Here is a 130518-nt window from a genome sequence, read left to right on the forward strand (position 1 = left end):
CATTTATTTTATCACAAACGAGGAACTATTTTACAGATTCAGTCACCCTCTTACAGAGTTGACCAAATGATTCAACCTATCCAAGGTGTCCATTCAGTCTCGATCCTTTTACTATTCACAGAGCGTTGCTACCCGCAACCTTCGGTTGTTGTAGTTGTCAAGTTATTCTATTGTGACGACAGTCCGCACAGTATGCACAAATGCCAATAAGAGAATCACCAGTTGCAGTCATAAACACATCGATGGGAAGATCCAATCAAACAATACTAAGTGAATTCAAACTTCACCCCATCGCACAAGCAAGTGGCTATCAGGACTCAGTGGCCGAGTGGATAACGCGATGGCGTTTGAAGCGAGGGTACTGGGTTCGAGTCCCAGAGTGAACATCAACTCTGAGATGCAGGTACATCCAGCTGACGAGTCCCAAATAGGACGAAACGCGCGTCCTGGGTTCCACTGCTAGCCACTATCCATCTCTGCTTACCATGCTTAATAATAATAATTATTATTACTCCATTCCCCCTTTACTTATGTTTTATATTCGCATTATTTTATTCATGAATACTCATCATATCATCTTAGTTATTTTACACCTCTATGACCTTTAATTATTGTAACCAAAACATTTTAATCATCTTATTCTATTCACTAAATCTGTTGTTATTATTCGTATTACGTAATCTAGTATTATAATCTTGGTTATTAGTGTTCACATTTCCTCACGGAATTAGTACTTTAACAAAATTTTTTCATATATATATACGATTGTACAGCTTGATAATAAATTCGTTGAAAAGAGATCCCTTCGCTGAAATTCGTGTTTTTAATTTTAATGTTTAAATGGGAATTATATGCCAATTCCCTTTTGTACCAACGGAATTTCAGGAGCTTCCTAATTTGAAGATAATTACTTCTGGAAGAACTACTGAAGACCAGGGGACACAGGTCAGCTTTTGGGTCGTAGTATGGGTCTCATCTGCAACCTGAGGTGATATGAAATAAATTAAAGATAAATTCATTCCATGTGTGGTGTATGCTGTTTATGTTAACAGATATAAGTAGTATGTAACACCAATCAGAAGTGGAATGGCTGACGCAGAGGATTTAGAAAATTGAACTAAAGAGAACAGAAGTGTAAACACAAAGCTATTATTAATAAGAACAGAAAAGAAAGAGTCATATAAAGCATTTAAATGACAACTGAAGGAAGATGTGCAAATAATGCATTTAATGTATGGTTAGCGTATTTTATGAAAGCACTCAGTATTTTTGCATTAAACTAGAAACTGGTTTCTCCAACCTGTGTTTTCGTTCACACCGCATGTACGAAATACACATTTTTGTGTACTTTGGGATTTAGTATATCACACGCGAATGGGTTATTCTTTCATTTATTTATTTGAACACGTAAATACTGGTACAAGGGGGTATCAAATATATATACATCATGCAATAAAAATGAGGTTGTGAAGAGATGGAGAAAGATAAGTGAACATAATAAAAAACGATGAATATAAATGAGTGTATGAGAGTGAAATAATAATCATAATGGTAGAAGCAATACAGGTAGGGAAAATACAACCGAAAAGAATTTTCTTAGTTCAAGAAGTTACTCTCTTTTTTATGAAGAAAGTAGGAGAAAGTTACGGCAGAATCACCACTGGCTTCTATTCTGAACGAATTGTGGAACCATGTGTTGCACTACGACCAAGGAATTGTGTCGGACCAACAAAACCAGTCCTGTGCAGCTTTTTTTCATACCACAGCACCATGCCATGCACTGACAACCTCCGTTTTCTTCAACCGGTCCCAGCGCCGACAAATAATGCATGACATTTACTTCGTCGGGGCGACTTTCGTAGTACATGCTCAAGCCACTGATGTCGGTGTTTCAAGATGGTGACATCAATTAAATTACCGTCGTTGTGTCTCGAAAATGCGTTGCCGAACCTCTGCATTACTAACATGGTGTTGCCACTGGATGTCAGCAATCCTTTGGAGACAACGATGACCAGGCACAGAGAGTGGTCTAACAATCTCAATTCGGAGAGGCCAGGTTTGACAAACATAAAGCAAAACTGCTCTCACCGACGCATTGTGGATCTGATCTTTAACAGGTAAACTATTATCACGAAGGCATAAGTCTATCTGCTCACTAGCAAGAGTGAGAGAGTGTACAGGGTCTTGTAGAAGTACTTTGCACTTCGAAGGCGCAAAGCACACACCATACCTACAGACACTGATTAGGTGTGGATTGGATGGCTGGGGTATCATCGCACAGTAAGACAATATCGTCCGCATACTCAAGGTCGAGAAGTCATTCTCCAGGCAACCATTCCACACCACTATTACCTACATCCATCAGAGCTGTTCTCATAACGTCATCGATGACAAAGTTGAAGAGGAATGGTGAGATTAGGCGACCCTACCTAATCTCACTGCCTAAATGAAACAGTTGAGAGAGGTAGTTTTATGCCCTCATTTTGTCTGCGGTGTTTGTATACAGTGCTTTCAAGATATTAATAAACTTCTCAGGCACATCCTTCCTCAATACACAATCCCAGGGGACAGTCCTGTCCAACTAGGTGAAGCCGGGGTCATATTTCGACCTTGCCAGTTATTTGCTTAAAACCATGACTGTTTTTATATGGACATTTGTGTATAATTGTACGTATGTCTATATGCTTACTTGTATCTTTCATATCTATAAATATTGAGTCACACTTTAATTAAATGGAATCAACACGCTTACCTTCTCCGCTTTTCTTTCTTGTTTCTCATTTTGATTTCAGTCTGAGTAAACGAATACCTGAAATAAATTCGTCTGAGTCAATTCGTATTTTGCTTGTCGTTTCTGCCGTCACCCAAACAAACTTAGCCTAGGTGTTATATACAAGTTAAAACGGAAGATTTATATTGATGGTATATTCATTCGTTTATCCAAATTAGAGTTGGATTTCAGGCCACTTAAGTAGTGAGCCACAATATACTCTTTAATTCACATACTTTATGTAAGGACTGATAATACTACTCAAGTCTCAGAAACAAGATAGATAGAGGAGTCCTCGAAATTGTAATCAATGGGTTGGGATCTGTATTTCAACTATCAATAGTGCATATACACCTTTGTAGAGTCCTATATATGTGGGAAACAACAATTCGATTCACTTCGGTTTTCTAGCTGCTTAACGTTCGTAATAAGAATTACCTTTGAGGAAGTAAAATAAAACGAAAAATTGTTTCCTTGTTGCGCTTTAAAGGGAGTATATATTAAACATAATTGTTCGTTGATTAGGTTAAGTAAAAAGTCATCTCTCATATTTGAAAAAACGTGCAACAATCCAGAGTTTTGAAAGATAATAGGTTTTGTCTATTATTTAAAACTTATTATAGATAGCAGAATGGGGATTTGTGGAGGTTGTAGTAATCTAAATAGTTGAATCCATCAGTCGATCTAAACGATTTTATACTGAAACAGTCAGTTTGGTAAGATAATAGTAAGACAAATGACGGTTAGTGAATTGTTTGCTTACAAAACCCATCCACTAAACAGATTTGAAAAGAAAAAATTCCTGTTCAAGTGACTGATATATGAAAAAATCCCCAGGACTGATATATGCATTATGGAATTAAAGCTATTATTTATATACTACTGTAGTGAACAAGAACACGAGTGAAGAAAGTCGAATGTATTTGAGCGCAAAATTACAGACTACCTCACTAAAATCTGACAACCCTACAGTAAACAGTTAATTTGCGAGTTATCAATCAATTGTCTCAATCTTGACTGTTCCTTCTGCAAATATTAGTCCAGTTTCCGATTATTGTTGTACATGCATTTTCATGCCAATTGCGTTTCGTTATCGATCTTCTACTGAAATACATTCAATGCCCGACCATCATTATATACTGCTTGTGTGGATATAAGTAGCCAACATCACACTAGATAGGCTTTAAATAATACCAAAGAGACCATTAAAGTTTCTTTCTGTCCTCCATTTTTAAAAATGAGTGAAGAACGAGCTCTTTTTAAGTTTTGTGGATTATATTCACATATTTGATTCGTTCGTAAAACCCTAATTAATTGTTAAGCCAGTGTACATTGGTTTCTAGAATCTGTTTTTTTTTCATTGAAAATATTTTAGAGACTTGGGAGTTACAGATTTAAGAGTTGATTTAGATCAGTTTTATCAAATTCACGTTGATACAGAACTAATGCGGTAAGTCAGCCATTCTTAATTAAAATGAGATGAATAATCTGTTATATTTGTATTCTGATGAAAATAAAAATGAATTCGCTTTTAAAGAAGTGAGATGATTTAGTTTTTTAAATACCTATCGCTGGGTTTTTTCAAAAGCGAATCAGAACTCGATAATTGAAAGCGGCAGACTAAAATAGGAATAAGTATGTACCATACTACATTTATTCACTATCCTATGTGATTGATTAACTCGCGTGTAGACTGAGACAAACGAGCAATCTATCTCAATCACATAGGACTTACAATAATAAGTAGTAATAATAACTAGATAAAATGATGACTGTCGTTAAAAAACGTTTAATCGAAAATAGTGAATGGGATGTGTCGAATCTTTTGTTTACTGGTTGGCATAAATATAGACACGTAAGGTAGTTTGAGAAGAACCAGCCTAAAACATGCTACGAAGGCTAATACAGTATTGTAGACCGCGATGTGGGCTACTCGGAATCTTACCGATTGACCAACTCCAGATATCCCAATACGACCTCAATACTGTTCCCCAATCTCCAATATATCAGAACACAACCGTTAAATGAGAATTGTTTATGGGGTCAAAAGAAGAATGAATATACTTTACAGACAATGCATATTTATACAGTTAGGACGACCATGAATATTAACCAATAGGAAACGGCATGTGAAATATGTGAAAAGTCTGAAACATGTCGAAACATACCATCTCACGTTCAAGATAGAATTAGACTCAACATAATTTTTGGGATATTTTTATGAATATCCTAACATACAGACAGTCTTGTTTTCTCCTTTTTATTTATACTTTAGTATTTTATTATTGTTCGTGTCAGTTATCACTAATTGTTCTTGGTGTACGAACATAAAAAAATAGATTGGTCTGCTATCCATAAGATCATTGTATTCTAGTGACAGAATCTTAGATGCTATATATATAAGACAAGTTCCATGAGATATCAATAAATGTCTCAACAGTCCGTAATACTGTTAGTAAAAACGCATTACCACTACTATTGTTATTATTCACTGGACAGAATTTTAGGCAGTATATTACACTGGAAACATAATAGGCATGTAACAAAGACAGGTTTTCGGTACATTAATATAAACTAATTAATTAATCCCCATTTCATTTCGACTGAAATGCTAGCAAACCCTCTTTTAGTAAATGATATTTTTTACGTCTTTTTTTGTTTTATATTAGATCTCATGAAGTTTTATTTCAGCCAAGTTTTATGGGTAGTTCAGAAGCTGGTCTCTCCGACTGTTTAGAGTTTGTACTGCGAGATACATCTCGTCTACTTGATAGTTCATCTGAGCCAAACTTTCCTCAAAGAATATATCTAACCGGTGGTGTTGCTGCTCTACCTGGTCTTGTCGACCGAATTCGATGCGATATCAGGCCTTTATTACCTGTTGGACCAAAATGGGATAATATTGAAGTTATTGTAGCCGGTAAGTTGAAATAAGGTTGAGTTTATTTGTAACAAAATACGGGATACACCTTCCGATCCATTATTTTTTAATACAGTTACTCAAAATATGAATACTCTTAGCTGATCTTAATAATAGGAAAATTCAGAGTGTACAAGGTTTTAACAAATAAACCAAAAATTCCCAAATACATAAAGTTAAGTAAGAACACAATGGGTAATAGGTTAATTATCATGCTCAAATCGGACTTTCATCTGAGAAAACGAGTCAGAACATTTGCTTACAAGGCTAACAAACTACAAAATAGTTGGTAAGCTAGTTGGAAATTATACTGTCATTATATATGTAAAGGCATCATGAAAAAAATTTTCTCTCTATTCTTTTTCTAAATACTGAAGCAATGGTACTATAATCGGACTTGAGTTTGGTGTGATTTATGTACCATTATATGTTTGATAGTTTTCAGGGTATCTCTTGAAATATTTGTAAAATGTCTATAAATTGTATACTGTATATAAAATCTGCGTAGTTAAAGAGCATAGTACCATATGGCTCCCTTTCAATTGTACACCTATGAGGATCCCCTATCGAAAATTGTTAGAGTAGATTTATGACTACTGAACTGTTAATTAGATCTATGTGTTAGCCTAAAACCCTCAAGGTTCTTTTTTGATGTTTCTCAGGATATGTTTCTTTTTTGGGGATAATTTTAATAAATATACACTGTTAATATATGTGATACTCTTCAGCAACGTAGATGCTACACAGAGTCAGATTGAGTATGCTCAATTTACACGGCAGACGTATTACTATTCATATCTGACCACAAATTTATACATTTTGTAATATCAACATACTTTGATTCAAACGTTTTATTTAAACTTAATGTTTTCTTTGGTAATATTTCATACTGTTTTATAAATATAATTTACTAGCTAATCCTCATTTGGATGCATGGCATGGAGCTCGTCATTTCGCGAACTCATCATATGCTGAACAGTACTACACAACTAAACAAATGTATGAAGAATACGGTCCATATTATTTTAAAGATCATCCTTTAGGTAATCGTTATTGGATCAATACAAACTGAAGTATTTAACATTGAAAACCGATTGATTCCTTGTAGATAAAATATCAGTGTACCACTAACTGTATTCTTTGTTGCTTCCATATATTAAATGTAATTAATTTTCAATAAGCACCACTATCCCATTTGAATAATTTATGTATTCTATCATATAAATAAGTTTCATAGATATAATTCCGATCGCATTTTTTCCATTCCATGGTATTTTCACAATCTCATTTAATTAAAAATAAAATCTTTGTTTCTATACTGTTTAAGTGAATTATCAAGTATTGCTTAGTTCCCGTTTCTGTCTATTCAATAAACATAAATGCGGACTGATTGACCATAAGGAGGGATTTCGTAAACGCAGCAAACCTCATCCTATTATTGATTGTCGAAAAGGATCAATTGTTTTCATGTACTGTCGAAATCTAACCCCCAATGTTTGCGCAGGTTGAATGCTAAAACAAGCGTTCTCCAAATTTCTAATTTTAGTTGGAATGATTTTAAATACTTACTGACACAACCTGCTTTTGTATTGTATCTCATATGAAAGTTATTCTCATACAATCATGTAGGAACTTTCTACATAACCAACAAAGTATTCCAAAAATATACTGTTTTAATTTACATCTGCCACTTTTTACAAATGGACCAATCAAATATTCTGACATACATTTGGTTATTTCACTGAAATTTTTATGTGATGAGTGGTTTAGTGCAATCGTGTTAAATCCACTCTTTTGGAATTTCTCATAGTTCTGTGTACTCTCCATTTTTTGATGCCAGTTTTTCAGTCCGATTAATTGATAAGTAGGGTAACTTTAGGAAAACGTCTTTTGACTGAAACTCGTGTGCTAATAATAGAAAATATTTTTTAAGAAAGACACAGTTTATCAGAACTACCATTTGTTAGATGAAACACACATATACGCACACATCATACATTAAATATCCAATTTAGCAAAGAAACATCCTATTTTATACGGGCTCGTGTAATCTATTGCGGTTTGAATCCCGGTTATTAATTGGTAATTATATTCCGTAAAGTTGCTTAGGTACTAGTGTAGTGAACGAGAACACCGGTGGGGGTAACCAAATGTATTTGAATAGAAAATTACAGAAGGTCTTAATAAAATCTGAGATCCATACGGTAAACACTTCATTTGCGAAATGTCAGTCCATTGTCTCAAACTTGATTGTACCTTCGTTTCCACACCAATCACTCTCTGTTCCCGTTCTCTTCGATCTTCTTAACTTTCTGCCGCCAGGCATTTCACTTTCGATTAGTGATAAATAATACTTATATCCGTCGACGTCAGTAGCATACATCACACTAGAACTGTGGAGACGGTACTAGTAAATCAACTAGTGTGCTATGGGATACTTAAGACGCCAGAAACATTCAGATGCTCACTATTTTGTCCTAGTTCCTGTTTTGAATCAATTTTTACTTCTGCTCCTATGCGCCCTTCAATGTAATGCTTTCAAAAACGTTCTTTTATTGCTTAACTTGTTAATATGATGTATCTTAGCCTTATTTTTAGTTAACTTGTAAAAATTATTTGTATTGAATAGCTGTTCGCCTAACCGATCTTGGATGAGTCTAATAAGTTGCATAGTTCTAACTCTTCGCTTTGGAAAGGGCCGCCTGAAAAAACAAAAACGAGAAGTCTTATACGTTTATTGTTCACGATTGTCGGTGCTAGTTCTATTAAGATATCAGAGCTGATTCAGTAACAGATATTTCTTGTTCAATTGATACTAGCAATCGCTATTACTAGATGTAAGGTTTCCTTATGACTTATCAAACACAAAACCAGAGAGCTATCGATTCTGTTGAGTTAACTTCTACCAGCATCGCGATCTCGTAAGACAATAGTAACGTGCTGTTCAGAAAAAAATGACTTTTTGCGCTCCCTCCTGTCATCTGTGAGGACGGATTATTGATGGTGGTGGTTATTAACGGGAAACACCCTCATGACCCTACACCCTAATATGGTCAGTAGTACGAGTAACCTGAGGTTTTTACATTGCCTTTATTCGGTTTTACATCTCTGGTATGGTAGGAAGTTATGGTGCATTTGATCCTGTTAATAAACCTAAATTCCGTCGTCACGGTAGGCAACCTCAACCACCGTATCAAGGTAGTAGCAAACTTCTACTAACTGATAAAAAGCAAATTTTAAATTATGTATATTATGTACATGTTCTGAAGAAATTATAAAACATTTAGCTATTAGTATCAAGTGACTCGACTAACGTACGACAATAAGAACTTTTGTAGATATTTTCATCTCGAATAATATTGCGCCAATTTGGACCAGCAGATTTTTCATCACATCTATTAGTATTTGAGTTTTCAATATCATTAATTCGTTGAATTAATTCACTAGATATTTGATTCCATAATTTTGGCAAAACATTTGTTTGCCAACGTTTAGCCAGTTGGTTGTTTTCGTCTAAGCAAGCTTGAAGAAAAACTAATTTATGATGAGCAACATTTGCTCTTAATCGTAAATTTTCATTTAAAACTGAAGCACTGACAGCACGTAGAGCTTTCCTGAAATTCACTATTAATTTGTGCATGTCTTGCAGCGCTTTATTGCAAAATCCAATATTATCTAATAAATGACTAAGATCTTCAAGCAATAATATCATAATTGAAGAATGACAAGGTAAATTTAGTTCCATAAGTCTATATTGAATTGCAGCAAGAATTTCATTTATACTGTTGTATATTTGATGAGCTGGATTATTTCCACTCTGTCTTTTAATTATTCTTGTTTTCTTTAAATAATCTGATGGATTATTAGTAGTAGAAGTGGTAGTGTCCAGTGATGAGACTGCAGTAGTCTGAGATTTTGTGAATGATAAAACTATATTACACAGAAGAGTTCCTGCATCATCGATCAGGTCCATGTAATCACCATTATAAAATCTTTAATCAGTAAAAAAAGAGTTATACGAAAACGGTAGAGGGACACAAAACTCTTTTGTAAAAAAGAGAAATACTTGATAAACGAGCCAGGTGATATTTTGGTTAGCCATGAGCAGAAAGATTTTTTTCCCTATATTTGAGACTTTTTGCCTGGATATATTTGGATTCCAGTGTAAATCTTACAAAGAAACTCAAACCCAGAATAAACCGCTTAAAATGCTAGCTCATTATCCACTAGATCAGTGAGTCACAATAATCACCAAATTTGATCAACGGGTATATCTTTTGTCAGTCTTAAGTACAGTTACAAAATAACTAGAATAATTTCCGAAACCTTGTAAATACTTGTTACAGGGAGATTTCTTTATGTTTTACTACAGCTATAGTTAGCCAAGGATAAAAACATGAAAACAAACGTCAGATAATTCCCGTTTAAACATTGAAAATTAAAAACACGAAGGGATCCCTTTCAACGAATTTATTATCAAGATGTACAATCATATATATATATATATATGACCTTTAATTATGGTAACAAAAAAAAACATTTTAATCGTCTTACTATATTAACTAAATCTATTGTTATTACTCGTATTACGTAATCTTGGTTATTCGTGTTCATATTTCATCACGGAATCAGTACTTTAACAAAACATTTTCATATATATACGATTGTACATCTTGATAATAAATTCGTTGAAAAGAGATCCCTTCGCTGAACTTCGTGTTTTTAATTTTTGGAAATAACTGTCTTTAGCCTAGACAAGCATTAAACACAACTGGCTTTTGTTCTACTCCACTTAATTCTGATATGTCATTCCATTGCATAAACATTTAAGAATGCTTGATTGACATTAATTTGGACAGTACTATGGGATCACTAGTCATCATACAATAACTATGGTTCCAAGTCTAGAGTTTATTCGGTAAGTCCCTAACAAACGCTCATAAATCCAATAAAATACAAGGAAGCATTAATTTTTACAACAAAATCAGTGAAACCTTGAAACGAAATAAAACTATTTGTTGGATTACTCGGCGTTATTAGCTTACCTCATAACAAAAGCATATCCCAGTAACACATCTGCTAAAATGTACCCAACTGAAGGGTGAGGTGATATTCCGGATGGTAAAAGTTGACTTAACGACCGAATACTAGGTGAGGTTCGCGATTTTTCCACTGAACCATTCTGTTGATTCACTTCGAAAATAATTGGTTTTTGCTCTAACCACCAAGGAGTCCATGTTGGTATGAAATGAACGATAGCATTTGACTGAATAAGTCGGTTGAAATCTCGTTTTTCTTTCAGGGTCAAGCGTGACCAGATGACATCAGCATCTTCACTTTCCAAATTTAAATCACCTAAACTGAAACAATAAAATACATTTTGAAGTTTTTATTCCGACTAACAACTTTAGTTTCAGAAGCATATGGAATTAATCTATTATTAAGAAAGCGTTGAATGACAATAATGATATTAGGTAATATATATGCATTGAATGAAATTAGGAGGGATGTAACTTTGATCTCTCCATTAAATTCGCGTAATAAACTTGTTGAAGTTTTTTTAGATAATCCAGAGACTCAAAATTGAAAAGCTTTTGTACAGTTAGACGTATATTAAACAAAACTATAACCACCATTACAGTAAAACATTTCATCTAATTATTTATGAATGTATTTGATTCTCTGAAACTAATTAATTTATATCATTTAACCAAGATAATGTTGATATTTATAGTACTAAAAATGTCGTCTATCAATGAGTCTGAATAGAAATACCAATAAGAAAAACATTCAAAATATTATACAGTATTCTCACAGAGTCAAACAAGATGTACTTAACGATACATAAAGACTATACACAATTTTTTGTACAAAAGAGTAGAAATTCATGATGAGTAGGATAGCCTTAAGTGGTACAGGAAATATTTTGACAGACTGGCTCATTTTTGACTTCTCATCCTGTACTCATTATTACATGAAGCTGGATAAGTCCTGAAGGCTTTAACAGCCTGGTAGGATATAGCTGTTTTGATCAAGCGGCGATTATTGTATCCGACAGTCAGCTACAACGTAGGACCAGGCACATATATGCATCGGTCTAAGTTGCCATACCTCATTAGCACAACAAGATGAACACCAAATTCATAGAAGTAGTTAATTTAATGGTGGTAATATATAAAAGAATGATTGTGTATGATGATATAGTACAGGAAAAAATATATGAAGCAATTTTAATCTCACGGTTTAAGAGAAGACAGAATGTGTATACACCTATGCCATTGTGATCGATTCTAAGCCATATCGCCCAGAGTCTCCAACCATTGGTTACGATAGTCACGCGGACCCCAACCAAGTAGTCTGCATCTACCAACATGATTCAGACTAGAAGTTGGTGACTTCAAGCACTGATACCACGTTTTGGTTTGGCCGCCACTAACTTTCTTCCAACCATCCCCAACACTAGTCGATGAAGATTTATGACCTCATCAACTGATTTACCATCATTCCCCAATACCCTGTGTCTAATCTCACCAGTACTCACTCCGTGATCCCAGCAGATGAGAGGAATATTTCTAAGACATCTGTGATCAAATACTAGTAACTTACGAGTATTTTTTACTCTTGATGACCACGTTTCGCAGCCGTAAAGTAGAACAGAGCGAACTGCTTTGCAGTATACTCGTCTCTTAATTCATAGACGGATATCTCGTCTTTGCGATAGGTGACGTAAGTTGACAAAAGCCAAACGAGCTTTTTGAATCCGTGCTGAGATTTCGTCAGACACCAACCCATTAGGGCCGAACAGACTTCCAGAATAAGTGAAGTTGTCGACGCGTTTGACTACTTTACTCCCTATCCTTAGTTCGGGCGTGTAGTTTATCCTGTACTTTAAGAATATTATTGGAATTCGTAAGGGGACTGTTAAATCATTGTTTTACTTGTATTGCAGAACTGCGCTTTATTTATTTATAGTGCATAGAAACTGTAGTTCAATAGGGAATATAGAAGATGTACTACACAAATAAAGCTATAATATTGTGAAGAAATAGAGGAGAAAAGAGTAATACAACCAATAAATAACTAAAGATTTAGTTGAGATGAACACGTCTTAGTTAAGAGAATTCATCTCACTAGTATGAAGTCTACAATAGAAAAATACACCAGGATACCCAATGGCTTCTATTCTGAAATATTTATGGTAACATTTCAAGCTGTTGAGTCGTGCTACCTCAAAGACCCTAATCATTAGGTCGTTATGAACTGACAGATTACAGTCTTATTATACATCCATCTCATATCACGACGGCATATCATAAACGGACTACTTCTCTACTTTTTCCAATCACCCTGAGTCGGCAAACAATGTGTATTTGAGGTAACTTGGGAATGACACTCATAACGTGACCAAACTACCGAAGTTGCTATTTCAAGATAACACCAATTGAATAGTCATCATTGCAATCGAACATACATTCTCGGGCCTTAACATAGCTAACATGGTGTTGCGACTGGATGTCAGCACTCCTCTGGACACAACGTTGATCGAGCATAGTCTTTGAGTATCCTCAACTTGGAGAGGACATGAAGTGGAACTGCTCCCGCTGATACTTTGTAAGCCTTACTGATATCATGACGGTCCGAAAAATGGCCTAGGTTGGCAAAAACCTAACTGGTGTTTGTTATTACTGGATTGATCTCATTTACTAAGGCACCAACAGCATCCACATAGCTACCCGGATACACAAACTTTTTGGCTAGTTCTAATTAACGAATAAACAATACTGATATTGAGCATAGTGATATGGAGAGCCGATCAGAATTAGTCTAATGGGGTCAATCGATGGCCATCAGAAGTGACCCAAAGAACAAGTGCATTCCATTGGATCAATTTCCTATGGATATAGTGGTATATGTATGAATGAGTATTTGTAGATTTCATTTCGTAATCCAATACATTATCCTGTTCAAGTAGTTGGGACGGAGGGTTAATGCATAGCATATCGCGCATCAGTCTCAGACTACGGACACCGCCAGTCACAAGTTTCTGGTGAAGTATTCCTGTCAAGCCCACGTAAAAATACACAAAATTCCACAATGTCGACTTAAGATCAGCTTAAACCTACATTGCAGCGTCATCAAAAAGAATCTCGAGCATCACAAGTGAAAATCATCGAAATGATAGCACAGAAGTTGTCAATTCAAGGAAATTAAGTACAGATGGCCGAATTAAGGGGCTCGACTGCCGAATCACTGATCAACATACTGAGTAAGTTTCATTTTGATCCTGGTGTTGGTGTCACATTTGAATCATGGTTCAAGAGGTATGAAGACACTTTCCAAGTTGAGTTCTCCAACCATGATGACTCTTCGCAGGTGAGAATTCTACTTCGTAAACTAGGAGCAGCTGAACATGAAAAGTATTCGAACCTTACCTTGCCAAAGAAACCCAACGATCTTTCTTTTCAGTCTACTGTACGAAAATTAACAGAAATTTTTACTGATCAGACTCTTTTATTTAATTTGTGATATAATTGTCTTTGAACTGTTAAGAGACTTGAAGATTGTTTTGTTTCGCATGCAGCATCTGTTAATAAGCAATGCGGGAGTTTTAAGTTCCGTTCACTTTCTGATGAACAATTTAAATGTCTTATCTTTGCACGCGGGTTGCAATCGTCACTCAGATATTTGTACTAGAATTCTAAGCAGAATCGATTCAAATCCCGATCTTACGTTGAAAGATATCACAAATGAATGTCGTCATATTGTTAATCTTAAGAATGATACTAAAATGATCGAACAGCCAAATCCCAAATGATGAAAATTTCTCATTCAGACCGCACTATTGATGTTATGAAGCATGATCCACGAGATTTTCTTAGCCCAAATCGAATATGTGATGTCTATGACTCTAATTCACGTCGCTGTACAAGGCTTTCTACTAGTTATTGGAACTATGGGACATGGTATTTCTCCCGTTTCTGTCCATTTAATAAACATAAATGCACCAAATGCGAACTAACTGACCATAGAGAAGGATTTCGCAAACGCAGCAAGCCTCATTCCATTATCGAATGACAAAAAAGATCCATCAATCTATTGGATCTTGACTGGATCACAGAATTACAAATGTTTTATTACCTATTTAATCTAATTTGTGATCCAGATTCAAAAATGCTCGGTCCGTGATCTAATTTTGTTTGCAATCAAGTATGTTCATATTCTCATATGATGCACAAATAGAGGCATAAATTTTCATATTTATGCGAAGAAAATATTTTCATGCAACAAATCATGCTCAGACGTAACTATACTATTGATCGAAAAGAACAAGAAATATTTACCGAGTTTGCAAATCATCCTCAACACTTTCATCCTTATCACCTGTATAATTGTCTACCTGAAATTTCATATTTGCTAACTGGGAGTCATCAGATAAAGCACACGATTCACGCCTTAATACTTCTTTCATATGCAATCTTTCTGACTCCTTAGAAAAGGTACAGCGCAGTGATTCAATACAACAATCTCGATAAAATGATTCGGAGCAGTCTTTGTGAGTTTCATTTCGATAGCAAGTCAGTGAACAATAATTAATACCACATCGAGGACAGATATATGAAGACGTTTTCCTGCATAAACCACAAATCATAGGTTTGATAATCTTATTAGCCAAAGATTCGTTCATTTGTTTCGCGGAAGACAAAAACGTAATTTTCTGCAAGGAAAGAGCGTTTTAGCAGCATAAAGTTACGTTTTATACATGAATTAGTATTTGATGGAGGTAGAAAAAGTTGACAAATTACCAAACTGATATACTATATGTGAAAGCATTGCAAATAACTGTAATCCATAATTCACAAACATAAAAACAGAACCAGACATCGAGCAAGAAGGTTAGGAATCTATAAGTGAAAACCAAGAATGACATTATAATGAACCTATGTTAGATTTCCTGTAGCTGTCTCGATTGAGCTTAGAGCTACATATGCTTCTACCGTATTACCATTACTATTGGTTGCAGATGTGTTCTCAGGTCCAAAGCACTCTTTAAATGTGAAGGGCAGTTATTCCATCCAGCAGCCCAGACAGAAGTTGATAAATCGGGGTCCGAACCTGCGACTAAGTGCATGAAAGTCAAACGCCCTAACCAATGAGCCACTATTTCATACTTTTATCTAATCAGTTGCGAAGTAATATTGTTGTTGTTATTCAGCTACTCCTAGTTGTTGACTATTCAATTATACATTGGTAAGAAATATCAAGTCAACAATCCTAAGAATAATATAACTATCTAATAGTACAGACAGACGCAATACTGCCGTTTACACAAAAATTGAAGCGTTTCTAAATCAACAAGATGTAGGGAAGCATTGATAATTATAACACACAATTAGACCATCATCAGAAAGTGTATGGTAAACTTATCTTTATTTCAAATAGTACAGTGGCTTTCATTTTCCATAATTTGCAAAATATGACTTAAAGTTATGTTGAGTCTCTCAGATTACGACTTTTAACCTTCGGTTATTAACAACAAGAATAGTGGGATCAAGAGATACTATATGGGAAGACCAACGCTTTTTGTTTCATAGTCCATACGTAATCTGATCCGCAATAGTGTGCATTAACACTAAATATTTCATTTTCTGGAAAGCTACGTACATTAGGTTTATCTTGACGGTTAAGATCGCTTCGTCAAATGCGTTGTAGTTTAATAATTTTAATACTTTGTCAAATTCTAACCTCAATGAGTAATAATTTTTTCAGATTGTTTAGACTGGATAGGCATTTTTCAAGACAAATTTTTCTTAATCAAAGAATAGGACTTTGTTTACCTTTTTTATGGAAGTTCTTTTAGTATACGAGTAATCGATACGAAATAAATGAATACTATCCTGGAGAACTCAGTTAAAAGTGGATAAAGGATGTAGGCATAATATAGGTTCTGCAGAGTATGTTAAACTTTCCATCAACTTAGTAAACGAGTACAGGCACATGAAGTTGACCTTAATTGGCGGATTTTGTGGTTTGGGGATCCCCCCGGTTTGTACAACCGGGATTGAGATCAGTGACTTCCAAAAAATAAATTACATAAATTGCTAGGTCCCTATTTAGAAAAAGGAAATCCGAAATAACGTTTTGTACCATTAGCTTTTTCAAGCTGCAATCGTTTTCGTTACAATTAAAGTGAAAAAGTTATCGAGAACTGGTGAAAAAACCTCGTAAAACGGTGAATTTACCATCGAGTTATGTAAGATCACCGCAACTGAGCTATTTAATATGCGCTGCGTGGGACTAGAGCGAAAACCTGTTTAAATAATTATCTTTTTACCGAGCGATCCACAGTAAGTCAGAATTGCTCACCGACGTTGAACTAAGTTATACGTTCCAAATTGGTGCGGGTAAGTCATAACAGCTCTGTATTTTAGTTTGCTGTATATTGCATTTTTTAAAGAAATGACACCGAGTTATCAATTCAGTTTACCAATCGGTGAGCAGGAAGAAAATCCAGAGCTGAGGAGAATCTGGTCATGTTTTGAAAAAAAACTAGACCTGAGAAACTCTTGAGTTTTTAGTTGCATTAGTACCAAAATGTTGGGAGTTCGGTATTTCGCAGAATCAGCATGTACAGGTCTAATAGTAAAAGTTAAGACAGTTGTAAGAATTATGCCGATTTATAAATGTATTGTAGCACAATAAAACTAAATTCCATCATTTTACGGTTTATGAAAAGGTCAGAACCATAGCCTACTATCCAATCTTCGACTACTTACACGGTAACTCTTAGAATTTGAATTACTGGTGTCGTCCTTGAGAGCCAACAATTTCATATCTCAATTTCAGTAGCTACGATAAAACAAATGAATCAAGTGGCTGGAGTCATCCTAATCTTCAGTGAATACTATGAATTAACAAAGGAATACTTGATGTGTACGTCACCTCCGTCACTCAGGATAGGTGCTAACTGGAATAAGCTTTCGCTTAACGGGCTTCCGTATATAGTAGCAAGGGAGCATCGGTGTCTCAAGGTAGGAGCCTAGGTATACTTAACGACAAAAGGAGAAATGCCAGTAAATTTTGGTGCTCTCTTGAAGGACATGTAAGAAGTCACTCGAACTACCTCAATCATCAGCGAACCCCAGGATCTGACTACTCGTATAGTGTGAAAGGTATACCTGCAGTCCATCACGCTTCGCTATGCCTCTGATTTTGAGAAGTTGCCTCTATGGTTTTTGATGTGACTGGTATTAAGTAGGCGCTAAAGGGAGTACCCAGTGATGTTTCTGATTCCGCTAGTTTGTAGGCACCACAGAAATTCGGAGTTTGACAGTACTTTTACCCGTAACAACTTAATAAAAAAATGCCAACCCAAACAAATCAAAAGTCAGAAATGAAAAAGTTCAAAGACATATTTGACAGTTTATCAATATGTCAGAAAGCCTTTCGTCTTACCTGTCTATTAGTTGCAGGGGCTGCGTAGCACGGTATACCCATTCGTGGTATGGTGCGGATGCATGACCGAGAGCCTTCAGCTAAATGTGCCCAGTAAGACCAATGAAGTCACCATCAATGTCGAAGACCCACATAACTATTTATTTTCGAGATTTTTTTACCGCTGCACTGGGTAACGACATAATTGGGTGGTCAGTTTCACTAATTATGAATAAACTGACACTTTGAACTAAAACACTAGCTTTTTAAAACCCGACGATGTAAGAGTTGTGAGTTATCCAATGTGTCTGGGAAATATACTTGTCAGAAAACCGGGGTTGTGACTCAGAAAGAGTTCAGACACGTTTATTTCATTTGATAATTACGGAGTTATGGAAAATGAAACCACGCTTCAACGGCGGCTAACAGTTTACACAGTACCGCTGGTCCCCGAATAAGATGTATAACCACAGTGGAAATTCGGTGTGGATGAGAAATAACCATCACATATCGATATTAAGTGCCTGCACATATCGAATAACCAGGACCAGCAAATGTTCATGTTAAAAATGAGAAGTGTTTGGCTGATAACGATTGGGTTTCAGTTATAGCATTAAGTGAAGTGCAGCATTCTAAACAGAACCACCCTCATGTTGTTAGGGAATGTCGGATATTTAGAATTCTTATCAAATGTTAAGTTTCCCTAGGTGAGGATAATCAGAAATTACATGAAATGAACAGCTCCACTTTATGTTCCATTTATGTACTACTATTTCCGTACTTTCTTTCACAACTAGTCGGAAGATATATGTCTTTATTTGTATAAACTCTCATAATGCAGAAGCTATGTAAGCATACTGTGATGTGTAAAAATGAGAAAGAACCTCTCAAAACAAATTATTTGCTGAAATTGTTTGTTTCTGCCTGAACACTTATGTGTAGGAGGTTTGTAAAATAAACGTACTCTCAGCAGCAAATAACCTACGATTTGTCATCTAGCTTAACGAGTTTTGCAGATGTGAAACTTTGTAAATTTAACCCATCACCTTTCACAGATAAGATACGTAACATTGGACGCATAATTCTCTCCCGACTTCATTTTAGCGCTAACCAATGTACACGTTTTATTTGGATTCGTCCAACTGTCTGGGGATGGATTCATGATCGTATTCTTTGAGAACCCATGATGGTGAGTAACCTGTCAATCGCCTCAGTACAGTTGCAAACTTTCCCAGGCCCATATATCTTCCTTTGTGAGGTCTCTCCGTCTTGTTCTTTTACCGCAAATTAGCCATTCATGATCACTTTTACTAAAATTGATTCTCACACAAATTTGGCTTTGGCGGTTGTGTGGACTTGGGACAGAGTTGTTCGTATTGATGGTTACGTATTAGATGACGTACCATAACTGTTCACTTCAAGTGTTGATACAGTATTCTGATAACCGACCTGTAACCCAAAAACCTCGTTTTCTGAAGGCTTAAAATGGAGGAGCACAAGTTAAAATTTGACTCATCCATTTTGTATATCCAAAGGTGCGAATAAAAACGATCTCTTCTGTTCTGGTAAATCATTTATTAGTTCGTAAACATTACCTCCAAACATCTGGAGATGGTTAAAAAACTAATTACCCCAAGAAGACCGTTCGCTTCTTTGTTATTTCCAAGGGTGTGGAAAAGTAACTTCAAAATCAGAGGCATGAAATTAAAAGCCTCACTGAAAAGATTTAAATAACGATAATGTGAATTTTGCATAACCATGAGGAATTTTGCACAATGAAGTGCCTAAAGCCGTAACTAAGTAATAAAATGACCGAAACGGAAAGTAGGACGAACCAGCATTTAGAGTGGATTATAAGACCAGCTGATATAATAGATGGCAGTGAATTTAGGCTTTGGTGTATTATTATTGCGGCCCTACTTTTATGTAGACATTACATTTCGTATTTCCCTGATTGCTCAGTGGAAGTTTAGTGTATTTGACTATGGTCGAGTACTGTACTTGCTTATAACCCCTTGTGATGTATACGGGAACTAAGCGATTAAAGCATTCGTCTGACTTCACGACTGAAATACCAACAGATGTAGGTCTGGCAGCTTTCCCAAGTGAGCATCCTTCGTCAGTTGACGCTCCACAATAAAAACTAGTGTTGACTGTTTTTAATTTGCTTATGAAATCTAATCACCTCAAAAAGGATAATTTTGAGGAAAAAATGAGATATGATTAGTTTTAAAAGGATCCTAAGGGAAACATTTTAAGGTATACAGGTTTTTGTTTTAGGCTTAAGGAATTTGTTGCTAAGGTTTCCTCTAGAGGATATTACAACCCCATCTAGCAAAACTCCCACAACATTGATGGATTTGCACGTGTCCGTTAGCTCAAGAACCTGGATACCATTATGTTTTGCATCTTATAAACCCTTTTCTGTTTGCTTTCTTAAGAAGCAGCACATTTTGATTCACAAATATCGAATCAACTACTTTCAACCCAGCATCCTACATTTACACAGTCATCGATGTGCGCAAGTAAGGCATCGTAATAGTAGACCCGCATGCTTTTTCCCGGTCCAGGATGGAACGGAATGTGATCATTGTAACAAGTGGTATCACGACATGTGCATCGAACTCACACCGATTGCATATAAAAAGTGGTGCAAGACACTATCACGTTGGCCGTGAAAGCATGTTGCTTTATAAAGCCTCTGCTGATTCTTGAGGTGACTGTGCTGCTGAACAGAGCTAAGAAGGTGCCCTCAGAAAAACAGCTAGCAGCTGATGAGCATTTTTTTACCTTTCCAAGAGCCAGAGAACGTTATAATTAGGCCAGCTTTGAATTTCATTGGAACCATCGGGGTGGGTCCCAGTAGCGTAACAAATAACAAAAACGTAGATGTAGACGTAGATACAAGAAAGAAGAAACAGTGCAGCGAGAAGAGGTATGTGAATCTACGGTTTCAGTTCTGGATTGACATATCGACTCAAAACAGGCTACTGCAGAGCCAAGCCTGAGCAGTGTAGATGATGTGATCGAGAGGCATATTAAGGTAAATGATTGGCTTGCGGTTACACTCGGAAAAAACAAGTAAGTAAACAGGGTGATTTGTTGATTGGTTTCATTTACCCAGTAGGGCTGATACAGTAAACCGTTGTCGAGGTGTGGTTATCCTGGACACAAAAAGTACCTTAGCCACATGGGCTGCCGAGACAATGGCACATGATTCAGAGACATGTGAACTTGTAAGTTGTAGTTTGAAATGTAAACGGCGAGATATTGACTCATTTGTAGTATACCGCAGTCCAGGATTTGTAGTAGATGACATCCTTCCAAGCAATCTTAAGTCCTGTTGTAATGGGGATAAAAGCCATATAGTAGATCACTTTAATGCACTGTATATAAACTGGGTAAACTTAGAAAAATGGTCATCAACAACATCATTTGATTGCAAATCGTTAGACACCACAAATGCCATATCTTTATTCCAGAACATTAGAGATCTCACCAGATAGGACCTACAAAGCTCCTCGTCTGCAGCCTCGGCTGAAAACTGAATAATTGACTCAGAGGCATCAGTATAATAGGCATGGACTCATTTTCGGTAGTTATACAATCGAGTGACCCAAGAGAAGCATGGCAATCCGTGGATAGACTGGGATATTACACGTTTACTCAGACGAAAAAATAAATGTTGGAACATTGCCATCAGCCTTGATGCAGCAAGTACGATGGAACACTTCAGATAGGTAAGAAATAAGTGCACAATTACAAGCCCCTGCTTAAGAGGTGTCTTGGACATCCTGGAAGTACATATGACAGCTACCAGTGCGATTCCAGAACTCCGAGGTTTACCATGCAAAGAGCAGCTTGAAAAACTAGACCTATTTACTCTGTTTTACCACAGATTAAGAAGTGACTTGATTTTTGTGTATAAGATACTAAAAAAACGACTTTGGATCCAATATATTCTCCCTTTTTCCTCCTACCAGTTCGAGACAACTAGAGAGCATCGCAGGAAAGTAGAAAAGACGAGAACGAATGAAATACCCGAAACATACACGTTTTTACACCGAGTCATGAATTCTCGGAATCTGTTACTAAAGGCAGTGGTGCCCGCACCTTCACTTGACTCATTCAAGAGAAGACTAGACACTCACAGAAGCATTTTAGAGAAGAAATAAAATATTCCGTAAGCCTTGTGTCCTTACTACACGAATCTGAAACTGAATCTGATACGATGCGGCGAAGCGTGATGTTAGTTACTTGCGAAGACGCATTGAAAATAAGGCGGGATCAAAGGACAGAACCTCCAATCCCTTATCCTAGTTAGAGCTGAGATCGATGTGGTATGCTTAACATTTTTTCGTTAATACTGTAATTTTTTGTTAGAAAAGTTTTTGGAATTTAATGCGCAATGTAGACAAAATCACATTTGATAGCACTGAAATGTACGAGGCATCGCTTTGCCTGCTGTATTTTTATTCGTTTTGTTATTTTTATTTTGATCTGAAGACCATCAGCGTTGATGATCTCTGTCGAATGATTGGAGGCCCACTGGAGTTAGATGGGGATGGTGTGACAAAACATATAACTTCGAAGTAACACCTCGCGGTCAGCATCTAACATGGATTACCCCTTTGACGTACTAAAGTACTATGGCTGCTTTGAAGACCGTATAACACAAAAGAAGTTATTATGGAAATATATTAGTAGGAATGGTTACAGAGAAGATAGCTAGACCACCACTGCATTCGCCAGTCCATGGTATACGACTAGCTGATGAGCGTTGGCTGTCCTTGAGTTTGACAAGGAATAATTACCTGTTCGACATTCAGTGACCTAACTGCAGGATGATTTGGCTAGGACCCAATGACATTTCACTGACCATACAATACTTCCCCACCAGATTCAATCACCGTTTGGATCGGTACCAAACATTTTGGGAGTAGTCACGCGTCGGAGGTTGCCAAATGAATAAAATGAATCTTCCGAGTATTGCCGAGCTGTAAGATAAATGGAGAGGAGGCGGCGGAAACTGATCGGTATACAGAGAGTAATAATATGTAACTGGGGCGTTGGTTGAATGTAAAGCAGTCAACCGTAGAAACGATAGAGAAAACATGACGTTTTAAAGTTCTATCAAGTCGCATTGAAATAGACAGCTCTGACAAGAGATTGAGTTTCTCAGATGAGAAACGTTTAGTTTGTCTCAAGAGTAATGATTATATAGTGATAGTAGGATAAGTGTGTTATCAATCAAAGCCGATGTTCATAAGGCCATTGTTTTATTGTATGAAGTCGGACAGTGTCGTTGACAGCTTCTCTTCATAAGTGTCTAATTCTAGTTATATCTGTAAATAATAGCCTAATTGTAAGTACAGAAGTATAACTGTGAAGTGTTGTGACTTCGTTGTATGAAGCCAATGACCAGTTTGTTGTCAGAGTTTGAAAAGCCGATGATTGCCATTACAATCAGACTACAGATCGAGAGCGGAAATGGCACGATGAATTCTAAAAAGACGATAAACGGTGAATGCTGCATGTTTATTCGACAAGTGAACCGAAAAATATCGAAGAGAACATGGAAAACCAAGAGTGTCGCTCTGGACTCATATCAATGATATTGTTGAAAATCGCTGTCAGTGTTGTCATAGGGGTGACAATGTTTTTTGCAATTTGCGAGAGATTCGCTCGACTGCGTAAACTGAGTGATAGTGTCGTCAGATCACCAACTGAATTTGACAGGTTTTGAGTTGTCGAATGGTTGAACAGCTCATTAATGTACCGAAATCATCTGTTAGATAACAGCCATGAGGAAGCAGTGCTTCATAAAATGAAGTACGACATCGAATTTGAGTAAGTACAATAGTTAGGGTGTGTTATAACTTCAAGTCGAAATAACATCGGTCTGACGTATACTGACTGTTGCACTGAACGCTCGTTCGGGTATTATTATTGTAACGGTTAGATGTGTGAATAAAAACATATACTAGGACTTTGGTGGGGTTCGTGGAAAATTTCAGAGGTCTTTTAGATAGTATCCAAACTCGTATCGCGTGTGAGTAAGCCGAAGGTCTTTTATTCAGGACGGTACCAGGAGTAACGTGATACATTTGTTGCTTGAGTTAGAGTGCCACACCAGAGTGGTTTGAATCCAGAATCTGAAGATAGGGTTGGTAGGGTTCCGGACCAGAAGACGCTGCAGACGTAGGAGGAGATCACCTTGTGCCAAGACACCAGAAGCCACCATAACTACCAGGTTCAAGACCATACATATGCCCGACGTATTCGGAGCCACAACATAGTGAGTTGGCACGAGCGTGGGTGATCAAGCCAGCTCTTGCCAAGGTTGACTGAAGTCGACAGTACCAATAGAGTGATGGTCGGAGACGTGGGCTCAGGATAAAAAATCAAATAAAAAGAGAAAGGTGTAGTATGCATGGAGTTTAGGGATGGATCCGTGTACTGTATCCGTCGTCAACCGAGAGGTTAGTCTCGAAAGCGTAGGGGTGGGCGTACTCGGCGACTGGAACATGAGACGGCAGTTTCGTTCGTACCTCGTGAGACTGCAATCTCATCCGAAGTCAAGGGTGGCGTGGTCTGATGATCTAGACGTGAGGCTGAGGTCTCGTCCGTGGACGGTATAGATGACACGTGCTGTTGACTGGGACTTGAGAATTAAGTCTCTGATGTATGTAGTGTGGGATCCGACGTAGATGTAGAGATCCCGCTAGAAGGTTTTATGTGTCCAGCATTGGATCTCAACTTAGCAGGTAAGCCACTGCCATCGACGTGTGCCGGCTTGAGACGGGAAATCACGTGAAAAGGTCCTTCGTAGGGCTGTTGCAAAGGCTTGCGTACCGCATCTACTTGTATGAAAACATGTGGACAGGTAGATAACTCTCGAGGGAGAGAGACCTGTGGATGCTGTATTTGAGTTGATACCGGAGGCAGTGCTCGCATATATTCAGACAATTCTTGAACGTAGTCTGATTTACCAAAATTGTTTCTGCTCCGTGATGTGAAAAATTCCTCAGACAGACACAATGTCGTACACAAGTTTAGGGGCAGAACATTGAATATCTGCCCTTGAGCTAGTTCTTATACTTAAGAGGACGAGTCGTAAGGTCTCGTATTAATCGTTGTTTCCGTTAGCTCGAAAAGCACTTTTAACTTGACGATGAAACCGTTCAACTAAACCATTTGATGCTGCGTGGTAGGCGGTAGTGTGTATGCATTCCGCAACGAGCAGCCAGGTCAGCGAGGAGAATAATTCGAACTGGAATTGTTGTCCTTGATCAGCCGTGGCAGTCGAGAAACAACCGTACAGCGCTATCCATCGTTCTACAAAGCGGCGAGCAACTGTCTCCGCCGTAACAGACGTGTTGGGGATAACTTCGGGCCATCCTGTGAGTATGTAATCATAGAATGTTGTGCTTCTGTACAGGAAGCATCATTTGCTGGGCGACAGCCATAGCAGGGGGATCAAGCATCGGTAAAGTAACTACACTCATTTGGATGCGTGATAGAGCATCGTCAGCATAGTTCGACTGGCCTTTAACGTGACGAATGTCTGTCGTGTACTTAGGGGTGTAGTCCAAATGTCTGCACTCCCGTGGTGTAGAGCGGTCAGACTTGATATTCAGAGCATACGTTAAAGGTTCATGGTCAGTGAATAAGATGAAACTGTGACCTTCTGCTGCGTGCCGGAAATGTTTGATGGCACAGTAGGTTGCTAGCATTTCGCGACCGAAAGCGCTATATCTCGTCTCCGTGGGAATGGGGAGTCGTGAGAAAACTTCGCGAGGTTGCCAACTTCCGGAGATGTTCTGTTGCATAATGGCTCCTATGGCAAAACCCGATGCATCAACCGCTATACTAAGCGTGGTTGATGAGTCAGGAGTGTGATTTGAGCTAGAGCCGTTCTGATCTCTGAAAATGCAGTACGCGCGGAATCGTTCAATTCCAATTCGCGTGCATTGCAGAGAAGTAGGTCGGTTAATGGTCGTAACCGTTCTGTCGCGTGTGAGATGAAACGCTGGTAGAGTTTAATCAAACCGAGAAGTGCCTTCAGTTCTTTGAGTGTGGACGGTACGGTATACTCCATTATTGCACGCACTTTGTCCTCACAAGGTGAAATACCCTTCTGCTTAATAATGCGACCTAAAAATTTTATTTCTGGTTTGACTATTATTCCACTATCCGAAAGGCGCTGGAATAGTAGTCTTAGGTGCTGATAATGTTCATCTACGTTTGATGATGCGATTAGCCGGTCATCAATATAGACGTGAACAAAATCTAAGTCTCGTACTATTCTATCGAAAAACCTTAGGAAAGTTTGAGCAGCATTCTGTAATCCGAATGACATTCATAGGAACTCGTGATAGCGGTTTTCTCGATATCTTCAAGAGCGACTGGGATCTGATGATATGCTCGTACCAGATAGATCTTAGAAAACATAGTCGTGCCCTTGAGTGATACCGTGATGTTATGAATGTGGGGATGGGGTAGATATCAAAACGTGTAGCTACGTTTAATGCTCGGTAGTCTCCACATGGTCTCCAACTAGCCCCATCCTTTTTTGTATCATGTGGAGAGGTGAGGCCCAGGGACTGTGAGAAGGACGAATAATAACAGTAGCTAGTAAATTGTCAAACTCACGTTTAGTGAAAGCTAATTTGTCCGTTGCCAGTCAGCGAGGTTTTGCCGTGGCTGGGGGTCCGTGGGTGACTATAAGGCGTACCACACGATTGGTCAGCGATGGGATCTCCTCGAGAGGTTTAGTCAGTTGTGGGAATTTTCATGATAAAGTGTGGAGTGTATCGTCATGCTAATGAAATACACCTGTGATTCGGTTCGCGTTTGCTTGAGCTTTAAAGCCCGTGAATTTACTGTCCGACGAAATGTCGGTTAGCTGTAGCCTACGTGAATCGACTAACAATTCATAGTGCTGTCGGAAATAGATAACAAGTATGACTGTGGGAACATCGGCAATGATGATGTAAGATCCAAACTTAAATTCCAATAGGTCTGGATGTGGCTGAATAACTGGGGAATAGTTTTGTGGACGCGTGACCCAATCGAAATCAGAGCAAGGTGTTTTGGGTAACAACGGTTTTAAAATTTATCATATATACAAATGTACAAATTTACCTAAACAAATATTACCACACAGTTATTCAACCAATAATTAATCCCAAAATAATCAATCTAAATTACAATAAGTAGGAAGTTAATAAGAAATATAAGAAATTTACCGGACACACCAAAAAGTAACCGTTATTCTATCTTTTCTGGATAGATCAAGTAAGATTCCGTTTGAGTGGCTGTTCTATAACACAACGTGTTTCAAAATCTGGGAAGGTGCTCTAATTTACAACCAAAATGCACGATCCCAGTCAAAATCAAACAGCCCAACCAAAGAGCGAACATTCAATATGGCAGCCGCCAGAATAATGTCAATTAAAACAAATTATATATAGATCATGAAGAAACATGGAAACTCAACGAAAGCGATAGAAAGACTGAGAGAACTATTATGAAATTAAACGTTACAGTCGCAGTTGGCATCAAAAGAATAACAATATGTACAAATAAAGAGACCACTAAGAAGAAATTGCAAATGTATACATGGAGGGATTTTCACCTTCAAAATGGATCTTACAGATGAACGTCCACAGATACTGTCGTCGGTTGCTCAGGTTGACCGTAAGCTGTCGTGTACCATAGGTAGGGGTGACCGAGCCATTCGCAGTGCGTAGTTGAAGCATCGTAGCTTGAGACTTACTGTTGTCAATAGGTACGACTGCACTTGCTCGCCGGCTTTGGATTTTTCCGCCTTGTATGAGCAGGGGGCTCCACGACGGCGGGCACCGGACCCGAAGGCACGATGGGACCAGCCTTAACAAGAAATCGCTTACGAAGCTGCCTTTTGGCGTGGCTTGGGAGAGGTCCGCTTGGATCGAGTAGTTACGGCCTGACGGGAGTGTGATTTGGCTCGGGGACTTAGGGTTCCGGTATATTGGATCGGTCTCGGAAAATGAGACGGGTATGAATACAGCCACTCCTGTCACTCTGAGCCGAAGGGCGATTAGCTTCGAGATCAACGTTCGAGCATGAGGTTGAGGAAACTATATGGTTGTCTTGGGCGGTAGTCCTTGACAATATCTTATCTGTTATGAGGGCCATCTGACTAAGTGGTGTGTCCTCGAGCAGAGCCGTAATCGTTGGTTGTATATGTGCTGATAGAGATTTGAGACATAATTCTTTGACGAACTCGGGTCGTGGGTCCTGTGAGAGGTTGCAGGAGCGTGAGGCGATGGTTCGTTTCGCATCAACCAGTGGGTGCTATGCTAATAATGTCCTCGATCGTTCCTTCCTCGATGGGTGGAAATGCTTGAGTATCGCCTTCTTGTATCGACCATAAACACTAGATACATTATGGTTGAAGACGATCTCAAAAACAGCAGCAATGTGATCCCCTGGTAAAGTTTCGAGAGCGTAAGTGTAATTCTGCCGTTGGTTCGTAGTTAGGAGAATCTGAAATTGAGACTCCCGTGCCGCTAACCGAACTTCTGGATCGTGGGGAATAAAGGAGACGGGTCGGAAGTTGATAATCTGTACCTCGGAGTCTATTGTATAAATACTACTCTTATCGTGTTACATCATTTTGAGTTGTTGCCAGAATATTATATATTGAAAGATACCAATACGGAAATGTTCAGCAAACGTAGATAGATAAAAGATATACTTAAGGTGATAGTCTTCCTTGAGAAGTTTTCCGGTGGTTGAAACGTGTTCGCAGTTTTGACACACCAGATGTAGTAGGCGTCAAGTCGCGGTTGACTATGAGCACCACTTCAGGAAACTATGTGCCAATTACTAGGTTAGATCCCTCCGTAGGCCAATTATCAGAAGGCAATTGATGGTTGTAGTAAGATGTATTTGTTGGCGATCCGCGGTATCGAAATAATACTGAGATCGTGCCAAAGTTTACAAGCAGGACTACTGAGAGTACACGAGTTCACACAAGGTCACAAAGCAACGGAAAAGTGTCTTTTTGGAACACTTAAATGAACAGGTACAGTAAAACAATCACTGTTACAATTGGTTATAATAATTGTTTCCGTTATGATGGTCGAGTTCTCTTCGCAAAATTAGGTCAGTACACAACTTTTAAGCACCTGATGAATGTAGGCGACTAGATTAGCGTCATAAGCTTCAGCTTCTGCCTTACAGTAAATCATAAACAATGAAGAAATCGCTCCTGAGGTGTCACAGAGATAGTGTATACTGAGTAACCACCTTTCTAAAGGTTTAAATACTTTGCATAAAACTCGTCAATCCTTTTAATATCCCACTTTTTTGTTCGATGACCTTGTGTCTTCGGCCACTTTTCGTATATCATGAAAAAATCGTGTCGTTCCGAAGATCTTCACGGGAAGTATTTGGAGAAAAATAACAAACAGAACAACATACAGAGTACTTTTACATACTCAGGGCATCATCAAACTGCATATAACTGGGAAGATGTAAAAAATAGAACAAAAGACTTTTACGATGATGGAACTTCCACGTTTTTCTGGTATTTCATCTGTGTAGTTAATGTTTCTTGTAAATAAGGAATGCTCATACTGTGTTGTGCTTATTCATATTTGCATGTATTCTGATCTACGTTGCTTTGCTAGAAAATGGCAACTATTCTTCTGAATACAATATGAAGCGGTAAGTTGATTCAAAAGAACTGATTTCTGTTAAAGTGGTATTAGTGCAGTTATCATGGTATTTCTCTTGTTTGGAGTTTTGCACACACCGGATGGCCCGTTTCTCCGACCACATCCTGGTGAGTTAAGTCTTTGACTTTCCATTTATAGGCTTTCCTTCCAGATTACTTGTCAAACCTGTCTGAATCCTAGCTAAAATATGCTGTGTTATATTCTCTTCAAAATGTGTAGTGTTGAATGGAACTTCATATTGTGTTTGAGTGGGTGTAATCATTGAGTGTTGATCATCGAATAGTGTAATCTATTTAACGGAGACATCCCACTTTAAGAGTTGAATATCCTTAAGCAAGTCAAACATCATATACGTACGATAACACGTAATTAGCGAGTTAATACTTGGCTTTTAGATTAAGTGTCTCATTCATAACCTTTTTCTGATACTGTTCACTTGGAACAAAAAGAAAAATTGCCAGACCTCATTATTGTACATTTCTTATACCATTTTTATGAAATCAAGTAGGGATTACGTATGTTCTGGTCATTCATATTACGTCACTTCTCTACTATGTACCAAGAAATTCTTGTGGATCATAAGCGTTTCAAACCGTTCATAAAGTATCACTTGCAAGGTTACTCAGAGTTATGATGAATATTATCGCTTTTTGAGCGACATAATCAAAGTCACTCTCGAAGACAATTGGTTCAGTAGTGTCTCAGCCTAACCAGATAAATGGCACATCCGCAACATGACTTTCCGGTTCCAGTGTCATATTAATTTCCTTAATATATGTGAAATTGATCTGCTAACAAAATGTCATGCTAAGTCGTGTACTGCTATAAAATTGCCTTTTTACAAGGCAACCATTTACTAATGCATTTCAGATACAACCTCAAAATGACGGAGTTACAAGGTTCATCAATAAGTTTATGGACTACGAGTGTTAACTATGTTAATGAAATCGCTTTACATAGGCTACTGATCATCGGTATAAGGCGTAGCATGAATGTGTGTCATCACAGATTGTCACTTCTTATATCAACAAATCAATAAAAAAAGGCGAGTAATGAACATACGATTGTTTAGTGACCAGGTATATATACAATTAGTATATAAGATCTTGTCTGATCTCGTAAATATATCTTCCAGCACTGGTAGAATATCTAGATAGTGCAAAGTCTTTGTTAATGACGATATAATATACCAACTGAGAAGCATACACAACATTCTATGGATTATGTTTCAACACCTTTTAGAAGCACCTGGTAGGGTGTTCAAATAATTTTAGGTGAAATTTAAAGAAAAAACAAAAGTGCAGCTGTAAACTAGTTTAAAATACACAACCATATTCAGTTAACTTACTGGCACGATTTGAACTCATTTTGAGCCATGACTTATCAGGTTGTTCGTTAATGCTTCACATCTATAACACGAGCAAGCGTCAAACAGTTCTGTATGTGACATCAAGAAATGATCAAACAACGCAAACGTACACTCTCTCTTGTCTTTATCGATTCCAACCCTTTCCTAATCTTTTGTATTAGTTAGATTTAAAATCTGTGGAAGGTGATTAGTAAAATGTTATGCCCCGATAAGGATAATGAATGGTAACTTTGGGATCTATTTATGAACCAATACTATGCATATATTTTTCGTCGTATAATTTCTAAATGAGTAAACTATTCATGTTTATGTTCCCCTTATTATGAGCTTTATTTTGACTTATGAACTATTGTCATAAGATTTACCGTTCTTGAATTATGCCCTGTCTATCACTTACTATTTCCCCTATTCACAGCCATATTTAGCTGAATCTTGTACAAATGTTATTTTCTATTTTATGGTACGATGTGTCCTATCTGTTTGGTATATAAACCCAATATGCTTGAAATAAACGATTCGTACCGCAGAGGCTGTTATTGGTGCTCTGGACTTAACTGTCTGGGCTAGGCAAAAAGCAGGACCGACAAGTACTCTAGACTGCTCGTACGAGTTTCGTGTATCATTGGTCCGACCTATAATTCTCTGCTCTCTGATTGGCGGTCTTACCAAGTTGTGAATTAACAGGACACTCACTAGGCCACAAGTCATAACATAAAAATGCATCGTATGACTTGTGGACCTCTCTTTCTGGGTTCAAAGCTTTGTACACTAATTATAATTGAGTCCATCTTATTCAATCCGGGAGTCCTAGAGTGTAAATATTTCGTAAAATTTGTGCTTAATTACATGGAACATGACACTAGCTTTCAAAGACACAAAATAATAGACTGAGCATAACAATGTAGTCAGTGTCCATTGGTAGACATGACAGTCATTGGTAATTTAGTGGGTTTTCATCATCGAGAGTTCATTGCGGTCTTTACACTAGTGAAAAGTTCTAGATAGCCATTATTACTAACACAGACAGCTGTTATTTGGTTGACAAATAACCAAAGTTTAACCAAGTGTAAATTCGGCCCTTCAGAGTGTGATCTTCACTTTCAAACCTTTTGTCACGTTTGCTAATTCTTATTCTCGGTGATAATCCTTTTTATCGCCGTCTCATTTGTTTCTTAATAAGCCTATGTAGCTGTTGGCTTAAGGAAAATGGTATCAGTAAATCATGTACTATTAAGTATGAATATTAAAAGATAGGTCTTAACCAATACAACTGTCAACCACTTTCAATGGCTAGTCATTGAAAGTGTGTGCAGGAACGTTTGTTAAATCTCATCCTTGTAGACACTAATCCCCAACTGATTTGTTGAAGTTCAGACAGCTTATGTTTCTCCAAACAATAAGGTCATTGTTATTTAGATTCTTATGGTCTAAACCGTTTCTCTGAATGGTATGTTTACTCCATCTACTTCCTTCTAAGTCTTCTTTAGAGAATGCAATATTTGCAGTTATTTGAGAATAAGTAGCGTGACTTACCTAGACTGTTTAGTTTTATTACTGATTTAGAACATCGAGAAGAGTAGTCGTGGATTGTTATTCTCCCTAACGAGTTTTAGGAATCTATGTGTTAACTAAATATTACCACCTCAAGAGGTGGTTTGCCCTTTCACATGCTAGGAAAGTAAAAGTCTTCCAGTATAATATCCGTTTGATTACAATGTACTCGCTGCTGCTGTGAAGTTAGTGTGCACTTAGTATAGTGTTTTCCTTTAGATTTAAAGTCGATCCTCACTACTGTAGGTAAAAAATTCAAAATATAACAAGCGATAGTTACAGCCATCAGTTGATATGGTTGGTACTATAATGCCACGATTATAGTGCTTTTAACTGTCTTTCTGTTCGCGTCCTAAAATCGTAATTTTACTCGTTTAACTTTTTGCATTAGGTTTAACAGGTTTTTGTAGAACTCATCCTTTGCACATTCCGAATTGTATTGGGCCCATGGATGGCGTTTTCAAATAGGTATTCGAGTGTATCACAAATTCAGTGAACTTTAGGAAAGTTTTGATTATGGGAACTGATATCTTTGGAACCGGATAGTGTCACCAGCTCGCACATGAAGTGTAACTAAAATCCAAGCACATAAATCTGCACTTAGTATATAACTTATGGTTTTTTCATCTGGCTAGAGTAAATGTTTTTCAGCTTCCTTCAGATAAATCTTAGTAAATACTCATTTGACGTTTTCCAAACGATAATAATGATAAAGCACTGACCCTTCTGCTAACAGACAGTTCTAATTCAAGACTTTCTAAGTTTCGAAACCTTTGTGAAACACACTTAAGTGTCTAAAATGACTTAAATACAAGGGTTTCTGATAGCTTACTGATTGTTGCTTGTTCACTAGTGAGCTTTTAGTTCATATAATATCAAAGTCGGATATAGGATTCTTGTGGAAATTCTGCGTTGATTAAGACGTGCCTAAGTTGATTCCAAATTGTAAAATTAAAACATACATGTTTTATAACTCTCTTTTGCTCAGCCTCTAAAATTTGTAAAACATTAGTCACTTTACCAATGTTACTGGACATTTTTTTAGTAGTGCCGTGGTTGGTGCCTATGTTTAATTTGTGTATGAAATATGTTTCCCTCATATGATTTACATTTTATACTGTTTCATCAGTTATAATTTTACCTTTTTTTCAGCATTTTGGCGCTTTATACTCTGCCTTAGCATTTTATATGAGCTTATACTAGTTTTCCTGCTATTTCAAGTAAGTAGTATGAAGTGGATTCCAATTTTCCCAGTTTTAAACAATATTTAAATACGAACCGTTAACTAACAAATATCCATTGTCAAGTGCTTGTATTGGGTTTCTTGTACTCAAGTAGTTGCACAGATACAACTCAAAAGATTTATAAGTTTGTTTTTCCAAGCGTCAGGTCACAGGTTTGAACTCTTATTTATCGTATTTGGGGAAGAGAATTCTTAAGTAATAAACATTCCACCTTCTAAACTTGTACACGAATTTCAATATTTATGCGGATTCCTATTTCTTTTCATTGCTAGGTTGATTAACTGAGAAATTTTATTCGGAACACAGTCTCTTATTGTGTGCTACCAAAAAATGTTGATTTATATTCCTCCGGTTTCACATAGCTAAAATGATAAGTTGCCGTTTAACAGTTATACTCTTATCATGGAAAATACACTAAAACTATCACTGGTCGATATATGCTGGGTTTGGATGGCTAAGGCGATGTTTAATTACGTGTCATTCGAGATATGACGTTCCTCCAAGTACAAAGGAATACATGTCAGCAGATGATGATTTATCACTAATTAATTATCGACTTAGAATATGCAGATGACATAGTCCTGTTTGGTAAAGACGCTGACAAAATGCAGAGTTTTCTGTGAGCACTGAGTAACAATGCAAGGATGTTTGGGATGCTTTTCTCCCTCTCTAAATGCAAATTGTTACTCCAGGACTGGTCTGCGTCAACACCTGAACTAAGGATAGAGAGTGAAGTAGTCGAACATGTCGACAACTTCACTTATCATGGAAGTCTGTTCGGCCCTAATGGGTTGGTGTCTGACGAAATCTCAGCACGGATTCAAAAAGCTCGTTTGGCTTTTGTCAACTTACGTCACCTATCGCAAAGACGAGATATCCGTCTATGAATTAAGAGACGAGTATACTGCACAGCAGTTCGCTCTGTTCTACTTTACGGCTGCGAAACGTGGTCATCAAGAGTAAAAAATACTCGTAAGTTACTAGTATTTGATCACAGATGTCTTAGAAATATTCCTCTCATCTGCTGGGATCACGGAGTGAGTACTGGTGAGATTAGACACAGGGTATTGGGGAATGATGGTAAATCAGTTGATGAGGTCATAAATCTTCATCGACTAGTGTTGGGGATGGTTGGAAGAAAGTTAGTGGCGGCCAAACCAAAACGTGGTATCAGTGCTTGAAGTCACCAACTTCTAGTCTGAATCATGTTGGTAGATGCAGACTACTTGGTTGGGGTCCGCGTGACTATCGTAACCAATGGTTGGAGACTCTGGGCGATATGGCTTAGAATCGATCACAATGGCATAGGTGTATACACATTCTGTCTTCTCTTAAACCGTGAGATTAAAATAGCTTCATATCCAATTTCTAGGAAATGATGAGGTTGTATCATTCTTTGCTTGCACAGAGATTGGCTTGTCTGAATCAGGGGTTTCGGTTTCAAAGGTGTCCAGAAGAATATCAAGAGGTATTTTATGTCGAGTCTTGTTGATTACGGTCAAAGTTGCTTTCTGTTGTTTAACACGATGCACCCAATCTTCTGAGCCAACTGACACCTCGTAAACCACACTTCCCTTTGTTTTCTCGATTCGACCAGCTATCCATGATAAGAATTCTTGGCCACTTGTTATATGTACCTACTACCAAAAGGTAAATATGTCCGTGAATGGGACCAGCGAAGTCTAAGTGCATACGTTGCCACGGTGACTGTGGTATTGGCCATGATTACTCTCTATGATAATTTTGACCATTGTATCTCATGTCATGGTTTTCACTGTCGTATACTGTTTTTTTTTACATTGTTCCATTATTTAGAGTGTAGACGATGCTCGTCAGTGGTTACGTTACTTAGATTTAGAGCTTGGTAAACCTTTAGAAGAAAAAGATTATGGTGGGAATTGCCGAATATACGATTGGGATAGACCAGACAATCCATGGCACAATGTCATCGTCAGTATTTAACGTGTTACATTTATTGCCAATTTTTTATAACCTATGGGTTCGTCTTTTTCTATCCTCACGTATGTATATGTCATATATGTGTTAAGGCTAATCACGTGCATCTTTCCAAGTTTTTTTTATGAATCTTTATGCACAGAAATATAAGTTAATTTCAGATCAGTATTACAATAGTAGGTCAGTATGCGCTAGAACAGTGTTTTAGAGCTTCGTTGATAAGAGAAAAACACCATTTAGTGTACAGTAAAGTGTATACTTCACGTTTACTTGCGTGAGCGAAAATATCATTATGTTCTCATATCTGTCTTTGATTTTTGCTGTCATATTTTGTATGAAATAGCGATTTGCCGTATATATGTATAAATTATGCGTATTGTTGTAGGTAAATGTTTCTAATACGAAAATGCTTCGAATTATGAAATTTGTAGAAATGAACCGATAAGCTGCATCATCAAAATTGATTTCCCATTAAAGATATTTTCATTGTTAATGGAGTCAGTATTTTTCATGACCTACTCTATTAATCTTACTGGAAACATCGAGTTGATGATCGAAAGGTGAACATATTACTTAAGTGCCTTCTCTATCCTACTCTAAGACTGGCAAACAGAGGGTTAGCAGAAGAAGATATGGGTAGTTAGCTAGTATTCCATCTTGGTAAATTCAAACCATCATGTATGTATATGTGGTGTCACCACTGGGTGAGCAGTAGTGAACGTATACTCCAGGATATATCCTATACATGTATATCATTTGTTGAAATGACGTAATTATGTGTTACATGCACAGAATCACCACATGTTTCGATATACTATTTGGGATGAAGAAAGATCAGGTTAAAAATTCTAAGGTTAACCAATGATATGTTTATCACTAGTGTAGAATATCACGAGCTTTTAGTTAAACTAATGTTAAAGGTAAGGAATTAAATCTTTGAATTAACACAAATCAGTAGTTACAGCCGTGAGTACTGTGGAGAAAAACCAATCATAACCGCACAGTTACATGTTCGTTTCTAAGCCTACGTTTTGTCTCTTTATTTCTATATTCTAATGTGTTTCTTCCTTCTTTAGTGTATGATAAATTTCATTTTGTCATTCTACGTTGTCGTTGTTTTCGTTGTTTGTCTCAGTTTGTCCAACACAATCTGTCGTTTGAGCGGAATTACTTTGATTGATGGTTAGGTGTTGTTTATCTTATTGATATTTTTTGTAGTACATTTAGTGGTTGTATTAGTGTAATTAATGAGAACACATGTGGGGACAACCAGAATATCTTGGTAAAATATGGAGACCGTATACTGAATACTTCATCTGAAAATTTCCATCATTTGTCCTTCACATTCTGTATCATTCTTCCAGTGCTTAATTCTTCTCTATCTTCCCCTCTATTTTCTCCAACCTGATCTTCCTAGCCTTCTGCTGCCAGGTCTTCTACTTCCGATCGGTATTAAATACTACTTATGTCGACAGACATAAATAGCATACACCACAGCAGCAGTAATAGTGTTTTCCATTATTGATGAATAAGTACGTCTCGTGGTAAGCTGTAGACACTGGAAAATGTGTACGATAACTTAGTTCAAAAGTGCATAAACATTCAATTTAGTAAACATACTTCTTGTACAAGCTTTGGTTTCTTGTTAGTTATTGTTGTTCACTTTAAAGCTTTGGACTCGATCCTGTGAGCTCTGGTGTTTTTACATTGTTAAGGTATAGTCACGTTGAGGGATCTATTTTAATATCCCCTAGTTTTCAATGGTCCTATTGTTGTCAGAGTGAAACAGAGACTATTTTCCCTTTCGAACTATTAGAATTTCTTAACGAAACGCCCCATAAAATGCTTTTTTAATGCTAAAAATCTCATATATAAAAAGCTTCATCATAAATAAGAATCATACCTCAATTGAATCGATTTGTCCTTACACTATAACTTCATAGTACTTGTCATAATTTGACTAACATCCAATTAATGTGGAGCATGACCAGTTTTGGTAGCTATGCCAACTTTATCATAACTAGGTGTAGACATTGCATGAATACTAGTTATTCGTATGCCTACAGTTCAGCGAAAAATTTAGTTAATCGTCAAAGCATCAATATTGTCATGTGATATTGTGTATATCCATCAGCTTTTCAATTCACTTTGTTTCATCAGATAAACAGACTTTTGTTCTCATCAATATTGATATGCAAATATACGTTTGAAAAAAATAAATCACTAATACTACTCTTACAATAAAAACTGAAATGATACTTTGTGTATTTCCAAAGTCCTGACGAATTCTTCTCGTTCATCAAACATTTATGAGCTTTATTATTTTCAATTTAATACTAAACTGAATTAATTGTCAACAGTTAAAGCTTGTTAATTGATGAAAAAATCAGGTGATTTTTAGTTTATTTCAAAAAGTTAATTCCAACTACCTATTAATTCACATTTTTATGTTATCTGTGTTGTACACACCCAGTATACTAGTATTATCATAATACGCGCCTAACTCACTGAAATCTGATTGATACACACACACACCCACACTTTGTGTGAATAGCAGTAATAGTACTTGGTCGTTTAAGCATTCTTCTATCGCTCTTTTTGAAACTTCTTGTTAATCCGTATCCATAACTGTACAGGAAGTTAAACAGTTGTCCTGTAATTGTCCTTAGAAAAAGTCAGTTCATGTTAAAGATGCATGACTAAAGATTAAGCAAACCTTTATTTTTGATTTAACGTTTAATTCCTGGACTAGTATAATCAAAATAGATGATATGAATCTAAACAAGTGATTCAATAGACCTAAATCATAAACTTTTAAAATTACTAAATTATAACATTGTGTTCTTTTACATTGTAAATTGTTTTTAAGAAACTATTCATAGTTTTTATAGTCTGAAAGTGAAGAGTGGTGATGATTTTCCAAATTTGTGGTCTTTAGCAATTTTTAACGTATTCCCCTCTGTTTTCTTTTTGTAATGTTTTCTTGCTTTTATAGTTTTTATTGTTTTAATTTTCTCATCTTCATTTTGCTACTTTATACAATTATGCCTATTCTATGTTATTATTACCATTATTATTATTATTATTATTCCAATTAACACTTAGATCGTTCACATATATGTAGATCTTTGTTAGTATCGTAAATTTGTTCACAAAAAAACGATGAAATGGTCACATGCTCAAATGTAATGAATGTTACTTTCCATTTACTCCATAATGTGTGAAGGAGTAAACTTGTTGAGTGATTATGAGAAAAAATTTCTAAAAGACACAGACATATCTTTCCATGTATGGAATTACACTTACAAATCCAAACAAATAAAACTACAAATAATAAAGTAGGAGTAAGAATTAAATAAACAATTGATTAGTGTTACTTTTTATTTGACGCTTATATATATCGGTTTATGGAAGGTAATTTGGAATCAGTAGTGTAATATAGCGTGATAGTGAATAAATATTTAAATAAACTATATAGTCCCACAAATACAATACCATACTTCTTTGTTGTGAACTACAAACATTGAATCAATGATTGTTGAACAGTAAACGTTATTAAATATAATGTATTCCTGTATATCTTAATACTGTTGGTTGGACTTCTAAATTCATGCACTTAATCAACTTCTCCATCTCTCAGCTTTCAAGTATAATGATTGTGCTTGGTATTCTTCCTGCTTCTATTTTTAATTGTTGATGTGTCATCTTTAGATTTTTGATCTCATCCTTATTTTGAACATGGAAATCTGTTTTATTATTGAAGCTTTCAGATCAAGTATTTATCTGAAAAAAATGTTATTTGTTTTCTCATGGTTAACATGTAGGTTGGCCAATACATATCTTTTGAATTGTATAGAAACTGCTTTTTTTAGTTTACTGGTGTTTCTATCCACCTCAGGTTGAATTTGATAGTTCTTCTGATTTCCTGGTATAGTTGTATAGTCAATTTACGATCAATATTTCCATAATGCAAATATTCCTACTTTTTCTCTTAATTATACACGGTTTAGAGAAAAGTTATCCAACAATATTTGATTGACTTTATATAATTATTGTTATGTATTATATACATTTAACAGTAGAATATATATTTTTTTTCTATTTATGACAAATGTATTGATATTTTACAAAATTTTGGCTTATTATTTCATGAAAAGTGATTATTGACTTACCAGTATATACTGCTATGCATAGTAATAATCATTCATCATTATGCAAACTTTATTTATATATGCTTAATAAACAAAAAAATGTACTTGCGTAGGTGACTCTTCAGGTCAACATGGTATACTAATAGTTTTTGTTGTTTCAGAAAAAAAAGATATTTAATCTATTAGATTGACTAAAAAAAATTATTTATTGCAAAGAAGATGAATTTACTTGCATATATCAAATGGGTCATGACTGTTTATTTCTAGTTTTGTAATAATTATACACGTTAAACCCTTTCAATTCTTGATGCTACTGTAAAAATTATCTGGTGTAAATTTCATAATCAAGCTGTGTTCATTAGCTGTACACATAGTTTGTGTTTAAATTCGAAAACAAAATAAAAAACCATCTAACTATTTGTTTATGTCTTATTTGTTACCAGATTATATACAGCCTGAAACGTCTTGCTTCTACATGTTCTACCATACCAACCGGATTGGTTTAATAGTAGTGGTAGAAAAGGCTGTCAAACTATTCCAGACAGTACTGCGGTATAATATTAGAAAGGTGAACCTTCAAGGATACTACTTTCTACAGAGAGAAGGAAGGTTTAGAAAAGGTCAGCCCTGCACGTGCTCTGCTCCGTTTCTTCATGGATTTTCGGAGTAGGAGATTAAGTTCGAATATTGCGTAGTTGATGCAGCCAAAAATATTTACAAAAGGGTCGTGTGTGATTAACGTCTAACATATGCGTTTTGGCTTCTTATCAGATTAATCTTCATCTGAATGAAAAATGGTGCTTCACAACTAATCTATGTTAGTTGTAACCGTAAGGAATAAAATTACCGATATCATCATTAATTTTATTTCACTGTTCTGATTTTATAGTATATTAGCCACTGATAAACTCTTGAGATAATTACGGCCTTTGTCAACTTGTTCAGCTTGTAATACATTTCTGATTTAATATCTTTTACTGACTATTTAACTTATTGAATGTGTATTTTATTAATAACATGATGTGTAATAGATATCGACTGTCTTGATAAAACGCCTTTGATCTCAAATGTTTTTTTTTCTGAAAATTTAGTCAAAAATGGATGGTTTTGTGACAGTTCATTTTGTTGGCTGGTGGGCTAAAACGTTAATTCTACGCGATTATTGGATATGCAATGTCTTAAGTTTTGCTTTTGAAGTATTAGAATACTCATTAGAGCATCAGTTGCCAAATTTCTCAGAATGTTGGTGGGACCATGTAAGTTCGGATTTTGAATCATTACCCTTATTTTGAACATCGATATATATATGTATATATATATGTAACGAAAAGATCGTGATATTTCACAGAATATAATTTGGGTTTGCTTTTTAATTAACTATAGCTTAACATATTTAGATTTTATTGGAAATAGTTTTTTAGAACGACTGATCATTAAGGATATTTCATCTTTAATAGAAGCAACACACCCCTTAACTGTCATTGATTTTTCGATTCAGTCCTACATACTTCTGTTGTTATAAATTTTTATGCTTATGTTCTGGTTTTTAATAAACTCTATATGTCATTATTATTATCTGACAATCCGATTCGCTTCTTAACACTTAACCTGACTGGTTATTAAGTAGTAGTATGGCGATGAAAAATCTTTCTTTAATGCCGAAATTAAACAGTAATCTTTGTCGAGTTTCGTTCTCTGGGCTGGATGGTTTGATTGTGAGTGGTTTGTCTTTATTTGCCTGTCAGTCAGAAAAAAAACAAATGGCTTCTGAATCATGGTATGAAATTCGCTTTTCATAAGTTATTAACGGATGTTACAAAATGTATAGTCCCTCGGTAACATTTCTCGCACATATTGTTCAAGTAATTGATACTTTGATCATTACAAAACTGTGATGTGATTAGGGTTTTCCTCGATATTGTTTTCGTGTAGATTATGCAAAAAAACCTTATTTACACTTGATAAATCAGCAAACATAATTATTGATGTTTTGTCTGAGTGAAAATCTTGCTGGTAGCAGTAATTAGTGATGTGTTAGTTATTCCCCATTATGTAATTTCTGCTATACAAGAGCTACATCCAACATCAAAAGTAAGGCCCAACAAACACCATTACATTGACCAACATAGTTAATAAAAATTATGATACATTCCAAACATTAGTAAACTGTTTAATTTATTTTTGAAGGATCAGCCATCCGGCGTTACAGGGAAATGTATAAGAATCACCTTACCTAATTGAACTAATTTCTAAATTTAATTATCTAAATTAACTCAGTAGTCAAGCATTTAAGTGTTTTAAATACTGACAGTTTATATGAAAGGATGGATGGTAGCTAGCAGTTGAATCCAGGACGCGCGTTTTGTCTTATTTGGGACTCGTCAGTTGAATGTACCTGCATCTCAGAGTTGATGTTCACTCAGGGGCTCGAACCCAGTACCAGTTTCTCCAAACGCCATCGCGTTATCCACTTAGCTACTGAGCCCTGATAGCCACTAACTTGTGCAATAGCGTGAAGTTTAATTCATTTTTGTATTAGTTGCTTGAATCTTCCTATTGATGCTCAGGATTGCAATTAACCATCAGTCTCTTATTAGCATATGTGCACCCTGTGCGGATTGCCTCGATATCTCCTTCAGTTACAAGCAATCTGAGCAAAGATGGATGGTGGCTGGCAATATCGAGGCAATCCTTAGAGGATTAACTGCAATCCTAAACATCAATGGGAAGAGTTAAACAAACAATACAAAAATGAACTAACAGCTTAGGTCAGTGAGCGTTTTTAGGTGAATTGACGGTAACAGTACTAATTAATATCTTGATATCAAGTTGTATCTAACATGGAGCAGACTTTAAAAAATTACACTTACAAACATAATGTTCTATGACTGTATATTCTGCATTACATATGATCTTACCGTGATATGAATTATTTCTATGTAACCTTGAAAAATATAAATTACTTTCATGACGAATATGTTCGAGATACAAATAGTATACTTGATTGTTTTGTGTCACTATGATTTCAATATATGTAACTTTTGTTAAAGTGGGTCTGTTTATTTTTACGTTTATCATATATGAGTCACTTGCTGCTAGAATGTGATCTAACGATGACAACTATTTTCTAGTTGCTCAACGGTTTATGTAGTTTTTTAAGTAGATTTTTTGAGAGATGTTTTTGTCGAAATATATTATTCTGTTACACTGTGGGTTTAATTATATATATATATACTTTTCAGAATATAAATTTACGTTAAGTATACTAGCCATCTTTAATTCACGTATATATACATGATTTGAGCATTTACCCTAAAAGTTTACCTGATATAGGGTTTTGGATAATGTTCGTTTCATTTGTCTGTAATTACGTTGAGAACCAGATTTTCAGTCACTAAATCATAATTCCAGTCTTGGCAGTCTGATAAGGTATGAAGTTATCAACAGTAAATATAATTCAACACGAGATTTATTATCTGAAAACGAGTGTTGAATTGGTGTAAAGCTAGAACGTATTTGTTAATAAATACGTATTTCATTCACTGATATACATTCAGTTTCTTGTCTCATTACTCACATTGAGTGTTTAATTACTTTTGCTCATACTACTGCCTCGACCTGCCTTAACAAATTTCTTTTAAATCTCAATCCTTAACTACAAGTGTATAATACATTTCATAAGTTGAAACTTAATCCTCACCTATGAATGTTGCCGATTTTGTTATTGTGAACGCTTGAAGCATTTACTTCATAACACGTTTACTTGTTACTTCGAGAACTATAAAATATTGCTTGGTTTTTTTTCCAGTTACGAGTTTGCTTTTGTTTCACGTTCATGGAAATTATTTAGTTATATTTATGTTCTCACTTTTCTTTTAACAATGTAAAACAAAACAGTGGATCATGGATTTTCTAGGTTGCAACCTTCTTGGAATTTGGTTAGGCATGAAAACAATCAATTATTTAAGCATGAAACCTTATCATTGGCGAGGAATGTGGAATATTCCCAGTTATAGGTAATTCTTATTTATTCTGATTTTGTTATTGAACTACATTTAACCCGATCTATCTTCTCTTTCTCTCGAAGTTCACAAAACACCTAAATTTAACAATTAAGATTGTTTATCCGGTTAGTTATAAGGATTTGTTCGTTCTTCTGTGGGGGGGGGCGATTCAGTGTGATCATCGCCCCGTATCACAAACTAACTGATGCTGAGTATATGAATATTTGGGTTTGGAATACCATCATACCCTCGAAATCCCAAGCTCTTTATGACCATGTTTCACATCCACAAAGTAGAACAGAGCGAAGTGCTGCACAATAAACTTGCCTTTAGGTTAGGAGACGGATATTCCGCCTTCGCCAATAGCAAGGTGTACCTATAATGTTGGGGGAACTGATGTTCCTTGTGAGATTCGAATTGCGTCACGATAAGACGTTAACACTTGAATATTCGGGTGACGACTGATTTCCCGTAAAACGTATTCACAATTGATTTATCACTAAGTAGTAACTAACGCCATTTTTGTTTAGTCCTGTATTGCTTGTCGAACTACATCAATCAAGCAGAACATTGATATCTTGTCAGTGATCAGTCAGTTGTGAAATCACAGATGCTAAAAAGGATGCGTTGTATGTGTTGAGAATCATCCACACAATGAAATTGTTTTCCAAGGTCTAATTCCCTTGATAATCTGATGAAAAAATTGAAGTGACCGGAGTGATAATTTTCTTACGAAACTTATTTACACTGAATATATATGTTATTGAACAAGTGGGGACTAAAGAATCGTGACCAATCAATTGACATTGAAGTGGATCTATTGTAGTTGTTTTTAAGTGATCATTTTCATCCATCTATATTATATTTCTAAGCCAAATAACCCTAAACCATACCTGGTTACATATACCCAGTCTTATAAGAAATAGTTTTAAAATTGAAAATTTTCCCGGTCACTGGACTCGTCTGGGTTTGTTATATTGTTTTGCTAAATTTCATAAAATGAATGTTTGAAATTACTGTGACATCTAGCTAATTTGATGTGAAATTTCACGCTTATTTTCCTCTGTGACTACTTTTTCTTTCATGAAGAAATTAGGATGAAATAAAACAAAATGTAATCTACTGATGATGTATCGGAAACCTATTGTTACTCAGATCAAATGATTTAAAATAAACATTTCTAGATCACCTAGTGACCTTACTTGGAAATGTATTGTCTAGTCTGTTTTTTTTTGGGGGGAGACATATAGGATCAAAGCAGCCAATATTTTGTCTTAGTTGGTAGGACTCTCGAGTGAAAGCAGAATAATCCTCAAAGATTCATTTAGAGTAATTCTGAATGAGTTTAATCAACTAGCGCCGAAAATTATTGTTATGTGATTCGGTAACTTAATGACCATAAATGCATTCATCTCTCTACATTACCTTATACAGAGGCAAACTTCGTAGAGTCATGTTGCAATTTACCCCTCGTCGATGGACTGATTTCGACTGGCGTCCGACTGGAAGTCTAAAAAGATGGTTGGGGACTTTGGTTCTTGCGATTGCAGTAAGTATTGTGGTTTTTTGAACGTTAGACTGTAATCATTGTTATTTTGCGTCAAATTACCATCGCTTATCCGCCTAAAACATTAAAACGACGACTACGATTTATTCTTTTTAGTGGTCGTCCATTCTTGTCGATTACATCAACAGTATGAAAAGACAATTTTGATATACAGTTGCTTTTTTTGACTAACTACTTTTCTTATTTACTAAAGCAATACTACTTCTTTTCCATGAAATAGCTTGTCCTGAATATTGCTAATAAAACAGCTTTAAAATTAGTTTATTTCAACAGATAGGATAATAAGACCATGTATGTTTTTGCTAAAGAATACATTAGTTTACGTCTTTTTGGATTTATCACGATAAAGAAAATCATCAAAACGATAGGATTTCCGATGGGACTATTAATAACCTCTGTCCAAACACTAAACCAGAGTAAACCGAACAAAGGAGCCACAATATGACAACTATCACGGTGAAGTAATATGAAGTCCCCCTGCAAACAGTTCATTCTAATATTTTTTAGTATTTGTAGTATAGACTTATGCTTTATTTATAATTTTTCTTACTTGTTAGATACTTACCGCAGAACTGAATACGTTTTACTTGAAATTCGTACTTTGGGTACCGCCTCCTCACTTTTTGTGTCTTGGACGTCTAATCTTCCTGACCTTGATGGGAGCCACTGCTATTCGTGAATATTTTGAATACCTCGATGATCCGTGAGTGAATTCAGAAAGACTGAAGTAGTAGAATTTTTATGTTATTACTTTTCAATCGCCAAGACACATGTTTACAGACTTTCAAAATATCTAGCCACAACGACTAAGATGATTGATACGAGATTTCATCATAATATTAATAAGGACGTATAAGGAGCGATTTCGAGAGTTATAAGAGTAGTGAATTTGATGAGTATCCCAACGTGCTCAATTATATAATCTGAGGAACCAATGACCCTGGCTCTTTAAACAAAGTAACCGAGGATTTGTTAGACTCCAAGTAACCAATCATTATTTGATAAAGTTATGAATCCATCGAACTTTTCCCATCAAAAGCTCTCTTATCTGTAGTAATTAAATTTAAAATTCTAGATGGTAATCAATGTCAGTTTGGTTGTTTATCATGACTGTTGCAGAGTTCCATACTAGGACGGCAAAATAGCTATTCAGTGCTTCTTGGTTTTAACGTCATCTAATCTGCGATCAATTTTCCAAGAACAATCACTGAAAATGAGACCGATCTTCACTAATGAATCTATTCGAGATCTACTCCTTGAGTTCTGCTGAAAGATTGTGGTTGATGAAAGATATATGTGCTGGGAGTAAAACAGTCATCACCAGCAATAGCACTGGGTGTTCATTGTGCTGTTTTGTGAATGCAATATCACCGGGTACTAATCAAATCGGTTACTGGCTGAATGGCACCGTGCGGTACTGGGTTTGATTTCAGACGGAGTCGTCCTGATAACTCACCTGTACTAACTATGATGAATGCCACTACGAATAAAGAAAGTCTCCACGAACCCCTTCAACTAAACTTCTCACTGTTGCAGGAAGAAAAAAGGTCTTAAATCTTCTGATGATCAAATAAAAACAAGTGGAAGTTACGGAAACCTTGCGAATAGACGTATTCTTTATCAATCTTTTATACTAATGTAACTTCCAAACAGACAACGAATCTACTATTTAGTAATAACAAATGGAGAACATCTAACTTATTACCACTGTATGTTTTTTAAAAATTAAGTGCGAATGTGCATGTACATGTAATGCCATTTGTACTTTTTATCAGAAGTCTACTGATAACTGATTTTTGGTACTTTTCTCCTTTTCTAGTAAATGCAAACGATTTGGGAGACAAGCATGGATGATTGCAAGCATTATTATAACTGAATTGTTGATCGTAATGAAGTTTGGTTGGGACATAATTACTAAACCATTCCCCAGGCATATATCCATTTTCTGGTCGTTGGTTTTAATCGGTCTAGTATCGTGGACTTTCTGGCACTTTTATATCGTACCTTGGTTGTTTCGATGGGGTCGCGCATCGAAAACTGGGACACCAGAGGAAGAAACTATTCAAAATCATCGCCTACAGAAAGCTGAAAACCATGTTGCTTATAGACGCAATGCTAGATCATCAGTAAAGTTGTTAAATCACTCATAGTCACTTTAATAACCGATCTCTTTTGCCTATCTATGAAGATGATTTTATCACATTTTTTAATATTAGGGAATTTCAAAAAAAATTATGTGCCAAACTTGTGTTTTTATTAAACTTTATGGCAGTTAACATCATACACAGGTTCATAACGTCCCGAACCATTAACTGTGACAAGTTCATAAAAAAAACTTGACATCATACTGTTAGTTTTTGACATTCTAAAAGTAAGCATACATACTTGTGAAACTGACAATACACAATAAAATTTGGTATCCTGCTTGAAATAGTATGAAATCCATATATTATAATAGCCACTGCTATATGCCACTAAAGTATTTTAAACAAGCTAGAACGTTATCCCTGCACACACCTAAATTATGTTACATTCGTGCCTTTGGATCTCGTTTCAAAAATTTCTGAGTAGACAGTGGGAATTGTGCTGTATCAAAGTCTGGGTCATTCGTCAAGCGTACTGCTAGTCGATCCGAGACAACGTCTCTCAAAGAGTTTACGAGTTTAATGTCTGCAGCAGGTAGTCTTCTGAGATTCGACTTGTATTTATCTTCTACATCATTATTCGAATGTTCGTTTGTCTTCTCTTTATTAACATAATCACTCGCAACAGCATCGGATAAGCATTCTATGAATAATTGATCAGGTGATTGAAATAAAGATGCTGAGTGTTCTTGCATAACCTATTTGAATAGCATAAAAAATAACGAATATGAAGTGATTAAACACTGAGATGTATAATGCGAGCGAAGTTATTGTGAAACATATTGTGGCATAAGCAAACTTCTCTAACAGCCGTCAAGAGAGAGATAATCATGTGACTAAATGCTACTTGGTGACTAGATATATCGCAGAATAATAAATGGAATAAGGATTCCCAAAAATGTGCCAACCTGAAGCTGTCTTAAGATTATCAGAATCTAGAAGTAGGCACCATGCAAAAGTGGGGAAGAGAGTGCACCTCAATGTAATCGTTGTTCGTGTCAGAAGGAAATGAAAGTTAGAAAGTAACCTAATCAGTTTAGTTACTTATTTCGTAACTTCTTTTTCTGAAGCTTCGGAGAAATCGGTTATTTACTCTGTCATGCAACTGAGATTTTATAGTTTGAGTGATTTGTACTTTGGTACACCCTAGTAGAGATTTCATGGTATTTTTCAAGCCTACACTAAACGTTTACAAAGTTAACTTGCTTCCGCTACCCTTTGTAGTAGAGCATAGGCCGCCGACCAGGATTCTCCATTAAACTCAGTCCTGAATAATCCTTTCTAGTTGCTATTTATTCTTTTGGTGTTTGCTTTTAGTTTACGACGCAGTGTGTCCCTTGGTCTTTCTGTTTCCTTCAGATTTCCAAGTTGAGGTTGTAGTTGGAATGTGTTTCTAGGAAAGACATTTAACCCTACATCGTGATAAAGATATGAGGCTTTATTTAGTTCGTATTTCAAAATATTTTGCCTTCTTTACCGATGCACTTACAAAAGTTTGAAAGCTATTCGATTAACAGTATTGCCACTGGATGTAAGCGATTTCTCGAGGACAAAAGTCTGCATATATTGTTGTCGTATCATTTATGGGACTATCAAGTTAGACGCGGTGTAATATATATATATATATATATATAATATTAGCGACTATGTTTTGTTAGGGATCAATAAACAAAACGTTCATTACCTTTCTTCTTTTCGCAGGCATGCCTGCTATATATCCATCACTAAATCGTCCGAATTGATTAGGATCATCAGTAGTTGGAGGGTTATGTGACATGGCAGATATATCGCTGGTGACTACATGAATCCAGGCAGGGGGTAAAACAGCGTGCCAACCTTCTGTTTCATTTGGAACTGATAGGTCATTACTTATAGACAGAGTAGCATTCGGATTAGGATCAAGTCCATTTATCATACTGTTAGGCAATTCTCCTGGTTTGGGAGTCCAATCAGGTAAGGAAGATATTTTTGATTGTAATTTAAGACGACCAGTGTGTACATTATTTTTTGGAACAGCTGATATAGGATGGTTCATTTCATCCGAAGGCAAATCAGAATATGCATCTAAAAACGGTAAATCATCACCGTGCAAATCTTCATCATCAAATACATTTCGTTGGATTTCACCGTTTGACTGAAAGATAGTAATGAACACTCACGTAAGGGAAAATCTATTTGTATATAATATAGATAATTCACACGTTTCACCATATTTACACATTCAATCCACTTGTAAACACAACTTATAAATTTACCGGACCACCGCTTTACTATGTTCGCATGATCATCTAATATTATAATGTGTAAAATGAAAATAAAGAAGACTAACCGGATCAACCATCATAGGTGAAGGCATTTGAGATTTCCTGAACTCTATGTATGAGGACTTTTGGTGTATCACCTTAGCACGTAATGTGGTTTCATCCATATCACAGTATGATTTAATACAATTCTCAAAACCTGTTATAAAGTCTTGAGCAAAGTCGAAGTTTTCATCATCTATAGAAATTATAAATTTAGAAAAGAATAAACAACTTAATGAAATCAGAATAGGGATTTATGGAGATTGTAGTAATTTTAGTTGCTGAATTCATGAGCTAATACAAGTATTTAATAAAATATCAGAATTACTACTGAAAATGACTTATGTTCTTACATCACTAAAGGATTTTGGAAACATACCAACTGTTTTTCAGGCGTACCACAAGTGATGATAAAATAGTTTGTTTGCTTCTCTGCATAGTCTATTAGCTCTATTAAAGAATGTCCATAGAAATAGTGTTTCTGCAAAAACTTATAATTTGACTCAGGCAAGTTAGTTGTCATTGGGTCTTAAATAACCGTTGCCACTCTCATGACCTGGCTTTAGTTACGTCGAATTGACAGAATGAGTGAATACAAGGCGAAACTGTCCAACCTAAATAGTGCTATGCTTCTAGCAACTCAATCAAGTCCTTAAACTATTTAGTACAAAAAAGTCAAAGGTCCTATGCTTCAGCTGATGACAGTACATGAGAAAAAACGTAGGTATTTATGATTCTTTAGGTGTCCTTGCCAACCGACTATTCTGAACATGGTTCTATAGAGTTTGATTCAACTGTAAGTGCGTAGTTTTAAAAAAGTGCAAAACAGCCATCAATTTGAAAAACGTCTATCGGTTTATACGGATCAAATTTCCTAAGGAGTAAGATATATTTTAGCAGAAGCAATGTACAGTTGTTTAGTAACACTTAGTGACGCCTAGAATAATTTGGAAATACTTGAAAGGACTGGTGAACACTTAGCTCAGTTATCGGCTGGTGTAAAACAGTCCATACACTTACCCTCATTCTCTTGCAGAAATGAATTTAAATGATCCAACAATATATCAAAGCCTGTAGTGATACCAAACATTTGGTTTCGAATTCCTTGAGAACTTTCAGAACAACTCGATTCAGTGTGTAGTTCGATACCCAAAGAAGAAGCAAGATGATTTGTAAGGATATCTGATAAGCACAGAAGATCTGTACAAGCAATCTTGAGAGTCATCAGTAGGGTATTACCGAATCCGGTATTCGTCGGACTGGCTCTCCACAAATCCAATTGCGAAGAAAGTATATACTTAAGGAATTAAGATGTAAATGAAAATTTACAAATTATAAAATTTCTTAATTAAAAGATAGGAAATAATTGGCACGTCAGTTATAAAATAACTTTAGGAGTGTAAACTATGAAATCTATCGGGAACTTATATGAAGGTTCCAAAAAAGGCTACGGACATATAGACCAATGTGACAACTAACTAATTAAATGTAACTTATATAACAATTTCTACGACATTAAAATTCAAAGTAAGACTATGTTAATACGCCAAAGTTCGTTGCCATCACTGATAATGTCAAATGAATCCTCACTTCCTTATAATTAAAGACGAAACAATCCATTGTGACAATTACCAAGCGTAATTCAGGCGCATGCATTTGGAAAAAAACAGTCAGTGTTTGTGTTCGCCCTGAAAGTCATCAAAGTGTTAACATATTAATCTGGACTAAACAATCGAGATGTGTTATATCCTAGTGAAGACATAAGTACGGGTAACTTCCTGGACCTATTAATGGACTATTATTCTATAAGTATTGCTATTGTATAACTACCAGTGATTAAATTTAATCTATATATATTCATCTTATTATAAGCTTTATTTTGACCTATAAATTATTATTGTATGATTTACTGTTCCTAAATTATATTTGGTTTATTGATTACTGTCTCCCACGTTCACAGCCACATTTGGCTCGATCTTGTACGAATATTATTTTCTATTTTATGGTGTGATGCGGTCTGTCTGTCTGGTATATAAACCGAATATGTTTGAAACAAATGATTCGCATAGCAGAAGCTGTAATTGATGTTCTGAACTCAACTGGAAGAGCTAGGTGGATAAAGGACCAATAAGGACGCTAGGCTGCTCATACCGGTCGAACGTCATTATTTTGGCACAGTGTTAAGATTAGACAAGTCGTATTTTGATTGGTGGATTAATCACGTGATAAAAAGCCGGGCATGAATTCAGAACAATCTGGTCAGTCATAAACAACAAAGATCTGTATCGGTTCACGTCGCCACAATGAAAATCAAGTGTGAATAAAAATAAGAATTCATTTTAATTAAAGAATAAGAATTTATGAGTAGATTTTATAGCCAGCTGGAATTTTACTCTTAAACAAAAACGAATACGTATGTCAAAAAAGAAAAAAAACAGTATCAAAATTTATGAATACCTTACCCTACATAATTTGGCAAATGATGCTGTTATATCAACCAAGTGTTCAGGGAGATTTTCACCAAAATTCCTTAGCCATGTTGCGTATTCACTGTGAGAAGCATCTGACAATCGATCTCTAAAAATAACATTAACTAAGGAATTGACAAGTTCTGTTTGGTTGTTCCCCAAAACTGACTCGGCCCAGAAAAGGTGATGTTGCAGATGTTCGCGTAAACCATCCAAGGAGGATGAAGTGATGTGACCGCAGCTTTGAGTATCAGGATGCTCACTGGCCTCATTATGAATGGCGGTAATAATATCACTTAATAACCCAACGGATACACTTCGACCACGTGATGCGCTATTCACGGAATAGTTTGGATCATTGACATCTGAAGAATAGATGAACTAACAGTGAGAATATTGAGAAAAACTACTTAACGGAAAAAAATATTTGGGCTTTTCAAAAACCACTTCATAGGAATCACTCAAACGTATAGTCAATATGACAAACTCACATTCACAGGCAGCCACTAAATTCGATGACCGGGAAATCCTGGACCATACCGTTTTAATTAAACCATCTATGAGTGCACTGAAGATTTGAGATATCCCTCTAAGTTGCGATTGGTTTATTTCATTAGAAACCCAAGATGGTTTAGCTTGAGGAAAAATTCCTATGTGATACGACAGAAATTGAGAGAATACAACTTAAAAAGTATACGAATTCAATGAAATAAATTTCTGGGAATCATAAATGCAGAAGTAAAGATAAAGAAAGTGACAACAAAGCGAAGCGACAAGCTGGTATCACTAATGTATTAATACTTAGTAAACTACAATTTAGAGTATAGGGATTTCTCCGCTTTTTGAAATATGATTGGCACCATAGTACTGAGGCTAACCAACTTACCTATCTCAATATACGATTAAAACTGGGGTCCACTATCTTCCATGTGATAAGGGAGAAAAGACAACATCATCTTATGGCTGTAACAATAACAACAGAAAACATAAAACCTGAGACAAGTATGTATCAGTTCGGGTTGCTATACTTCACGTCAGTAAAATATTAGGTTAAATTAACACGATAAGAAGCGAAGGCACAATAATATTAACTACAATCGGAAGCTAGAATGATAAATGTAGTTCAACAGAAACAAATAAGATTGAATACCGAAAAACGTGAATTAATGCTAAACTGAAAATTCAGAGTAAGAAAATAAATGAATATAACTAAGTCATTGCAACGGGTTTTGAAGAAATCCTACACAAGTTTGTGGGGGGTTATAGTGTGCATCGAAGCATATATCATGTGACTTGTGAAGTGTAAGTTATCTATAACATCGGAAATAAACAGAATCAAACTAAATCCGGATATTCATCTCACAATCAGCTGAAAACGACCGTATAATTAACTGTGTTCTACTACGTCACTATTGATGATCGTAAGCTATAAAAATTTTTACATTAATAACTATAATACTTGGTGAAACAATTTATTTTTTTCTAGATTCAAAGAACTTATAATAAAGAATTTTCTGTCCAAAATGTTGAACAATGCGGATTTATTGGAATGCATCTAAAAACTATCCATTCAACACATACTTATGAAACAGAACGATTATAGTTTACAGAGTAGTCTTACTTGAAGAACTATGCGTCGTTGATCCACTAGTTGTTGTTGAAGTTGCACTTCCTGCTAAATTTGTCACAGGATGGGATGGATTCATTGAGAATTGTATGGGTGACGATGAAACAAGTAGATTGAATGGTGAGGGACCGGGAGTGAAATTATCAGTACTCACAGCAGAAATTGCGGCATTAGTGGCTGCGGATACAAGAGATAGAAGGTGTTGTGGCAGATTGATTCCTGAACCGAAGGAAAATGATCCAGGAGGTCTAGTACCTGCGGATCCAGTGTTTACTGTAGGTGGATTACCTGGGACACTTGGCTATAAAATTACAAAAGCGGATATTACACTAGTGAAAACGTGGAAAAAGAACCATACAAAATTAAAATAAAGCACTTGGTCGGTTTGCAGCAGGATTCATTGAGTTTAACTATGAGAAACCGTGATCGATAAACATAAATGACGTAATTTTGTGATGTCGTTAAATATATATATATATATATATATCATGTGCTAAATATTGGTTCTGATACTCTGAAATGTTTTTTTTATTTTCTTGGAGCCACATTCAATACAGACATAATCCAAGAGTGTTTCTTGGTTTGAAAAAGAGGCGTTTAGAATCTGCTAAGAAGACCTACGATAACTGTCCACTGATTCTCAGTCATTCGCCTTGTAAAAAATAATTACTTTTGCTAGATAAAACGTAAATTATACATAAATAACAATGATAACCGGCTTACTGGTACACATTCTGCAAACGAAGAAGGAACTTGAGACGGTAAACCGGATCTTGCTTGGTTGTTTAAACTGGCAGGTTCTACAGTTGCTTGCGAACGACCCAAACGACTAATATTAACGCCATGTGTGGTGATGACATCATTAATTGGTGTAAGTGGTGGTGGTTCTGGCAAACTGTATGAAGTAGAAACTCTATGACCAACTTCACGTGAAAAGTGACGAGAATTACATGCCAAAAAGGGGTCAACTGAGTCGATTACCGTAAGTGGGGGGAGTGATGGACGAGGGACCATAGTTACGTTAGTATGAGTAGTTGGTAGTGAATCACTGGAAGTAGTTACAGTGCGAGTAGTAGATGGTATTGACACAACACTAGTAGGAGCATTTGTTGCAGTTATTGGAGATGAAAGTGATGCTAGAAATGGAGCAGCTGGGAGACTAAATGTGTTTACGGATATTATTGGAATGTCAAACCGATGGATAATAGCGGTGCGTCCATTGCCCAGAGAAGTTGTCGTCGTAGTCATCGCAGGGTTAGGTGTACCGGATGAACTTGTTACAGCTGGAACTACAAAAAATGAAGTGAATTTGATTATTAAGTGATGGTATAAATCCGTAATAAAAAGCGTAACGAAATAAAATTAACAAATCAGAAGGAAACTAAGTAATAATGATGAAACTGAAAATTACCAAAAAGGCTTACTATTTTCCGTTTGAAGGTTACTAGCGCGGTTTACATTAGAAGCAGATCGACTTCGGATGCTAAAACGGAAAAGAATAGATTGATAAACATTAAACGCAATTTTAATGAACCAGAATACAGCTTCGAAAGGTGTCATAACTGAAACGATTACAAAATCGATGGTCTGATACCATCAGTTAAATCGATTTGTGCTCACTTCAAGAAAGAATAAATACATATGAACAACGTTAAATTAACAGTTTTATATTTGAGATTATATTAACTGACAATAAACATAAAACTGTCGCAACACATTTAGTCTATTGGATAATCAATCTTTTAGAGCACACTTAAACATACTCTGATTTTTGAATATACAAATGATAATACCATGAAAGTAATTATCAAACGAAATCATAAAACTATTGTAATAGTTACCGTGAAGTTGTGGAGCCAGTATTGGAAACAGAATGTTCGGATCTAATAATGCGTGGTTCCTGTCCGTCTCCAGTTGCCACAATCGTAAGATCAGGTGGTTCAACGCTAATCCGCGCACGTATCCGACGTCTATCAGTGTCCGAAACGCTTAAAACCCGTTGAGTACATTGTTTGACTTGAGGAACTGGCTTTTGTTCTTTTGCAGGATCACGCGTGAGGTCAATTAAAGTATTCGCATCAGTATCCTGTCTTTGAGATTCATCACTTGTTGATGTTTTAGGTTCCGAGTTACTACTCTGAGAAGTAGAGACGGTACTATTGACCTGTTGTGTCTCCCGTTCTGTCATAGTAATCACGTTGAAATCAGATATCAAATGAAGCATATGGGCGTTCAAGTGTAGTAAACGGCTTACTTGGGAAAACAACTATAGAAGAAACAAAACAGAGATCAGATTGTATGTAGCCCAAAGTATGGCTAAGAAAAATGAACAATCAAACAGCCCTAGCCTGTTTGAAAAATTAGTACAAAACAAAAGTCTATAAATACAATCATGAAGTTGTTTTCTTGTCAGTAAGTATAGTAGACGCTAACAAAGTCCAAATACAATCATATTATTATAATGTAGTGAACGAGAACACAAGCAGAGACAACCAATGTATTTGAACACAGAATTACAGAATGCCTTTGTAAAATTTGAGAACCATACAGTAAATAATTCATTTGCAAAATGTCAACTAATGGTCTCAGACTTCATTGTCCTTTCGTTTCCACGTCAATCACTCTCTGTTTCCCTTCTCTTTTCTTCGATTCTCTTAACCTTTTGCCGCCAGGCATTTCAATTTCGGTTGATGATACATACTACATATATTTGTCGACATCAGTAGCACACACCATAATATCACATCCACTCACAGCACGAATAAATTAGTAATGGAATACAACCATTAACAAAAGTACTTCAGTCAGCAGCAAATACTTCTTACAGTGTGGAAATGCGAAAAGTATAAAATAAAGAAAATACTTCATTTTTTACGAACTTCACAAAAAAACCACGCATCACATTCTTCATATTTGTTTTTGTAAATAGGAACTCTGTTGAAGTGGTAGTAGAATATAAATCCTAGAACTTCGAAAAGGACTACGCAGACAAATTTTAGTACAACAAAATCTTAGTCACTCAACTTACACGTGGATGCCAGTTCGATACTTGAGTTGTTCTCCTCGTAGTTTCAATATTTTGTGATGTGTGACCAATTTCTTCTAATGTGGAAGAGTCTTCAACAGTGGAGCAGACTTCAGAAGTAGTGCCAACAATCTTACTTTCGTTATGTAACATTTCTTCCCACAGGTCTAACTGTGGTTCTATTGAGTGCCACAGTTGACGATATCTGCTAAGCATATCTGCTAGCAAAGCCAAAGAAGGTTCTGGTGTGGAATTTATTGAATTATCTACAGTTTCTGTGTTATTTTCTTCCTCAGCTTTCGGTCGCTCATCACTATTAAGATTTTCGATTTCACCTGGGGGAATTTTATCATATTCATCGGTATCCACTAACATGGGTGATGATTCTCGTTTGAACGCTAAATAAGAGCGATACATTAAAGTACTCATATAATTGGTATTATTACACAAAATAACACATGGGAATTGAAAAACAATGATTGAAACCAGAATAACTGAACTGGCATATATATATATCTCCGAAATAGACTCAAGTAAGAGTCATTTCGGGGAACATGTACGTTTGTACACCACCTATCATGATAGTCGATGGTAATACTTCAACACTCGAACTACGATAACAGTGACTACAATTTTGGGACAATTTACTGATGAAATGTCAATCACATTGGATGAGTGGAAAATATTTATTGTAGTCAATACATCCAAAGATGAAACCCACCACATTACTTTACTAAAATCCCACTGATGAACCGAAATATGAGCATCGCTCAAGCTACTGATTCATGATACAGTGATGGGTGAAAATCTCAGTTAACGAAGTCGTACAGTCGCTGAAAAACAATGACACAAGCGTCGGTGAAGAAACTAGGAATTACTGATATTTTGGGTTTATTCAAACCATGCCCATTAGGATTTCCACAGAATTTCTCTGTTTCCTAATATTTAACCGACTTTGTGTAAAATTATTTTGCAGGTCATCCGTGAAGTCATCAGAAGACATATCAGTTATTTCGCCAAATGAGGGGTTATCAGTCAACCACACAGAATCATTCTATTTATGGTTCCGAAGATTTGAAGAGTGCATAAAAATCTAAAACACTTCAATACAACAAACATATACACACGGATTGAAGGCTAAAATTTTAAAGTCATGAGACAGACCAATTTGAGAAAAATAAATTAAATGAACATTTTTCATTGACAAATAATAGATACTCATCACAAGATTTAGTTTCCAATATCTGCTGCATTTACTGACCACTATGCACACAAAGATATTTAAGGCCGTTTACACATAATAAAGGTGTGGGACCTGTAGTATGGCCTTATATTTAGGTAATTAATTTCTGCAGGTGACTCAGTGATATTTTAAGCTATTGTAGACACATGAAATTTGGACTAGAATATAATGAACAATTTAAAAAAAAACTGTAAGATAATTTTTAGTAACACTTAAAATATACTTGGATATTACAGAATATGCCAGATACTTAGGAATAAAAGACGATTCTGTAACAAAGAGAAACTACCAACTCTCTCTCTCTCTCTCTCTCTATATATATATATATATATATATATGTCAGCTACAACGTAGGACCAGGTACATATATGCATCGGTCCAAATTGCCATACCTCATTAGCACAAGATGAACATCGAATTCATGATGCAAAATTACTCTTATCTAACTTAACGGCCTATATATATATATAGGCCGTTAAGTTAGACAAGAGTAATTTTGCTTTATAACTGCATAAAATACTTAAAATCACTAATTCTTCAGTCGTTGTGAATACCATGATTTCTAAAAAGAAAACCATACATCGCCGGTTATTTATGAAGTTTATTTCATAGTAATAAGTAGTGAGGACTTTAAATAAACGAACAGCAACACTTAACTTGGCGCCATAAACATTCTAATACATTATCCCCTTCCTTATCCAAACCTAGAACAAGATATATCAGCAACCACACACGTGATTTCAAGAACGCTTAACTCGAATATCCGGAATTAGCAAAACTAATCTCGGGACTTACTTTTATTTACATTATCACAAGCATTAACAATATCATCCTTCTGAACGTCACGTTGGTTTGTGGAATGCGATGTGGAAGGAGATGGATCAGTTTCTGATGGTTTTGCCTTGTTATTATGAGAGTCTTTATAGGATATTTGGGATATTTTCTGAGTAAGGCGAGTGGCTTGGCGATGCAATTTATTGAAAGTATTTTCTCGTAAGGTTATTAAAGAATGATCATGAAGGGAGTCGCCAGAAAGATCACCATCACGAGAGAGAGAGAGGCTAGAAAAGGCGAATTAAGGGAAATAGAATGACGAACAAATCTTTAGAAATTATTAAACAGTATAATCTTTGGCATCAAAGAATTAAATATTGTACAAACACAAGAAAATTACATATTTAACTAAGAAAAGCTGGTATCATACTAAAATTAAAAACCAAGACAGAGGTCGAGACGTGAAAACTCAAGACAGTGCAAATTTGTGATCACAGGTATAAGTTTTGACAAGAAGTTTATTACCATAGAAATCCAGACCAAAACACTTTACACTTGTAAAATATGGGAGCGGAAAACCAGCAACTGGTTTCGCTTAGTTAAAAGTTCAAGAGATCCCGACTATTGTGAATACATTTGTATACATAAGCGATTAATAGGATGACCCAGAAATAGCTTTACATAATTCTTGTAAATAATGAAAGCTTTTAAAATATTTTTGAATTCTACAACCTCTTCATTTCCTAGAAAGTGGACAAATAGAAAGCAAATACCAGTCAAGCGGCTGCATTACCTTGATTAGTAAAGATTGATAGCCTTAACAACTCTCCTCTTCTTTTCACCAAGTATCCCAAGCTTAAACTTTGCCATAACTCATTCAGTCTACCGACAAAGCGTAAGCAATCCTTCAAAGTCATATATAATCAAACACTTCCTTTCTAACTACGTTTTCTAATTTCTTTGGCCATATCTTGCAGATGTGCAGTAATAAAAAATTAATTGTGTCGCCTTTTGTCGTATTGGTCATTTTTGCCTCAAAAAATTACTTTCCATTTTTCACAGCCCACTGTTCATAATTGGGCTTTGATTTTTCAGTGTAAACCTATCTGATCGTTTTTCATGAAAAAACATCCCTTTTATATGACGGCTTTAAGTTTGATCAAATATTCTGTACTTCAATAAATTGATCAGTGGGAAATCTGGTACTTAGAAGTTATTATACGATTATAACCCATTTAAAAAGAATTCAGTCAATCAGCTACAACGTAGGACCAGGCACATATATGCATCGGTCTAAGTTGCCATACCTCATTAGCACAACAAGATGAACACCAAATTCATAGAAGTAGTTAATTTAATGGTGGTAATATATAAAAGAATGATTGTGTATAATGATATAGTACAGGAAAAAATATATGAAGCAATTTTAATCTCACGGTTTAAGAGAAGACAGAATGTGTATACACCTATGCCATTGTGATCGATTCTAAGCCATATCGCCCAGAGTCTCCAACCATTGGTTACGATAGTCACGCGGACCCCAACCAAGTAGCCTGCATCTACCAACATGATTCAGACTAGAAGTTGGTGACTTCAAGCACTGATACCACGTTTTGGTTTGGCCGCCACTAACTTTCTTCCAACCATCCCCAACACTAGTCAGCATTGAACGTCGTGGTAATCGGTGTTCAGGCGTACGTAATACGTAGCCCAAACATCTCAGCCGATAAATATTCATGACCTCATCAACTGATTTACCATCACTCCCCAATACCCTGTGTCTAATCTCACCAGTACTCACCCCGTGATCCCAGCAGATGAGAGGAATATTTCTAAGACATCTGTGATCAAATACTAGTAACTTACGAGTATTTTTTACTCTTAATGACCACGTTTCGCAGCCGTAAAGTAGAACAGAGCGAACTGCTGTGCAGTATACTCGTCTCTTAATTCATAGACGGATATCTCGTCTTTGCGATAGGTGACGTAAGTTGACAAAAGCCAAACGAGCTTTTTGAATCCGTGCTGAGATTTCGTCAGACACCAACCCATTAGGGCCGAACAGACTTCCATGATAAGTGAAGTTGTCGACATGTTCGACTACTTCACTCTCTATCCTTAGTTCAGGTGTTGACGCAGACCAGTCCTGGAGTAACAATTTGCATTTAGAGAGGGAGAAAAGCATCCCAAACATCCTTGCATTGTTACTCAGTGCTCACAGAAGACTCTGCATTTTGTCAGGACTATGTCATCTGCGTATTCTAAGTCAATTAGTGGACCCCCAGGTAAGAGATCAATTCCTGAAAATTCAGTCAACGAGAGTTGAGTTCAAAAGCTATAAGGTATTAATTGTGACAATAGAACCTAAATAAATTACTAATAAAAGTGCAATGACCAGAAATGATTGAGTTGCACACTTTGCAGTGATAATGTTTCATACGTACACAGGTCACCTATTTAGCTCTTGTGCATGGTATCTCACCAACGTGTCGAAAGCTACTAACAATTGGGGAGGATATATGAACTTTCTTAAGCTTTCATGATGTCACGCCAGAAAACAGCAATTAACCGAACCAAATAAAGAATATTATAAAACACTTTCTCATGAAGATTTTAATGGATAACTGGATTATAAACACTTGTCTATAAATGGTCAGTTCATGGAACTGGAATATTAAATGAGAGCAGTTGCAAATGTTTACTTATTAGAGAACTGCTGAATAAGACTCCATACACCAATCTGTAATTTCTGTCTGAGGGCTTCAACAGTTAATGACCCAAAGACATGTAAACTTCTTGATATAAATGCTATCAAGGCACAATACATAACTACTCAGCTAAATGATATGTTGATTTAAAACATTATGACTACAAAACAGTAGGTCTTCGGACAAACACTTACTTAGTAGCTCTGCTCAGCTCGCTAACACCACTTAGTATCCCAGAGGTAATGTCTTGTATAGCTTGTTGCATGCTTATACCTCCAAACGTAAATCCGCCCAGACCAGAACCACCCATGTTAGCTGTTGAGTCAGCTGTTGCAGTTCCAGAAGATGATTGTTCTCTGGTAGTTGGAGGGGGCCTGACAACGAGATGTACCACTTTACCTTGAATACCTGGACACAAAGAAAACTGAATTAAGCAATATCCAAATTTTCCTACAATTTTAAACACCAGTTACGTGAACCACTTCATAAAAATCACGAAAGGTGTCCCAAAAAAGAAATCAGTGTGGTTTTGACGGTATAATAGCCTGTGAGATCGATGAGATCCTGCAGTCTGAGATTGAGTGCACTATGATGCAGTGGACTCCGAGTCCCAGTGAAACGATCAGTCATACTAAACAGCCAAACGCCGGTATGGTCTGAAGTTCAGACATTTGGCCAACTTTACTGGGATATGTTGAAAAGAAAACGTCCTTTTTGGATAACGAGTATCTCCAGTGATGCTGCCTTGTCAAAACAGAAAGGGATTTTAAAAAGGGCGACCTTAGAACAAAAAGAACTACCCACAAAGTGCTAGTACCCAACTGGGACTGTGCAGCCGTCATCTGGGATCTGCAGACACGCTATTGGTGCCCCCAAATGCCCTGGTACGGCCGAGAGTGTAGAGAGTCTGCTCTCCCTTTCTAAATGCTCTCACATGGCCACACGTATATAGCTTGCACCAGGGAAGTCCTACTCACTGCCTTCTCGTGGCACTACTGTTGTTTACAAAATGTCCGGCGCTTTAACCAGTTTGGTGGACATAGAGACTCCACCTAGAGTTGGGAAACCCTTATTGCAACCAATGGTGCTCATGGGCTCCAGGATCCTGAGGGAGCAAACGGCGTATAAATTAATCGTCGGTCACCGGCTACCATGGGACTGCATCTCCTCACGATGCTCCACTGCCTTGTGGGTCAGACCTTTAGGTTAAAGGCTCCGGGTTTGGCCCCCTAAGAAAACAACCTGCTTCAGTTTGGGCACCTGGGCAGTATCACAGCCCTCACACAAATCAGATGAGATTTGTGTGGCGCATATGCATCTGGTGCCTTTTTGTACCAATATTTGTGTTCAAATAAATAAATAAACTATTGGTTTGTCAAGACCACTCCTGACAGTCTACTCTCCAGGCTTCTGAAAAACATTACTTACGTTGCGAGATCAACCGTAAAGTGCTCATTGATGCTTATTTTTATTTTATTTTCAGGCAACCACTAACCACTTGTATAATGCGAACGTTACCCATCATGCTTGAATCCAACAATCATTTTGTGAATTGATGCCAAGTCTTGGTTTGATTACCCTGTTTTCTTCCTACTTAATACTTCAGTCAGCGATTAGTGTCACAATGGGAGGTGATTAGAATACTTAACACATGTTTAAGTCACTTTAGTGGATAACGGTTTACAGCCCTACCAATGGACTCACCTAATTATCTACATCTGACCTACTCACTTTCAAAGGTCACAGTTTACAACCGTTAGTTAAAGCTAAGCAGGCTGCTGCTAGTTTTGTGGGTCTCACCTACGTTATAGATGACATGAGTTCGCAAAACCCCAGTGCGCTCGATAAATTTATTCCAATATTTTTCCAAGTTATGGACAACTTATGAGAGACGCCGAAGTGACCTTGGGAATGTTCGCCTACTTACCAGAACTAAATGAGGGTTACAAAAGTGTGAAGAATAAGGATTATGATTTACAACTGGTGGTTAGGAATTATACTTATGGTTTTCATCACCAATTTACATCAATTAAAATGCTAATGCGTTATTCAGACGAATGGGTGAATGAATTCCATATTAAAATCCAAGACCTGTTATCTTAAATCTGATTGGCTCGCCAATGAATTAAATTTCCGCCATTTACTGTCCTTGCTCATGATGTAGTTTGCAATCCTGTCACATTGCTGTTTATTGATAACGACCTATTAGTTGTAATAACAGTTGTAACTAGGACTGAATCGGTTAGACAATGTAATGATGTTCACTGGCTCAAAATCCCATAATGCACCAAAACTAGAATTATACTATCAGTAGGACCAGATATAACAAAGCCATGAATAAATCAGGATAACATGTAAACACTATTTAAACTGAGAGGCCGACGTACGAGCACCGCGTAGCTATGACAGTTGTAATGAATCTAGTAGCACAATACAAGAATGAGGTAGTGCTAACGTAACGAGTGACGAACACTAAGGTGGTTTGAATTTCTGGAGACTGATATTCTACTAATTCGTGTAGTAATTTACAAAGATAAACTATTCAAATGAACTGAAAAATACTAAGAAGTCGTGCATCACTGATGGTGTTTGCTTGATGCCTGTCAAATTTTGAGTCACAATCCGATTAGCTAAATGTGTCTAACCGAATAAAATGAAGGATATTTTTATACCGGTAGGACGGTTTTGTTGTAACAAGATTAACAAATGAATAAAATGTAACCAAAAACTTGCCGCATTCCAACAAGGTCTGTTCATTGTTCAGAACTCTTCCTTGAAAAATTAGGCGTTGTTGTTCAGCTGCGATGTTCTATCAAGTAGGTAAATTATGAAGAGCAACTAACCAACTTCTGTTCTATTTCTTTTTTGAAATCTTCGATTTTCATGGCCTAGAAATCAGTCAAGCAGAAAAGCAGTACTTACCTCATCTTCTATATGGAATACAGAGTCTCTACCATCAAGCGTTTTTACTGTCACGTCAAACATTCCCAGGGGTAAAAGACGTCGGTCAACAGACTAGCGGGACCGAAACTCTAGATCTCGTTGATACATTTAAACAATACCCGAATGAATCTACAGAACTTAGTCAGACTAATCACATGTCTTTCTCACATTTTGAGAAAACTGTTTCGTGTGTTCATTAATTACACAGTTCTCTTTCAAATGTATCCACAGAAGCTTCATTGTTTTATTAAACTTGTTTACTTAATAATCTATTTATAATTTTCAAGATAACAGGAACACAAAACTGGACCTAATGGCATGTACTCATTCTTTTCTGCTTGGTTTTTATGTAATGGTGTCACAAGCAAAATAATCAGCAGCTGAACACTGCTTTAGCCAGAAGTACTATAATATGAAAATTTTGTGGTTTTTATAACTATGATAAAAAGCTATGTTTCGTTTTTCTTCATGAATTTTTTTTTGTGTTATCGCATTTATTTTCAATGTATATTGTTAGGTTTTATCATCTGTGAGCAAACACTATTAATTAACAGTTTGGGACCCACGTTTCTTCTGGTGTTCAATTAAGCACTACCAACGTCGTTCCTCCTTCTCCTATACCAACCACTGCTTGATATTGATTAGTACAATCATGTTGTAATATCCTTCTGAGCTATTCTACACTACTTAAGACGTTTTTCCTTAAAAACGCTATTGGAATTTTAGTTCTCTTCTCCACGTTTATATCAACCACAAAGTAGGATATTTCATAACCGAGTGAATTCTACTTGCTCTGGTTACTCCAGAAGCGATGCATTAATCATTGCATAACTGTTTTCATCATTTTTTCATTCAATATACAGCTTTGCTTTGCGTTTTATCTCTTTACCGTTTTCTTATTTCGCTTTGTCTCAATAAGATTTGTTTTATTTATGTAATTGTTTGTTTTGCCTATAGTCATTCCTTGATTAAGTTCTTGTATGGGTTCACTGAAAAACTTATTCTGAAGTCAAACTATTAAATCAGTATAAAGCATCATGCTCAGTAACCTAGTTAAAGTTTAATAAGTACTTCTTTCATGTCATTGCCAACTAGGTTCATAAATTTAGGTCTGCATGTAAAACATCTAGGCTGGACTGTAGCGGAACATAAATCCTCAAAACAAATAGTTCAGTATGTTTCCTACATTTAATACTGACCTCATTAGTTTTACCAAACACACCTATCTGAAGGCGATCGGTCAGGCATCCGCTCCATTTCACACGTGAGTACGCCATGTTACTCATCTCTTACGACCGTTAGCCAGCTTACATTAAACACTTCCCCGTATGTCGACAGCTTTTCAAATATATCTTCGAACCTCTCCACCTACGACTTGAATAAGTTGCCGCACTTCGACTGAAAAAGTGTCACGTGTAAAGGCGTTATCGAATTCCAAATATCCGTTGCTTCTATTGGCAAAATGGGAAGAAGCGGATAGTATGGATTTTTCGTACCCATTTCAAATGGTTTCTAGAGGAGGAAAAAAATACCTTGGATTGAACAATTACTAAACATCTGATTCACACAAACTGAGTGCTGTAATATCTGCTTGTGTGGTTGATGAATTGGAAACCTCAAGACTTCTGGATTTTACTGAATCAATCGATACTTGGGTCGGAAGACATGGTTATCAACTGTTCTTTATTTCGATAGCAAACGCTATATCATTTACTTACTTACTTTACTTACGACTGTTACCCCCATTGCAGCATAGGATGCCGGTGAGCACTCATCAACCCACTCTGTCCTGGACCTTCCTTTCTAGTTCTACCCAGTTGTTGTCCACTTTTCTCAGGTCTGCCTCCATTGTTCGGCGTAATGTGTTCATTGGTCTTCCTCACATCCCTTGGCATTCAGGGCTCCATGTGAGGGCTTGTCTTGTGACACAGTTGGGTGATTTCCTCAACGTGTTTCCTATCCACTTCTAGCGCTTCCCCCCGATTTCTTCCTCCACTGAAATCTGCTTTGTTTTCGCCCACAGTAGGCTGTTTCTGATAGTGTTTGGCGAGCAGATCCGAATGTTAATAAATACCTGTATCTTCTGGATTAAGATACAAACGTCATATGCTGGATAAATAATATAGCTACTGCGTTTAAACTTGTCGTAGAACATTTATATGCTGCATGCTTCAAATTCTAGTGGTTTCAGTTGTCTTGTTAAAGTTCTAGACTAGTTGAGATTAGTGGTAATTCGTTAGACTATTTTAAATCCACATCGGGTGTCGCGGTAAACATGGATTCAAATATCTTTGAGAAAGTTAATTCAACATATCATTGAGAGAAATGGAAGATTGTTTATTATATTTCGATTATTGATTTTACAACATAATTTCAAGAAAGATAGGATTTCAGGTCGTTTTATAACTACTGTTAATAGGAACATATATGATATATAAAAGAATCTTCTAAATCCTGAGAACATATTCTACTTCTGTTCAACAAATTAGGAAGTTTACTTTCTGGTCATTTCCCCGTCACATCATTTAAAATACGTTCAAAAGATTAGCATGTTCTCTGAATCCTTCTATCAGCGATTTATAACTACAGATTCAAACTCATGCTACGATGTGCAGTTTCGGTGCAATAATGGCATAACAAAATTCACGAGTGCCTGATTGCTGATATAAGTTATCCTTAACTGAGAAAGCAGCCTATACAAATTTTGTCGTGCACTTATTTGCATAGGGAAAGGCATTGCACTATTTGTGGAGATGCTGGTGGTAAGGCTTGTTATGGTATTACTTAACAACTTGTGGATGGACCTACTATACTACGGAAACCTTAACATCTAGGTTTTAAAGAAGGTTATGACTTAGTGAGGAAACTTAGAACCAGGAATCAGAGTTGAAAATTATGTTTGGGAATTACGGCTTGTGTTTTCATCGCCAAGTGTCATCATTGGTACAGCTAATACTCCTCTGAGGAAAGAAAATGGTAGACGTGTTAATATATAACAACATAGGTTTTGTAGGGTCGGTGAAATGTCACTGAATATCGAACAGATCGTCGATCCCTGTCAAGGTCAAGGATAGTCAACGCGCATCAGCCAATCATACGCCATGGACTGGCCCACGCGGCAGTGGTTGTTCTTTCACTTCTGTACTTTCGTGGTTGTACCTTAACTAATATATTCTTGTAATAACGTCCTTTGTGTTGTACAGTCTCCATAGCGTCCATGATCCTTTGATGCATCGATGGTTCAATCCACGTAAGGGCTGGTCGCGAGGTGTGACTTCAGCGTTAGTTGGTTCGTCACCATTCTCGTCTAACTCTAGTAGGCCCCCAATCGTTTCGACGATAGATCATTAACGTTGATCATTTTACACTGGTGAGCAAGACTTCGAATAACGCAACCTATCATTATGACCTTTTTTATTGCATTCTATACTTATTATTTTTCATTTTTAACTTCGGCTATCTTTACCAGTTTCTGTGAACATTCGTTGCTTCATATCAATGTTGATTAGTACTTCACCTGATATAATTAGTTCAATCGATAGAACTAACCAATCAACTACGACTATAATTGACTATCGTGGTTCTTTAACAAGCATTAGCAGCATGTAAATGCCCCTGTGTAATATGTCTGTTAAAATATCAACCACTCGTAAGTACAGTCTCAAGGCAACACGAACGCATATCTGTTTGCAAATTATCCACTTGTATAACCAATACAGGATTAACTGTCGATTATAAATTCATCTTTCTGCTTGATCACTATCAACTAACTACTATCAGAAACTATCTACTAGAATATTTTACTTTCTTGACCACTGCCTGCCTAATTTCCAATTGCTGAGTTCCATGGCTAATCAGAGGATACAAATGCTAGAAATTTACGGTGAGTTTGAACTATAAATTTCTTGCAATGTTAGATCTTGTTTAGACTGTTTCGCCAGGCAATGCTACGTGTTTGGCTCAAATTAAATTTGGACGTATACCAATTCAGTCTACAACGCTTCGTTAATCTACGAATTTAATCAACAAATTTCAATTATTTTGGAGCAGGAGTAACCCAGGCGAGTTTTATAACTGCATTAGATAATTACGTATAATGTTTATGATGACTAATAACATTTCGCGACTATTTTCACGTAAAGTAGTCATATGTTCTGTCACTGCCGTCAAGTTTTGGTCGAAACCATGTACATTTATGACTCGTAAGTCAACATACTCCGAAAAAACGTATTTCATGTACACGAGCAATCTTAGTCCATGTCCTCACCAGACATTCATCGTATTTAATGTCACTTAACACGAGATAATAAGCTCATTTTACGAAATGATCACGTTATTTAAACCTAAACTTTAGTTACATTGGTGATTACTATTTAAATTAATGTTTACTATGCGCTTTGTATTTGCTGTTATCTCACACAGTAAATCATGGCTCGATTTCCTTATTGCACGAAAGTCACTTTAATTCTGTCTTCAGCTCATTCACATGCAATACGGGTTTGGGAAATATCTAAATGACCTCTGAAATTCTCCACGAACCCCACGATAGTCTTCGTATATGTTTGCTAATACACATCCAATTGCTATATTAACGATGCCCAAACGAACGTTCAGTACAATTGTCAGTATACGAAAGGGTGTTACTTCGATGTGACGTTACAACACATCCGAACTATTGTAGTTATTCAACTTCGACGTCGTATTTTTTTATCCTATGAAGTATTGTTTACGCGTGCCTGTTATCTAGTAGATGATTTCGGTACATCAATCGGCTGTTCAACTACTCGACGATTTAAAGCCTGTCCAGTTCAATTGGTGGTTTGACGACACTCATTCACGCGAATCATCGGTTTACGCAGTCGAGTGAATCTCCTGCAAACTGGCAACAATATTGTCGTCTCGACCCCAACACTGACAGCATTTTTCACCGATATCATTGACATGAGTCCAGAGTGACACTCTTGGTTTCTTATGTTCTTTTTGACATTTTTCGGTTCACTCATCAAACACACGTGCAGCACTCACCGTTTATCATCTTTTAGAGACTTCATCGTGCCACCGCTCTCGATCTGTATTCTTCGACCCTTCTTGATTTTCACAGCAGTTATCAGTTTTTCCAAACTGACTACAAGTTGATCAGAAGCTTCGCACAAGGAAACCACGGCTTATCTTCACGGTTATACTTCTGTACTTACAGTTAGTCTGTTAAATATAGATATAACTAGAAATCGACGCTTACGAACAGTTTTCAACGACACTTACTGACTTTCTACTTTGTACCGAGGGCAGTACAAACATCGGCATCGATTGATAATACACTTATCGTACTATCACTGTGACATCACTACTCTTGCGGCAAACTTACCTTTTCTCATCTGAGGAACTCAACCACTTGTCAGAGCTATCTTTTTCAACGCGACTTGATAAAACTCTAAAATATCATGTTTCTTTTTCTATTATTTCTATGGTTGATCGCCTAACATTCAATCAACGTCCTTGTTGCGTGCTATTACTCGTAGTTTCCCGATCAGTTTCTGCAGCCTCCTTTCCATTTGTCTTACAGCTCGGCAATACCCGTAGGATTCATATTAATCGTCTGGCAACCTCCGGCGCGCGGCTACTCCCAACATGTTTGGTATCGATTCAAACGGCCGTTGAATCTGGTGGGGGAGTATTGTAGGGTCAGTGAAATGTCACTGCATATCGAACAGATCGTCGATCCCTGTCAAGGTCAAGGATAGTCAACGCGCATCAGCCAATCATACGCCATGGACTGGCCCACGCGGCAGTGGTTGTTCTTTCACTTCTGTACTTTCGTGGTTGTACCTTAACTAATATATTCTTGTAATAACGTCCTTTGTGTTGTACAGTCTCCATAGCGTCCATGATCCTTTGATGCATCGATGGTTCAATCCACGTAAGGGCTGGTCGCGAGGTGTGACTTCAGCGTTAGTTGGTTCGTCACCATTCTCGTCTAACTCTAGTAGGCCCCCAATCGTTTCGACGTAGACCATCAACGTAGATGATTTTACAGTTTGATTGGTGAAGTGTTGGCCGCAAATATCTTAGTGATGCCGAGACATTATAGCTTAATTATTTATTCGCTCCATTATTTTTAGAGGCATTATATTTTTTACTACTTTATACTGAATGTTGAAGAGTTTTGTTTGCTTAAATAATGACAATCTGGAGTGTCAACTGTTCTGTTTCATGATCAAAACAAAAACTACCTCACCATTAGTGTGGTTTCTTCCATTGCTAAAACGAGGGGTACTAATCAACACGAAAATTATTCCTTTCGTAGTTAGTGACTAAGCCCCTTCTGTGCTTAAGTTAAAGGAGATTACATAATTAAATATTCTCATTTCCTTATAGTAATTCATGTTTAAAATATTGAGATACATAATGAACGACTTTTAAAGCTACTTAGACGCTTTCGCGAAACAAATGTGACGGGAAATCGATTTAATAATAATATATTTCTGCCAGGGCAGGTACACGCCATTTTTACAGTCATGATCTACAAATTACAGCATTACTTCGCTTACAGTATGCTTCTCACGTAGGGTCGTTAGATAGACGGGATCAATAAAAGTGAATAACACTACGTTCATGCAGATGCCTAAGGGCGTCGATGATTAGATTTATGCTTTAGTATTACACTGTCATTTTTATTTCGTGACTAATAAGCAACAGTGAACAAGGATATCCTCAGAATCAAAAGGAGACCTTAGTTTAGGTATGATTAGTGACAGGACCGCATAAATAAATGTTCGGCATACAATTCCGTATTGTACTTGATCACCAAGAGTGAAAGCTTGACTGTCATCCAACAAAGGCACTCTGTCATGCACAGCATTAGTTCAGAGACGGAACTTAGGATTGAGTGATGACGATTTCACATCAAGAATCTGATGTGTGGCGAGAATGACAATGATTGGTTGTCTTGATGAGTCAGACATTAGATAGGATGACAGGTGTTGTGTTATATATATTCCCCTATCCTTATTATGTATTGACCGTTATCGATTGACTGTTCCTTGTGTCGGGTTTTGGTGTGAAATATATTGACGTTATAGTCAGGCTAATCTCGTGTTTTTGATCTGAGTTGTGTTGAAGTCCTGTAGAATAGACACTGGGTGGGAATCTAGTGTAGATATTCGTCTAAGGTAAATTAGCGTCCCACATACGTGTAAAAAGTGAAAGGACTGCTATAACAAAGAACCCTATCGTTATAACAAGCACCCTATTGTTTATAACAAAATCAGATGGCTAAAAACATACAACATACAGATTTTCTACCACACTATTTATGTTCCAAAACACCACACAACCACAGCGATTTTATATTGAGTCAACCACTGCCTACTGAATTATTAAAACTTGCGAAAGATACTTGTAAGTAGTTTGAAACTGTCATAAGTGCGGTCGAAAGTTTGTAATACTCAGCGCAAGAGTAGGCTTTTCGACATTTTTTGGGGAGATCCAGAACAACTCTCAAAAATGCTGACGGAGGTTCTGAAAACACTGAGAGGCATCTAAACGAATCAGCATTCAATGGAAGTTTCGCAAGAAACATCTAGAAAGTGAAAAGGCACATGTGGAGTTTCTGATCGAGTGATTACCCATACTACCCTTACTAGCGTTCCAGAGCTTTCCGGAAACCCAAGGCCATCTTAAATTCTATAAAAGCCCTAGATATCCTGTATATAAACAAAACCTAGGAGTAAAGTGTTTCTCCTATATTCCGCGTCTTTTCTCTCATGTTCAAGTCACTATGTAGATTAAGCCTGGGGGTTACTAGAAGAGCTTAAGAACGAAATCTAACGTTCAATTAGAAGACTTATCACCTTTACAATGGAGAAAAGAAATCTCATCACATTGTGAAGGACTTAGAGTAATTATTCCACCAACACTTTGATCTGCGTTACTAAACAACTTTCACCTCACACATCTTGGAAAACAGAAAATGCGATCGTCAGAGTTATTGGTGCCCAGTTGTATAGTAAGCCTATTGGAAATCATTGGCTTGCATTTATGAACTGTGGTAACGTATTCATGAATATTACTGCAGCATATGTTTAAACCAACATTTTGCCTCAGTTGTTATTGATTCATATTCCGAATTTAAACTCACGAACATTCTAGCAGAGATTTTATCCAAAGAGCAACGAGGAAGACATATAGTTGTGAGGAGATACCCAATCTATTAGCAACGGATAATGGAACTCACATCACAGAAAGCGTTTACCAACCGGCTCACTGATATTGGATGCCGACGTCTATTTCTGATCCACAACATTCTCAGTCTAATTGTTTGGCAGGAAATTATGCTGAAACTCTTAAGAGTCCTATCATATCAGCTATAAGAAAATGTATCGACAACTCCTTACTTCAATATGGTAAAGTTGAACATTAGGGAAATTATCACACGGTCTAAACTGTTCAGTTTATTCGAGATTATTCAATGAATAAAGTATAATCAGAAGCACTGATTTACCAAAGAAGTGAATGTTGACTACCTACAGGAATTATTATTCAGAGAATGGATAGTCGAATGGCAAAGATTCTTGATTTGAATGACCGTATAGTTCAGAGAATATATCAAGACTAAGTGATGGTCAATGAAAAAAGCCATTCGGATTTCGACTCTGATAATGCTCTGACCAATCCTTGCCCTGTAGATAATTCTGGACTTCAGAGGGATAGCTTAAATTTCAACTCTACTGGTTCAGGTAATTCTGATTGATGAGGAAAACGAAAATCAGAATGCTGACCAGTTGAGATCTGACAGAATCAAGATTTAATCTAGACAGAAGGCCGTGTGGTGAATAACTAATTCAAGTACTCTACAATCATATATATCATATGTTTAAAAACTCTGATAAAACAGAACAGTTCCATACTGCGCACATCAGATTCGAGTGCTTGCATTAGTCTTGTCGAAGTTCTGCACCAACTGGGATTAATGTTGATTGGTTACACTATTTCAAATTCACACGTCGCTCTTGTTGATCCCAAACCAATGCGAATTTGAAATTGTGAAGGCTAGTTTAGATACTCCTGTTCTTATCTAATGTAAATTCGGAACAATCTGGTTGGATAAGAAACTGCACTGTATAAATTTAGATATACACTATTACCTAAACAAATATTACCACTCATTTGCTCAACCAACACAAATAATGAAATTACGTCAAGTACATAAATTAATATAGGATTCACATATTTACCAGTTCTAAAAAATAAACGTTCTAATTGTGCAGGACCACCATTCCATTCTTTCCGGAAAAATCACGTACAGTCCCAACTCTATAAAAGTGTCGGCGACAAAGTGCAAAGAATTGTAAGAGTGATTACTTGTTACAGTAATAAATGTTTCCAGTTCTGGAAGGGTGCTTCAATTCACTATCCAAAATACACATTACCAGTCGGTTCAAGCAAAATAATGAAAGAGGACACAAATGAATGATACCTGCCATAACCGAATGTTAGGTAAAACCGCAATATTATTGGTTCTTAACCATACGATTTTTGAAGCCAAACATATAACTAAGAAGACATACGTTAAAAATTAAACGCATGGATAAAGTCAGATTTGGTGAGGATGGGAGGAACTGAAACTCTATGAACTGACCGTGCAGGTGTGCTCACTCAACGTTAAATCATGCTTTGCCATACTAAATACATTTACATATTACATAAACATGTACTACACGACCTTACAACTATATCATCAGATTCCATCTATTTACCTTGTACAGAATAATAACAGGTGTTTTAGGGTCTGAAAAGTCGGTACGTGACTAATTGTGGCGAGATGAAATCATAATTCAATTTTTGAGCGAACTTTATTTTGTAAAATAATTGTGAAGGTTTTCTAACAATTATGAAACCATAGCGTGTGTGGGGGGGAGGCAGCATACAATCAGTAGATATACCACTAGAAGGTACTTAATCGGAAGACATCCATCGAATTGCAGTTGAGCGATTATTATGACTCGTCTAACCCCAATAAAGATACACTTTAAAAAGCAGTAAAGACTAACTAAATTGGTTTGAATTCAAAATATAGTACTTCCATTGAAAACAACTGCAAGGTAAAACTAGTATACACCAATTAACAAAGAAAACCGACAGACAATGACACATTTTATAAAAATACAAAGAGGTCTCAATATATCAGGTTTAATGAAAGGAATATGAAGTCAAGTTATTTTCTCAATTGCATACAGTTTAATATCAAGCAAAAACGTTAAATTTTAAAGAACAGTATTGTATAAAATTTTAAAAATAGATCTGTACGTGTTGAGGTATAAAACGTCATTCTAAAAAAAAATGAAGAAACACAGTTGCAAAGTTCTACACATATCAAAATATCACTGTATAGTGAGATGTACACGTAAACGTGCATAAGTCAGAGTCTGGTTTGTTATAAAAAAAAGGGAAATACATAAGGATAAAAAAATTTGAAAACTGGCTTTCATACAAAAAATGTAAAGGATAATACAAGGAATGAATATCTACAAGTCAAAATTAGATTACAAAAAAGGTAGCATCTGTTAAAAACGTCAGTCATTTTTCTTGAAATACTTTGTGATCGGATTATGTACGGAAGAACACATTGCTGTCATTCGTCGACGCCGAGAATTCTGTTTCCAAAAAGTAATAATAATAAACTTGAAAACAATACATTTATAGAAAAACTAAAATAATTTGTTTTATTTTGTATATTTATGATACATAAAATCTATGTAAAAACGTCTCCTAAATGCCATAGTACAGTTGAAACTTAGGTTTTACTACCTCGCTGTAATGTAGTCAACGACTATGTGCTTATAGACTCTCCTAAACAAAGCCCGAAAATTACGTTCACATGAAGAAAGTGACTCCGGTTAAATAGCATGGGAAAATGGACATTCAGGTCGATGAACACGGAGGGTTCATCAAGGAAGATTGAGAAGTCAGTGATGTTTAGTTGGCGACTACTGATCTAACAGATGAAGTACAGGTCTGACAATGGAATTCAACTGCCAAAACCCACAAATCGCCACTTTCAGATGATTTACCCTTGGTGCTTCTTAAAGTCCACAAAATGCAAATTACTTCTCCAAGAGTGGCATGAAAATAAAATGCACCCGTTAACAGAACAGCATCTATCTTGGTTATTTTTTAACATTGAACTGTCTTACGATAAATACTATTATTGTTTGCAACATCTTTTCCATCTTTTCTCAAATTCATCATTTAGCTTCATAAGGGTGATTTTTGATACCATATAGTAGGGAAACTCGTTGTGGTAGAAACAAATAAATAAATGTATACTAAATAGCATGGATAAATAAGGTTATTGTATAGTTTTCTTGGTAGATTGAGTTAGTATAAGTGAATAGCGGAGTCAGTATATTGACGTTGGTCTAAAAAGGAGGTTCTAAAGGATTGTTGGGAACAAAAAATAAGATGTTTTGAAGTACTTACAGCCGCTGAAACAACAGGAGAATTTTTGGGAGAAGCAACCGATTGTGAAGTTGATGGAAATGCAGTTAGCCGACGTCTTTTTTCTGTGACACGATTTACACTATTAGGTAAATCAATTCTACTAGAATTGACAAGAAGAGTTGGACTTGAACCAGGAGAAACATCAAATATATCTGACCTTCTACGTTTTCTTGATTCCATTGTAGATAATTCATCAACTGACTGAAATGTGGAAAAAAAATGTAACCAAGACTGTTTCTATTATATAACACAAGCACTTTAAAACCAGCAGTGTTGATATGTATATATATATATATATATAACCGTTTAGTAAAAAATCTAGAACTCCAGTAAATTTATTCGATGGATTTACAGGAATGTTCATGTGTCTGAAATCTTACTGAAATGATGACACAATAATCATGGATACAAAACCTATAGTGTAATCTGCAAGGTTACATGCTGTTGACAGTCTTCATTTGTGCAAGGGGTAACCGTTGTTATCTGTTTTCATTATAAGGTGATGATCTGCTGTACAAAACTCTTGATATGATTTGTTGCTTTATATACTTCTCTTTCAATCTCTTTGATGAGTTAAAATTTCATGTGTCGGTTAAAGACTGTTGAATCACAAAATACTACTAACTAAAAGGTAAAAAGTTTGACTGAGTCGTATTATGTAAGACTATACTGGGTTACCAGAGTTTACTAAGTATCAACTATCTTCAGAATCATATGGACATGGCTTTTCTAATAACATACTGGTAGCAATGGAATAATATAGTTGCTAAAATAATGAGTTACCAACTCGGAATCAATGATTTAACAAAACAAACACATATAAAGTAGTGAAGTTAAAACTTATTTTTTCAAGGTTAAAATAATTTGAAATACTTATGATGAATTAAAAGATCTCTACTTTAGAAACCTGTCAAATTAAATTTGAATTCCCTTCCCACATGTAATGGTAGAAATTACTGAGAAAAAAAAACTTATTTCTACCTTATAAAAATATGTCACAAATATTATTTACAACGACTAATTTACCGGTTGTGACGTTGGAGTATTGAAAATTGATTGATTTAGGGATAATGGAAATCTTTTTGATGGTGTAGTCGGGGAATTTGGATTATACGCAAGTCTGTCTACAGAACAACGAATAATTGGAGACTGATTTAACACTCGTCCATCAACACAATCCAAAGGAAGACCTTGCGATGAAATCGAGTGTAACAAATCGTCTGGATTAATATTTTCAGAATCTTCTGATAACAGCATGCGTGAATAAATAAAAAAAATAAAACACAATTTTATTTGTCGTCTTAACAAAAAGCATATAAAATAAAGTGATAGTGACAATAATAATAATAGGCGATAGACAGGTTTATAAAGTTTATTTATTTATTTAAACACATAAATATTGGTACAAAGGGGCACCAGATAAATATGCGCCACACAAACCTCATTTGATTTGTGTGAGGGCTGTGATACTGCCCAGGTGCCCAGACTGAAGCAGGCGGTTTTCTTAGGGGGCCACATCCGGAGCCTTTAACCTAAAGATCTGATCCACAAGGCAGTGGAGCATCGTGAGGAGATGCAGTCCCATGGTAGCCGGTGACCAACGATTGGTTCATACGCCATTCGTTCCATCAGGATCCTGGAGCCTATGAGCACCATTGGTTTGCAATAAGGGTTTTCTAACTCCTCTAGGTGAACCCTCCGTCTCCACCGACCCGCTTAAAGCGCAGGACATTCGCTTTCCGTCCTCTTAATTTTGTAAACAACACAAGTTTTCTTCGAAAAATTTCAGTCGGTGTTATTTTTTTACTTCTATATTTATCTATTTTCGCCGTCGTTAAAGATCGAGACATTCCTTTTCATAGCTTGTTCATATTTTGATTTGTTTACAAAAATCTTGTAAATATTACTATACGTAAATAAATGTACGACTGACCGACTCTCTTACATGATTCATATGAAACTTCTAGAAGACAATCAACTATGCTGTCATAAAGATTACTAGTTTTGATAAGATGGTTAGACAAAGTGTAAAGTATGAATAATTTATTCTAAAGTATCGACTAGAACATTAATGTTATTTATGTGCTTCACTTATGTTATACGCAGAAGTAGTGGATTTAAACACAATCATGTCAAAACTTCTCAAAGTGTGCAACGAACTAAACCGTACATGTATATATCACGATATTATTTTTCATAAGTAAAAAATGGAGAGTTTATTAATAAAGTAAACCTACCCATATCGAATGGATGAATAAGATACTGTTCTAGTGTTATAGGAGATTCAATTTTTGTTGGAGTATTAATAAATGGACTACGATTGGCAGAGTTCAAAGAATAACAACCTAAAGGGGGCGTACTCGGTGCGGAATGGATGTTTTGAAATCCTGTTGATAATCCTGGAAATCGTTGTACAACCCCACCTAAAGTTTCGGTAAGCGTTGCTAAACTTGGCAACCTTTTTGTTTGTAGATTTGAATTTAGAACTATACCATTTGTACTCATACTGTTTGACAATGAAGATAAGGCGACTAAAGATTTATTAGTAGTTGATGTCGAACTAGATGAGTTAACTGGAGAAACAGTCTCAAGGAAATGTCGGATATTTGATTGTCGTCGACGGGCTGAAGTCATGGGTGATCGAGAATTGAAATTGGGTAGAGAAAGACTACCTAATTTATTATTTACATTATTCAACTGTGATGTAGTTGAAGATAAAATATATTTTTCTAGTTGACTTGTGTTCATGAGTGATTTTGAAGGTGAAATAAGTTCAGCGAGACCTATGGACCAAAAACGAAGACATCAAAGAGTAGAACATTTCCTCAGGTAAAATCACGTCACTATCGATATTACAATTTTAAAGGAGAGAATTAAGTGCAGAATCAGTCATAACTAATTGATACAATAATCAGACATTCAGCATTATTGACTGTTTTTACCCGTGATTAACTATATGCAATCTAATCAACAACACACAGATATTATAGTTTTATTTCGCTATATATGCTCAGTTTAATGAATATTACTTTTTGATATTTGATTTATTTGGGGTATAGGACATGATTCCAATGGAAAAAAGGTGGATTAATTTCCAAAGTACTCAACTTTCAGATATTCGATTAAAGGTTTAAATTCCAGTCAGCTGAATTCGATTCGAATACGCCGGTAATATAATCTTTAATGCATAAAACTATATCGATCAAAGCTGCCACATATAAAAGCAGTACAACGCGAAAGAAAACTAACGAAAAGAGAAGTAAAGGACAGGACTGAATTTCAATTATAATAGATATAGAAGCATGGGCGATGTTAGTAACAACATGAAAAAAAGACAAACAGTTAGAGCAGTATCTATAGGTAATATCAAGAAAGTATTATTCACAGAGTTAAAATTACGACAAAGAATTAATATTTTGGTTGTGCACGTAAGTTTACTCTGAATTCAACAGAAAATGTCAGATTTGTACAATATGTGACCCTTATCAATGCATCAGAATAATGAAAACAACGGTTTGTCACTATAAACAAATAAAAATCGATATCAACAGATGTGTAAGGGCAATACCATTTAGAGCCTGAGTATACCAGATTGCGTAATTATACTCCGAATCTAAATAATTTTCATTAGACTATTTAGTAAATGTTAGCTATCTATATTATGCAGGATTAAGCAATTCACTAGTGATTAGTTACAATTGAGTTCCACCAATCAAAGAGTATATTACTGAGTGTTTTATTAGACTTTAGTCAATAATTTTATGTGGTTTGTGAGTAGGTGATAAACGCATTGAAAAGACAAATTAATCACTGTAATGCTTACCCGCTAATTCCCCCGGATCCGGTAAAGTATAACGTCGAGCGGGAAACATATTCCAAACAAATGCTTGAGATTCATCTGACAAAGTGACAATCCTAGTAGGATCACCTTTACACCAACGTGGAACACTAACTTCACCAGTATGACCGGAAAGGACTATTGGTTGTTGTCGACGTTTACCAACAGCATAAATATGCGCCCGACGATCTGAACTACCACAAATTATGTAGGAATCATCTGGACTGATATCTAGTTTCACGTAGAAAGAATCTGTCACATGACCAGTATAAACGAAAACTGAAAGGGAAAATAAAAAAGACTTAAGATAATAAAATCTGTAAATCGATAAACATTAGTGTTATAGAGTAGTGATTACGTGTTTGAAATAAAGCCCAACTTACACTCAAAGAGCTTAACAGACGATAAACAAGAAAAATGACATTATTTCGATACATGCTGATTAACACTGAAGTTATGAGTTCTTTATTGAAATAAATATTATTATGAAGATACTACTCCATAAATCTAACACATTCAACTATAACTATATTGTTTCAGCATTTTCTATCGAAACGATGAAAAAGAGAATACTAGTTAGATAGTTATATTTAAACTCGTAATTTACGTTCGAATTCTCATCAACTGTGCTACACTAAGAAGCAATCAGAATCTTGAACTAACTGCATAGATGCTGTGAAATTAAATGAGCATCTAGGGATAGCTCTCATCATGGATAGATACCAACTAAAAACCGTATGAAGAACAGAGAGTATTACACAATTGTCATTTTAGTTTGAAGCATGTTAGCGATGGGAAACTCACGATCTCTTATCTATAAAATTAGATGACCATTTTGTTGTATAGTGAACTATTTGACTACAGACCACGTGATTTAAAAGTATTATACTCGTTGTCAGATTACAAAGCTCTACGTTTTGATTTTGATTTGAGTTGTTACGGATCAGTTCTAGAGAAAGCTTATATGAAAAGAACAACTTGGTTAATCATTTCTGGAATCGATGTCAGCACGCGACAGGAACTATCTTGAAATTGAACGAAATTCTACAAACCATCCAAACGAACAATTAATCATTGATTAGAATTAGAAATTCCCAGAGAAATTAATTTGTTGGTTTAATTGATAGTGATTGTTTTCAATATTCAAGTGGGTAACGTTATAAATTGGGAAGTAAAACAGAAATACTTGACTGAATAAAAAGAGGAAGGAAGCGTAAAATCGGAAATCATTTTATTATTATTTCTTACTCTGATCATAAAAACAAGGTGAATGAGAAATATAAAAATCTTAGTATATTTGTTGCATTACAGATAAACTACTAAAAGCAGAAAGTTGTACTTTGTTTTTTATTTAAAATTATTCTTTGAGTAGTGAAGACTAGAAGGAACTAGACAAACGTTACCTACTTTCCAATGAATTTAGAGATAAGCTAGTAGTTTTACTTTGAACTGAACATGAAATATCGAATTATTTAGACCTAAATCGCAAAAGGAAATACTAAATATAAAAATAATACAATTATAGAGTCATCTATTGTTTTTGAATTACTACCATCATAAACATTCCTAAAATGATTATTTGCTTTGCGGAAATTCAAAAATTTTAGGCAGGGAATTATACGGTCATCTGTATACATATGCTTACCTGGTTGTGTAGTTGACTGTGTCAGATCATATTCATATACAACATTATCTAGGCAATTGGCGAATAGACGTGTTCTATGCGAATTGACTGCCAAATCCGAATAGCCTGAAATGGAAGATTGATAATTTTGTAAGTTTCAATAATCATTGAGACTAAAACTAATAATAATGAAATATTAAACAAGCGACGAATTTAGAAAAGGATTTTCATCATTCATTCAATTAAAGTTTAGTCGTCCGGTATTTTTAGCTCTGACTGATTTCTAACTATTTAAAATAATAATGAGTAAGCAAAAGAATTAACATTGACAGACGATTGGATGGAGTAATTTTTTAAAATTGCTAACAATGTACTCTGTCAAAGCGTAATTTCATGTTGACATTCTTTTTTTTAATTTATGTAACTCAACCAACAAGTACAGGTCAGTGCACCCAGGTTTAAGCCGAAAAAATCAGTTATATATATATATATATATCGTGACAGAAGATTATAACGGAGGCTTATCAGACCCCGATAATTGATCAAGGGTATCATTCTACAATCTTAAGTCAAACAGGTTTTATAAGTTGCTCCATCTTACTTATCAGTTGTACGTATGCATAAACTATAATTAGTTTTTATCGAAATCGCATGGATTCGGAACTAAATTATATATGGGTAATTGATCTTAGCTCTTATTAATTTTTTGAATGAAATTTCCATACACCAACACTAATTTCCCAATCATTTATGTTTGTCTGATCTGTACTAGATGCTTATGTCTTTAACCAGGTGCATCAAATCTTTTATCTGTATCACGAGTATAGGGGTAATGTCTTCGGTTGTCAATCTGCTACATTATTAATTTATAGATGCATTATTTACTGTTTATATTGGCATGAAACAATTTAAAAAACCAGAGGATTTCCTAAACTTCTGGTGTTTTTTCTCCGATTTACACTAAACTCAGTCGTGTCAAAAGATGTAGACTACCTGGGATAACTCCAGTCAGCAGCTGGAGATGTCGGGTGACATGATACGGAGTCGATTTCAGTAGCGTGTATCTTTTGTTTTCCCTTATATCAGGAGTTTCAATATTCATTCATACATATCTCCCTTTCGAGTGATGTATTTTAATGTTTAGTCTTCCTTACTACTACTGAAAGTAGTATAATTTCAACTTTTTTCTATTCAATTTGATAATTTCATTTTTTTGTCCTGAAGTAGTGTAGCAACTTGAACCGACGGACGTTTGTTTCAGTCTCTACGTTGCCTATAACTGATTGACTAACGTAAATCTGTGTGTATTTTAAAGTCTGGCTGTACATAGAAGTAAATGTTAATAGCTGAGTGAGTTTCCAGAGATTTTCATTAGCTATCAGCTGACAAAACTGAAACATGTTGATGCTATGCTTCTTGATTACTTGTAAACAATAAATTTCACAAGTGAAAATACTCAGTAACTATATCCGAAATCGAAAGGTATATCATGCAAATATTGGACACGGGTCATGAATAGAATCCCACCACAAGATTATTTATAACAAAAGCACAAAACATCGTCACTATTTAAAGAATTCAGAGGATGAATAATACTTAAAACTGGAAAAAAAGGATGATGATAAAGGATGTGAGATTTCATGAAACACAATTAAGTAATTAAACAAAATAACCAACTACAAACGATTTTTGTTACATTCTAATTACTTAACCCAGTGAAAAGAGATCACACTGGTCAAAATGGCACTAACTACACATTTTAATAATCATCACAATCATTATTATCTGATTCTATATAAAACAAACAAGTGTAATAGACTTAGTAGTAGTTAGATAACTGACTTTCATAGTTTTTTCTCTAATAAATCTATTTCTAATGGAAAATTTGACAGAAAGAAAAAGAGAGTGATCGATAATTGAACGACCATGGTATTCACTATCATAGTTGCAAACTTCAAGAAAATGGTCACATTACGAAAATTAGAGTTATACAAGAGAGAATATTTTCAAATATTAACAATGGAACCAAAGATACACTACAAGTGACCCTTCCTGCATGTTAGTTGAGTTTATTTCGACGATATACAATTCGTATTGTTCTTTAGGTCAATTCAAAAGAGATGAATAGACTACTCAGACCAACGTTAGCTGTATTTACAAGTCTTCATAAACTTACACGAGGAATTACATGATAAAGAAGATGCCTTTAATTAAATCTTTAAAGGGTATTATTCCATTAGATTATTTTCCCTGAAAAAACGCAAAAAAAATATTTTGAATTGAAACTACTTACCACTTTGTTTTTGTGAAGTACCTGAATAAGGGAAAATAAATTTTGGTTTTGCTTGCTTTTTACTTCCAACACAAAACACTCGTCTTAAATCCCACATTTTGATAGATCTGTTAAAAAGAATGAAGGAAAATAAGCGAATAAAGTAAAAATGTGAAAACAGCTTTACGTTACGAGATGACAAATTAATTAGAGAATCATTTAATAACAAAAAGTACTAGACATCTGTGTAGTCATAGCTCGGAACTCTCCAATAAAGAACATTCAAGAACTGACGATCATGTACGCGATGAGACGATTAAGTCAAAACCCACTCTTGCTCACAGGAATATGGCGTTGATTGACACAAATGTACACTAAGAATTATTTTGCAATGTTATTAACAAAACACATAGTTGTGATCATAAAATGATTTGGGATTTTATGGATATAGGTGATGATAATTTAATACATTTATCCAACATCAGGTGAAACAGTACTGAATCTTATACTTGCGCGTATATCTGAAAGCTATAAATTCCATACACTATGAGATTAGGATCTATATTATTCACTGAGGAAAACAAACTTTGTACTATAGAATCTTTCAGTTAAAAAAAATTGCAAGGTAAATGCAGTCAGTCAGAACGTAGAACTTCGTACGCACGTACGTAAATGTACTTAGTCACCGAATGCTAACTGAAGTAATTTCTTGATATCAATCATAAAAAAGTAATTAGTATGCGGGATGAAGTTACGATCGATAACATGGTAACTGATGCTGTACAACGCATTTTTTCAACGTGAATATAACTCCATGTTAAACAATAGCCACGCTCTTGAAACACAGTAGATCTTTACGTTGGGTGATTGGAAATATTCTACATCAAACTAAAAGCACCAACAAAACATGCCATCAAGGTAGAAATCAAATTTGTTATTATCTGGAAATCGATTTGTTCAAGTGTTTTGGTAACCAGATACACAGTCTTAATGACAGTGTGATTGAACTTATTAGGCAGTGTTTGCATCGACAATCTTCCGAAACAACTTCGGGATGAAATAGATCTAGTGGTGATTAATCTATAAAATATCACGTGTCACACGATTACACAATTCAACTTACCCATCCGAAGATCCTGCAGATAAAAAGGTATTATCATCCACAAACAAGACGGAAGTGACACTTTGAGCATCAGTCTGTAATGAAAAGTTGTAGTACTTATGAGAAAACGCATATATTTAGTAAAATTTAACGGTTAGTTTACTATAGATGATGATGAATTATTTACTTGCTCAATTCTATGTATTCATTTTATTTCTTTCTAACTTGGTTTTACTTACTTACTTACTTACTTACGCCTGTTACTCCCAATGGAGCATAGGCCGCCGACCAGCTTTCTCCAACCCACTCTGTCCTGGGCCTTCTTTTCTAGTTCTTTCCAGTTCTTGTTCATTCTTCTCATGTCTGTCTCTATTTCTCGGCTAATGTGTTCTTTGGTCTTCCTCTTCTCCTTTGACCTTCAGGATTCCATGTGAGGGCTTGTCTTGTGACACAATTGGGTGATTTCCTCAAAGTGTGCCCAATCCACTTCCAGCGCTTCTTCCTGATTTCTTCCTCCGCTAGAATCTGGTTTGTTGTCTCCCACAGTAACTTGTTGCTGATAGTGTCTGGCCATCGGATCCGAAGTATCTTGCGTAGACAGCTGTTAATAAACACTTGTATCTTCTGGATAATGGCTTTCGTAGTTCTCCACGTCTCTGCCCCATACAGAAGAACTGTCTTGACATTTGTATTGAAAATTCTAACCTTGGTGTTGGTTGACAATTGTTTTGAGCTCCAGATGTTTTTCAGCTGTAGGTATGCTGCTCTTGCTTTGCCGATCCGCGCCCTCACATCTGCATCTGATCCACCGTGTTCATCAATGATGCTGCCCAGATATGTAAAGATTTCCACATCCTCCAAAGCTTCTCCGTCAAGTGTAATTGGATTGGTGCATATTGTATTGTATCGGAGAGTCTTGCTTTTCCCTTTGTTTATATTGAGACCTACTGCTGCTGAGGCTGCTGCTACACTGGTCGTTTTCTCCTGCGTTTGTTGTTGCGTTTGTGATAGAAGAGCCAGATCATCCGCGAAGTCTAAATCGTCAAGCTGCATCCTGCCTGTCCACTGTATCCCGTGCATTCCTCCAGATGTTGACGTCTTCATAATCCAGTCGATCACCAGGAGAAAGAGAAAGGGTGAGAGTAGGCAACCTTGCCTAACACCGGTCTTTACCTCGAACGAGTCGGTGAGTTGTCCTCCGTGGACGATTTGGCAGTTTAGTCCATCATAGGAGTTCCGTATGATGTTGACTATCTTCTCAGGCACGCCGTAGTGTCGAAGAAGCTTCCATAGTGTCGTCCTGTCCACGCTATCAAATGCCTTCTCGTAGTCGATGAAGTTGATGTACAGTGATGAATTCCATTCGATTGATTGTTCCACAATGATACGTAGAGTTGCGATTTGATCTGTGCACGATCTATCCTTACGAAATCCAGCTTGTTGATCTCGAAGTTGAGCGTCCACGGAATCCTTCATCCTGTTTAACAATACTCTGTTGAAGACTTTTCCTGGTATTGAGAGGAGAGTGATGCCCCTGTAGTTGTCGCACTTGCTCAGATCGCCTTTCTTTGGTATCTTGATGAGAAGTCCTTCTTTCCAGTCTGTTGGTACATGTTCTTCGTCCCAAATCTTACTGAAGAGGATGTGGAGTATCTTGGCAGTTGCTGTTACATTTGCTTTCAGTGCCTCTGCCGGGATGTTGTCTGGTCCCGCTGCTTTGCCACTCTTGATTTGTCTAATGGCCATGCTGATCTCTTCAATTGTTGGTGGGCCAATATCGATTGGGAGGTCTGTGGGTGCTGCTTCGATGTTGGGTGGGTTCAGTGGAGCTGGTCGATTCAAGAGTTCCTTGAAGTGTTCTACCCACCTGTTTCGTTGTTCTTCAATATCGTTGATTACTTTGCCTTCCTTGTTTTTCACTGGTCTTTCTGGTAACTCCGCCTGTAGCTCCTCCAGGGGCTACTGCCGGTCCCAAGCCCGGGTAAAGGAGGAGGGTTGGGCATGGGGTTAGCGACCCCATCCCGTAGAAAATCAACTCGCTAAAAAAACGCTAACCAGAAAAAATCATTCAACTTGGTTTTACTATACCCCAAATGCCGTGATACGGCCGAGGGTGTGGAGAGTCTTCGACCTCTCTCTAGATGCGCTCACACGGCCACGCGTATACAGCCAGTCAGGGACGTCCTACTCACTGCCTTCTCGTGGCGGGTGTGTTCTTTACGAAATTGAGAGGACAAAAAGCGAATGTCCGGCGCTTTGACAGGGTTGGTGGACACGGAGGGCCCACCTAGGGGAGTTGGAAAACCCTGATTCCAAACCAATGGTGAACATGGGCCCCAGGATCCTGAGGGAGCAAATGTCGTATGAGCCTACTATTGATCACAGGCCACCATGGGACTGCATCTCCTTACGTTGCTGCGTTGCTTTATGCATTAGACCTTTACGTCAAAGACTTCGGGTGTGGCCCCCTAAGAAAACTACCTGCTTCGGTCTGAGTACCCGAGCAGTATCATAGCCCCCATATAAATCAATGATAAATACGACTGGGAAAATTTCTCTTGCCTCAACGCTCGCTCAGACAAATCTTACTTACGATCATACGATAAGATTCGTTTTTATTGCTTTTACACTACGTCATTTGTGTATTGCCCTTTATTCTCGTTTTGTATATTTTATTTTTAACTGAAACACCAGCTCGCCTATGGTGGGAATCCTGTCCTATCTAAACGATATCAAGTCAATGACTGGTTGGAAGGTGAATACCACCACCGAATACGAATACTGAATCAGTCTTTCTGGAACCACGTGTACCATTCAAACTGGTTTCAACGTTCGCACACTAATGCAGATCGGACAACAGAAAGGGTTGTCCATCCGAGACCCGTATTCAAAACTTTAGTGAAGTACTAAAAATTCGTTCTCCATCGGTCACTTCGAAAAGCTTGTTTCATGTGCGTTTATCTAGGGACCCTGTAGCATCTTCGTCTAGTTTTGCTGGCGTTGGTGTCGCATTAAGAGCTAGAGCTGAGGTAGCACTGACCGATTGGATCCCCATTAACAGTCGGTTATGTGCTGTTTGATTAGAAAGTTCCATCAAACTGTGAAGAAATAGGTGTGAGAAACGATGTCTTTTCGTCCTCTCAACCTACATCCCGACAGATTGCAGCTCGGATGTGATCAAGGATGAGTTTTACACCAATTAACAGTTTTTCCACAGAAAGTGCGTTCGATAGATATTGTAGTACTAGCCGGAGACTTGAATGCTCAAGTCGGGCATGTAGGCACAAAAGAAAGTCGTTCAGGTGACTAATCGGGACTTGTTGGTTGCAGGAGAGATAACGGGGACCATCTACTGCAACTGTATGCAGACCACAAACTTTTTCTGGCTAGCACTAACTACCGGCACAGTTATCGCCAACGGGCTACTTGGTATCTTCTCTCTTCATCTCAAGCCTGGACTCAGATTGATTACATTTCGATCAACTACCGCTGGCGTGGTTGTATACAAGACAACCGCTCCTTTTGAAGTATCTATCTGGACTCATATCATGACCTTGTTTGCGCTAATCTTGCCTTACATCTCAATGACCAAAAAATTCATCGTCCTAAACGGATCGATGTCAGTATATTGGTTGCAGCTTCTGTTGCAACTCAACATCAAACCGAGCTAGGTCCAAGACTAGCTACCAAACCACCGAAAAATATGGATGAGCATTGGTTGCAATTGCATGACACCATGAAAATGGCGGGTAAAGTCGCTTATAGAGTGCCAATGAGTTGGAAGCAGCAGCTGCATTTGGTAACTGTCAGAAGCTCTTTCAGCTCATCAGAGTCACTGGCGGCAAGAAGTCCAACGTAAGTTAAACAATCTGTGGAAGTGATGTGACGTCAATCATTAACATCTACCGACGTCTTGGAAGATGGGCAGAGTTTCTCGAGGAGCAGTCCGACTGGTCTGCTGCTTCGGAAACATCAATTAGATTGTCTTATCTCCATGGCTTGTGACAACTGCCCCACTTAACGAGGCGGGAGTCTGCAAGGAACTCCAACTCTTGAAGCGTCACAAATCACCAGACTCAGGTGACTCATTTCCGGTCCTTCTAAAAGATGGTGGTGGCTTTCTGATTATGAAACTGACTCAATTGTTTACAAAGGTCTGACAATTAGAGAGTATTCCGACATCGTGGAATGAGTCAATAGTCATCCCTATCTTTGAAAAGGGTTCACGTCGTTTCTGTAAAAAACTATCAGGGACAAGTCTAACTCCGATCGCGTCTAAACTATTGGCTTCCATCATGCTTTGCAGTGTTCAAAACTCGAGAAAGATTGACTCGCAAGGATCAGGCTGGTTTTCGTTCCGATCAAATCTTCACTCTCTGCCAAATGTTAGAACACCGTCACACTTATCATAAGCCAACAATCGTAGTGTTTTTTGACACTAGGGCCACCTTCGATTCATTGAACAGGGCTGTTCTATGGGATTGTCTATTGAAGAAAAAGTTTATTAATACCTTAAAAGCCCCATACACAAACACCTCAGACAAAATGAGGGCATGAAACCACCTCTCTCCACTGTTTCATTCAAGTAGTGAGGTTAGGTAGAGTTGCCCAATCTCACCATTCCTCTTCAACTTTGTTATCGATGACGTTATGAAAACATCTCTCATGAATGTAGGTGATGGTGGTGCGGATCTGTTTCCTGGAGAAAGACTTTTCGACCTTGAGTATGTGGATGATATTGTCTTACTGCGCGATGATACACAGGTTATGCAATCAACACCTAATCAGTTGGCAATCAGTGTCTGTAGGTATGACATGTGCTTTGCACCTTCGACGTGGCAGGACCTTGATCCTGCACTCACACTGGGTAGTAAGCAGATAGAAGTAGTCGAAAAGTTCGTATATCTGGGTAGCTGAGTACAGTAAAAGTCAGAGAGGATTATGCCAATCTGGGCTATCTTTGGCAACTTCGTGATGTTAGCCTGGCTGTAAAAAGTTGAATCTATAACGCGTCGATGAGAGCAGTTTCGCTCTATGCTTGTGAAACCTGGTCTCTCCGAGTTGTGGATGTTAGATGACTGTCTGTGTTTGATCATCGTTGTCTTAGAAGGATTGCTGACATCCAGTGGCAACACCATGTTAGTAATGCAGAGGTTCGGCATTGTGTGTTCGGGAACAGCGACGATAATTCAATTGGTGTCACCATCTTGAAACATCGACTTCAATGGCTTACATATGTTCTACGAATGTCGTCCCAGATAATTCCACGTCATGCATTATTTACCGACTCTGGGACTGGTTGGAAAAGGCGAAGAGGTGTTCAGTGTATGACATGGTGTCGTGGTATGAAAGAAAGCTGCAAAGGACTGGCTTCTGTTGGTCCTTCACGACTCCCTGGCTGAGGTCCTAGAGATGGTGCAACATAGTGGCTAGAGACGTTATCAGATATGGCTCAGAGTAGAGGCCAGTGGCGATCCTGCTGTAACTTTCTTTTAATTTCTTCATAAACGTGAACATAAATTCTTTAACTGAAAGAATTCTTTCTGGTTATATTTTTGCTAACTGGACTGTTTCTCCCACTATCATTATTTCGCTCTCATACACTAATATCTGTTCGTTGTTGTTCTTCTTATTATACGCATTTTATCTCTTCACAACCTCATTGTTATTGTGTGGCGCATATGTATTTGGTGCCTTCTTGTACCAATGTTTATGTGCCTTCTCGTGGCGGGGGTGTTGTTTACGAAATTGAGAGGACGAAAAGCGAATGTCCGGCGCTTTAACCGGGTTGGTGGACATGGAGGGTCCACCTAGGGGAGTTAGAAAACCCTGGTTCCAAACCAGTGGTGCACATGGGCTCCAGTATCCTGATGGAACGAATGGCGTATGAACCTATTGTTGGTCACCGGCTACCATGGGACTGCATCTCCTCACGATGCTCCACTGCCTTGTGGATCAGACCTTTACGTCAAAGACTCGGGGTGTGGCCCCCTAAGAAAACCGCCTGCTTCAGTCTGGGCACCTGGGCAGTATCACAGCCCTCACACAAATCAAATGAGATTTGTGAGGCGCATATTTATCTGGTGCATTTTTGTACCAATATTTGTGTGTTTAAATAAATAAATAATGAAATATGTGTTTAAACAAATAAATGAGAAAATATCAAACCCAAGTTAATAAACTATTGAACGATAATATATATATGCGAGAGATTGTTAAAAAGGATATTGGCAACAACCAAGTCTAGGTTTGTATACTTTTATGTTTTGGGAGACAGGTCTTAGCTATTTGTTAAAATAATAAATCGACAGAGGTTACAAGTGACGAACCAAACAAAAATGATGATGAATCTAGAGAAATTCAGTAAAGTTAACGAATTGAATATGATCTATGTGAATAAAATTATTTATATTATTTATTTAAACACATAAATATTGGTGCATGGGGGGAACCAGATATATATGCGCCACACATGTGAGTAGAAGATCGTAACCGTTTCATGATAATTTTCAACTCAGAAAATAGATATAAATATTAATACATCAAACGGTGAATACAGAATTTATATCGACATTAGAGTAAGTTATCAAAATAATTTCTGATGAACGCGTATATATATACATAAACAAATATTGTTTTCACTCAACCAACCTGCTTCGGTCTGGACATCCGGATAATATCGCAGCCCACACACAAAAATTGTGTGACGCATATGTATTTAGTGCCCCGTCGTACCAATATTTATGTGTTCAAATAAATAAATAATTCATTTAAACCAACAACGCTCAAAATCGAAGGTTGGAATTTTAATATGTGAAGGACTGGGCTGTTTAGTTCCCCACGAAAGTCACATTTCATTATAGCTATCAATATTTCAGTATCTAGTAACAACTAAGGTACTACAATTTCATCAGCAATAACCAATGCAAAGAATATTTAGTTAAATTTCGTATGACATACCGCTGAACGCTTTGGAGTGCGTGTTCTTCTTCCGTCTGTATTAGAAGAATTAGGCAAAAACGGTACATGACATTGTGGTAAAACTCCAACACTTGATATTCCTGGTGAGCCTAGTTAATAACAATAATAATAATAATAATAATAATAGTAGTAAAATAGTAACAAGAAAGAGACTGACATCGGTAGACAACTACATTCCATGTTTACTGCGGTATTTTTTAGAAAAAAAGATGTATCATGAAGATGTAACAGATAAATATTAAGATAATAATTCTATTCATTGGTTAAGTTCTAAGTGAGAACGAACACAAAGTTATGTATTTTCTGAGGAATATAAATCGTAGTAAACAGACCAAGCTAATGGTCTCTATATTCGATTTAAAACTCTACAGATGAAAATTCTACATACGCTGGCATCTTTTTCGGAAACAAAGTAATGAGATTTTGTGATATGAATGAACTATTCTAGTTACCATGTAAAGTACTAGACAGTCACATGATCGTTTGGTTTTTGATTGCTGAATGGAATAAGATTACTGAACTTAAAGTATGCTATGATAATGGTATCATTTTGCTGCAAAATACGGCTCACATTAAATGATAAATTGTTACTAAGCAATCACAATAATATAATAACGGAGGTACAAGAAGTTTTTATTTAAATTAGCAAAATAATACCTCGAAAATTTACTGCGTCCGGTTTAACCCGAGTATCCCACATACGTATACTACCATCGCGTGAAGTAGATGCAAAAATATCTGGATGGATTAGCAGAGCGAAAAGTACAATTCGTGTATAAGAAAATAAATTAATCTAGAGCAAAATTGAACTCATAAACAGAAAGGAATTAAAAATGCTTAGCAGATAGTGCAGATATGTTATTAAACCCAAATAGTTTATCATGTAAAATGAGTGAAGAGAAAAGCATCAGGTAGTCCTGCAAAATGAATATACATCTAGATAGTAAGGAACATATCGAACTTACTAACAGTATAACAGAAGCTACATCGCAGTGCACAAGTCCGAAGGCAACCAGTGAGGAATAGGTCTCTTTCCAGCATGAATGACTTAACTTAATGTTCGGCAGTTTGTCATGTTTGATCACTGCCTGAATCCACTGAAAACATAATGCAAGTAATTTACATACTTTGCTATGTGGTTGCATATGATAATAATTATTCACATATTGGTGAACCGGTTAGTGTTATATGAGTATGTTAATTGTGTGATACATAACTGGTTCGCGAAAATATTATCACTTGTTTTTACTTTGACTGAACGAAAGTGGCAGAAACTTAATCAAATTTTCATTTGGCACTATATTTTTGATTAGCACCTTTTGCTGTGTATCAAATGCCCAAATAAGGTCTATTGAATCATGACACTAAGTGGTCTGAGACATGATTAAACACAGCCTAGAACCAAAGATAGTGCTGCAATGACTGTCTTGTGGAAAATTTCTTGAATATATCTTGCATAAATCCTTTCTTATTAATTTTCCATACACTACATTTGTATTGTATCATCACATTATTGTCATATTTTTCGGAGAACCTAACAGTGATCGATTCGTAGAGTATGTAACCAGATGAAATATAAAACGTTCAGTACATTTACATAATCTTTAATTAAATACAAACAGCTAACAAACCTGGTACTCATTAAGAGTAAGTCGTAACTAGATCAACCAACATCCTGGTTACTACTTAAAGGCAAATAATATTACTATGTATACCGGTTTGGACACCCGGGCAGTATCCCAGCCTTCACACAAATCGAATGACTTATGTGGGGCTTATCTATTTGGTGCCTCCTTGTACCAATGTTTGTGTGTTTAAATAAATAAAATGCCGAGTCAGAGCAGATGGAATGGAGTTTGACTCCGAAACTATGATGCTGATAGCCAAAGAATATAATATGGGTAACTTTCAAGTTCGGATGCAAATACCACTTTGCCAACAGGCAGTTTAGCTATGAAATGTACTTTACACAGCTGTTTCATCCGTATTATTATTCTGTACATAGAGACTATTTTTAGACAACTACTCACTGAGAACAAAGTCATCAAAACTACGGACACACCACAGTAAACTCTTTTTTAAATACCGATAATACGAACTAAATTTTAATACTATTAATCGTAACCAGTCACTCATGTGTTCTTGCAGTGATCTGTGTAAGTGATTTGAGTTGGTTCAAAAACCTTAACAAAAGGCTTACATACAGAAGGAATTACTTACGACAGTCACTGGGCATAAATGAAAGACTGCGTACTGACATGGTATGTCCAAAGAATTGCTGTATTATGACACCTGTTTCAGCGTCGATTAATCTAATAGACTGATCTCCGGAGGCTGTCAGGAAGCTTGATCCAGATGAAAGCCACTTAACATCAAATACTGCGTTATTATGTGCTTCATAATCTAGTAATCAAAAACATATTACTTTATATGTGAATAACTGTGAAACTTGAATTCATTTGATTTGGTTAAGAATATGATCTAATGAATAGAACTATCAATAATTTATGCCACGAATTAACTTCGCCCAACCAACCCTCTGAAAACTAGAGTACTGTACGATTGTCTGTCGAAAAGTGAGACTCCCTAGAACTGAATACAACGATCTCGCCAGAGATCGAGTGCAGGACCTTTAAGGCTCATGGTGAGTGCTTTGCTTTTGGACTACAGAGTTGACACACGATGGTTCATATTTCCAACTTTGGTCAATTTACGAGGCCTAAAGACCGACCCCTGAAAAGGTAGTGAGTATGCGCTACACAAGACCTTCATACTAGAGCGAAACAGTTGTCCAATGTACAGGAGAGGAACAATTGATAAGATACTTGATATTTAGCCAGTGGTTATGAGCTTTAACTTTCCTTAACGAATCGGATTTTGATCAGCCATATGTTTTTATCTTTAATGCTCACAGTTATGGTTAAAAGTCTGATAAATGCATTTATCTTTTAATATATGATTCAAACTCCATTTAGATTAATACCAGTCAATGGAAACATGAACTCATGGGGCCCTTGACTGCTGATTCTAACCGTATCGAGAAGTGCATACTTCTTGGTTGGAACTCGTGAGAGATCTATAATCAATAGCTAAAGATATCTCTGATATTTCCGAGCATTTTTTCTGTATCTGTTTGGTTTAATATCTTATCGTTTACGTTGGATAAGTAGTAAAGCTGAATTTGTTCTTTATTTATGTTTTGCAAAAGTAAGTTACAACACCCACTCTTCGACAACACTCGTTTTGTTGGGATTACAAAGAGTTTTTCACTGAAATAGATGTTATTTTAAAAACCCTATAACTTTTAATTCATAAATCTTATCTCATCAAGAGGGTGCGAACTGTGATCTGAACGGATATACGCCTAGACAAGTTACTACTTTTTTCGCAGACGACTGAATGCATGGAACATATTTACTGGTGAACCACGTTCAAGAGCTAAATAGTGGTCTAAACTTTTCTCTAGGCCAAGTTGTAGTTCGTTGGTATGAGAAGACACAGAGAATTATCATAACAAATTTTCTGGTTTTATCTTGTAATCCAAGTATGCTATTGATTGTGCCTTGAATGTACACTAATGAGCTATTATAAAAGTTATTGAAATTTGATTCAAGTTTATGAACTAATGTGATGCTAGAATTCTTTGCACCTGTCTACTGATCACGACACGTGGTTTTCACTTGAAAAGTTTTAACTATGGGTTTTTATTAAATTAACCCAAACCAGCAGCGTATTACATTTACGTATACTAGATTTAGTTAATCCAACAAAGCACCCGTTTTTTACAGGAAGATGAACCATACTGTTGTGAGAAGTCATCTAACTCGTTTGACAGGTACAGATTCATCTGGTCCATGTTGACCTACACTTTGTAAGGGTTTTTGATGAAGTCTGGGTGACTGGATTGTGGTAGATAGAGTGGAGTTGGGAACTCCGAACCACTAATCAAGTGTCAATTTAACCGATTGTCCTATTATTAGGACTCATAATTTAAAGGATGAAAAGCGAACATATTTAATTCAATATGAACGATTTCGGGTAGATCGGATCTTAGGATTAACATATTACAACCCAGCTTCTGCTAATTTACTGAGTACGGTTTGGGTTTTAACCATTAAGCCGGGACTACAGTTAACACTAATAAGGAGAGTAATGTTTAAACTGTGGAGGACAGTAGCATAAGAAAAAAAACAGCACGTGGGACAATGTTTTAATCAACGACTTACGTTTGAGAAAAGCTTGGGTACCAGTAACAGAAGTGTCATACAGGTGGACTAAGCCATCCTCTTGAGCGATTAAAATGAGATCAGTGAGAGCTAAAACCAGTTAGTTTAAGATGTTTCATACTTGGAGAAAAGTCACAAGCGAACGGTGGGGAATTCTAGGAATATGAACTTTTGAATTTTAGTCTTACCGGAGCTAAGACTGAATGAAGATGGTATGCTTGGTTTCTTCGACATTCAAAATTCTCCACACCAATAGTAGGTAATCTCTTTTCTGTAATATTGTATGAGGTTTTAAATAAAGCTTACGGTTTTCTTCCGTGAAGCGAAAGAACTCTCTTTGATTGACAGATGAGAATACACTCGGGGACATAAAAGATGCAGTAACAACTAAAAACAGCGCGGAGACCCTAAGGTTGTACTAACGACCGCTTTAAACATTCGGCGTAAAAAATTTGGTACTGTATGAAAAGATAAAGGATTTCAGCCTTTATTAGTAACGTTATGAGGTCAATCGACCTATATCAATACTTGAAATCTGTAGTACTGTGAAGAATAATTCTCGCTTTGAATGTGCTAACAAAAGATTTTGATATTTCGTGCTCTGGTAGTGGATTCTAGTAATTAACTACTCTGTGTGAGAAATGGAATTCCAGAAATAAGTGGTTTCGTCGTAATCTTGGATTTTTTCACGATTTCATCTTAAATGTTCAGTCCCATACGGAATGGGAATATGAGAAATTAATACCAAAATCATCGTTCAGTGTACAGTAAACCACTGCTAGATCAACTCGCAGCTCACAGTGAGATAGTGAAAGTAAGTTGATGCGCTTCAGTCTGTTTTCATAAGATAGGTCAGATAGGTCTTTCTCTGTTTTGGTTACTCTCTGTTAAAGTCATTTAGACATATCCGCTGCTTGAGTCCCGTATTACAAAAGCGGCCTTACAAAGTCGTTTGACAGCCTGAACACTTCTCATTCCAGATAGTGGGATGACTTGCGAACAGTCAATAACACACCAAATCATGTAGCATAGTCAGCTTTTTAATTACTCGTAGTTTCACATCACTGCTCATCATGACCCCTAGATCCTTATAGTCAATTATCTCGGATGACATAAATTCACCTGCTGTGTAGTGATATGAAGCATCGCAGTCACTTTTTTGCATCAGCACACTCTTGTTGGAGTTAACCTCTAATAACCACTTACAAATCAATTTAACTAATGAATTTGGGTCATCTTGTAATATTATTCTATCTAACTGTAGTGTTTAAGTGAAAAAAATGACTACTTTTTATTGATGAACGTTCGATTTTGAATTCCAAGTGCAATACATTCGTTCGTGCTCATGTAATACTTTTTGGTTAAATTGCGTGGTTTCTGAGATTTCCATTTTCTACTACAATTCAAATACTCTTAAATATCACATTATCGTCGCGATGGAGCTTGTGATGGAACGGTTAGAAATACATTCAGACTCTAATGCTTTTGAGGATTACATGGACAGGTTCAAAATCTGGGTTATGACTAAGGAAGACCTTGAGGATTTTAATATTAAGGCTCACTTCCTTACGTTCATCGGAAAAGAGGTATACAGCTTAATAAAGACTTTGGCATTTCCAGACAAACAATTTTAATCTCTTATGCAACTCTCAAGCAACTACTACTGGACCATGCAAAGTATACAAAATTTGAATGCGGTAAACGAAAAAATTCAATGAAACGACTCGCAAGGACATCAGGAATCCCACTACTTTAATACGTCGTCCCTGTTCAACACGTAATCAACATTTATTCCCATAACAGTTCATTAAATTATGAAACAGCTCACGAAAATGAGCATAAGCTTGATAAATACTTGTGCTGTAGCAAGTTTCACCTATGTAATTCATGTGTATTTCGTAAGCCTGAATGCTTTAAATATGGTAAAAGTAGACACATTCAGTCAGTTTGTAATACCATGATTCATTTTGCTGAAAGTAATGCTAAAATTCGTGATTCCAATAAGTTTGATGTTTCTGATGATCACTTATCTTTATCCAAGACTTATAGAAGCGGAATAACATCACATAGCAGTCCAGAGTTGAACGAAACCCAGAATCACTGTGAGACGAAAGTTTCCAACCAACCAACTTCTTATCAGATTTCTCGTGTTATTGTACAAGATATAGTTTGTTATAATTATTCACATATTTTTGATGAAACTTCTTACAACTGTGAGAGTAATATATTGAATGAGTCAAATTATGATCAAAAACCAGATTCCGTTTTGGTAGATGCTGATTTTTCTAATGATCCATTATTCTCTAATGAAACTCTCAATAAATTTGATGAAAATATTTCAAAAAAATCAAATCTTGATGTCATATCATATATTATTTATCCTCATAATGCATTTGCTTCTTAAGGGAAACTTATTCAATGCGAAGCATAAGTACTAAGTGAGCTTCATTTTCATTACAGTTTGGATAACTTCATATCATCTGTTGTTCATACTTATCATGAAGTCACTTCTAATGAATACGATGTTCAATATATGAAAAATGTTTTAAATGAACCCACATTATCCATAACTTGGGGATATGAAGATTCAAAATAGTTTCGTGAGGGGGTATAGCGTTGGAAAGTCTATGATGCAAATTCTAAATATCAGTGGTTTTGTTACCAAACCGACATGATGATTGTATGCAATTCCAGGAATCTGGTGAGTTTTTTCCGGTTTCGGTTGTTAATTCTAATACTAACAAGTGCATTCTAGATAATACAGAGACTACATCCAATACGCTGTCGGACAGACGTAAGAAGACGTACAATCGATTACAGACACTTACACCAATTTAATCTGTAGCGGATGTGATGTTTGAATGAACCAACGACTCCTTTGTATTGATGACTGTTTTGATTTTGAATTCCAAATACAGTACATTCGTTCGTGCTCATGCAATACTTCTTGATTAAATTGCGTTATTGCTGGGATTACTAGTTTATACTATAATTCAAATACTTCAAAACATCACATTAACTCCTTATCAGTCACTAAACTTAAACCACATATGATAATGAACTTAGAGTGGAAATTGAAGTAGGTCTTTGAAAGGGAACACTTGCTGTTTCGTAAAAAACTAATTATACGGACAACATTACTGATGATACACTGTCCACATAACAGTGGAATATAGATAAACATTGTTGACGTTCATCCTTTGTTTGTACTATCAACGGATTTAAATGTTTGTCTGCACTTGATTCCGTTGATATAGCAGCCATTGCTCTTCGTTGACAAAGATATTAATTTGCAACGATCGATGTGAGTACTCGTGCAGAGTAAGCAACAAACACAATTTCTATATGTAACGTAAACTTTGCTGCATTGTGTTTCAAACGTTACCCATCTAATTATAGATATAACACTGTTTTTGGAGCCAAAGATATTACGTGTATTCAAGCCTTGAAAACTATTTTGTTCGTAACACCTCTGACACCGACGATTCCAAACGCAGCCAAATCAGATGTCAGAAATGAAGAAGTTCGAAGATATATTTGGAAGATAGTCGATAAGTTGTGTAATATATGAGCTAAGACGACCCTAACGATACTTGATGAGTTCATTTAGATAGAATCAAATGGGAAGGGGTCCCGGAAGTGATCCCCGATGGATGTTCAGTGGCCTGAGAAAAAGTAACGTACACCGTAACCATAAACAGAAAATTATTTAGTCATTTGGTTAATCAGTGTGTAAATCGTGACTTGATACAACAGTTTCAGCTCAATGATGTCACATAAATGGCTGGCACTACTATACGTTTTTAAGAAGTCAAAGTATATTTAATGCACTTTCTCCTTGCAATGACTGACCATTGCTCATCTGTGCAACGTATTCAGTAGACTGGCTATACAATAGTGACTCTTGCCTAAACCTTGCTGTTGAAGTGGAAAGAAGTTTGCAGATGACAGGTAGTTGCGTGAAGCCTTATAAATCAAGGACGCCATAACTTTGAAAAATCCTGAAAGAAATTCTTTTGGTCGTTTGCTGGAAGGTTCACTGGGTCAACTTCCTCTGACAATTGATGTGATTTTGTACCAGCTTAGAATTCTCCGGGAACCCACCTTAGGTTAGCGAATGTTTGTTGCTTGTAGTTATCCCTCGATTATCTTAAGAGGGAGTCGGAATTTTGGTCGAAATATATCTTTATTTAGATTATGTAGCGCGAGGTTCTCTTTTAAAAACACACAAAGTTTTCAACATTCAATGGAGATTATTAAGAAATATGATGCTAACACAAAGTAAGCAAGTGATTAAACAAGTAAGAAATATTCTTTTGTCATTGTCAGTCAACTATTGACAACCCAACCTAAGTTGTTAGCTTCCTCTCGTAATCGACTTCCATTAGAATATCGGTTGGACCATTTTGGTAAATAAAAACATGTCAATTCTGTTTCCAAAGCCGAATGGTGAATGGCAAAATCGTCCAGTGCTTGACCCTCTTACTTGTACAATCGTAGGCGACCACTATTCATTCACTATTCAGAGATAGTCTACTTATGTATTATGTTTCACTAACTTATTATCTTGGCAGCATTCACCTTTCCACAAATTTTCGCACATCATTTTGCACGTGCCCTCTACATGGGAATCAGTGCTAGTAAGAGAGTGGAAGGTGAGATAATAAAACAGGAAAATCTGAGGGAGTGCTGAAGCCGGGCCACCCAATACCATGCTGGTGAAGTACGATTTTCCCATGCTCTGTCCAGTCATCAGGTTTTTTACTCACCTCTCCTCTAGCCACTCCAAAGTTAAAAATAAGAAGGCTACTTATTAAAACGGATGGATAAATTTAGCCGAATTTGAAGAATCGTTCTACCGTTCGTATGAAATAATCCGATATCTAAACCTAGGTGGCTTCCGAGGTTTGTATATACCACTGGCCATTCTTGTGCTTAGTGAAATACAAGCAACACGATGTCAACTACTGCACTTAAAGACTGTGGATTCACAATGGGAACAAAGTGATCATAATTTTTAACATCAATGGGTATCAGCAATTATAGAGACGATAATAATAAACAAATCTAGCTTATCAACATGGTAGTTTTTAACTTGTATGACCGACAAAGTTGAATATGCAATAGACATGTCCTGGTTATACATTTCTTATCATCTTAGATTTGATATCAACACATAGGAAGGAAAGGTTGACTCCCGGGTTATATGAGAGCAAAAATAGGTGTAGTTATGATAATTGAGGAAAGTAAAGAACCAGAACACAAAAATATCCTAAAACATCACGCTGAAATGCATAGTCTTAATCACTGGTTAGTCACGTAACACGTGAACTGTACAAGTACTTCGTACTCATATCAGTAATAAAAAAAAATAAAAAGGCACTTGCGAGGTAATTTTGAGAACATCATACTAAGCGATGTTGCTGCGACTGAGTTCGCGTCTCTCCGTACAGCAGAGGGACCCGGATGCGGGCAAGCAGAAAAGTCCCTTTTTAGACGCCGGACACCAAATCAGAGGTCATTTTCGCCCCTGAAAATGCAGTCGTGTTGCGAATGGGACCGTTGACGATGTAGTTCGTACGGGACTGTCACAATGTTTGAAAACACTGACAAGGAGGTCTGAGACACCATCGCCATTTTTGTTTGTGTTGTTGAGGCCCAACAACTGAGGAACTCCGGAATAAGCTTTTTGAACAGGAGACAAATTCAATAATTAGATTCTTCTGATGTTGAATCCCATCTTCTCTTTGCTCTTTTGTGCACCAATTTATTCCTTTTTAGGACTGCTGACAAGTGCTGCTGTCACTAGTTTGCTCACAGCATGCCCATTTTAACGTTTTCAAGTCTTCGCGTTCGAAGAGTCAGACTAATCATGTTTGTAGGCAGCTTGTAACTTTCTGGAGCCGTTTGTAGGACAGACTTTTATTTACTACGTAAGATAGTGTTTTAAAAGAAATTGTAATGTCCTAACTTTGCCAAAGTCTGTTATTAAGCACTTTAGATCTATTCACCCATAACGCACTACCCGAAAACAACAGAGCCAGACTTCATGTACCAAAAGTTTGTTCCCAGACTACAAACAATCGACCAAAATGTGTTATTATAACAATGATAATATTTGCACAACACACGTTTAATTTCCATGACTCCAGGGCAAAGTTTGCAAAGTACCAAACCAATGCAGTATGTTGCCGAGATATGCAAGGTCGAAGTTATAAAAAAATGATCTCGACTTTCGGACTAAACAAGTTAATCCGGAACACGCTGAAATTATTGATATTCGATATAACAGCTAAATTCTTCCATTTCCTCCTGTAACAAAAATTTCAATGAGCGTCCGCATGAAGTTATGGTTGGGCTTCCTTGTCTGATTGCTTTAAATTATCCTTTCAAATTTCAACTACTATTGTCAGAGTGCTGTTTTCGCTCACTTTTCCTAATAAAATAGCTCATGAGTTAAATGATCGACCATAATAACGGGAGTACATTGACTAGTGACCACTTGCATAAAACATCAACTTTAAGTGCACTGGAGTGGAAATATGTGAAGTTATAATAATAATAGTAATAATAATATATTTCTGCAATAGCAGGTACACGCCATTTTTACAGGCATGATCTACAATTTGCAACATATACTGGTTCACTGTATGCATCTCAAGCAAGGTTGTTTAGTAATTATAATCTATAAAAGTTGATAGCAGTTCATTCGTTCAGATATAATGTGTTTTCATAAGAATAGTTTCCAAAGGGGCATAGCGTCCACGTCACATACCAGATCCAATCTCGACAAAAAGTGTATTAGGGTTTCGGTCGTGCTAAGTATTTATGTAATGCAGCTTTTTAAGTTATATAATAGGGTTTAAGTCAGAACTTGATATAACTATAGACGTTTGTGCGGTAATGGTCGAAAATGATGCGATCAAGCACTACCCACAATTCCCCTCCTGATCTCATCAGGTGACTGACCTGTAGAACATCTTCACTTTTAGCGGCTGTAGTACTCGTTACATGAAGGAGTCTTGAACGATTCGAATGTTTTTTGTATTTCCTCTAGGTATGTTGTGTGACCGGTAGTGGTTCTGTTTTTGGAAGTTTGAGTTTACTCGTAAGATCTCTCTAAAGTATCCTGTTGTCTGTGTTTTGCGAACTGAGATGAAGGTCAGAGTTGTCTTTAAGGTTATTGATCATGAGGGAGTCATCACAAACATCAATCGTTTTCCCAGGCTTTAGAGAATGCCAAGGTTAGAGTACTTTTCGGTGGGTGAATTGTAGTTTGAATTCTCGTGTTTTCTACTGATTGGTCAAATAATCTTAGGAGTAGATTGTACGCCAAGTGTATCAAACGTTTTTTAAAAGACCTGGGCTGTTAGGTATTTTGGAATTTTGATTCTTTTGAAGATACGACTAGTATTCTGATTTTACAACCTGCTACCAGTGGCACCTTCTATATACGAAGCTTTCCCCAACCGAATGAAACCAGGAGTCAGATGCGAAGATGTAGGAAAGATATATTTGATATGTTATCAATATATCGCGAAGCGTTTACTCTAAGCTGGCTAGTGAAACGTAGGAGCAGTGTCCCACGCTGGTTCGAAACGTGATCTGGTACGGATGCATGACCGAAAGCCTTCAGTTAAACAAGTCCACTTAAACAACGTGGTCAGCATCCAATGTCGAACATTTAATGATCTATTGATTTTGGGGATTTATTTACAGCTACAGATCACTCCCCCCTAGTGAGGTAGTGATGCCCCCAAGACGTGACCAGCCATAAGTTTAAACCCAAAGAGTTTGTTGTTGGTAAACACTCTTCTGATAGCTTGCTATGTTCAGCAGCGTCTAGTCGTCTTTCCTTACACTAAGGGACCATGAGGTACAACATAGCAATAAGGAAATAAAGTAAAATGAAAATTTCAGTTCCTTGTGAAACTTTGTCGTCCTTTTCCAGTCGTCCTGGAAAAGAGAAAAAATAGAACGTGTGAGTGCATGTCGAAATACACGTACGTGCGTAAGGATACAAGATGAGCGGGGAACAAAAGAATAAATAAACTGATACACTTGCGACAGCATAAAAGCGATTGGAAAAAATTGATTTTTTTGTTTTTTTTATATGAAAAAAATATATATACTTTCACAATAAAAAAATTGTTTTTTTGAAATAAATATATAAAAATAAGCATATTAAAATAATTCTTTTTTTATAATAAATAATGTAAAGGGAATTCGAGATAGCGTTTGTGTCCTACGTGAAATAGTCGTTTAGATGTTCTGGAAATCTTACTCTTCTTACAGAGCGCGTTGTTTTAGGTTTATTTTTCGATGTTGACGAAGTATCAAGGTGTGTGTGTCGGCTGTCGTGTGGGGTACTACGAGTTTGGGAGCCGTGTCGTTCGAATGTACCGAAGGAAATTCGACGTAGCTAGGGTTTCCTTTCTTTTTCGCTGCTTTTAGGCGATCGATACTGATGCTATCGTTCCTACCATTCTTATCTACTACATAATACTTAGGTTCGCGTTGAAGAACTTTGAAGGGTCCTTCGTATGCTGATTCGAGCGGTTGTCGATGTGAGTCCCGACGAACGAAGATGTGTGTACTATGTAGTAATTCAGGTTGAACGAAAACATCAGTTGATTGAGGTCGAGTGTGAGCAGATTTAACTGAACGCATAGCGTTTGTAAGCCTACTCATGTAAGAGTTTAGATCCATGTTCAACGAAGAAGCTGAGGGATCCACGAATTCTCCTGGGAGTCGGAGTGTCGTTCCGCAAACGAGTTGAGATGCAGTGTATCCAATATCAGCTTTCACTGCATTGCGGATACCTAGCAAGACGAGTGGAAGAGCGTCTGTCCACTGTGAAACGTTTGAAGCTGATAATGAAGCTTTTAGTTGTCGATGAAAACGTTCTACCGAACCGTTTGCCTGTGGGTGGTATGCTGTCGTTCGGAAGCGCGTGATTCCTAATAGTGAGGTCAGACAACGGAAAAGTCCAGATTCGAACTGGCGTCCGCGGTCTGTAGTGATTGTGGAAGGGCAGCCGAAATTTGCTACCCATCGTTCGACGAAAGCGCGGGCCACTGTTTCAGCAGTAATGTCCTTAATCGGTACTGCTTCTGGCCATCGAGCAAAACGGTCTACGCATGTTAAGAGATATGAGTATCCGTTTGAGTCGGGTAAGGGTCCTACCAAATCTAGATGGACGTGGTCGAAACGAGCGTCAGGGGTTTTGAAAGAGCCTAAGGGACATTTGTTGTGTCTTATGACCTTAGATTTCTGACAGCTTACACAGGAGCGTGTCCACTCCCTCACGTCTTTATTCATGCCAGGCCAACAAAAGCGTTCGGCTATAAGTTTGACTGTTGCACGAGCACCTGAGTGAGAAAGATTGTGCAACGTATTGAAGACGTTGCGTCGATAATGTTTTGGTACTATTGGACGATCCCTACCTGTAGATGTGTCGCAAAGTAAGGTTTCCTTACCTGTTCCCATCTGCTTAATACTTAGTTTAAGAGTTGTCGAGGATAACTCATGCTGAAGATCAATGTCTTCTTTTTGAAGCTGAACGAGTTTAGGAGGGTCGATTCCTTGGAAACTGTTCAGGGAACTTATTCGAGACAAAGCGTCTGCGACTACATTGTTTGCTCCAGAAATGTGTTGTATATCTGAAGTAAACTGCGAAATGTGGTCGAGTTGTCGAGACTCTCGTGGTGAGTACTTATCTGAAGATGAACTTAAAGGGAAGGTAAGAGGTTTATGGTCGGTAAAAAAGGTGAATTCTCTTCCTTCGATGGAATGTTGGAAATGCCGTACATCACAATACATAGCTAGTAGTTCCCTATCGAACGTGCTGTACCTAGATTCCGCGTCCAACAACCGTCTCGAGAAAAATCCTGAAGGTTACCAAGAGTCGTTAACGCATTGTTTTAAGACTCCTCCGATTGCTGAGTCGGATGCGTCTACGGCGATACTAATGAGCGCTTGAGTGTCCTGATGCGCAAGCAGGGTTACCTTTGCGATATGTTCCTTAACTGTGGAGAATGCTCTTCGAGCATTGTCGTCTAGACTAATGGATTTTGCATTTCCACGAAGTTGGTCAGTTAACGGTTTCATAAGGGACGCACAATTTGGTGTGAACCGTCTGTAGAAACTTACAAGGCCGTTAAAAGTTCGCAATTGCTTAATCGTGGTCGGTTCTGTGTAATCCAGAATGGCCGCCACTTTGCTTCTGAGGGGTCGGATGCCTTAAGCATCAATGGTGTCTCCTTAGAAGTCTAAAGAGTTTGTTCCGATTTGGCATTCCTGAATGTTGACAGTATTGCCGTGTCTTTGGAGTCGATCGAAAACAATGTCCAGATGCTGGAGATGTGATTCTCTGTCCAGACTTGCTATTAGACAGTCATCAACATACGCATGTACGAAGTTGAGACCTCGGAAGACGTCGTCTATAAACCTTTGGAAGGTTTGAGCCGCATTTCTTAAGCCAAAAGGCATTCGCAAGAATTCGTAAAGACCGAAAGGAGTGATGATGTCGGTTTTAGGAATGTCGTCGGTGTCCATCGGTATTTGGTTATAAGCCTTAACTAAGTCAATTTTTGAAGAGACAGTTGTACCTTTCAAGGTAGCTGTCAAATCGTGAATATAAGGCAATGAGTAACGATCGGGAATGGTTTTAGCATTCAGACGCCGATAATCACCAGTTGGCCGCCAATCGTTGCTGTCCTTTTTAGGGACCATGTGCAATGGGGATGACCATGGACTATTCGATGGTCGAATTATCCCTAAGTCTATCATATGGTCGAATTCGTTTTTGGCTAACCTAAGTTTTTCGGGAGCGAGTCGACGGGCTTTCGAAAATACAGGTGGTCCTGTAGTCGAGATGTGATGTGTAACATTGCTGGTTACACAAGGCAATTTCGATTGCAATTGGTATATCCCGGAGTATTTGTCGAGTAATGATTGGTACAAGTGGTCTATGGTGTGCTTAATCGTGACTGGGGATAACCTGCAACCAGAACAAGGAGTTACGCAAACGGATAACTTAGTGTTTCCGTCTATTAACCTTCGTGAGCGTGTGTCGATGAGTAGATTGTGGTATTGTAACAGGTCTATACCAATGATTGGCATAGAGACATCTGCAACCACGAAAATCCAGTGTATGGGTTTGCGCAAACCCACGTTAAGGTAGACGTACCTTTTACCGTAAGTAGCGATCGGTTTTCCGTTTGCCGCCTGTAAACTTAAAACAAACTCGTGAAGTCTGTCGCTAGAGTTCGCAGGAAAAACGCTAACTTCTGCGCCAGTGTCGACGAGGTAGCGAACTTTCGTGGTCACATCCGTGACGTATAACAGACGGCTATGTTCGCCGGCTACGGTTGCCATTAACGCGTGCCGGCTTGGAAGTTTCCCGAGTACTTTTTCGTGTCAGTGGGGTTGGAGTTCGGATAATCGCAGGGTTTCCTGCAGTTTCCGGAAGACTTACCATACTGGTTATGATACTAGCACCAGTCGGGATTATCTGTCTCTCGTGGTCGAGAGACAGATCGCCTACGTGAAGTGCTTCTTCGCGCGGTTCTTGACCGACTACGGCCATTACGAAATCTAAGATATCGTGTAAGCGTGTGACATAGTTCGGCTATGTCAGTCGGGGTCGATTGAGGTTTTTCTTCGACGAAAAAAACCTCAGCGCTAGTCGATTTCGTTATTTCTAAGATTCGATCGACAGACGCGGCTAGTTCGTCTACGTCGTTGTTTTGGAACGAGACGAGAACTGCCTGCACCTGTTTCGGGAGTTTAGACGAGAAAAGTTGTTTGAATAGGTCATCATCGAACGTTCGTTGACCTATGACTTCTCCCATCCTTAACAACGTGTCCGTAGCGGAACCATGTTGCAGGTCGATATTGTTAAGGAGTTGGTCTAACCGTTATTGATCAATTGGATCTCCGCGTTCTAGAATCGACCGTTTTAGAGTTTCGTAAGGTTCCGGAACATCACTAGCAAACATACTAGGTGTTACGTACCTATTGAACTCGCGCGGTAACGCCTTGACTACCGCAAGGAATCGTGAGCGTGAGTCCGTGATTCCATGCCCGCAAAAGTCAGCTTCTGCGTAGCAGAACCAGGACTCGATATTATCAGGCCAGAAGGGAGTTAATTGAATCGATGGCGGGGGGATAGCCCTTAGCTTAAATACTTGGGGTGTCTGTCCGGTCATTGTGAAAAATTAAGTATTATGCTGAACGAAAAATAAATAATTAAAGTATATATGCAAACTCGAGAAAAAAAAATCACAATATACAAAAGTCAAATTAAGCAACACAATGATTAGTGAAATCCCAAAAAGAAACAGACTCACAGTTTAATGGCTTAGTGTGCCAGATCACGTCGGTCTCACCACTGAAGATACGATTAGTATTCTGATTTTACAACCTGCTACCAGTGGCACCTTCTATATACGAAGCTTTCCCCAACCGAATGAAACCAGGAGTCAGATGCGAAGATGTAGGAAAGATATATTTGATATGTTATCAATATATCGCGAAGCGTTTACTCTAAGCTGGTTAGTGAAACGTAGGAGCAGTGTCCCACGCTGGTTCGAAACGTGATCTGGTACGGATGCATGACCGAAAGCCTTCAGTTAAACAAGTCCACTTAAACAACGTGGTCAGCATCCAATGTCGAACATTTAATGATCTATTGATTTTGGGGATTTATTTACAGCTACACTTTTAAACTCTATTGACTGGAGTCCAGCTGGCCATAGTACAGTTTCTAGAGGTTACAGTTGCACTTACGGAGGCCTTGCCGGAAGATGCAAGTTTTCTGAGCGAGTCTAGCACTGTCGATTTTATAGAGATGCTAATTTTCAACGTATCCTTACTGGTGTTAGTTCCTAATTCATCAATACTTATGTTGTAGAAGGTTCTCTTCCCTACATTACAGTGCTTCTTTGTTTCCCTATCTGTCTCGGTACTGCTTTTTTAGGGTTTCTGACAATTTGTTGGCAAACCTTTCAGAAGACTGATGATGTTGCTCAGAATACCTTTAGTATTCATATTGCATGTGACTGATACGCGCATGCAATCTTTTTTAGTAAGTCTGTCTCAAGTAGTTGTTGTAAGGTCTATGCATTATTCGTGAAACTACCCTTTGCATTTATAACACCACATGCCAGAGTTAAAGGCAAAACAGCAGCCAGGTGGCTTACATGTGTTGTTATTAATAATGAAGAAAGTTAATTTGTAAACGAAATTAGAAAAGATGCTTTTGACCACGAAAAAAGAACTAATATTGTTGGGGTGATCCAGAACATGTCTCACAATAGACAAGAAAGGCTCATCTTAACCAATCAGCGTTTGACTAGAAGTTTTGCCAGAAACATCAGGAAAACGAAAAGTCACATATAGATTTTCTGATTGACCAATAGCTACACTGCTACTATGTTTAGTAGAACTACAGAATTTTCAGGAAAATTCAAGGACTTCTAAAATACTATAAAACCCCTATATTTTCTGCACATAAATAAACCTTTGGAGTAAAGTGGTTCTCGCATATTTTGCGCCTTTTCTCTCGTGTTCAAATCGCTGTGTAGATTTACCTTGGGGGGTTACGAGACTAGCGTAGGATCTGAGTAACGCGTTCATTTAGCAAGACTTATCAAATATATTCTAAACGGATAGAAGAATGGGTATATAAATACTTGAAATATGATAAAACTTTCCTCCTAACGTGAAAACCTGTAAGAATTAGAAAGTAAGTCAATGCAATTAATTCGCATTAAACTTAAAAAGCAAATTAATCTACTAAACTTTAAGCTCAGGATAGATTCTTCGGATCAAAAATGGTATTTTGTTGAGTATGGACACAACAGAAGTTTGTGAAACGCAAATCACGTTAAAATAATGCTTTTCGTTCGTAGACCAGTTTAAAAATGTACGTTGGTTATTCAATTCTTTTAAAACAATGATTATAATTATGTGGCATTCATCATATGAGGACCATGTTTTATCCAAAAAATGAATTGAAGTCACATGGTTTAAAGTATATCCCTCTTCATACTTCACATAATGTGCTTATGCTTCCGAGCAATCTCCGATTTGTTACTTACCATATATGTACAAATTGGCTGTTCTCTCTGGATCGTTGCCTAATTATTATGATACTGGTGGCAGTTATTCTAAGCTTGAAATTTGTTATTTGAGCAACTGGGTATTAATTGTGCAGAAAATAAATGCACCTCTTAGGTTATATAATAGATTAGTCTAGTCTGCCGATCTTACTGTTTTTAACTTTCCAATTTTTGGAATAAAAAAGTAAGTGATGATAGTACTGAGGTACTACAATGAACGTTTTGTGACCCTCAATTAGACTTTTACACAAGCTGTTTAGTTCTAAAAACCCAGTGAAGCACACCATGTTTTGCTTTAATCCTAATAGGTAGACGCCCTTGACTCATCAATTTTTGTGATTTTCTTTCAAGTTAAGGAAGTATTTCACGTCCGAGTTTCTATTATTTTCCTAAGTTTATTCTTTGATGTTTCTGCAGGATATCAATTATATACAGTTTCCGAAAATTTACAGCCACGAACTTCCAGTTCCATAGTATTTCAAGGGTTGCTCCTTATTGGGTTAACTTCATTGATTCCAGTTACATTTCAATGGTCTTCTAGTATGAGAGCTTTTTTGAATACGGAGAAAACGTTTCTATATATTCCAATAATTTATCCACATATTCCGTTAAAATTTTGGCGCCGGATAAAGTTATTATGATCAAGTTTGCCAAGATTTCTTGTTTTACTTAGTGTCTTCTTGTCAATGGTTTGTAGTTGACTGTGTTTATTTTGTTTCCTACCCTCTAATTTGGATGAGTTTTGAATTGATGCTGCTTGGAATGATTGAATTGAATCACTGCATAACGTTAACATAATCCTCATAAAATGCTAAAACTATACTCTCCTTAATGAGCAGTATCTTTTCATATTCAGTAATAGTTAATTAGACGGTATCGAATAAATTGAAAACTTCTTATCCAACGTAAAGCCAAAAGCAAAACACTTATGCAAAAGCTGCTAAAATGTTGAACAATTTTTAGATATTGTCATGTCTGTGCATAAAGCTCTTGATGTGAATGGAGACGAGTAGGAGAATTTGATCACTATAATTAGCATAACCCTAACGTTAATAGTTCACGACTAAACGAATCCCGACAGGAATCAAATATATTTGTCGAACAACAACACCAAGCAGGATAAACAATATGTAACGTCAAAGATATCCATAAAATAGATAGTCCTGCAAGTCTTCGACAATGATACTGAACTTATTAGTTTTAGTGAACACACCCTAGCCGGTGGAGCTCGGTCAATCATCTGCTCCAGATCACCTTCGCGTGCTACACGTCTCTCGCAACAACTAGTCGTCTTAGCTCATATATTACACAACTTATCGACTATCTTCCAAATATATCTTCGAACTTCTTCATTTCTGACATCTGATTTGGCTGCGTTTGGAATCGTCGGTGTCAGAGGTGTTACGAACAAAATAGTTTTCAAGGCTTGAATACACGTAATATCTTTGGCTCCAAAAACAGTGTTATATCTATAATTAGATGGGTAACGTTTGAAACACAATGCAGCAAAGTTTACGTTACATATAGAAATTGTGTTTGTTGCTTACTCTGCACGAGTACTCACATCGATCGTTGCAAATTAATATCTTTGTCAACGAAGAGCAATGGCTGCTATATCAACGGAATCAAGTGCAGACAAACATTTAAATCCGTTGATAGTACAAACAAAGGATGAACGTCAACAATGTTTATCTATATTCCACTGTTATGTGGACAGTGTATCATCAGTAATGTTGTCCGTATAATTAGTTTTTTACGAAACAGCAAGTGTTCCCTTTCAAAGACCTACTTCAATTTCCACTCTAAGTTCATTATCATATGTGGTTTAAGTTTAGTGACTGATAAGGAGTTAATGTGATGTTTTGAAGTATTTGAATTATAGTATAAACTAGTAATCCCAGCAATAACGCAATTTAATCAAGAAGTATTGCATGAGCACGAACGAATGTACTGTATTTGGAATTCAAAATCAAAACAGTCATCAATACAAAGGAGTCGTTGGTTCATTCAAACATCACATCCGCTACAGATTAAATTGGTGTAAGTGTCTGTAATCGATTGTACGTCTTCTTACGTCTGTCCGACAGCGTATTGGATGTAGTCTCTGTATTATCTAGAATGCACTTGTTAGTATTAGAATTAACAACCGAAACCGGAAAAAACTCACCAGATTCCTGGAATTGCATACAATCATCATGTCGGTTTGGTAACAAAACCACTGATATTTAGAATTTGCATCATAGACTTTCCAACGCTATACCCCCTCACGAAACTATTTTGAATCTTCATATCCCCAAGTTATGGATAATGTGGGTTCATTTAAAACATTTTTCATATATTGAACATCGTATTCATTAGAAGTGACTTCATGATAAGTATGAACAACAGATGATATGAAGTTATCCAAACTGTAATGAAAATGAAGCTCACTTAGTACTTATGCTTCGCATTGAATAAGTTTCCCTTAAGAAGCAAATGCATTATGAGGATAAATAATATATGATATGACATCAAGATTTGATTTTTTTGAAATATTTTCATCAAATTTATTGAGAGTTTCATTAGAGAATAATGGATCATTAGAAAAATCAGCATCTACCAAAACGGAATCTGGTTTTTGATCATAATTTGACTCATTCAATATATTACTCTCACAGTTGTAAGAAGTTTCATCAAAAATATGTGAATAATTATAACAAACTATATCTTGTACAATAACACGAGAAATCTGATAAGAAGTTGGTTGGTTGGAAACTTTCGTCTCACAGTGATTCTGGGTTTCGTTCAACTCTGGACTGCTATGTGACATGTTGGTGAAACCATGGTTCATTTAGTGATTTAATTTATAAATGAAAAAATATTAACGCAATTTCTACCAATTTCTTCTTATCAAAGAAGTGATAACAACTAAATGATACTCCTAATGTAACAAAATAAAACTTCGGAAAAAAATAACTAAAACGTCTGTTTAAAAGCGTATCATATACCTATTTTAATTCTAAATACTGTTCTTATAAAAAGAAAACAAACAGTTATCTAAAGAAAGACCAGTTAAATGAGAAAATGCAAATTATTGAATAGCCATGGTCTTAACCATTAAATTAAAAGTTTCTAATCATAATGAAAATAATGTTTCATTTCCGCTTAAAATGAAAATAAGTCAACAAGGTAACTATAAAATGTTCCTTTTTCTGATGATAAGAAAGTGAGAATGAAATTCAATGATTAATTTTCATCACAAACTGACATTAATTAAAGAATTATTGAAGGTTAAGAGAGAATAGAACAGCTGTTTCTTTTTATTTTGATGTTCATCACAAGTACTCACCGGGACACGTCAGATATTAGACGTGGTTTGCAATGCAATGGTTTGTATTTTTAACTTTAATCAACTTGTGATTATTTCAAATTACAAAAAGTCAATATCTGTGCACAATCTTGACGATGTTCTAGATCATCCTCATTAACTTGGAATCTGAGTTCAAATGTTATATTATTTATTAAGTTTGTTAGTTTTCAGTTATCGATATTTTTAAGTTTAATGATTAAAACGTACCTCGGTATTGTTCCTTAGTTAATTTTCATACACTCATAAGATATAGTTAGAATAAATAATTAATTGACTGTAACTGAAATCAGAAAATTGTACAACTTGTAAAATCGTCTAGATGGAGAATACAACGTATTTGTGTATAAAGGACTTTGATGAATACTATATAATTGTCTTGTCTGCGCCTCATTCAACTGCCAAGAACTAGCTCAGAAAATGTGTGTATTTACCTAAACTTTTTTATTGTAAATATATTATATGTCAGTTATTTAATTACTACCAAAGTATGCATCCATTTTGACAATAGTATAATCAAATTACCTTAACCAGCAATTGATTCTCTTTGTAAACTAATTATTACTTTTCTTTTGACTTAAACATTCCCCATTGTATGCCTTTTTATGTCATTACTACCGATCAAACAATCAGTATCAATAAACGATAATTTAGTTTCTTTTTTTCAAGTGAACATATTATTCCTGACCTAATAAATATGATCAAATATACTTAACAGTTAGTTTAATAATAATAAATAACAATAACAATAATAAAAGATTTTGTTATTAATAATAAAATGTAAACAACTCAAGTTTGTTTGTTTATTTATTTGTTTACAATAAGATATAGATTTGATTATTTTACTCAAATATTTTTGAGAATAAATTCTCGAAGAAACGTTGAACTGATATGAACTTTCGTCTAAATTAGAGAGAATAGTTTCTCGGTATTTGAGCGCCGAGTTGATGTAAGACATTAAATAGGAATAATATATTTGTAAAATCTTAGCGAATGAATTTAAAGTAAATCCAACGTTTCGCCTGGCAATTTGGTTCAAGCTTTTTCAAGGAAATATAACGAAACATCAAACATAAATAGGTACATGGTTTTCCGGTTCATTGTATACTGAATAGGTCATCCAATCAGCGTTAAAAACGTTTAAACTAGGTATATATATATATATATATATATATATCATATCATATCACAAATCTCTTACACACTAATACATATACCTAGTTTAGACATTTTTAACGTTGATTGGATGATCTATTCAGTGTACAATGAACCGGAGAACCATGTACCTTTTTATATTGGATATTTTGATGTTTGGATATAATTTTTGAAAAAAAGTTGGAGCCAGATTTTCAGGGGAAAAATTTGGAGTTATTTTAAAATTTTTTTTGTAGGTTTTTTTCAAAAATTTTATTTTTTTTCTTTGATACGTGAGTTTCTTTTACAAGTTATTTGATGTTATTAAGTATTAAAAAAAAGAACAGTTCTCTTATAAATACTTATTTTTCTTCAGTAATATATTTTTTATTGAAACAATAATGGTCAAGGCTTTCTCATGATAAAAGTAAATAAATTTTGTATGATGACTAAAAATATTATTTCTTGATACATTTCATAATGAACTAATCTATCGTCGTTGACTGAGATATTCATGACTGTAGTCTGTTCTTGCTCGATTAAAATCTTATCCGCAAAGCATATTTGTGAATATGATGGGTCTTTTCTTCTCAGCTAAACAGATTCTATTTTCAGTTATCTGTGTAGGGGATATTATACTTCTCTAATATTCAGTAACAAGTTACAATTTGACGAAATATGAAATGGGAGTCATCAAAGATTTTCGTTCGAGGGTAAACAGAGACTGGTGCTAGAATAGCAGTTCATATAGTTAATTTATTTCTTTGTTTTGTGAACAAAACTAAGAAAACCCTCAGAAAAAATCGAGTTATTCGAATTTTGACATACGTGATGGGCAACTTTTGTTGTCGAACCTGGCTATTATAAGTTGTTGCTGATGTCTTTGTTAAATAATCTATTTTGATTATCTTCCCTTCTAACCTAATTCATGATTCTACATTTGTCCATGATCTTCTTTATTGGTTGATAAATTTTATAGATTTTGGAGCTTTGATGATTGCTGACTGATTCTTTTCCCAAGCTTAGAAGACTTTTCTGGTTGTCTTTGTATTAACTCTATCCAAGATTCCGACATTTTCTCAGTCGTACGAGTGTCCACATGTATTGCTATAAGCCAAGATACATCATGATTTTTTACAGCCAGTTGGTTTTCATAAAAATGAAAATGACGACATTCTTCAAGTTGTCCGGTATAGTGTTTTTGGCAGTTGGACAAGTTTATTTTGTTGATAATGTTTGACTTTTCTTCTTTTGTAATTTCACTTTTCATTTATCATAAGGTTGATTGAAGTGATTTTGCTATCTGGGTCTATCACCCACATAGCGTTGTCAAACAGTAGAAATTAAAATCAACAACAAAAACGTAGTCAAATGTAGAAACCGATGAATGGATTATCCTATTACATATACAGTAAATACCAGAGATTACAACAAGGATACTGAAGCCACATAAATCAGCTTAGTTACTATAAATATACCGGAGAATAGTTTTATAACCTGCTTAATTTCACTCTCTACTTTAGAAACCTTTCGACCTGTTTTTTGAATAATGTGTATGTAATAAGACATCAATTCTAGTCAGAGATAATAGGGCAACAATAACGGCAAAAATAACAAGCACTTATTTAGCATACGAACTGTTTGAAACATAGACTTTTAACGACAAATGTTACTGTAATCACATTTGGTTTTCTCCTCAATTTTTTTGTCGGCCTGATAAACAGTTCCCAGCGATATAAAAACTTGGAGATCTGTTATCGAATTATCTAGAAATAAGTTTCCGTCTACGTTTTCTCTAGCAAGAGGACGGCTTTGTTGGACCACTAAACATTGTGTCAGGTTAATGTCATATATAATTGAAAAAACTGATTTTACCCTATTTAAGTATGATTCAGGAAATTTGAAGCTTCATACTGTAAATTTCAATGTGATTTTATGGTTCTTAATAACTGGTGTTCGAAGATTTATCTGTACTAACGCGTGGTCGAAGAAGTTCAGTTTATTAATTACTAACCTAATCCATATACGTTATAAATAAAACAGCAGTTCGCTTTATGGTAATTCAAGTCTGTATAAAACGAGCACAGATAATTTCTTTTAAGTGCATTTAGCATTTAATGAGACCAACGAATGAGTTATAGTACGGTTAGAGAGAAAAACCTAATGATTAAAACTTGATTATTCTATAGGATGGCTAATTCGCAGCATATTATATGGTAAATATGTTTTATATACAAGTTCATTTTTATGTACCTTACTATGCGTTAGAGTACGCCGGGAAATAGAAGCAGATATGAAAGGGATGAATAACAACTGGAAAGAACTGGAAAGGATTGCCTAGGACAGAGTTGGATGGAGAATGCTGGTGGGCGGCCTATGCTCCTCGACGAGGGGTAACAGGCGTAAGTAAGTAATGTGTTAGGGTAAGTTGCAGAACAGATACACCGAGTAGTTTGCAACATGTTATTATATTTGAATTTCACAACATTTTGACCAGTCGCTATACAGAAGTATGGTTCATTGTAGTAATCCTACTTGGATAACAGTAATTAAACGTTAGATGTACTAAATAACATTCACCAAGGTCAATAGCTTCTTGACATTCACGATTTCTCATAGTTTCAATGCTAGGCTTCATATTACCATTCTTTACATTTGTGTGGTGCTTTTGTAAACTTAGTACCTATTTTTTCAACCATTTTTGATACCATACAATTCATTTATTTGTGTTTAAGTATTTTTTGACTTTTCAAAACATTTTTCATTCCCACATACTAAAATTTGATCAGGATAAGATTCAAGATAACTATTTCGTTACAAATAAAAGTATTATCAACTGTTGTTGCAATCTCATTTAGTCTAACCATGCCCAAAATGACAACTAACTACAGCTGGTGTTCAATAGTATATGATTTGGCGTTGCTCAACCTGTATTTTTAATCTTTCAGGGCTACACATGAATAATCTACAGATAAGACATGTTTCTTATTAATTTCTATCAAGAATATTAGATACGTTGAATAAAGGTAGAAAGTAAATTAATTCGAAGCTGAATTCTATTTAGAATTCAATCTTTTGATATTAATAACTTGCCGACTTGGAAAAAGAGAGAAAGTAGATGATTATTGAATGTCCACGTTGTACAATAAAGAACACAAAATTGTTGTCATTAGTTTGTGTACTAGGGTTTATAAAATCATCAATTTTTAAAAACAAAACTAGGTGAAGAGTTTTGTTAAAATCCATAACTTCCAATGAATCGTGATTTTGAGGTAAAGAAATGAAGAAAATTTCCTGTTTTTAGTCACGTTCAAATATGTATATCAATATATCTGATTAAATTATATATAATAAAACAGTCTCAGCATTATTAACGATGGCATTGCTAGTTTGAAGTGACTCTTGAAACAGTAAACAAAGTGTTTATTTATTTTTTTCTATCTGAAGATTTAAATTACTGGATCTGAGAGATTCATAAAGGCGAAATCGTTTCACTAGCAAACAGCAAGCTTGATTTCTTATAAACTAGGAAGTTTTTCTGATTTCTCTTTGGAACCTAAGATTTATTTCAAATATTTTCTAACGATGAATAGTTTCGATATCAATCTATAAAGTTCATCCATTACTATTTGCCGGAATGAAAGTCAATAATCATTTACTTTGCAGTTATTAGTTTCGTATGCTTATTTTATGACACTGTAACTGCCAGACCCAATGGAGACAAAAATAAAATGTACAAGCCACATGTATATGGTGTTCGGTAGTATTTTTTTATTAGGAAAGTATAAGTCACAAAGTAGTTCAGAAAGTGAAGTATTGACAGAGATTTTGTCTTGTCTTTTTAATAAAACTCTTTTCTTTCTTTAATAGAAAAAAGAAACAAAAACTCATTAATTATTAGATTTATTGTCTTTCTTTTAAGAGATCATATAAAGAGTAGGGTTTATGTCGTGGTAATGCTGGAATACCATCGTAACGCATGACATCGTCAGCTCCTCTTTTTCCAAATCTAATATAGCGTTTGTTCGGAGTTCTTTCCTGGTTGATGTAGTCACTGTATTCATAGAGTGGATCATAGAAAGGTTTATGAGGATCTGTAAAGGTAATTAAAAACAATATTGAAAACGAAATTTTGTTAAACAGTTCTATATTTACAGTATTACAAAATAAGATATTAAATTTTGTTATGAGAAAAAAGGATATTTGCAACGATCAATGAAGGCTTAATGTAACTTACTATTCATGTTTAGTAATAAATATATTGTTTTTTGTATCTCACTGAGTAGGAAAATTGTATTTTTGACGTTTCATGGCTTAATGTAAGTCACTTCTTCAGAGAAAATAACTAACTAACAATAAATTAACACAAGTTTATTTCCGCATGCGGGATTGTGGACGTGCACTTCTGATGAGCCCCGTACTGGGACGAAACGACCGTCCAGGTTTTCAATGGTGGTCTAAGATCAATCGATTCATGATCTAAATCAAAAAACTTAACAGTCTTCATAATCTCATTTTGAAAATGTATTTATTATTTACTCTCTATCCAGATTCTCAACTTATTCAAAACTGTCAAGTTCAACCTAGGTATTGATATCTATATTCTCGATTAGGTACGAAGTCAGATCTATGCGTAAATTTGAGTAAATATAATTAGCATAATGATTGCGACCAGTTAATGATAATCTGGTAGGTAGTCTCACAAAAAATGTATTTCAAATAAAAGCTAGTAGTGGAGCATAAAAGTCAGAATCACTAATGGCTTTGCGACCAATATTTCTTTATTATGAAAATTGTGAGTGATCTGGTTTGCTAAGAAACGCAAAATATACTGAAATGTCATTCTATTAAAAATAAGCAAACATTCATTCCCTTAACATTCTTTGTGTGACAATACACAAAGATGACCATTGTGAATCAAACTTGGTTTTGGCTCAACAGTCACAGACTAAGATTAAACGTTATTAAACAATGGTTTTCTATTTATGAAAGCAACTATTGAACCTCTCTTCAAAACAGACCATCTACAGAATGTACGTCTCTAAATCAGATCAAATCTCTTAGACTAACTTGTTCAACAAATACTAAAAGTAAAGTGTTTACTGGTAAATCAGACATGACTAGGTTGACTATTTAGGCAAAATATAAAAATTAATTTATAAATTACTTGGATATAATTAATTTTTATAAATGTTGCGGTTAATAATATATAAGATCCATAATATAAGTAGACGATTTATCAACATCTCATATATCGTAAAAGAAACATTGTACACATATCTATACACTTGTCATATATATATATATATATATATATATATTATCTTCATAGTTGAAATCATAAGTCAATTGAAGCTAGACAACCATGGAAAACCTGGAAGCACTGGACGGCCGTTTCGTCCTATTATGGGACTCCTCAGCAGTGCGCATCCACAATACCGCACTCGCGAGATTCGAATCCAGGACCTACCAGCTTCTCGCCGGAGCACTTAACCGATAGACTACTGGGCCGGCATTCAACGGTGTTAATGTCTAACTTCAACCAATCCACGATATATCTTATACAAATATATCTTATGCAATGTATATCTTATAAAAATAAAAATAATTAAACTAACAAGGTTATTTATATTTTGTTGCTGTACCCGCAGTTAATAAGAATCTTTTATACAAAACAGTCAAGTTTAGAAAGAAATACTCAGTTTTCTTTAGTTTTTTTGTTGTTGTTCGTTCTCATCTTATTCTTTTGACCCTATACAACTAGGTGAATTAATAATGAATAAAGGGATCTGTAATGATTATCATATATCTGTTTACAATCTCACTAATTATTTATTATAACTAAGATAATACTATGTATTGTTAATGATTATGGTTATGATTGTTATGAATAATAATGTATAACTATTATTATTAAAAAGGTAGATTTACATGGTTACATATGAATTTCATAATTTATTTGTTTAAAAAATAAGGTTGATAATTGATCAATGAAAGTGATTGTTTGAATGAATTCATGTTTTTTTTGTTTTGTTTGACAAAGTGATATTTTTTACTTCTCCAAAGAAATTAGATCATTTTAATAGGGAATGTTTCTATTGATTACCTTTAACCATAGGATATAAGAAATGTATTCCGCATCATTCGATCGCAAAAAAAAATCGTTAATTATTATTTTGTGAAACAATTGAAAGTTTCATAAAAACACTTAAATGATGAAGGGTAAAGTGATATCAAGAGTTTAGTTTATTTTAAATTAATATCACTGGATATAAGTGAGTTATATAATAAATTTGAATTTCAGTATTGGAAAACGTGACTAGTACCTAAAAAGTTTAGAAACTAATTAATAATGAACTATTATATAGTTGAGATCATGAGTCAATTGAAGCTAGACCACCAAGGAAAACCTGGAAGCACAGGACGGCCATTTCGTCCTATTATGGGACTCCTCAGTAGTGCGCATCCGCGATCCCGCCTCTCGAGATTCGAACCCAGGACCTACCAGTCTCGCGCCAAAGCACTTATCCGATAGACCACTGAGCCGGCATCCAGTGGTGTTAATGTCTAACTTCAACCAATCCACGAAATTGAGCAACCATCCACCGCTGTCTTCAGTGAGCTACTATCTCCCAACAGACCTAATTGAACTCCACTGGTTACCGCTTCTCACTAGAACTCGCGGAAATACCTCATGGAGCCAGGTTTTTCATGGTGGTCTAGCTTCAATTGACTCATGATTTCAATAATATAAAAAAATCACTAAAATCTCCACAAACCCCCCTTCTGATAATAAACTCTTAACTTAGAAAAAATACGATTACGATTGACATAGGACTATTTACAGTCCACACAACGACTTAGTTAATTAACACTTATAAAGAATCATCAGAATCAAATACATTGAATTTAAGATTCTTAGCATTGATATTGACTGAATGACGATTTAAAATAAGGGTAATTAAAAAGATAGCATGTTTTATTTTTCTTCTTTCAATATTATATATTTGGCTTAGTTGAATTGAGGATTTAAACTTTTGCATATACAAATAGATAATGGAATTTGTTTATGGTAAATATTTAGAAAACAAAAATGTATCCTGAATTATGTAACGAATTTGTTTTACTGTTTGTTTAAGTTAGTGAATTTACAAAACTTCTAGAATTAAGGAATCTGCCTCAAAATGTATTTAGTTTTTCTTTATAAAGACGAATGTGTATTCATTGGATTGAAGTAAGTTTTTCAAGCTGCCATCAGTTTCAATAGATATATCACTATCATATAAACAATATTGAATTAGAAAATATTTTTTTTTGTTAGTTAATGAAGTTTGTTCTAGAAGAATTCCCATTGTAAATTTTACAAACAAATCTATGTATAAATCCACTTAGTATTGTTTGTTTGAATCTTCCCATTGATGTTTAGGACTGCAACTGGTCAATCTCTTACTGGCATATGTGCATGCTGTGTGCATTGCCTCGATATAGGTACATCCAGCAGACGAGTCCCAAATAAGACGAAACGCACTTGCCACTATCCATTTTTGCTTACAAATCTATGTTTATTGCAGATAAATATATCTACTCTCCTTTATTATGAATATATCACTAGAAATATTTTTTCATATATTTGTATCAAAAACCTTTATTATTATATTTCTAAAGATTAATAACATTAAGGTTCATGTTTATACATCTATGAAATCAGAAAGAAGCGCTGGAAGTGGATAGGACATACATTGAGAAAATCCCCCAAATGCGTCACAAGGCAAGCCCTCACATGGAATTCTGAAGGCCAAAGGAAAAGAGGAAGACCAAAGAACACATTACGCCGAGAAATGGAGACAGACATGAGAAGAATGAACAAAAATTGGATAGAACTAGAAAGGAAGGCTCAGGACAAAGTGGGTTGGAGAATGCTCGTCAGCGGTATATGCTCCATTAGGAGTAATAGGCGTAAACTAAACTAAACTAATATCCATCTGTACAATAAAATTAATCAGACTTAAAGTGGAAAAAATCATTTTACTGCTAATTACATTAACGTAAATTTTGTAAATCTTTTAAATTTGATAAATAATGTATCTATGTGTTTATTAATTTTGTCTATATTACTATTTAAACGAGTAGTTTGCTAAAATATAGATTTCCTTCTACAAAAGATATATGCTCAGTTTTTGAGTGGATCAATGAAAAAAATTATTTTACTCCCTGCATCATCACTACGGAAACAATAAATAGATTTACGCTCACTGAAAAGTGATAGAGTATTGTGTTATCAGTCTCCCTAAATTTATACAAAAAATTTACATTAATTTGTAACTAACGTAAAACACTGATAATCATTGAACTCTGTCAAATAGGCAAATTATTGAGTAAAATACAATAATATCCGACTAAGGCAGTACACCTTCGTTTAAATCGAAGATATACTGATTACATCATTTTTTTAAAAAACGTTATTACTCATCATTTCTTGATCAGTGTTATTATGAATTTTGACAAAACTCAAAATTTTTCGTCGTTTCATGAAACTTTAAAGCTAGTATAATCATTAAGCACCAAAGGCGATATCGAGACCAAGATAAGGGAAATTTTGTTGTTAAAAATACTGATATAGCATAAAGATATTTAGTCAGTAAAACTTTAAAGCTAAAAACTTTCGAGGTGTTACAAACGCAAATGAACAAATATAATTAAAAAAGTAAGTTGAAAACCTTCACTTATAACACTAATTGCTAAAAATCTGCTGAACGAAAGGTTGGAGGAGAATCCAGAAATTATGGCTAAAGCTGATGACTAGCCAAATCAAACAAACCAAGACGAAATTTGCAAAACAGTATCAGTTACATAGATTTAGAACTTTAATAGCTCAATCATTATGAATAAATCTCATGATGTTTAAGTCATTCATGAGAAATAAAATGTTCCCAATCATATGAAGCTGAATACAACAGAAAGTTAAATTTTAAGATAATGAGAATAACTTATGGAATAATTGGGACCCATCAGTTACAAAAGGGACAGAGGTGTGTGACAAAAAAATAAATAAACAAGGACTGCAAAATGCAATATATATATATATATATATATATATATATATATATATATATATATATATATGGGAATCTACATACAACGATTAGAAAGCATGGGAAATCCAGTAGTGTGGTGGTGTGTGCTACTAATGTCGACAGATATAAGTAGTATGGGTCACCAATCGAAAGTGCAATGTCTGGAGGCAGAAAACTGAAAAAATCGAAGAGAAGAGAACGAGAACAGTGAGTGATTGGTATGGAAATGAAGGAAAAACAAAGTCTAAGGTAATTCTGTAATGTTGTATTAACATATATTTGGTTGTCTCCACTGGTGTTCTCCTGTCCACTTTTGTGTTATTTATGTTCATCATGTTGTAATCGAACAGTTACTTTAATATTCATTCGGTAAAAAATAGAACAAGGTAAAAAATAATAATAAAGTTTTCTATAGAACAGGGGTTATAAAAGATATGCTACATATTGAAATAAGCTATTGATTACTTATTATCACATTCATGTGTCATGAAATCTATATATTTTATTCAATGATCATTTTAACTTAAGTCATATATCAATATGGCTAACAATGACATGACGTTGGTTTATTCAGACCTGTTTTTTGACTGATAGCACCTAATATTCTTGTTGTTCCGTCGTACTATTTAAACTTGAATTAATGTTAACTTGGTTATTTATTCTCTGAAGAAGCGACTTACACTAAGTCAGAAAACGTCAGAAAATCTAAATTTCCTACTCATTGGGATATTACAAATATATTATTTATTTGTGGCTAACAACTGTTTTCGAAATTCTAATTGGTAGGTTGTGTTGTGTTCAAAATACAATTCATCCAGAAAGACTATTATTACTACTTTCGAAATTTAATACAACGGTTTCCAGTAACTATAAATGACCATACAAAGTGTTATTTAGATTCAGTTTGCATTACTAGGACGACAGATTTTATTTAGTCAAAGCATTCGCCATACTTTGCGATAAAAAATCACAGAATATGCATAGAACCGATCAAAGAAGCCCGATTCAATTTCTAGTTATTTCACGCATTAATTTCTGTATGAACCACCATAGTTAGAAACATGTGAAAAATATTCAAATTTATCAAAATGCATGCAAAAATCAATTTAACTGATATAAGTGAATGAATAACTTGCTTTGTTCTTCAGATAAACTATATACGTCAACCACGAATAAGACCAAAATGGTTAACAACAGTATAGTGAAGAATTCGACCAATTGTGTTTTCATTTTTATTTGCGTACTTTATCTACAAAAATATTAAAAAAATAAACACATATAATAGTTAAATATCATTTCATTCAAAAACTTGTCATGAATTGGTTTCTTTGAACTTCATGTCAAATATACATCTGATATAAGTAGTTTAATTAGTCTCCATAATCTTCAAAAGATTGTTCTCTTTTAAAAGTTATTTCTAATAAGTAAGTGTTTTGTATAGTTTGCTTTTTAATTAAGATACCGGAAAGCTTTTCAGTACACTATACTAATTAAAATTGGAAATAATAATACTCATGGTTAAAAAAACACTCAATGTTTCTTTAATAATTCAAACTTCCTTTGAAGCATTGGATGAAAGTGATTCTTGTCTGCTAGAATTTTAAGAAAGTTATCATGATGCGGACTGATATTATTGCCAAAAGTTTCCACTTGATAATTAATAAATAAACGTCTTCCACCTTACTTTATTTTAATTCATTCATTCTTTTATTTAACCCATTAAATAAATGCAACACAATAGAACTTGTTCGATCATCACCTCTTATATTGATATTGTTGTTTATCTTTAATCAACATTTGATTCATTCAGAAAAGGTTTTGCTGAGATTTCAGTATTTCATGGTAGGTCCTGGGTTTGAATCCCACGAGGCGGGATCGTGAATGCGCACTGCTGAGGAGTCCCATAATAGAACGAGACGGCCGTCCAGTTCTTTCAGGTTTTCCATGGTTGTCTAGCTTCGATTGACTCATGATTTCAACTATGAAAATTTGATTCATTATTACTATTGACTTCATACTAAGTTGCATTGTTTAAGAACTAAATATTCTATAAAAGTGTTCAATGATTAAACAATAATGAAAAATAATTAATCATGGATCAATTTGCTTATTAGGAAAATAAAGAAATGTAAGCTTTTGAATAGTTTCATGATTTTTCATGGATTTCAATCTGTTAATCCTATGGTATGTGCTACTTATATCAACACAAGTAGTATATAACGCTAGTCAGGAATAGAATGTCTAGCAGCAGAAGTTCAAGAAGATCAAGGAGGAAAGAACGGGAATAGAAAGCAATTGGTATGAAAATACAGGAACAATGAAATCTGAGACGATTGACTGATATTTACAAAAGAAACAATCAAGTTTGAGACAATTGATTGACATTTTGCAAATGAAGTATTTATTGTATGGTTCTCAGATTTTACTAACACGTTCTGTAATTTCATGTTCGAATACATTCGATTGTCGTCACTTGTGTTCTCGTTCACTACGATCTTATGGCCACATTTATGTTGTAAATAGTAATTATTTTCAATATTTTACAAACATACAAAAATATGGCACTTTTTCAAATCAAAAATAAAATATGGATTTCATTTGACCATAAAACATAAATGTTTAACTACATGGGTAAAGTCACTCTTTCATTTATCACTGTTATACAGTTAAGTTTCCACTTCTATTATTTCATTGTTAAGAATGTGCTCTAAATTGATGATTCATGTTTTACTTCGTAAATAGACAAATTTAATTACAATAATAATAGAATGCATGTAATGCATGAATTAACCTACATATTAGGTCTTACATAATTACGTTTAGATGGATTTTCATCTGAAATCATCGAATATTCTCTAGAGTTTTAACAAATCTAGACGAAGAAGAAAGCTGAAAGAGTTAAAGTACTTCACTGTACCTTAGAAACAAAGTTCGGAGATTATTTTACCTGTCACTAAAGGCAATACAGTTTATTAAGAATAATTATATAATTTTATTTATAGTTGTTGGTAGAATTCACTTTATATGTTTATAAAATGTTAAATAATAACATATGGTTATAATGATCAGAAATACGATGTCGTGGATCAAAATGTTAAAGAATGCAAACTGCACAAGTGTTTTCGAAGTTTGAAATGTTTGTGTACTTTAAAAAAATGGCTTCAGATAGCTAGAAGACATATTCATAATAAATAAAAATATCATTATAGGATTAAGAAAATCGTTGAGGTCATACTCTGATCAATGTTAAACCACAATTCGAAACCTAGAAGCACTGAACAAAGATGGTCGCACAACATCGTGGATTGCTTGAAGTTGGATTCAGGCTTACTGGTCTAGATGTTAAGTATTTGAGCTCAACCGAAGGTCTTGCGTTCAAGTTTTGTGCATATACTCGTGGATGCGCGCTGATGAAGAGTACTTTGATAGGATGAAATAGCCGTCCAGTGCTTCCAGGTTTCTAATGCTGGTCCAACATTGTTCTGTTCATGATCTCAATAAATTAGAATATTAAAAATAAAGACAAATAACAAATTACATGTTTTCTAATGTTAGACGTTATTACGATACATTAAAGTATAAAAAATGAGAAAAAGTACGTCATTGAAATGATATTTTAATACTGATTATTCAAATTCGTGGAGATGAATCCCTCTCAAAACAATTTCTTCAGTGAATACCAGTTGCGCATTTTTCTGAATACCTATTATATATATAAACATAATAATGTATTTTACAACTGATCACAATATTCATAGAAAACTGTTTTTTTGAAAATCGATGGTTTTATGTACTTTGCTGTTTATTTTCGTTTTTAGTTATCAACCTTGGACGACCCAACGGTTAAATAATAAACATAGAAATTAATGATCGATTTCATGTTTCTCGATTTTATTTACAAACCAGTTGATTATCATAATTCATTGAGTTGTTATTTTGATTTTCCACGAAAAATACATGTGATTTGTAAACATTAAATAAGTAAACAATGATTATGTTCTAATTATTTTAATTTTCGGTGAGCGAACTATCAGGAGAACATAGTAACATTATATTGTTCTCATCTTCAATCAAGTTACCGTTTTATATTTATTGAGCAATGGTTTTCTCCAATTATGTTATTATTAATATAAAAAAACATTGAGTAAACCGAAATTGAGAGACATAAAGTTTTCCCAACGATTCTTGAAATAATAAACTTATATTTTTGCTGAATTGTTTATTACATAATAGTCAGAAGAGGTTTTATGGGGATTTTCATAGTTGAAATCATGAGTCAATTCAAGCTAGACCACCATGAAAAACCTGGAAGCACTGACAGACGTTTCGTCCTTTTGTGGGACTCCTCAGCAGTTTGCTCAGGTGGTTTATCGGTTAAGCGCTCTGGCGCTAGACTCTTAGGCCTTAGGTTCGAATCTCGCGAGGTGGGATCGTGGATGCGTACTGCTGAGGAGTCCCACAAAACATCCGTCCAGTATTTCCAGGTTTTTCATATTGGTCTAGCTTCAATTGACTCGTGAATTCAACTTTGAAAAATATTACATAATAGTTCCAATATTTTTTTGTATACAGTTTTAATCGAAATCTTTGTTTTAACTTGTAAAGAACTTAGAATAATTAATTGAGAACTACAGTCAATTATCTACAAGGTAAGTTAAAATTATCTTTGTAATTTAAGGAATTCTTAAATAAAAAAAGGAACAACTGTGACAACTTTGACAAATTTTCTTATCTCCTTATATTCTTTTCACTTAAGCTGGTATGTGGAAAAACTTCATTATCCATCGGGATTGTAAGTACACAATGAAATGATTTTCATTCATCAAAATATGAAATGAAAGTATGGTAAATTTATTTCTCTTTTTTTCCTCTCTCTAAATATTAGATAATGTATCAAACCATTACTTTATGTTTTTAAGTAGTATTTGTAACAAATTAGTAGTTTTATAAGAAAAATAAACAATCTTTTCACAAAATATAAATTAAAGAAACATTTTAAAATTTACCCCCCCCCCCAAAAAAAACAACCCCTCACAAATGATGACGATTTAACGTTATTTATGAAAAAAAACTATTCATTTTAGTCTTATTCATATATAGCTTAGATAGTTATAGGGAACTTTGATTAAAATGGCTGGAAAAATGAGTATTTTATGTTTATATAATCCTTTTTCAATTATATAGTACACATCAATCATTGTAGATGATGAAATGTTTCTAAACAAGACTGATATCGTAACTTACCTTATTATTATTATTACTATTATTCTACTTTAAAATGTTTCCCGCCCACAGAATTATTTTAAACTGTTTCTTTTTTCTTTCAATATTATCTACTTATAATTATAGGGAAACTTATAGAGGAAATCATTATTAAACTTTCTTTCTATGTATCAAGATTTAAAATGAATCAAATAGTTTACTACTATTCTATTAAAAAAAATTAGATTTATAAAAAGAGTAAATAGATGTGTAAAGAAATGAATGAACAGTATCTGAGAATTTAAAATGCACATTCAATTTACGTTTGTAAATTTAAATAAAAAATTGATACATTTGAATGATAATTGTTGATCACAGTAAGAAGGAGGTCTGTTGATGGATTGTTTAGTCCTATAAATGTTAGATGAACAGATTTGTTTTATACAAGACATCACTGTAATTCCACTTCAATGAATTAGTTCCATACTTTATTTTAAACGTTTTCACTAGTAACGAGTAATTTTTATACGAAAAATGTTTCTTTTCATAAACATTTCAATGTTAAATAAAGTAAAAATTACATGAAGCATCTAAATGAAAAAAAATACATAATTCACTTAGTATTGCTTGTTTGAATCTTCCCATTCACGCTTAGGATTGCAACTGGTCAGTTTCTTATCGGCATATGTGCATACTGTGTGCCTTGCCTCGATATTGCCTTAATTCACTAGGATTATAAGCAAAGATGGATAGAGGCTAGCAGTGGAATCCACGACGCGCGTTTCGTCCTATTTGGGACTCGTCAGCTGGATGTACCTGCATCTCAGAGTTGATGTTCACTCTGGGATTCGAACTTAGTACCTTTCGCTTCGAAAGCCGTTGCGTTGTCCACTTATCTACTAAGTCCTGATAGCTACTTGCTTGTGCAATGGGGTGAAGTTTGAATTCACTTAGTATTGTTTGTTTGAATCTTCACATTGATGCTTAGGACTGAAACTTGTCACATTTCGGGCTTTTATTAGATTAATTATAAATAGTCTGCCAAAACAGAATTTACCGAGAGGATTTCCAAAAACTGATTTGTTGTCAAAATTATATTTTAAGTTGAAAGCGTGAGTCAGTTGAAGCTAGACAACCATAGAGAACCTGGAAACACTGGACGGCCG

At 35.8% G+C, this 130518-nt stretch overlaps 7 protein-coding genes and 4 non-coding genes across 12 annotated transcripts in view; 4 read left to right on the forward strand and 7 right to left on the reverse strand.

The window, feature by feature from the left end:
* The window catches only part of Smp_125790 (actin-related protein 5, arp5), a 29887-nt gene extending 22868 nt beyond the window's left edge, over positions 1 to 7019 (forward strand). The window contains exons 14-16 of the mRNA XM_018793766.1: positions 4146 to 4220; positions 5440 to 5690; positions 6605 to 7019. Coding sequence (XP_018648245.1) covers positions 4146 to 4220; positions 5440 to 5690; positions 6605 to 6762 — 484 coding nt within the window. The 3' untranslated portion in view covers positions 6763 to 7019. The remainder of the gene's footprint in view (positions 1 to 4145; positions 4221 to 5439; positions 5691 to 6604) is intronic.
* On the forward strand, positions 295 to 360 carry Smp_tRNA_02231_Gln_TTG.1.1. The gene has a single exon. It is a non-coding gene (tRNA).
* Positions 7020 to 8924: 1905 nt separating the features above from the next.
* On the reverse strand, positions 8925 to 19822 carry Smp_006590 (hypothetical protein; the record flags this gene model as incomplete). Its single annotated transcript, XM_018793767.1, has 4 exons — positions 8925 to 9682; positions 10736 to 11050; positions 15032 to 15405; positions 19754 to 19822. The coding sequence occupies 4 exons, from the start codon at positions 19820 to 19822 to the stop codon at positions 8974 to 8976; spliced, it is 1467 nt and encodes a 488-aa protein (XP_018648246.1). The 3' UTR covers positions 8925 to 8973.
* Positions 19823 to 29520: 9698 nt separating this feature from the next.
* Smp_125780 (phosphatidylserine synthase 2) lies at positions 29521 to 47843 on the forward strand (the record flags this gene model as incomplete). The annotated part of the gene is made up of 10 exons (XM_018793768.1): positions 29521 to 29700; positions 29739 to 29840; positions 29876 to 29958; positions 33924 to 33991; positions 35831 to 35965; positions 41214 to 41378; positions 44020 to 44138; positions 45561 to 45675; positions 46251 to 46396; positions 47513 to 47843. Exons 1-10 carry the CDS (start codon positions 29522 to 29524, stop codon positions 47841 to 47843), a joined length of 1443 nt encoding a protein of 480 aa, XP_018648247.1. The 5' UTR covers position 29521.
* A 637-nt stretch (positions 47844 to 48480) lies between these two features.
* Positions 48481 to 64970, reverse strand: Smp_125770.1 (putative scythe/bat3; the record flags this gene model as incomplete). Of its 2 annotated transcripts, XM_018793769.1 has the most annotated exons (16): positions 48481 to 48534; positions 49522 to 49971; positions 50167 to 50336; positions 51161 to 51437; positions 52603 to 52973; positions 53100 to 53258; positions 54230 to 54536; positions 54959 to 55524; positions 55660 to 55718; positions 56077 to 56501; positions 57264 to 57658; positions 59299 to 59564; positions 62180 to 62393; positions 64719 to 64794; positions 64829 to 64873; positions 64908 to 64970. In XM_018793769.1, the coding sequence occupies 16 exons, from the start codon at positions 64968 to 64970 to the stop codon at positions 48481 to 48483; spliced, it is 3897 nt and encodes a 1298-aa protein (XP_018648249.1). The 2 variants fall into 2 exon arrangements, with proteins under 2 accessions (XP_018648249.1, XP_018648248.1); XM_018793770.1 differs by lacking the exons at positions 64719 to 64794; positions 64829 to 64873; positions 64908 to 64970 and having other exon boundaries at positions 62180 to 63012.
* On the reverse strand, positions 56147 to 56213 carry Smp_tRNA_00022_Gln.1. Its single transcript has one exon. It is a non-coding gene (tRNA).
* Smp_tRNA_00023_Gln.1 lies at positions 56480 to 56546 on the reverse strand. The gene has a single exon. It is a non-coding gene (tRNA).
* Smp_tRNA_00024_Gln.1 lies at positions 56813 to 56879 on the reverse strand. The gene has a single exon. It is a non-coding gene (tRNA).
* Positions 64971 to 72993: 8023 nt separating the features above from the next.
* Smp_125760 (putative prokaryotic DNA topoisomerase) lies at positions 72994 to 96887 on the reverse strand (the record flags this gene model as incomplete). Its single annotated transcript, XM_018793771.1, has 16 exons — positions 96777 to 96887; positions 96659 to 96741; positions 96592 to 96625; positions 96471 to 96560; positions 94465 to 94647; positions 92902 to 92982; positions 85515 to 85626; positions 85285 to 85344; positions 84183 to 84289; positions 81911 to 82015; positions 80649 to 80713; positions 80251 to 80458; positions 78665 to 79210; positions 77454 to 77671; positions 76407 to 76628; positions 72994 to 73134 (listed from the first exon to the last, which is right to left on the reverse strand). Exons 1-16 carry the CDS (start codon positions 96838 to 96840, stop codon positions 72994 to 72996), a joined length of 2319 nt encoding a protein of 772 aa, XP_018648250.1. The 5' UTR covers positions 96841 to 96887.
* A 15313-nt stretch (positions 96888 to 112200) lies between these two features.
* Positions 112201 to 123257, forward strand: Smp_196280 (hypothetical protein; the record flags this gene model as incomplete). The annotated part of the gene is made up of 2 exons (XM_018793772.1): positions 112201 to 112323; positions 123222 to 123257. The coding sequence occupies 2 exons, from the start codon at positions 112201 to 112203 to the stop codon at positions 123255 to 123257; spliced, it is 159 nt and encodes a 52-aa protein (XP_018648251.1).
* On the reverse strand, positions 118980 to 125380 carry Smp_188580 (hypothetical protein; the record flags this gene model as incomplete). The annotated part of the gene is made up of 2 exons (XM_018793773.1): positions 118980 to 119170; positions 125287 to 125380. 2 exons carry the CDS (start codon positions 125378 to 125380, stop codon positions 118980 to 118982), a joined length of 285 nt encoding a protein of 94 aa, XP_018648252.1.
* Positions 125381 to 130518: the final 5138 nt, after the last annotated feature.

The sequence above is a fragment of the Schistosoma mansoni genome, chromosome 1 (assembly GCF_000237925.1).
Source record: "Schistosoma mansoni strain Puerto Rico chromosome 1, complete genome".
Classification (NCBI taxonomy): domain Eukaryota; kingdom Metazoa; phylum Platyhelminthes; class Trematoda; order Strigeidida; family Schistosomatidae; genus Schistosoma; species Schistosoma mansoni.